We start from the raw sequence: 115,196 nt of genomic DNA, 5'->3' as shown, positions 1-115,196 counted from the left end.
CCCCCACAGTGGAGCCTGCTGAGCTGCTCCACTGGTCCCTTATTTTGCCGGGGATGTTTGATACGATAGTGATTGACACTGTCCACGCACCAATCAGAGGAGCCGGACATTAGTCCTGGTCCCAAACGGTTTAAGTTGGAAAACAATAGAAGTTTTCGCAGTCGGTGATAATTTGGGGAGCCATGTTATGCACTGGTGTTGCTCCACTTTCATGGCACCCACCCGCTGCCACAGGTTCAGCTAGATTGGCCGGCAAAGTAAAATGATTTAAACCCCAAAAGGTCATTTTATGGGATGTTGCCAAGAGGAAAATGAGCTACAAGCACACCCAACAATGCAAATGAGCTGATGGTGGCCATCAGGCCAACATCTCTGCATCAAAAGTCAACTCTTTAAACAGTTTTTTGAAAATTAGCAATTTCTGAGTAACTTATTTGGGTTTTCTTAGCTGTAAGCTGCAATCATTTAAATTTGCATGAATAAAAGGCTGAAATATATTACGACATGCTTATTAATTCTACATTTTAATGGGTTTCACCTTTTGAATTGAGTTGCTGAAATAAACTAACTTTCCGATGAGCTCTTGACTTGTGTCGTAACATGTAAGTAGATATGTGTAAACTTGTAAGCAGTAAGTAAGGAAAAGATGCAACCATAGCTGGTTCCTTGGTTTATTTGATTGTTTATATATTAAGTTTTTATATTTTACATTCTTTAAACTGTGGTAATCTGACATTTCTTGCACGCTCGCACAAAACGTTCCAGGGAACGTTGTGGTTTGGCCATCGTTTGAGGTCACATGAAGGGCTAAGTAGCAAATGCACGGAGGGGTTTCAGAGGACTTTGCAGGTTTTCTGCACAGTCATCACTTTTTCACTGCTGGTGTTTTCCAGCACAGCCCATCTAGTGTGGAGGTCTTATCTGTGCAGTCATTTTAACTCCTTGCATGTTTCGTTATTGTTTTGACGGTAATTTGCAACCTCAAAAGCCGCTGCGAGTCGGACAGAGCGAAAACTCAGCTAGCAGCAAACACATTCAGCGTGGGACTGACGGATACGCTTGCCCCAGTTGTTTTGAAGCTGAAGAGTGTTATTGGAAATGTACATGCTTAATCTTAACTGATTATCAAATTTGCTCTGTGCATGCTAATTATATGCATTACAAATACCATACTAATGTTAGCCACCTGACTTGTTTAAGTGGCAGGACCTTTATGCAATAATCCTTTGTACCTACTTTATGCTTTTTGAATGCTATTTTTAATATTCTGCAAGAAATTAGAAATGGCTAATTGTGACTCTACTACTTAAAGGTATATAGCCACGTTATATGCTTAGAAAAAGACGAAAAATGGTTTGATCATGATGTATAAATAAAAGTCAAATAACGTGGCTATGTACCTTTTAATAAAAACTCCAGACTTGCTATTGCTAACTCAGATGAGCTATTGAGCATTAATAATAAAATAATACAAATTGTTCAGGAGTGGCGTTGCATGTTTTCTTCATTATATGCCGGATTATACCAGATTTTAAGTGGATATTTGTCTATAGTGAGATTTTGTTATGCTTATGCTTAGCCCTATTCTCCCCCTTTTGTTTAGATGCTTTTTTTTCTCTTGTTTTTATTTCATCTAATTTTGTATTGTTTGTTGGGCTAATTTAGTGATTCTCAAACATTTTGTATTGTGCCCTCCTGTGAAGAATTAATGAAAAAAATTCAGCCCCCCCATCCCTACAAAATGGATCAAAGATATATCTTTAATTGTTTTCTCTCCTAATGCATTGAAGTTGTCGCTCTGAAGATTACCCAGAATCCCTTTTACGTTTTGTAACAGCGGTTTCTAACAACTGGAATTTTTTCAACAGTGCCACATTTTCTAAACTACATAATATTAACAACAGTATAAAAATGTTTAGTCAGACACACCTGCAGTCAAAACTAAGGATAAAATACAAAAATGTTCACGCCCTGCGGACCCAGCATGTTCTCTCTGGTAAGACGGCACATGGGATTTTAAGCTAGCCGTGAATGTCATTGTGAATAAAATATAGAGACCTAAAATAGACAAGCTGATAAAATGACAAAAATAATATCAAGCCATTATTATTAAAGACAAACTACAGTTACATTAAGTTTTATACTCTTTCTTTTTATTGATATTATCCGTCCACATACATTCTTAGTTACGTTACCTAATGCAGTAAAGCTGTTGCTCTGTGGATTACCCAGAATCCCCTGCCACTCATACTACTGGCTGCAAGTAAAGACCAAACAGCAGGTGGTGCTGTTTTCCAATTTAGCAGGCTATACCTATAATGTCCTCACAGACCTTTTTAACTGGTAACACCTGCATGACAGGCCTTGCTGTTATACCTGCATGCGCCCCCTAGAGGACGTGCCGCGCTATTTGAGAACCACCGCGCTAGTTGTACATAGAAAGTGCTGTATAAATAGAGATTGATTGATTGGACTGGGAACAGAAAAACGGTTCACACAACACAGAGGGAAACATGAGCACATCTCAACTTCTTAAAATGTGTTGCCAGCATCAAATTTGAAGGACTATAACAATATAACTAATAATCCAGCAGTCTTCGGGTGTATTTTATCACTTCTATGCTGACGATATTCAACTCCAATGTTTCTTTAAGCCAACGGAATATTTAAAGTTATCCTTCTTGATAAACGTATTATGATAAGACGGAAAGCCCTAATTATTGCCCCTGAGAACCAAATAACTGAAACCCCCATATTGTGGAACGTTTTTCCTTCATCTTGGTGCCATTTTGATTCTGTTGATTCTTTTTTAAGAACCAACAGAATCAAGAGACTCATTTATTTAGACGGGCTTTTAACTAGTTTTATACTATATATTATATGTGTGCTGTTTTTTTTGTTTTGTTTTTTTAATCTTTTCTGTTATGTCTTTATCTTTTGTGTTTTTTATGGTTGTTTTTATCACAAAGCACTGTGTGGTTTTTGACCTGTGAAAGGTGCTAAATAAATAAAATTTCCTTACTTGTCTTGTCTTTAATAATATCCAGGTAAATAGAGAGGTAAAATTATTTGGTTTTAGTTTTTTTTTTTACTAATTTTTCTTGCTGAGATGTTAAGTTATTCATTCTGCTAAGACAAACAATAGGTTTGATCCAGTAAGGGTGTTTGAAATGTTCTCTCTCTCATCACACTCTTCACTCATTGTAATGTTTCATGCACATTTTTCCCCTTTTTTTTCTCTTTTTCCGTTCTGCCTTCTTTAGAGGATGTCTTATATCATGAAGGTAAGGTTAGACATGTCTCTGTTTCTATGTGTGTGTGTGTGCTTGTGGTCTGAAAATGTGGGTAGGGGAGGTGGGTTGGGGGTTGCCTGTGTGTGAGTGTGTGCGCGTGTTGAGCTGACATTGCTTTGCTCTGTTTGCTTCAGTTATTCTTTCATTCTCACCTTGTTGGTTTCCTGTTTTCTGTTGCCCTGCAAGTTTTCTTTTCTCCCCAATTCCCTGCAAGAAGTCAGTCAGCCAGTATGATACCTTTTTTTTTTTTTTTTTTCTTTTTCACCTTTTGAAATTATTTTCTGACGCATCATTGCAATAAAATTCCACCTGTGAAGCTACCTTTCTGGAAAGCTATGCTGGGTTTGTCCCTCAACGCTGGATTTATTTTTTTTGGCACAGTCGATTAAGCATACCTCTTATGTTGACATCATAGAATAAAGGATGTCATATTTAGTGGCTTTCAAAAGAAAGGAAAGAAAATGCGGGAGCTGAGCTTTCCGTGCGTTAGTGTGTCGCAGGCTTCTATACGCCATAATCATGCAAATCATTTACCAAACAGACATATTAGTCATATTTACTCTTTAAAGATGAGATATGAGAGGGTCATGTGTGACCTTTTTAAGTCATTTGTAAGGTGTGCATAACTGTGTATTTACAGGTGCATGTCAATATTTTTGAATGGCCTTGAAAATGTTAATTCAACAATTCTCTTCAAAAAGTGAAACTCATAAGATACACATTTAACACAGAGTAATATTTATTAGTCTGAATGGAAATCCAAATGTTTCTGAGAAAATTAGAATATTACAGAAAACCCATAAAATAGGATTTATCTGGAAGGTTCCTCTTACAGAAAGAGATGAAAGACTGCAAAAAAAGCAAGCGCTGTATCCAAGCATGGGGAAAGTTGAGCGTAAATGAAAAAGTAGCAGAAGGAAAGGGGATAGCTGCAGCCTTAAGGGAGTTGTGAAGCAGCGCTCGTTTTAACATTAGCCGGAGATAGAGGTGTGCACTGAAGCGAGTTCTTAAAGAGACGCGCCCCACAGACGCTGCAACAGGAGCATTCTTTGTGTTCAGCAACCCCTGAATCACAAAAGATGTAATCTATCTTGGTCAAGCAGAACCTTAACATAGCATTAAACGATGCAAAAGAGCCCAGACCGGTTGAGTGCGTGTACTATTAAATTCATTTATGTAACACAAAAGCATTACATTTAACAAACTATTGACCTAAAATCAGTCTGGGTGTAATGAATTTGCGTTTCATATAAATTTTGTTTTATTCGATCATATCTTCATTCAGAGAAGAGCATTTGATGGTGAAGCCCCGATAAATGCACTTTTTCTTGTTTTTGAACAGGAAAAGATTCGTTTGAACCAGTTTTCAATATTTCCAAATGATGCTGCATGGCCCCTATGCTGACGGCATGGGGCAAACTGCTAAACGAAAACAACTATGACAGTAGGATCCCCATCCTCTGTGCTGTAATCTTGGGCGTCGGCACTGGCACACATCACGCAATGACTAAACATTTTTTTTTTTGAATTTATTCATCACACCTCCGCTTCTCGCGTGTTTCACAGAGGAAACCGTTTTTACGACTGGCTTTCAAAATAATTGAAAAAAAAAACAAAAAACAAACACAGCAGAAAGGCAAAACCCGTTCATTCATAAAACCACATCTTTGCAATGTGATCATTTCTTAAAAAAGATCAAATCATGAAATTTCATTTTGAGGCATTTTCCGAAGCCTTTAGAGCTGAAGCTTTGCCAGTTAAGTCAGTTTTACTTTGCTGCAACTGTTGTCCGTGACAAAAGATATTTTAAGTGCATATTGCTAAGAAAAATACATGATATAACCTTTTTAAAAACCATTTCAAGCAGGCTGTATTTAACTTTGGAGACATTTTTCCTGCCAGTTTGGTCTCGGTTATCTCATGCTTGCTGCCTTGTTTGTTGACGGTTCTTTTGTTTCTTCACTGTGTGTACGTTTGGGATGCCAATCCCCATGAGCTTGCATTCTGTTTTGACCGAAGCCTCCCGTTTTCAGCTGTGTGTAGAGCCCGGATGTTTGCGTTTACTGAGATTCATTGAGTTTCTTGCTTGTGCTCCCGCAGGACTCCAGTAAGAGCCCACGGCCAATGAAAAAGTTCCTGCCAGGCAACAGGAAGAAAGAGCGCAAGGCCTCTGATGATGAGATCCAGATAAGAAAAAGTAAGGGGTTACGCCCTAATAAATGCTGCTGTCCTGCTTCAACTACTACTAAGCTTTCTTAAAACAGTTTAAAGCCGGATTTTGCATTGGGTCTTTTAAAAACGTGCAGATTATTATGTTATGCATCAGTTTGCAGATTGTCCAAATGCAGCGTTTGCAAGCTGTACTTTGCCAGCATATTTACATCTGTTTAGCTCTCCACTGTCTGTTTTGCTGTTATAAATTGGACTTTAGACCATCCAAACTCCTAATAATTCTGACGTGGTTCACAGATTACCTTGCTTTGATTGTGAAAAACTTGAAATCAATCTTGATTTCCTGAAATTCCACATGAAGGCAACATCTTTGACTGCATACACTTTTAAAGAACTACAAAGTTGTTGCTTCTGTTCCATAAATGAAACACAACATATTTGGTGCTATTTTAGCTTTAATTGGCTGTAGGGTTGTTTGAGAGCAAAGGACCGGCAGCATGCATTAATTTTCATCCCTATGCTCTACTATGATGTACCTGCAAACCCAAAGCTGGTCTTATTTCCCGCCTGCAGCCGGCTCTGCACAGCAGGAAGGGAAAATGTGGTAGATACTTGATTTAATCAATGCATTTTGATGGATCCATCCTTGCTGTCATGAACCCACTGATCTAAACATGTTTGATTACTGTGAAAAAGATGCTATTTGACTGAAGCACCTTGTAATGTAATTCCCTTCTTGGTGTTGCAGAGTATATGATGATTTGGTTCTTAAGTTTAATTATCGAATCAGAGAAAATGAACCTTGGAGTAAATAGTGGTATTGTGGGATTAAAATAACAAAAAAAGCAATAACTTTAAATTGTACTGGGGTAGGATTTAATACGTTTATACTTCTTCATACCCCATTTTGATCATCATTATAATCCTTTATGCGGTGAATCGTGTTAAATATCTGTTGATTGTGCAAGTCATTTTATTTTTCTGTGTCATTTACTCTCATTTTCCAATCCTGTTCAAAATAAACTCATTAGACTAAACTGGAATGTAAATTAACTGCTCATTTCAAAAAATAATTTAGACTGGAAAACGTATTTGCAAAAAAAACAAAAAACAAAAAAAAGCAATATATCATGTTTTTGATAAAACATCATTCCCGTTGAGCAATGATCAAACCATACAGGGGCTTTTGGTATTCACTGAGGGCATTTACAAGGTCAGCATCAACACATCAGACTAGTTTTCAGGGACCAATGATTAGAAACATCAGTCATAGATCATATTTACATTTTTTGTACTTATATTTTTGTATTAAAACTGCCATAAACCATTTAAATGTTGTATGTTTTTTTCACAGGCATATTATTTTACTAGTCCGTGCCTACGTCCAATTAACTTTCCCTTGTTGATCACATTCATAATGGCAAAACCTATAGGTTAACCCACTGAGCAGCTTATTTCTTCGTTAGAAACAGTAAAGATGATTGCAGATGTTTAATCATTACCTTAAATTGGTTTTGTGGAATAAAGACAAATCTGTATTTGATAAATCAAATACAATATGTCCATGGTAGGTAGCATCAACTGTTGGATGAGCTAGTAGTTTTAGTAATGCATCGAAACCCTTCTTTACACAATAAACCGGAGTCATGCACCCAGCCGATCGATATTCTCTTTCCTACTGAAGCTGAACTGAAAGGCAAAGCATCTTTCTTTTAAAACGACACACTGTCATATTTTCATAGGCACAGTTGCTCTGGAGGAGGATGCTCAGATACTTCGGGTGATTGAGGCTTATTGCACAGGAGCCAGTCTGCACCAGACCGCCTCAGGTGTGTGGTTAATTGCAGGATCACAGGGAGACAAATTAAAAAATAATGTTTGGTGTTAAACAAAGCCAAGCTTACCTGTTCACTTTTGTCTGGCAGTGCGGAAAGAGTGTGTCCCCCAGGTGCTTCTGCCTGAAGAAGAGAAGATCATCGTGGAGGAGATTAAAAGCAATGGACAGACAGTAACTGAGGAAAAGTAAGCATGAAGAATAGGCTTTGCTGGCTTTACTAATGAGTTTTGGGAATATTGCAGCATAAATCCTCTCATGTAATTGGATTCACAAATTTGATATTCATCCTATAGAGACGGAATTACCTTCATATGCAAATAAAAAAAAATGGACTGTGTAGGTTCCTATAACAAGGAGTAAACTTAATGACTCTATAAAGTATTCTTGATATCTTGTGGTATGAAATAAATGCTTTTATACTTTAACTTGTAGGAGCCTGGTTGATGCAGTTTATGCTCTAAAGGACGAGGTTCACGAGTTAAAAAAGGTAAGTTGGAATGCTTTTAATAACATGTTGAAATATGGATTAAAGCAAGATGCTGAGTGGTATTAACGTAAAGGCTTATTACTTGATTGGGAGAATATTTAAACTTTCTGCATTTGACAATGTTATGCTGAATTAGGAATGCATTTCTTTAAAATAGGTCATTTTTGCAGAAATTATGCAGTTTGCTCATCAAAACTATTTATATTTTGACATACCCATCATCATATTTGTTTAAATTTTCTTCACCACCATGGAAATCTAAAATATTATTTTTAATGTATGAATAAATGCAATTTATTTAGTTACCATTTGGTAGTTGGAATATGCTGCAGAATTTGCTACAATACAGGAAGAAAACATTTGTCATGTGACCTACTTCTGTTACAGTTATTGGCTAAATGGTATGGACTCAGAAACATTATGACATCAATGTCACCTTATTACATTATTGGTTTTATTACCTTTTTTAATGTAGTAAAAATTACAATTTTTCTTAACATTAGTTTTACAATTACTTTGTAAATAAGGTTATTAAAGCAGCATTATATAGAGAAATTAGGGGAACCCAATCTTCACACTAAATGGAAGCAATTGTAAGATGGCAGAAATGGGCTTTTTGTTTTTCTTGGCTTTTCCCTGACTTGCTGGTAACTAACAAGTCATGACTGTTAGTTGGGGCGGGTAAGATGCTTACTGCTTATTTATTCTCAACAGAACCCACGTTAAAATATTCAAACTAACACTTTAAGAGTTGAAGGAGAGGTGAAAAGTGCATGAAAAGGGATTTTAAGTTTAAGTTCTAAGTTGGTTCCATCAAAAAAATTAAAAAATAAATTCCATAGCCAATGAGCTCCCTTCATGTTACCGGTTTCCATCACCTGAAATGCCTCTTCTGGTAAATAGTTTCTAACCCCCTATCATTCCCGTTTGTTGATACCTAAACAAGAGGAAGAAGAGAGACTTATGATCTCATGATCTTCCCACTGCTTTGACCAGTTTTCACCTCCAGCTTCTCGGCACTGGACCCAGTTTGTTGGCAGTCGAAACAGCTGGTGGTAAACTCAGATTTGTCTCTAAACCAGCGCTGAAACCGCTTTTGTGGAAACCCCCCTGTGTGAAGGCAACAGGATGTTGGTCTATCACTCATATGTTTTGTCTGCCTTATATAGAGTAAACATTATAGAATTAAAGGTCCTAAATTAGACCTCTCGATCTCACCTTGGACTCTGTGGTGTCATTGGCCGTTTTCTGTGGTGTAGTTTGTTGGATCAGCTGCTTATGTACAGCTGACGCCCAGCGGTTAGAGGAGCTCATCGGGAAGGCCGACTCTGTCCTTTTATGCCCCCTCGACACCATGCAGAAGGACGCTCTCAAAAATAACATCACTGTAGAGCAATGTCTCCCTCTCCGTGCATGTAGCTCCTTTGGTGACAGACTGCAGCATCCTAAATGCACAAAGAAGCGTTATCGCAGATCCTTCCTCCCAGCAGCTGATAGACTTTGTAACTCAATGTGTTCACATTCTTGCTGTAATTTGCAGTTTTGACATTTCTTGCAAATCCTCATTTTTTTTTATGCATAAGTATACATGCAGTGAATTAAAAAAAAAAGTAAAGTTTGCGGTTGCAACAATTTTGCTTTTGTTCACTCTATCTTCTTTAGTCAATACAGCCAGGCTTAACAGAACCAACTTAGTGCATTACTTGCGTCTTTAACATTTAAACTTTTCGGTATGATTTATTTATTTATTTTTAAATAACAAAATGCATTTGAGGATTTCTCTGAGAATCTCTTTCATCAGTAAATTAAACAATGTCCACATTTAGCCGGATATCTGGGAAAGCAAAGTAAATTTTATGCGTTTTGGCCTTTTGTTCACACCAAAACTCAGTTTTAAATCACTGAAAACGATTATTTCTGAAAACCCCAGCCTAAGTTGAGATTTAAGAAAACTCAGTTTTTGTGTCTGCGTGTGTGACTTTTAGAGTAATGTGCATCATTGTCTGCGACAAATAATGGGGCGCTGGCGTCACATGTGCGGCCGTTGGTAAAGACCTGGTCATGCAGTGGAGGAAAAATTAACGCTATCAGACAGGTGCTGATTTTTATTTTGGCGTTACAATTGACTGTTCACTCGCCTAATCTAGGGCTGGACGATATAGGAAAAAAAACATATTGATAAAATAGAAACCCTATTGATCGATATCGATCAACAAATTTAAAGCATATATTTTAAGTGCAGCCCTGGTCATTTTATGCTGTTATTCAGCGACTTATTTTTAGATACAGAACACACAAACAACCTTTTATTCAACCAAGTTTTTACCAAAACTGCAAGTTTTAAAAAAAAGAATAAGAGAACTGGTGCGCTGTGAACTCTTTCAAGAGGGCGGAGCTTGGTTCCTGGGTCTGCGTTGTGATTGGTTGGCAGGATGTAATGACTGTAATATTAATCTACATGGCTAGAATGCAAAAGGAAGGATAACTGTTCTTCTATTGAACTTTTTATTGACCCCCTTTTTTTTCTATCATTGATATACATCTATTGATATGTTATTGAATTATCGTCCAGCCCTAGTCTTTGTGGTACTCTCCCCTCCATGCATCTGTTATGTTTACAACAGCTTTTCAAAAACTTTTCTGAAATCAATCCTGTATTTACAACATTATTTTTAAAAATGATGTGGGGGGAAATACTTGTTTTTTTAATTTAATTTTATTACAAAGACCGGGCTACACATGTACAAGACCAAAGAAGATTGGAAATTATCTTGTGAGGACAGCAGCCATCATACAATTTGTCATCACCTCACTGACAAATTACCACAAAGCGAGCCCTAAATTTAAACCCGGATGTATTCGCATGTGAAGAACATCCTGTCCTGTTTATCTCCCACATTCATCAGTCGTGACTTGATGAACAAAGTCATTTCAGAAAACAAATTCCAACGTTCGCCATTTATTCCTTACGTCAGTTTCTTAGTTAAGTTCTGCGGTTTAATTAATTTGCTACCTTACAATTTTAAGGCTTGCAACTAGAATTGTGTCTGGATGTTGCTTTATCTGAAACCCTACCACTGTAGTGTATGTTTAGGGTCTTTGTCCTGCTGGATCAAGAACCACCACCCCAATTTGAGGTCTTTTGTAGCTTTTAACAGGTTTTCATCCATAAATTTCCTACATTAAGCTTCGTCCATCTTCCCATTAAGACTCACTAGCTCCCCTGCTTCCCCTGAAGAAACTCAACCCCACACCATGACGGTGTTATTTACACTGAGACTAAATTAAACTCTATTTACTAATTAGTTGCCGTCTCATTGCTGTTGGGCTGCATTTACTTGGTGGTATCATGGCTGAATAAAAATCCATGCCATATCGTCAGACTTTTATCTTGACAACATCTTGAAAATCATTTACTTGCCTTCTGCTTCATATCTACGCAGGACTTTGTGTTGATCCGTCGCGTAAAACTCAATAACATGACTTAATGTGTTTGCTTATAACGTGAGAAAATGTGGAATAGTTGCAGGCCACTGATCAAAACAATTATCCTTATTCGTCTCTAAGGAGTGGCCGCCACTCTGTGGAAACCCACGTTGCCGACCATGTATATGTTGATTTCCGTTCACCCGACCGTTGGTGATGTCGTTGTTCCCTCAATGTCTTACAGGAGAACAAGTGGATGAAGCAGTTTCTGGAGGAGGAGCAGAAGTCTCGCAAAGAGCTGGAAAGATTGGTGAGAAAGCTGAGCAAGCAGAAGAACGACTGCGGCTGGGACGACGGCGGCCATTAAAGCAGTCGGCCCCCCGTCCTCACGCCACACCTCTCTGAGGCTGGTTGCCTGCAGGGGCCCATTCACAGGAGCGGACTCGCAGCGGGGGGAGGTGGGTGGGGGACATTTTTGTGTGTTTATGCGTTTTATTTTTTTGTATGCGTGTCTTCCGTCTTCACATTTCAATCACGCATAAAGATGGACTGTGCCGACGATACTTGGACCTTCCTCGCCTCCATCCTGAAAGCCTGATTTGACAGCACCATAGAATTGGATCCGTCTTCCTGGTCCAGTTTTTACTAGGAGAGCCAAATGCGCAAGCATACTCCTGAACAGCCTGGCTAATCTTCTATGTTTCAAGCAATCTTTGACTGTAAGATCCACCCAGCTAAGGGAGCAATTTTGGAAAAGGACAATAGAAATGAGCTCTCTTCCTTCTTTTGCTGTTGTGGGAATAGAAAAGGAGTAAAAAAAAAAAGCCATCAAGTCTTCTGCTTCTCTTACCTGAACTTCTTTTAAAACAGGACTGATGATGTTCAAATCATGTTATATTTTATTACCATAGGGCTTCCTTGATGGAAAAAAAAAAAAGAGTCGGCCTGTTGTGGTTTCATGAATGCACAGGATGTTTTTCTAATTCATGTCCAGGGGATTTTATAGGCAAGTCAGACAGAGGACTATCAAGCTCAATTCAGTCTCCAAAATGCAGCTGTATACTGTTTATTTAAAAACTGCATGGATGTACAGTGTTTCTACATTACGAATTCTGCATCAGAAATGCGATAATCAATATATACTCAGACATATATACTCCAAAGCAATGCATCTGCATAATGAAATAGGAAAGACTTAACTCTGTGCTATTTGTTATTATAAGAGTAGACAAAGAGGTGACCCTTACTAAAATATATACGAGAATCATTTTTAAAATATTGAGCACATAACCTTTTTGTTTTGAGTTTTTGAAGTATAGTCCATATTTATTGCTAACCCAAGCATTTAAAATGTGGTGTAAGCCTTATGAATGCAGTTTTGCAAGGGAAACCCTGACATGTTTTGTACGGCGTAAAGAGGAAAAAGACAATAAGTAATCTTGTTTGCTTTGAGATTTCCGTGTGGGAACAGTGGAAATAAACAGATGTTGGTGTGGAGTAGAGTTAACATATTTTTAAGTGCCTCCCGAAGGGGTCCGAAAACCAAAAAACAGAGTTTAAGACCGACTGGGACTAAATACCTGAAATCTTTCTTCTTCTTTTTTTCTTTACTTGTCAACCTTCGAGTAAAGATCTTTTTTTGCTGGGTTTGAAAACAAAACGGCGCTTTCCTTTCTATTTATGGCCGTGGCCTCTTTCTGAGGGACGGACCGCGGTACATTTCCTGACGGGGACGAGCGCGTGCACTGTCAACTCTGTTGTGTAGCGTCGCCGCACTGCACAGAAACAGCGAATGTAACTGAAATGCAATAAGTGACTGCTTTACTGACAAACTTCTGGGTAAAACCCAGCGGCAATCGGTCAGATTTAAAGAACCTGCAAGAACCTTACTACCCACCAGACAGGGTTGTTCAGCTATTGCTCTGTCTGGCCTTCTATTTGCCTTGGTAAAGTGAAATTTCTTGGTTTAAAGACGTGATGAAATCCACTTTTTTTTTTTTTTTTTTTCCCTCCACAAATGACTCGAACTGTTGAATTTATGAAACAGCTGCTGTGTGGAAGTGCTGTTTTGTTTTTATTATTATTTTTTATTTTGCTCGCACCTCTGCGCAGAAACTTCACAGCACTGTGTAGCTTTTGATGCCGCTGGTCCTTCTGCAGAGGTGTAAGTTTCAAGCTGAAAGGCGCCTCCTCGGTTCACCGGCTCCAAACGTCGGACCCTTTTCAGCATCGACGCTGCAGACGTGGAACCACCCCGACGACTGTTTCCATTTAGCACCACACACTGTAACTCAAAACTCCCAATAGCTTCTGTGAGCACTTACCGGTGGGGAAAATGTTCATCTGAAATGATTATATTTCCACACCACTGTGTTTTTGTTTTTGTTTTTTTTTTAACGCTTGTTCTATGCAATTATTGTTGCAAGTCTGTTATCCTATTTTTTTTTTTCTAGACATCCTGTACTGTATGCTTGGTTTGATTGTTCTTTTATTAAAAGTTTAATATAACAAGTGGCGTTTTGGTTTGAGAATCAGTTCTAACCTTGAGAGCGACGGAAAAGGGTTTCCTTCATTTCTTCATTCATGCTGGAAACCCAAAAAAAATATGGCGGGCCGGCTGGCTTTTCCGCGCCACGCTCATCACATGTGCGGCACAGGAATTCGTAGGTTGCTCAGCTTTGCATTCAGGAAACCCTTTACACGGTGGAAGGAGTGACTAGGGTGCATGGCATTCTGTAAGAGTGGGCTGCCTCTGCGCCCGCACACAGAGATTCACACTTTCCATCCTGCTGTACTGCGGCATGTAAAAAGCACGTTTTACATAGCATTTTTGAGCATCACGCGTCTTCTGTAAATTACTCAAGTACTACTTTTAGTGTTGAACCTTGGCTGTATATTTGTGCGTGTATATATAGGGAAAGATTAACAGTCATTATTTCACACGAAGGAGTAGTCTGAAGCTAATTCTGAAACCCAAAAGGCCATTACAAGTCTGAGTCAGTCCAGTCATCACATTTATTTAACTTTTGATACCGCTTCTTCCGATCCTGAACATTATGTAACGCCAAAAACTGACTAAAGATGCTTTTTGTGTGCTTTCTCACAGATGGAAGAACCATTTTTATGTGCAGTGTAGAAATAAATGCTGACCCCAATTTATTAAAGTACGACAGGAAAAATCCACTGAAGCCGGCCGTGGCTGCTCTGGAAATCGGCAACAGAAAACATGTTTGTAGCGCCTCTGACGTAACTTTAAAAACTAAAAGTAAATGTTCCCCCAAAGGCCGTGCCGCCCTGGTCAGAGAGCCTTCTAGACTATAAGAAAATCAGTGCTTTGGGAACATGGAAAGCCTGAAATGGGAGGTAAACCTTTCAGGGAAATGATGCAATATGGCTGGCAGGAGGACAGTGAGGGGAGCTAAGAGGGTCTTTGGTGTATTTCTGCTCTTTGTCCTGAATCTGCTTCAGATCCTCTGCAGGAACAGGTCTGGATGTTCTCTAAGGACTCTTCAGACTCTCTGCACCAACTTTTATAAAACTGCTTCCATCTAGCAAACACCAAAAGCGGACCATCCAGACTCTTATTTTGTTTTCTTTTCCACTGTTCAAATACGCTCCGTGTTCACTCCTACTAGTATATCCTTGAAATTAGCATAAATCGATTAGATTTGGAAGGTTACAGAGTGAAACGATAAACCTAAATTTAGCTCCTCATTAAAGAGAAACCATGATGGCTAAAAGAGATCATCTTATTAAATTTCTAAAGATAATCGCCAGGATGCATTTCAAGCTGCTGTTGGTTAACCTAGAAAAGTAAAACCACAGCGTTTCAGTCTGAGCAAGAGGAAACAGTTTCTATACTTTTTCACATTAAAAATGGCTGTTTTTTTCCGGACTTAATCACTTTCCTTTTTTCTTTTTCTTTTTTTTTTTTTGTGAAGAAATGTTCCACGAGAGTAGCTATGCAATCTGACAATGAAAATGTAATAATATTAAGTCTTAAAATGTGTCATTTTGCACAGTGGTGCAGTAGGTAGCACTTGTGCCTTGCAGCAAGAAAGTCCTGGGTTCAAATGCCGGTCTGGGCTCTTTCTCTATGGGGTTTGCATGTTCTTCCTGTGCATGCGTGGGTTCTCGCTGGGGACTCTGGCTTCCTCCCACAGCCCAAAAACATGAATGTTAGGGTAATTGATCTCTCTAACGAGCCCTTAGGTGTGAGAATGTTTGTCCTGTGTGTCGTTACGTTTCCCTGTGACGGACTGGCGACCTGTCCAGGGTGTACCCCGCCTCTCTCCCAAAACCCTGTATAGATACTGGATGGGTGGATATATTCACAGAAGTAGGACAGAGAATACTTTTTTTCGAATATATAGTCCAGTTTACTTAAATAAATACAAAGCAACCATTGACAAAACAAAGAAGTAGACAATGCTATTTAATAAATTATAGTTTGGAAATGTGTCTCTGTGTACCACGGAAAGGCGTGTCGACTCGCTCCTTAGAGTGTTCTTAGTATGTGTATTCCATCCACAGTGGCAGATCCCTGGTTTTGGAGTCCTGGTCCCTGCAGGTCCTAAACCTTATACATCCCAAAGCTTGTCGCAGTCATGTCATAGTCCACAAGCGAGAGGTCGTCCACCCAGAGGCTGAGCTGGTTTCCCTTCTCCAATGTGATCACATCCTGTTGTGTGGCTGTGCACATGTGAGGGTTCAAAGAGTCCATGCCGTTGCTCAGGCTGCAGTAGGCCTTCATCACGTCCGTCTCCTTCTCACTCTGGCTCTTCCTCAGCTTGACCAAGCTGGCCAGTGGGATGGTGGCGTGGCCCTTGGAGAAGGTCACCCTGGAGTAGACGAAGTAGTCGCCGGGCTCAAGGATAGTCAGCCAGCTTTTTTCAAAGTAGTTGATCTTTTTATGAATTGAATGCTCGATGTTCCATTCAAAGTAACCAGCTAGAAAGAAAAAGTAAAAGGTTCAAGCAAACCTTTAAAAATACACTTAGGAAGGAAGTTCAATAAAAAGACACATGCTTTAATTATTATTATTTTTCTTGTATGGATTACCTTTTTGAGGAGATGGACTCTTCTTAACTACCATGCGTGCCAGGACTCTGTAGGTTGTGTCTTGTTTTCCTACGGGGGGAAAACCAGCTGGGAAGGGGAAAATCGCAAATGCAGGTCAGGCATCTTTATCTGATTGACTTTTCTTTCTAAAAGGAAAAGTACAGCTCTAATCAGTAAAATCAATGTACCTCTGGCTTGTGGTGAAGAGTAAGCTGCCTGCAAGAACAAGAAAAGGTTAAATATCAGGGGAGCATATGACAAAAGCTATTTTTCCGCTCACACTGTTTTATATCTACTTTCATAAAACGCTAAACAAGAGGTTAAAAAAAGCCTCTGAGGTGTGATTTTCACATCGTCTTCACAGAGGAGGATTTAAGTGAGGCTTTACACAGAGAAAAACGTTCGAATACGCATCAGTACCTGCCTCATAAGTTAGAGAAAACAACGCATCAGCCACAAAACAAATGAAGTTTCAACATGTTTGATTAAGGATTAATATAAAAGTGAAGGTTTCAGCTTTAGTTTGAAAAAACAAAAAACAACAAAAAAAACCTTCCTTACAAACTGGTGATCTACTTACACGTGAAATTTGTATTTCATTGTAGTACAGGTATAGAAATCCTCCAACAGACAGGAACAAGTGCAGCATAACCACACAAACCAAGAAGCGCAAAAGTGGCCTGCTGTGGCCCGGTGATGTAAGCGGAGCCGGGATGAGGACTGGCTGGGACCTGCCGAGGCGCGGCGGCACCGGCGGAGGCACCTGTGGCAGCGCCATGCTGGTCTGGTAGGTGTTGATCATGATGGAGGGGAGCGGTGGAACCCAGACAGGTCTGTCGCCCGTGACATCCCAGGCGCTTCTGAACAGATGCTCCCTCGAGTCGGAGAGTTTTTCTACATGCACTTCCTGGAAGCTTTGAGCCCTTTAGAGCTGTGAGAGATGTGACCTGTGGTGAGGACGTAAGTGTGTCGTGTGAAATACATCATACCCATGTCTTACTTCCTTAATGGCAGGTATGTTTCACATGGTTCCATGTAATGCAATGCTGGTTTATGTTAGTCAGTAAAACCAGCATTTAAAAATAAACTCTTATTTATGCCGGTAAGTTAATGTGACATTTTGTGATGCGGATAGCATGCTTAATAGGTAAATTTTCAGATTTGATTTGTTGATTTTTTTTTTTCATAGTTTATATCAGTTATCAGTTATGATATAACTAAGGGGCTTTATTATGCACTTTATTTTAATTTAATTTGACATTAAAAAAGGCTTTATACTACGCAGTCTAGCAATGTTTATTTGGGTCTTTTATGAGCACAGCAGCCTTTATATCACATTACTCTTAAAAATATTTTTTTCACAGAGAAATAAATGAGTAAAGATCCTGCAAGATGTTGCACACGGGTTTGCACAACCTGTTTCCGTGTGCATTTTAGATTTTCACTCAAGATTTTGTGCTACTATTCTGGTTGTTTTATACTTTGCAGACCACAACTGAAACCAAATGTGTGCACCAGCAGAAGGCTTTTCAGTTTGTTACGGCATTCTTTCAGTTATTCTGATATCTTTGTTAAAAAAAAATAAAGAAAGAAAAAGACTAATTTGGTTCTTGAGGTCATGCTTAATAATCATATCAGTGAAATATTTTGATAAAGAAAACAAAACAACCCCCCCCCCCCCCAAAAAAAAAATAAATAAACTCAATGTGTAAAAGATAAACACCACCCCCACCCAATGCTGGGATTTTGTCCAGCCACCACTGTAACCCTGAACATAATTAAGAAAGCAAAGATGATTGGTTTACAAATGTGTCTAAATATAAATAACTTTATTATCAACCTAAGTTAATGGTTTGCAAACAGAGCTATTTACAAAAAGTACAAAATACCGACCCAAACACACAGCCCTGTGGAACTATGTCTCCATGTAACAAAAACTTATCTGTACAACTAACAAACAAACCCACAGCATTACGGATCCTCCACCCCCATTAGTTTTTTTTTGTTTTTTTTTTAGCATCTTAACATTTAGGGCAGATGAGGAGATGGCACACACTGATCAAACTTCAAAATTAATAAAGAAAGCTGTTCCGTTTAGATTCCCATACATAGCATGTTTATCTGTGTTGAGCATTTTCACTACTTCACCACTGTACCTTGGTTGTGGTTGCAAAAGTTATGCTAAAGTGAATCATTATAATGCAGCCCAGTTTCACTGCTGCTCTGTGTTGTGTTGCACCTCAAGGTTATGCAACTGTGGCGCAGTCACAGGATGAATTAGGCTGATAAACGTTGAGTTAATGCTTCCTCTGTTCTTTTGTTCACAAAGTTCTTTCCATATTGCTTCAAAGAAAGAAAGAAAAGCAGATTAAACAATCAGCAAACTCATCTACATAGTTGTTAAAATAATTAAATGTAGATTTGTCTCTATTCTGTTTTTCAACAATTTGAGCAAGTTTGGTTGAAACACCTTAAATAGACATTTTTACCCAAAATAAATCAAAAATATGCAATTGTACTGATTGAACTACACTCTAATTGCTCTCTTTTTATATGTAAATTTAGTATATATTTAATAATGTTTTGTGTGTGCGCGTGTATTATTCTTATGGGTGAAAAATATTTCTTATAAATTTAAATTTGGGTGAAAATGTTAAAGTCCTAAATTAATCTTAATACCTTGTTTTGTGCTATAAACACTACTATGTCATATAAGGAATAAAAGCAGCATGATAAATATCTTTATTACAGGAAGGGTAAAAACCGAGCTAGTCGATGAAGGTGTCTGATAGGAAAAAAAAAACCTAAAAGAGAAGCAAATATGGGCAGAGTGCAGCTTACATTGCATGGGTGCAATGTAAGTTCTCTGCACGTGTGTTTAATTATAGCAACACATCCACTTCAAGAATATAACTATTGCTGCAGTCAGTGGTGTGAAGCTTTACGCAGACATCTTTTACAGCGTTTCATAGCTTCCCCTGGTGGTTCAGTGCGTTCTCAGCTGCAGCTCTACTGCAGGGAGTTCATGTGCGTTCAGATAATCTGAATCAACTAAACGTCGGTAATAGATTCATGTTTAGGCTCGAGTGCCGAAGGCAGAATTAAGGGGTATTGTGATCAACTTTTATGTTTTTCCTTTTTGGTCAAAATTTGATCAGCTTTAACGTTGTTAATTAACCAGGTATTATTTAAGTAGCCTAATGGTCATTTGCTAGTACTTTCTGCAGAATTCAAAGCAGTTAAACAAAAATCTATAGTGGATATAATGACGATTAAATTATATTCACACTTTTTTAGGGAGTAGTTATGTGAAGCATTTGGATTTAAATTAATATAAGCCTCTTAGAGTTAAAGTGAAACAAACACAATGTGAAAGAAAAGCTAACGTTTAATAGGAAGGTGGAAAATATGAATTAATGCCTGCGGTTTCTTGTACGATCTTGTTATTAAGCAATATTGCATTTCCGTTTATACAAACTTTGGATTTAAAAAAAAAAAAAAAAAAAAAAACGAAAACCGCAGCTGAGAAATGTAATTCCGAAGCTTTCATGGCGTGTAATGGACAAACAGGATGTTTCTGTCATTGCGGCGGCTGCAGGGAGTGGTGTTTCTGGTGCTGCGGAGTAACTGAGGCTTTGAAGGGCTGGAGGAGGTTTGTTTCCAACCATGAAAGGCATCTGACTGTTGATGTCTCAGAGCCGGCTGTTTCTCTCCCTGAACAGAGTGTGCTTCCCCGCTGCACTTCACGAAGGCCACGAAGCACCTGTAGAACTGTTTGAAACACAAAATGAGCCTAGAAGACGTCTTGTTAGAACACCTAAACTGGAAAAATTACAACAAAGAGACTTTTTACCACGCTAAAGAATCTTTTAGAGCTTGACATGAAGATATCTGTTCATTTTTTACTTTTCAAACCTGCACTTTACAGTTTACCATTAAAGAGCCAGACTTTACATTTGTAATCTATTAAAGCAATCTTTATTAACAGTTTTCTAGCCTTTCTGCAGTTCTTCTTTGGACTTTGGCTTCTTTTCCAGTCATTTGTTTAGTCATTGTTAAACAGCACCATGACAGCTAACTGTGCATTCTGCCTAAACAGAAGGAGCTGAAGGATAATGGAAGTTATCAAGCCCAACAAAACAGTAGATCAGCTGTTTCTGAATGTCAAGAAAGTCAAAACATAATCAAAAAGGGAAAAAAATAACAGTTAATATTTGATTTGCAACATGCAAAATCCATCAATTGATCAGGGTTTTTACAATAAATCTCTGAGGGAATCGCCTAGTTTTCTAAAATTCAAATTACTGTCTGCCAAACTATTTTTTTCACAGATATTTTTTTTATAGATTTCGCCAATGTGTGCCTTTGTGACCAATTCATTTCATTGAATCGTAAACAGGTATTTGTTTCCTGCTATGTATCAACACAACAATTTACAAAGGTTTATTGGCCTTTTATTGTCTACATGATTTACAGAGTTTTTCCACTGAAAATGGTCAAGACGTGAACAGAAACCTAGTAAAAAAGCAGCCAATGTCCAGAGAAAAACGTTCAAAGCTCTTGAAAAAGCCTGAAGAACTCTTGAATAAGATTATATTTCAAAATATTGGCTCTGTCAATGCAAAGCGTAAATAAATGATGTCCACCACCTAATACTTGTTTACAGAACTGATTGTATATTATGTATTATATGCAGATATTATTGTTTAAGCTGTGTTCTTTATTTTTAACATTTAATTTAATTTAATTTTGGAAGCACACATTAAAAAATTAACTGACATTCTCATCTTTAGGGTTTGGTACAATTAAACCAGTTACTTTATTTCTTAGCATATGCCTTGCAAACATATTTTTCCCCCACGTTTGTCATATGACAACAATAAACTTAAATTTCGTTTATTTGGCTTCTATGTGATAGAACAATAATAAGCTGTCCAGAATTGTTAAATGTAAGGGAAGTGACTTTGTGTTCAGTTCCCTTTACCTTGTTAGCCTTAAATATAGTCCAGTGCAACCAATAATAACCTTCAGACGTCAACCAATGAGTGAACAGAGTTCATTAGTGTATAATTTAGGCCCAGTATATATAAAGTTTATCTGTGAAGGCCTCAGAGGTTGGTTAGAGAACATTAGTGAACAACGAGCTTCATGAAGACCAAGGAACACAGCAGACAGATCAGGGATTCGCTTATAAAACAATATTTCAAGCTTTGAACATCTCACAATCCACCATTAAGGAGCCAAGAGGCCAGTCCTAACTCTATTAAACACAAGATCTAAAATCTGTTCCAGATTCTGCAGCAAAACGTAAAATATTGATGTGTAGGGATACACTCCATCCATTCATACTCATATTGACCTACTTTGGACAAACATCAGCATATATACATGTAAAATTGGTAGAGAGAGTTAAATCAACAAAGTATTGAGACAGGAGGGTTTATTACATATGCATGCTGCATGATATTAAACCATTTTTCTTCTGATTAACAATTATACATTTCTTTGTTTTGGTCTGTCACATAAAATCCTGATAAAATACATGAAATGTTTCGTCTGTAACATGAAAAAAACGAGAAAAGGCGCAAGTACTACTAGATAGACAAGGCACTGTATTTTATTTTTTGTATTTTTCCTCATTAAGTTACTCTGGTAAGAAAGCCTAGGGATATTTTCTGCTTTCTGTCATGGGATTGAGCTGAATTGCCTTATAAAAGCATGGTTGAAAGTTTTTCCTCTGCGGAGAAAACTCTGTCGTCTGCCCTTCCTGAGCTCTTACCTGGTTGTTAAAGAACACGTAGATGATGGGGTTGACCACCGTGCTGAACTTGGCCAGGATGGAGGGCACCACGCTGGCCAGGGGAGTGACCAGCCCAGACCTGCCGAAGGTGGCCATCAGCGCCGTGATGCCGTAGGGCATCCAGCACAGCATGTAGCAGGATACCATGGAGAGCACCATGAGCAGAATGTGTTGCTCTCTGCGCTGAGCAGCCGGCAGGTTAACCTTACCCACCTGGAGTGAGAAGGTGTGCAGAAGACAGAGAAGGTAAAAACGGTCATTAGGAGGAGAAACCTGAAGCAGTCAAAATCTGTTTTATTTTGACTGCTCTTTAAATCTTTTATCAAAATATGTCCTCTAATTAATATTACTGCAACACAATGTGGTAGTTTAAACCCGTTCATTCATAGAGCCCATTCATTTAGTGCCATCTAGAGGCAGTGAGTGGAATAACACAGAGACCAGCAAAAGCCCATCTCATTTCTTATCTTGCACCTTCTGCTCCTCAGGTCTCCTTGCCGCGGTCACCTTGGATCCCTGCAGAGCAGAAAGACGCTCGAAGGCTCATATCAAATTAATATTCCTTTGTTTTCCAGTCACTATTTAAAACTAAACCCAACGTAGTGCTCCAATCCGCAGTATTGATTGGCTGCAGTACACCGCTGCATCGTTGAATTCCTTTCGAATGAGCAATGTACATTTAAATAGCTTATGAGTATAATAAGCGGTATACATTTGAATTGATATGTCATGTATTTTTGGAGATAACTCCTGAAAAAAAAGATTTAGGTTAAAAATAGTGGCTCTACCAAGCCTCCTCCTTCAAGAGTGAGACATCCTTTGAAATATTTTTTGCTGAGATCAGTTTTCAGGTCTGATGGATTTGTGTTGTCGTTTGGAAATCTGAAGTTTATACAAAATCTCTGAGTCAACATATCATCCAGTCCTGGAGATTTCAGTCTAAATCAGCTTTCATGGATTTATTTACTGTTAAAATCATCTAAAAAATAAAAAAAGACTGATCTTTACACTGAAAATAAAGTAAATGCATGTGATATTTACAAAACCCTGGGAAATCTTCCTTTACATTCAATATACCACTTTACTCTATTGAATCCAGCTCAAGAAACAGTACGATCAATTGGGTAAATTACAACAGAGCGCTTTCATTTTGCATTGAACTTTACAGAAGCATTTGCTGTTTGCTTGTTTAGACATCTACTGCACCACATTTGACAGCTAATGAAATTTTTTTTTTTAAGAAGATTTTAAAAACAGGATTAAAAATAAATTCAGCTTTACAATCAATGTAAAGCTAAAACTATTAATGTTTATTTATTATTGCTGTAATTTGGATATTTCAGAAAAAGGAGACAGATGTTAGAGCAGCTAGAAGAAGAGAAGAGGGGTACATAATGGTTAAATTAGTAGGAGATTGTCAGCAATAATATTCAGGTAGCTCCACACATCCATCTCAGGATGCCTTATTGGAGATGTTTTTCAGAAGGAGGGGTCTTATCATTCTAAAAAAACGTTAAAAAACAAAACAACTGGTCTTTTTTCTGAACTTTGAAGACGTTTCGCTTCCCATCCAGAAAGCTTTCTCAATTCAAATGTCTGGAGTAGCTTGGAGTTTCAAGCTTTACATTATTGCCCAAGAAGGCGTTGTTATGGCTTAGATAGCATGGAAATTAACCCAAAACTGGTCCACCCCTTTGCAATGAGGAGTCGTTAGCGTCATTGTTGGCCTGGCTTACAGGGGAGATGTTGTGATCACCTGCATGGAGGTGACAATCGGAAGGAATCAAACCTATTGCTGTGTTGTAAGTTTTTGAAAGTTGAAACCTGAGACCTCCTCCTCTGTTTAAAGTTGGAAGGGCCTTATCAAAAATCCTTGCATATGATTGGATAAACCACTTGTCCGCCATCTCTACTGACGCGCTACGTCAACCACTCTCATCGAAACCAACCCATGACGCTGACGTTAGGGAAGATCAAGCTCTTTCCAAACCCGGACTGGAGAAGGGCAAAAACTTCGCTTCCACTAACTAAAGTCTTCAAAGCAATTCTCTGGCGTTCTTTTATAGAATTAACATTCCATCGATTGAAATAGCAGTATCACCATTGCTGCTTGTTTCCTCTCTGCGAGCCACCATCGTTGCCGGAACCCAAACAGTCGCTTCTCAGATACGTCACATCTACGAAATCCCCGCCCGACGATCCTGATTGGCTCATCCATTTTATGTGGCGTTGAAATCCCTCCCAATGGCAACGATCCCAGATTTATGTGTTGACGCCATGCGTAGCTCGGCGGACCTGCATCCATCCGGCGAGTCAGGTTAGTAAAAAGCAGGGTAAAACTAAAATTCTCCAATAACCGTGCCGCATTCATACTCACTTAAATCGTCTTTCTGGTGCTCAGTTTGAACTCCAGCAGCACGTAATGGTGCTCAAACGCACCGAGCAGCAGCCTCGTGATTGGCAGTTTCACTATTTGTGTTAAACGGCAATTAAGCAGGTGTGCCTAATAAAATGTCCAGTGAATGTGTTTTCTATTAATACGAGGAAGCGCATGAAAAAAGTAGAATAATTTTTTTAAATGCATTGATTCCAGATCTTAAATGGTTGGTTTAAAGTGTAACATCATATGTAGCTTTAATGTTGGGGGTGATCACAGCTCTCTGTGAAACATACAAATTCTTATTCATATCAGATTATATCCATTCCTGTGTTGTCAGGAAACGTCTCTGTGTTATTTCCGTTATTAGGCTTTATATCCTACTGGTGAGATTTTACCACATCAGTGTGAGTTCAATCTAAACGCTGTCGGGGGGGACTTCAAAATGTCCAACACGTCAGTTTCAGCTTTCTGTAAGGAACCAATATGAAGCGGCCACATGCAAGCGATTTCTAAGAAAAGCTAATCAATTGGTTTTCAGCTGATCTTCACGTGAAGTCTGCAGGACCCTTTCTGTGCTCTGACTCCTCTGGGAGCACGGACTTCAGAAAAAAAAAAAGGAACCAGCTTGTATAACATCGGGTATCCAATGGTAACAGGTCTGACAGGGTCTAAAAATAACCTTCTGGGTTATTCGTTCATTGCACCAGTGAAAGCCAAGAGCAACTGGGAGCCCGTAATCACCAATTATAGATATGATTGACAGGTTTATACAAAACTCAATAAAGGCAGGCATGAGTTGCGGGAAACTAACATGGGATCGTTGTTAAGAGCAAAGCCGCTGTCCCTTAATAAAGCCTCTTTCCTTCTGCTGCTGGATGAATTGATTTGCAGATTGACAAGGAGACGTCTGACAGCCACAACTCAAACTCAGACCCACATCTCTGAATATCAAAAGTACCTGGGCAGGAGAAGACAATCTCAGCGGAGCTTTTCAGATGTAAGGGGACGACAATGGAGGCTTTTTGAGTTAACTGTTCCCAAGAAAATTGCAGCAAATGTTTGTGTCGCGTATGTTTTGGACGCAGCACTTGCAAATGAGCATTTTTTTAGCTCCTAAAATTGGTAAAGGCTTTTAAGCATCAATGTAAAATACAATTAAGGCTGATATAACAAAGGTTTAGTAAAAAAAACAAATCTCTGTTCAGATTATAATTAGGAAATAACATGTTGGATGTACTCTGGAATAAAGCTCTGAGTGAAAGCTGCTCAAGGGTTTCCTCCCCTCAACTTCCCAGCCCTTCTGCAGAGAACCCGGAGGGAGAACCTGCAGACTCTTTGCTCTCTGCTGCAACACGATCCGATATGAAAATGATGCTTCTGTCAGGACTATACAGTGGTACAGTTGTTGGCAATGTTGCCTGATCTGGAGTCTTTTGGCATGGAGTTTGCATGTGCTCCCAGTTCATGTGTGGGTTCTCTCCGGGTACTTCTTCCCACAATCCAAAAGCTTGACAGTTAAGTTAAATTAATTCCCTAAATGACTTTGGTGTCGGCGTGTGTGTGGCCACGGTTGTGTCTCTGTGTTTCCCTCTGATGGACTGGCGACCTGTCCAGTTTGGTCGCCACTGTCCTCATGAAGTAATAGCAGAACGCAGCGCTTGTTCTAAAGCGGATATTAGCCGGTCAGTCATCATCAATGGCCAGGATATCTCTGATCCCTGAAACCGCCTTCCCTCCTAATCCTCCCATTTGCAGGGTCTTCCGGCAGCACCATTGCATCCACCGTGCAGAATTACACAGGAGCGTATTTGTCTGTGTGCCTCGATTAAAGCAATCGCCTCACACCTGGTCACAGTTATCTGTTAATATGTGGTTCATGTCACCCTGGTGATCATCAGGGGGGAGCAACGTGATAGCAGACGACCCCGATTAAATGTGTGCAGACTTTTATTTAAGATTTAAGACGGCTTACGGGTGTTTCTTATTTATTTATTTGAAAGGTCCCTATGTATAGTTATGTTTCACCGGTGCAAGCATGAATACCACAGGGTGGATGTGAAGTCTTTCTGACTGATCATGGTTTGAATTTGTGCTGCAGCCACAGAAAACGTTCATTTCAAAATCTCAGAGCAGAAAAATAATCAGCAGATCATAGATGCTGGGCGGAAACCTCATATATCCATTTTTTTTAGGCTTTTTAGTTTTCTTGAAAGGATCGACTATTTTGATCACCCTCCTCTTCTCCCTGTGATTCCCCACAGCGCTGGCCCAAAGATTTGTGGGGCCTTAGAAAGACTAATTTCATTTGACTCTTCCTGTTAAGAACACCAAAATCAAAAAGGTTTCAGAACCGCGTTGGTGGAATCTGAGAAAAGTTTAGTTGGCTGAACTATTTAAAATCTAAAATCAATTACCCAAAAGCTGAAAATTAAAACAGGGTGGCTTCCCCAAAGGTACATAGCCACGTTATCTGCTTATAAAAAATAAAATAAAAGGTTTTGATCACAATAAAATAGGGTTATATACACCAAGCATCCATCCTGATAGAGTTTTGATTGTGCTTTTGAGCCTAAATATAACCCTAGCACCTGGCGAGATGAACCAGTAAGGTATAACGGCAGCGGTGTGTGGGCGTTCCCACAGGGCCGTGTTTACTGCTGGCTGGGCCTGCAGTTATGCCGTTCTCGGATTAACAGCTATAAACAGACGTGGCGCCATCTACAGGCAGTATCGCAGAACTATCAGAAAGCCAGATGGCGACTAATAATTCACTACTAAATAATGCCAGACTGAGCCTGACCCTCTACAACGCCTCGCTGTAAAGCGGCAGCTCGGCGAGATCTAAGACCAACCGTTATTAATTAAATAAAAAGATCTACAGCAACTCTAAGAGCCTCATATCAGAACATCACTGAGAAAGAAAATGCCCGTTTATAAACGGAAACAGGGACACAGCATCAAGGTAAGAACAAATCCATCAGCTCATTTATTTATAATGTTGTTTGTACTTAACACTGTAGAGGCTAAGAAGAGCATTGCTATCACTATTATCACAGTATGAATATGGACGTTTACTCACGCCAATCAACTCTGCAGTCACATCTGAGGCTCGACAGGTTTAACGTCAGCTTCAGTGAACAACAACATTCATACTGTATTTTTAGCGCTATTTCAGTATTATCCCTCTTGGAATCATATATTTTCTTTTGAGTTTTTTTTTTACGATGGATCTAGGACCATTCGTCATTGTTTCCACACTTTGCTGGGAGATGCTAATAGCCGTTAGCTGCTTCCTTGTTTTATTTCCTGTTGCACACGGGCATACTTGTCGTACATACATGTGTCGTACTTCCACTGTTATCATAAATAAACACATATCACTTTATTTACTAACAAACTGAGCAAAAACAAAGCGTAAAACATGAAAATAACAACTAATATGTCAGCAGGACATGATAATCTTTCAGAAATACTTTATATGCAACAAGAGTGAGCTGATGACGTATAAATAAATAAAAAGTCAAATAACATGGCTATGTACCTTTAAGCAAATATTTCCTAGAACTAAAGTTTAAAACCTGCAATGAACTTTCCCAAGAGGTCAAAGGTGAATTGCTCACAGACTTTAGAAGAGCAATGCAGACACATTTAAAGTTGCTCCTTTATTAAAGCGGAAAAATGGGATAAGACACTGAAAATTCACTCTCCAAGAATTAATCTTTTAAATAATTGTTGCTGTGCTAGCCACAGAACGAAATAGCTGCTGGGCAGAATGAATGCCGAACCTTAATCTAAAAATATGAAAAACAAAAGAAAATGGAATAAAATGGACTTATCATTGATAATATTCCGACAATATTAGATGAAACGGGAATCAGATAACTTGCTCACCTGGACTTTGGCAGCAACAAAAGTCTTACCACACCTGCCATACGTTTCTGCAGAAATCTCCTCTGCTTTTGCACTCACCCTCCTTATAGCAAGCAGGATTCGTCCATAAGAGTAGACCATGAGCATCAGGGGCAGCAGCAAGCAGAAGATAAAGAGACACAGCACATAGGATACGCTGGTGGGCGAGCGCAGGTGCCACTGGACAGAGCAAGTGGTTCCGGGACCTTCGGGGCCGTAGCTGCTCCAACCCAGGAAGGGTGGCAGTGTCCAGAGGAGCGAGTAGACCCAGGTGCCTGCGATGAAGAGCCAAGCCTTCCTGAAGTCTGAGACGTCCACCTTAGAGGAATGCAGCACGGTGCTGTAGCGCTCGTAGGAAAGAACGGACAAGGACACCAGGGAAACAATACCTTAAACAAAAAAAAAAGGGAAAGGAGTGAAAACATATTCATCAAAGGGAGCCTCTTTATCATTTCAGTGGGCCAATTATCCACAACACAGGTGCATCTCTATACATTTTAATACCATTAAAAAGCTAATTTATTTCAGCGACACGGTTCACTAAGTGAAACTAATTATATACGTAGATCAATTTCAAGACCTTGTTTCTGTTAAGATGATTTCCTGCTTACAGCTAATGAAACACTACATTTCATTTCTCAGAAGAATAGAATATGACTTCATACCAATAAAAAAAAAAGAAAACCCCAACGTGAAACAAAAAGTACCTGCTTATAGGTTAAAGGTTGTCATTCTGGAAATGTACTTTTGATCTGACAAACGTGCATCATTGGAAGGGGACATTTCACACTGCAAAAATGGATCTAAAAATAAGTAAAATGTTCTTAAAGTTAGTGTATTTATTCTTTATTTGGGAAGGTAAATAAGATGATCTGCCAAGGGAATGAGTATTTCTACCCCTAAAATAAGATAATTAGACATCCTGCACTTTAAATAAGATGATGGAGATAAATTGTTCCTATTTTAAGTGCAAAAATCTTATTCCATTGGCAAATCATCTTAATCACCTGCTTAAATCAAGGACAAATACACTAATTTTAAGAACATTTTACTTATTTCCAGTTCCATTTTTGCAGTGCAACTTGCTGATATGTACCTCTATTATTTATGACTAAAAGGATTTTGGTCTATTGCAAAGCCAAATGATAAACTGAAACACTTTTTCTGTAACGATTTAAACAAACGAAGGACACTGCTGAACCAGAAACCCTAAACTGTGAAGATGATTTGAGATAAACGAAAGGAAGCTAGACTCACACATCTTAAGTGAAACCACGCCGTCGTTCTTCGATTAAAGAAGCCAAAATGTGAGAGATGTGTACATAAAATCAAGCTCATCCTTCTTGCTTCTATGGGATTTAAGAAAGTAAAGCATAAGAAAGCTGTACTTAATTTGCGTGCTCACTTGCTGTGTCTTTAAGAGATTCATAAAAAACCTCAAATGAAGCAATGTTGAAAGGTGTAGTGGGGATCAGGTGCCACACATTGTAAGAGACTGATGCACAAAACATGAACTTCCTCTTCTTGCAGCCAAAGGTGTGTCTTCAACTAATCACAGGGTGCGCTCAGTTTTTCACTAAGAACTTTTGCATTTTGGCTTCGTCTTGTAGTGTGGATTGAGTTCTGTGTTTTTTATATTTTTACAATTAGATTAAAGTAGTTTTTAACGTTTATTTTAATTATGTCCTGTACGTAAAACCCTTAAATTGAAAATGGGTTCACTTTCTTTTTTCAACAACTGTACTGGAGAAGGTTCAGGCAGGGTGGTCCGTTCTTGAAATAGGTTTTTAAAATGCTGTTTGACGCTATGTCAGTGTTCATCGGGGTTTATTATCACAAAGTAATTCAGCTACTTAATTTTTTCACTATTTAAAGACCTGAAATGAGGATTTATTAGGAACTGCTGTCATATTGATGGCAAGTTAGTTTCTACAATGTCTTCATAGAAAAAATAAAGAGAATTTAAAACTGAGGTCACAATGTTCTTGCTCAGTTGGTTGCTTTTTTTCCCCAGTCATCTGAGATCAACTCAGTGATTAAACGGTGTAAATCTTTCTCCAAGTTTGTGTTTGTGTTTCTTCCTGACAAGTTATGGAGGTATACAATGGCCCTTAGCAGGAATTTGGACAATACACAAACACATTCTGGATTTTACACTCAGTTTCTTCCCAAAAACAATGCAACCAAAAATCAGGAATACATTGAAATCTCATTCCTTAACCTACTGCTTTTTGTTTTGTTTTGTTTCTTAATTCCTATATTTACTTTGTGGCACTAGTGGCCTTTATAAGACAGTAGGCTGACAAAAAATGGGGAATGAGGCCTCCGAATAGGGGTCACATCCTTTCAGCACCTTGGGCCACAATTGCACCCTAACCTATGTTGTTAATGAAAATCAATGATGCCACTTGGAGTTTTGTTGGATGCATAAATCATCATTTGACACAGCTCCAAATTTCTAAATACTGAATATAAAATCATGTTGAAAAAACCCCTCATGAAAACAATTTTATTTCTCAAGCACTATTGATTTACAGGTTTAAGAAAAGGCCTTAAGATATAAAAAAACAACAACAACATAACAGTTTTTTTCATGGTTTATAATGTTAGTAAAATAGTAATAAATATTTTTAATCATTTTCAAACATGGTGACACGTCTAATCTTTGATAAAAGCTGCATTTTGGGACTGTGACCCAGAACATTTTCTCACTGCAACTCAGTTTCCCTGAACCTTATTTTTACCCCGGGGGTTGTGGGGTCCGTAATTGTGGCGTTTATGTAAATTATCTCCACTAACACTGAGGGGTCCTTCTACTGTTTTAGCCTCAGCGATCTGGAAACACACGATCTCTCACACAGTAACAGCATCAGGAATTTGATTAAAACAGTAACATTGGACCAATACTGCATTATTCTCAGGTTGTTTCATTACAAGGTAATTTTTGAAAGGTTAGTAAAGTTATTCCCAACTTTGTGGAAATTTGGAAGTAAAATGAGTTAAATAACTACTCCAGATCGTAGCAAGGAGGAAATGAATTCTAGTTGTATAAAGAAAAAGCCACGATTCATCAATAAAACTGAGCATTTTGCAGTCACCATTTATAACTCTTGCAGAATCACTGCAGAAATCATGGAGAGGCGCAACAGTGCCAAATGTTCATGTTTAGTAGCCTTCAAAGCAAGAAAAAACAGTTAATCTCAAACTGGGATTACATTCCAGAGTTCTAAAGCCATAACTGGTGATTTTGTGAATTTACTTTTTGAAACAGTATTTATATAGTTTCTTGTACTGGAGAAGTTTTCAGAAAAATTACAGATATCATTTTGAATTGCAGCCTAAAATGTTGTCCTAAAGGACCTTTAAACACACATGTCTGCTTCTTTCAAGCTCAAAGTCAAGGAGTGACACAAAATTCTAGGAGGTTGGAAGTGGTTTGTATCTTAGGACGTAAATAGTGTACAATACTGTAAAACTGCCGGTTTAAATGAGTAATATTGGTCAATGGCCTGTAGTCATAAAGCACTTTATCAAGTCCAGAGGACTCCAAAAACGCATCACGCTTCACAAACAATGGTATTGGTAAACTTGTGGGTCTGTCCGACTCCACTGGTACTGAAAGCAAAGTTCCTGCTTCGGCTGTTTACATTAAAATTGTTGAACTGTTACGATTTTGCAACCAAAACTACGATTCATTCCAATGGAATAATTTGCAACCTTTGTCCTAGAAAAGGTTTCCGACATTGAAATGCACCAACAGATGTTTTTGGGAAAAGGGGGAATATCATTCAAATGAATATTAAAGAGTTTTTTGTTTAACCTTTTATGTTCTGAAGCACAAATAACAACCTTCCTTGATTATCAGATTTTAATTTAAGAAATTAGGGTCTGCTGCTGTGTGTATGTAGATTTTATTACTTCTCTAGGATAATTCAGCTTTTTCTTTAGAGATGTATGTCTGTTAAAAAAAATCTTCTTTCTTTGAAGCTATTTTAAACCAGTTTTACTTTATAACTTCTATGGAATAATATGTTACAAGAAGAATCATTCTTTATTTGTCATTGCAACTATACCTTTCAACCAATGTTTCCTCTGCATTTATCCCATCCCTTCGGGAGCAGTGGGCTGCCACTGTGTGGTGGCGCCCAGAGAGCCTTCTGGAGCTAAGGGTCTTACTCAGGGTCAATGTACCCACAGCTTTGAGCCCCACAGTGAAAAAAACACATGGTAAACAGCCAGGGTTCAAGACAAAGATCCTGTAAATGTTCCAGGTCTCATATTTGAAACACACCTTAAATGGTGGGAATAATGAATAATTTTGTCACAAAACTCATGGCTTGTTTAAAGCTAGATCCAGAAGTACTACTGAACCTAACACGGCCGGCTTTCTGGTAAAATTATTTGATGGCCCTGGTTCCTCTAAGAGAAACTACAGGGGTGAAAAAAGTGAACCCAGGAAACTACAATGGCTCCAGTGGAACAGACCTAAACTTAAACATGAGCAAACATCGGGACAGTTTAACCCTTGTGTGGTGTTGATACTGTCATTACTCAGCCAATGTTTGTGGGTCTGGTGGATCCGTTGCATTTTCTGCTTTTTAATGCCTCACAATCAAACACTTTTATGTAAAAATACTCACCAGATGTTCACTTCATCCCAATTTCAAGTTGTATAAACAAAATATTTGGTTAACATTTGCCCTTTACCTTTGTTAGACCACATTTATAACCTTTTACTTAAAGTACTTCTTGATTTTGAGATCACACAAGTTGCTAAATGTTAGAAATGAATGAAGCAAATTAATTAAAATCATGATATGAGTGGAAACAAATTTACACATGAAGCAAGGTTTTTACAAAACTACTGATTTTTATTTCTTTGAATTTAGAAATTTCACCCATCCAGGTGCACAACACAAGCTGAACATAATGAACAACAGTCAAGACAAAACATCAGCTCCATGACTTTTAACCAATGGCCTGTACGACACACGAGGGGCAGAGTTTTACTGTGTTGCAGACATACTTTTTGCACTTGATGCATCTAAATCATGTTTTTCTGTCCATCTTCCACACTTTTGCACTGCTTCTTCTTGTTGCTGGTGTTTACAACCTAGAATAATGAAAAGATCAGGAAGAGAGGAAACACCCCTCTCTCTCACAAGACATGAGTGCCAGACTTGTACTGCAACAGCATCACACACTTACTTCAGGCTCTGCAGATTCTGGTCTGTAGGTTCTGTAGGATAGGGCAGCATTCTCCTCCTGAATCCTCCTCGTTTGGCACAAAGGATACCAGGGGTGTGTCACCCGTGTGTGCAAACTTGGAAGACTTGACTTTCGACCCGAAAACTCCAAGGATAAGAACCCCAAAGTAGGCATTTAAATAGAATTGGCCCATTTCCTTCCACCTCTCTCCAAAAACACGTCTTCCTTCTAAATTCGTGCAGTCAAGAATAATTTTCTGGATGGAATCTGGGATGAAAAGCTCAAAAGAAGACTTCATTTCCTGTGTGTGAGTAGCTGCCATTTGTGTTGGTCCTGGTTGCATCCTTATCACATTGGCAGCTTTGCAGGGTGGCTCTTTTCTTGGGAGAGAAGACCATTCAATTTAAAAAATCTTGACTTCCATATCTCCTCACTTGCTCCATGCTGACTGTCTTGTTCTTGTTCTTGGCCCTGTGGCTGGCTGCTGACGGCCTGGTCTGGTGACTTGTCTTCGTTTTGGAACTGGCTGATGCTCAATCTCATCATTCTTCAGAGTCACCGTCAGACTCTGAATTTTCAGAAATGGGATCCTCAAATTCTGAAACCTCTTCTTCTGATTCCTATCCCTCTACATTATCATCAAAAACTTCTCTCTCTCTTCCAAAATCAATTCCAGGGTCCTCTGCGCATAATATCTCTTGCCCAACTTGATCGATAGTTATAGGAAACCACACTGGCAAAGCTATATTTATGCTCTATCTACTCCATTTGTAGCAGAAAGAGTGTGAGAAAATAAAGATTACAGCAAGACAAAGAGTCAAACGTGCCCAGACAGGAGGAGGAAAGAGTGTTGATGCACAAAACATCAGTTTCCACACTTCAATTAGCCCCGGGTCCAGTGGACCCAGACATCTTATATGTAATAGAAATGTGTAGGGGGGTGTACGGCATATAGTCAATAAAATAATTTGTCTGATATATGTTCTTCACAGAAAATGAGCCAAGGCCTGTTAATCTGAGTTTTAAAAATTTATTAATTGTATAATGTTTCTTTCAGTAAAATTTTTTTACGGGTTCCACAGACCCAAACACCACATAATGGTTGAGGGAAAAAAAGATAATAATATAAGAAAAAGAAAAATAGGGCTGCAGTGCCAAATTAAAGCTAGATATCATATTAACTTCATTACAGAAACCTTCACAAGTCTCGTTGGTGTAATAAATGTAAACGTGCAGTCATAAAACTGCATGTAGTGGGGCCCACTTCAGTACATCATTGCTAAAAGTGATCACATTTGAATACAAAAAGTTTTTATTTATTTTTTCTTATAGAGTTTTATTTCACATGTAAATTTGTCACCATCTGAAAAAGAGAAATGTGCCATTTTATGAGGTGCTTGAGATCATTTTGAATAATATTTTGGAACACATTTCCCTACAACCATATATTTTATGTTTTTTTCCCCCAAAAGTGCACGCATTGTGCATTAGTAATTTGGCATTTCATTCTCCTCCTATTGTGGAATGTCCCAGTTAGAAATGAGTTTGGTGGTTACCAAACACCCTCAAATTACGTTTTTGTTTTTTGTAGCGTGTAACATATATAACAGACAGTCATTCTGCGATTTATCCCGCAAAAGCACGTTTACAAGAACGTTTAACAAACAAAACATTGGAAAAAATATAGTCTGTTATATCACGATAACTCACCAAAAAGGGAATTGGCGAAGCCGTACCACTTGCAGCCGAACTCCCCGATGAGCCACCTACCGCGCAGACTCGCGGCGAAGCTGAACGGCGTGCCGAAGACGCACACCAGCACGTCGCTCAGGCTGATGTTGAGCAGGATCAGGTTGATGGGCGTCCACAGGGAGCGGAACTTGGCGAAGACCAGCAGCGTCAGAGAGTTGTTGAGGATGCCGGCCACCAGGATGAAGCCGAGGCACACTGCCACCGCGGTGTGGCCGCTCCGACTCAGCCCATCGCGGCTCTGGGGCGTCGGGGCGTCGCTGCTGAGGCTGGAGCTGTCTGTGGCGCTTAGGTTGGAGCTGTGCAAGTAGAGGACCATAGCAGAGGAGCAGAGAAAACGCAGGTGGAGAGGAGAGGAGGCGGACTGACAGAAGGAAAGTCGTGCGCAAGCGGCTCCAAACGCTCCAGGCTGGCGCAGAGCTTTGAACATGACCGGAGCACTTCTTTATACCTGCACTCCTGAAATGCACAAAAAAAACACCCCCACCCCTTTTATTCTGCCAGGCACAAACACTTATATATTTTTTTTCTTTATACTCTTCCATTTACTATCACGGTTGCTTTTGATCACAACAGCCTGCATGAATAAATCCCTCCAAATTGGTGGCTTTCTAACTGGTAATGCATTGCCTTTCAAGGGGATTTGCTTGAGCGAGTCAAAATTGCCCCCTTTTAAGCAAGTTCCATTGGCTTTTTTTATTTGTTTGTTTGTTATTTTGTTTCTTTGTTTTTTTTGTTTGCTTTTTGACAGCACATGTAGGTCAAGTGAATGCCCAAAATCAACTTCCAATTTCAAAGTTGAAGTGGGGCCATTTACTCCTGGCGCTCCACATGTGAAACACAAATTTTGCTGCATGATTTTTGCCAAGCTGTGCGTTTCTTCTTCGGCTTTTTTCTGTGCCAGATTGTTCCTGTTTAGTTGCGTGAAGCACATTCAATTGACAGCAAAACAGTTCAGTTTGTCACTTTTACACCAGCTCATCATGTGTGTGTGTGTGTGTGTTTTTCCCCAAACTCTTTCTTGGTGATGGAAAAGCAAAAGGCCAATTCTAGTTTCTGTTTAGAGAAGCTGCAATTACTATTTTTAAATGCTAACTTCTGCTGATGGTCTCTTTGAAGCCCATAATTTATGTTTAGATAGACAAGTAAAGTGAATGAGTTGCAGTATTAAAAACTCCAACAAATCAGCACTGATGAGATTTAAAACCATAGTTCAGCATAACTTTTGTCCTCCTTTAAAGCCAAAAACATGAATGGTAGACCTTTTGGTTTCCGTTTTTCCACTGAGCCTTGTTAGTGGACACTGTCTCTTCTAGGCTGCCATGGGTTGCTCGCTCTCTGGAGCTCTGTCAGAATTCTGTGCTTCATATTAACTCCTTTGATTCGGTTCCTCTTAAAAAGATCCGTTACCCTACCCGGGTTTTGTTCTTTTGTTTAAGAGGTTCAGTTGTGAAGTTACCCATGTAGGTGTTACTTTTAGGACTTTGATTTTAATGTTTGGTAATTTTTTCCAATTGCTTTCATAGTTTTGTTTTTCTTGTGTATTTGTCTGGTTGTGATGAGCCATTCTCTGGTTTGGTAACTCCCTGATTCCCGTCTTTGGATCGTTTACCGCATTACATTTTCTTAGTTAGCTTTCCATAGTTTCCAGTCTCTTGCTTTTCTCATTTCTCTGTTGGATTTGTTTTTTGGATCCTTCCTTTTTTGGGCCTTTTGTGATCCACTGTTTTTGTTGTTGTCCCGATTGGATATAATATTTTCCCATGTAATTTTTTGTTTAGTCTGTTAATTATATTACATTTACCATCTGCTACCTACTGGCTGTTCCTCTCTCTACTTGGGTCTTCTGTATATCAAACAGGGTTAAGTGTTATTAGATCTAAACAATGTTTGTTTGTTTTTCTCAGTTGATTGAGTTCAATTTACATCTGAAAACATCTACAAGCTAAGTTTGGACTAATCACCTCCGACTGGATGTTTCAAACCTTTTGATTTCAAATAGGAACCCGTCAGCAGCCTGAATATTAAAGCCTGTGAATAGTGAGACAGAAGATTGAATATATGTGTGATATCTCCATGTCTACTTCCTGGAGAGACAAAGATTGGCTGCTGTTGCTCCTTTTCACTTGCCGCCAATCTTCCAGACACCGTCCACAGTATTAAAAAAAAAAAAAAAAAAAAGATGGAGGATGTTAATGAAAATCCCTTCAAGTTCACACCACTATGTCACTTTTGCACCAGAGCAATGAAATGCACTATGAGGGTTGTTAATGTTATTCCTTATTAGCTTTAACCGTATAAACCAATTGTGCTTCTTCTTTTGGTATATTTAACAAAACTTGATTAAAAATGCAGATGGAGTGTATGTAGAAGTTAATGCACCCTTCCAGATGACTATATGTATCAAGGAGCTAAGTAAAAAACGTATGAAAGTATTGAAACCACACTTAACATTTCACAGTTTGAGATGTTTTAAACAATGTATTTTATTAGGATTGTATATGATAGAAGAACAAGGAGTAGTGCATGATTTAAAAATGGAAGACAATGTTTTTGTTTTTGCAAGTAAAACCAGAAACGTATGGGATTATTCTGTATTTTCTAAATCCAGCTGTGAAGGCCTCAGAGGTTTGTTAGAGGAGCGACCCCGGGTTGGGGGGTCTGTGAAACGCATGTTGTCGGGCCTGAGGACGCAATGCTAAGGATACGTCGGATTGAGCTAAGTAACACGATGGACAAATATTTAACTCTGTCCACTTAATCAAGTAAAGTAAAAGCCAAATCAGCTAAAATTAGGAAGTATGACAACAGTTACATCGAGTTTGGCTTTATGGAGAATGAGGATCTAATCTCCACCAAATCTCTAATATTCAATTCAATTCAATTCAATTTTATTTATATAGCGCCAAATCATGAAACATGTCATCTCAAGGCACTTTACAAAGTCAAGTTCAATCATATTATACAGATTGGGTCAGATTATACAGATTGGTCAAAAATTTCCTATATAAGGAAACCAGTTGATTGCATCAAAGTCCCGACAAGCAGCATTCACTCCTGGGGAACCGTAGAGCCACAGGAAGAGTCATCTGCATTGTACATGGCTTTGCTGCAATCCCTCATACTGAGCAAGCATGAAGCGACAGTGGGAAGAAAAACCACCCATTAACGGGAAAAAAAACCTCCGGCAGAACCGGGCTCAGTATGAACGGTCATCTGCCTCGACCGACTGGGGTTACAGAAGACAGAACAGAGACACAACAAGAGAAACAAAAAAGCACAGAAGCACACATTGATCTAGTAATCTGTTCTACATTAGATGGTAGTAGCGGGTGAGCCGTCTTCTCTGGATGATGTCACAGTTAACAGAACGCCAGACCAGGTGTACCTACTATGAAGAGAAAAGAGAGAGAACAGAAAGTTAAAGCAGAAATGACAACACATAATGCATAATTGAAGAACAGTAGAACTCAATATAGTGAGAAAATTAGATCCTGATATACTCCAGTAACCTAAGCCTATAGCAGTAAAACTATAAAGGTAGCTGAGAGTAACATGAGTCACTAGTTATAATTTTTGTCAAAAAGAAAAGTTTTAAGCCTAGTCTTAAAAGTAGACAGGGTGTCTGCCTCACGGACCAAAACTGGGAGTTGGTTCCACAGGAGAGGAGCCTGATAGCTAAAGGATCTGCCTCCCATTCTACTTTTAGAGACTCTAGGAACCACCAGCAGACCTGCAGTCTGAGAGCGAAGTGCTCTGTTAGGAACATACGGGGTAATCAGAGCTCTGATATATGATGGAGCTTGATTATTAAGGGCTTTATACGTTAGAAGAAGAATTTTAAATTCTATTCTTGATTTAACAGGAAGCCAATGAAGGGAAGCTAAAATTGGAGAAATATGATCCCTCTTGTTGATTTTCATCAGAACTCTTGCTGCAGCATTTTGGATCAGCTGAAGGCTTTGAACTGCATTTTGTGGACTTCCTGATAGTAAAGAATTACAATAGTCCAGCCTTGAAGTAACAAATGCATGGACCAGTTTTTCAGCATCACTCCTGGACAGAATGTTTCTAATTTTGGCAATATTCCGGAGGTGAAAAAAGGAAACTCTGGAAACCTGTTTAATATGGGATTTAAATGACATGTCTTGGTCAAAAATAACACCAAGATTTTTTACTTTATTACCAGAGGCCAGGTTAATGCCACCCAGATTAAGTGATTGGTTAAGAAGTTTATTTTTTGAGGACTCTGGCCCAAAGATTAAAACTTCGGTCTTGTCAGAATTTAGATGCAGGAAATTTAAAGTCATCCAGCTTTTGATGTCATCAAGACATGACTGCAGTCGAAGTAATTGATTGGATTCATCAGGATTTATGGATAAATATAGCTGAGTATCATCAGCATAACAGTGGAAATTAATCCCATGCTGTCTGATAATTTTGCCTATCGGAAGCATATATATAGTAAATAGTATAATATTAGGTATATTTATAAATATTTTAAAAACATACATAATTTCTAATGTATTTAACAGTACAAAAGGCTTTTAAAACAATACTATTAGCATTAGGAATCTAAAATTTACGCTGCTAAGGGGTCCCTGGCCAAGGAAAGTTTGAGAACCCCTGTGTTAGAGAACATTAGAGAACAAACAGTATCCTGAAGACCAAGGAACACCTCAGAACGGGGAAACCGCTGAAAGGACCATTGATAGATTTGTACTCCATTAATCTGATTTTTATGGGAGAGTGGAAAAAATAAAGCCAACGATGAAGAAAGCCACAAAAAGTCCCATTTGCAGTTTGTCACAAGACATAAAGCAGCTAAACAAACATGTGTGAGAACAGGCTCTTGTCAGAGGAGACCATGCTGCTACTTTTTGGTCTACATGCAAGATGCTATGTTTGGCAGAAAACTAGTTCTACACATCACCATAAACATGCACCGTGGCAGCACCATTCTGCTGGAATGCTTTTCTTAATGCATGCTTTTCCCTTCCTGTGATCCTCTACTTTGTGTTTGTGCACCTCATAGCATTCCAGTAAAACGCAGTGAAGTCTGAAGTCTTACCAAAACAAAATGGAAAAGTGTCCAGTTGGAATTAATATTATTGAGAGGCACCCCAGTAACCATGTGTTTTTGATCAACTACAGTTGATTTACCTGAACTTCTGTTAAAGAAGTTCTACAACTTTCAGGCGTGAAGTGTTTAGATATACGTCTGTTCTTCCAGCACCAAGGACGTTAGCATTTTTAAGGATACTGGAGAAGTAATCACCCCTCTTTCTGAATTTAGAAGACGTCATGAAGCACTTTCTGGACAATCTGGAGCCTGTTCTTCAAAACCCGAGAAAAAGTTTCTTGCCAAACAAAAAACACATTGGCCAGTCTCCAACAGGCTGAATGTCACAACAAGGCTTACAAATTAAAGTAAACTCAAAGCGAAGTTGTCCATACTTAATCTTGATTGAGATTCTTGGTTAATACCTTAATCAAGTTGTGCGTAAACAAATTCTCATCAACTTCAATGAACTCAAGGGGAAGAAGAAGAATCCTATCCTGCAAGAATGTCTCAGGTGAAGTGGGTAGAGAAAACAATTTAGTCAAAGGATTGGCTGGTATCGAAGGACACGATAACGAGGGAAGAGACAGATGAGAAATTTCTCAGCTAAATACCAAAGAAATACCAGTAAAGATTACCATTGTAAAGCCAGTGAAAAAGAATGTGTCGCTGGATTGCTTCTAAAGTGTCCTAAAGGGCACCAATGTGGAAACCGACTGTGATTAATCATGCTTGTTAATTATCAAGTTTAAATGGCACTGATAAATTAAATTCCTGCTGAATACCTTCCACTGTTAAAGAGTGACAAATTACCATATGAAAAGCTGAAATAACTAAAACTCCGGAACAGTAGGTACCACCTGTACGTGTCGCCTTAATGTCATATAAGCAGCTTTCTGAATAACAGTATATTTTAAAGGTTGAAGATAAGTAATAATCAAAATTTATTTAGTTTTTATAAATTTGAGCTATAATCCATTTTTGTGTGTGCTTTCAAATTCTGCACAAAAAGTATTAACCAATGTTAAAATATTTTTATACATAATTATACATTAATATACATTAGGATTTGATTAGGATTACCACAAAACTAAGTCCCACTTCTCTATTTTATTTCCTTTAAAAAAAATCAGAACTCTACATCCAAACAAGCTGTACAATTTACTATTTGCTAATTGTTGTGCCGAATTTAGAGGCAAACTGTTGTACACAATACAAACTGAAAACAACACATTTCTTTGCATTGTATGCAGCCTGAACAATGAAATAACACATTGACAAATGGGATTAAACTGTTAATTTATGCAACTTTTTCATATTCTATACATTTGACAGCCAAATGGGATTATGAATCCAAGGTTTGACTTTTCAAATTGTTTTGCTGACTTCAAGGACCCTTCAAATTGGTTTTCTCTGATTCTAAGTGTAGGAGATTTTAGTGTCATATTAAACTCTAATACTTTTGTACTGGCATCACTCAAGGTGACAATTTTTGAACACGGAGCATGTATGAGAGAGGAGAGTCAATTCAGAGCTAAAAATTAAAACCCACTAAATGTAAAACATATAACGCTGCTACCACCTTTTTTACAGAACGGCTCACAATTTAGGATGAAAGCAGGGTTGGCAATCAATGCTGTGGATTAGGGCTGGATGATAATTGAATAACAATATATATTGATCAATAGACGTATATCGATGATAGAAAAAAGGGTCAATAAAAAGCTCAATGGAATTACAGTTTTCCTTCCATTTTCAACAAAAGATGAGAAAACATCCTCCAAATGGCTATAAGAAAAACCCTGAGCTATAATTCGAATTGAAGTGTAAATCTATCATTACTCAAACCAACAATTACACTTATTTACTGCTTAGAAGTCTAAATATGCAATATTTAATATGCAATTCTATTTAATACATTGTGCAATAATCCTGAAAGAAGTGACTTCTGCTGCTATTACACCTGAATATATGTCAATACACATGTATATAAGTCACCGTGAATGTTGTATTTTTTATTCTTATTTCCTTATCTACTTCTTTTTGATCCACTGTATAAACGAGGACACACTGTATGTACCTGATGCACCTTGTCCTACTTTTGGCACCTTCTTCTGATTACTGAGCCGATGTGACATGTGAATTTCTCCAATGTGAGATCAATAAAGCCTATCTTATCTTATCTTATCTTATCTTATATGAAATCAAACTAACAATGAGTATAAAGTCAGAAAACAAATGATCCACTTCTACTGATGAGAATAAAAGCAGGCAATCTTGATGTCTAAGGCATTAATGGTTATCCAGATGTCATCTGGGTTTTGTGAAACCTCGTCTGAAAAGATTCCCACCATATTCAGATTGTCTCCTATCTTATCTGATCCGATCTACAATAGAAAAGGGTTTGAACTTCTCTCTTTTACATTCATTCTCATGCAGTTCCCGATTAGCTGAGTAACACAGAATATTGCCTCTTCATGTTTGTGAGAAACAGCAGACAGTTTCTATATATGACATAATTATCTAACAAGCTTCACACATCTCTTCTTTTTCTTCTTCTTCGTGTTTATGTTGTGTGTATGTATTCCTCTTTGGACGGTTTCCTACACAGTGGCTCTTCCTGCCACATTTGAGATGTTGCTCTAATGAGTATACAGTCAAATTCAGTATTTTAGAATATGCTTTCTGACAAGGCACGTTTCTCGGATTAAAAATACCTTTTTTGAAATAGCAACCTTTAAACAGGTGTTAAACATACTTATATAACAGTTATAAAATATGAAAATTCTCATTGTAAAAATCATATTTACAATCATTCAAAAACAGCCTATTTATTTAAAAGTGCAATACTATAATCTTTAATAAGCAGCCACATGATCATAGAAAACTATTATAACTATATATATATGGACAAAGCACAGTTTCACTGTGTGCACACACAAGCTCACAGCTTGTCTAAGGCCTTGGGGTCCTAGATAAGCTGTGCACCTTGAGTGGTAATGCAATAAATTTTCTGGAAGCTGGAATTTGAAATGAAAGTCTTGGTGACCTGAGGAAAAAACTTTAAAGGAAAACATGTCACATATAAGCTTTGAGTGACAGTACAGAACTGAACAAAAAAAAAATACAAATTTGATGTACCAATGATTCCACCATAACAGCATCCTCAGGGAATAGCATCCAGAGACATAAAGCTAGCAACATCCTGGTAATGGGGTGAGAGCAGCAATCCTGAAACTCTAATCGCAACATTTGACTTCAAATCTTCAAATCATTTTAAACACCACACTGATATAAAGAAAATAACCTAATTTGAGTCATTTTTTTCAGGGTGTACCCTCTCGCCCATTGACAGCTGGAGATAGGCACCAGCACACCTCGTGACCCCACAAGGGATAGACAAGTTAGAACGTGGATGGATGGATAGAGTCATCTCCCCTCGACAACAGCCTCCACATCAGAGATTGTCGTTGTAAGCTCACTGTCACAGTTTTAGAGAAGGATCTGATGTCAGCGTATCTGACCAGTCTGTCACCACTCCTGGTTGATACAGCTGAAAATAATAATAATGATAATGGATGACTAGAATTTTACACAAAGTAGTCACATGCATAGAAGCTCAAGTTTAGTCATAAATCTGTTAGTGCTGTTCGACATATGAACGTTTAACAAAAGTTTTAATAATGTTTTAAAATGTTAAACATGTGGAAATGCTGCAACAGGTTAGCTTTGATGATGTTTTTATATCGGAGGGGTGGTGAAAACAAATTCAAGGTGAGAGCACAATAAACACACCATAAACCAGTTTTATGACCATCACATATGGAGCTATAGGCCATTAGTATGTTAACATGTTTACAAGAAAAAAAATGGTAAATGCAATGAGAGGAACGTTAGATCTAAAATATTTTCTGAATTGCCCGCTGTAATATCCAAGAAAAGGGTGCAGACATCACTTTTCATCCTTGTGGTTTTTAAATGCAACGAAGTAGAAACAAGTGGGCGGTGTTGAGCCGAGGCACCTTTTTATTGACCCAGTAGAAGGGCTTTAACCAGCTTTGTAGTCACCATCCCATTGACGGGTGGTTAAATCTGAGAATGGTGTTATAAACACCACGGCACCTTACTGAGAATAGCCATTCTCTGGAGATAAAAAGATATAGGTTTGCTGGAAGATAACTGTCGTGGATGGTCTGAATTTAACAAGGACAACAAAATGGGGCCTGGGAGTGGAAATGAGCGGCTACACTGCGAAACATAAATAACCTTTTTTCTCCACATCAGAATCAGATGACAGTTGATATCAGTAACTCAATAAGCCTTTTATATAAAATAAAATGAAAATTATGCAAATATAATTAACAAGTAACGATGGTTTAATTTGGACAGATGTTTACTAACTAGTCAATCAAAACGGAGTATTTAAGGATCTAAAAGCCAATAGAAAGCTAAGTAAACAGTAATTTTTTCTGGTGTTTCCTGTGCTTAACGTCCATATAGTTCCCTTTACAGCAGCTGAACATCACTTTATGGTCATTTTGTGCTGACTTCAACATGTCCCTGCATTGCAATTTTCAAAACAAGTCTTTGCTGAATGCCTTGGGCTGGTTATAAGACCCACGGACTCAGACAGCCGGAGAGTTTCTTACCCTCGAAACCACACCTGGCTTGGGGCCCGTAAGACTCTGGGAACAATGCCCACCGAGTGCCCATTTTGCAACCCATCTGTGGGTAAGACAGTACCAGATGGAAGGAAGCTAATAATAACACATCACCCTCATTAATCCGTCCACATCTTGTGGGGACAGCTAGTCCTCCATCTGTGACTATTATTAGCGCTACGGCGGTGAAATGTGGATGACATCTCTAAGCGTGTGGGGAAAAAACAGCTGGTGAGCTGAGACTAAGACTTTAACACTAGCTGATGTCATATGTTGAATATCAACAATAGCCTTTTAAAATACTGGACAAACTAGCTTCTCTGCAGCTATTTTAGATTTGACAACCGTTGTCCTTCTGTTGAACAAAAGATCATATTTGTCTGTCTGGTATAAATTAAGCTTAAACAGAGATGTTAAAAGTTGAGGATGATTGAAATTTCACAGCTATTTAACATTTTAGGCATCAAAAGGTGCCTTGGTCTACATTTTAATTTTCAACTAGACTTAACAGTTTAGATGCATGGAAAATTTGTAGTTTCAATTACATTTTACTTACTAGTGACATAGTGTCATATTAAAGGAATCCACGATTAGTTGAACAAGTGTGCCTAAATATGTTTAAATTTTCCTATTAACTTAAAAACTGCTGTTTGCAATACGATAAAAACCCATATTTACTTAAGAAATTGCATATCCTTTGTTACATTTTTCCACCCATAGAGGTCACCATTTTTTTCACATGCGCAATGCATGCTGGGTTAATGACGCGGTTAGGTCCTACTTGACTGGAACCACTGAGCCATAGACATCATATATACGTAGACGCGTCATAGGGCGCAGGTTCGCACGTCAACGTCACCGCCATATTGTATGTGGCAGAAAAAAGTCGAGTTCTGTTATTGTGAACGTGAATCAGAAAAGATGCCTCACTCCTGTGCTGCAATATATATATATATATATATATATATATATATATATATATATATATATATATATATGTGTGTGTGTTTATGTGTTATGAATATAAGGATAAATTTGTTAAATCTAAACATTGTGGTCTTCATTATTTCATAAACCCGTGTCACATGTGAACCTTTAGGAACAAACTTTTTGGGTGAGTATTAAAGAGGTAAAATTAATAATATGAGGAAAAAAAAGTCCTAAAGTAAAAATAAACTAACAAACACAAAAGTGATAATGTTATGATAAAAACATCATATTATGAGAATTAAGGGGGAACATTTCCAGAATAATCACAGTTTGCAGAATTATTTCACTCCTGGAGTAATAGGGCCAGGTTAGATTATTTTAATTATTTTTATTTTTTAGGAGAATAAATTCAGGAGAATGAAGCTAAAGGGATACGAAAATAAACTTGTAATATTACAAAAAAGAAATACTACGAATACAAAGTATATTCAGAGATTAAAGTCCCTCTGATGCTGTTTAAGTGACTGAGTAACTGCCGATTTGCCACATTTAAGATGGCGGACGCTCTGACGCATCGCAGCATAGGCAGAACCCGCCCAATGACGCGTCTACTCTTATATTATGTCTATGCACTGAGCTATATAATAGACCCCTTGCATCTGACGTCACAGTCACGTGAGCGGGGGTGCGCGCCTCCATGTTGGTGGGCAGGCTAGCCTGACAGCCCGTCTACTACATGACAAAACGGGTGATTTAGAGCGTGCTTTTAGTTAGTTTATTTTTGGAATCTAAACAATGCCTACTACTTGTTGTGCTCCCGGTTGCACAGAGAGGCATTCCAAATCGTTGGATGTACGTTTTTGTGGTTTACCGAAGGATGAGGAAAGAAGAAAGAATTGGATATTTTCAATGAAAAGAGCGCAGGCAGACCCTCCCAATGGACTGGGGGAGCCAACATTCTACGAGAGAATTTGCAGTCTACACTTCATCTCCGGTAAATTACAACTTAATTCTGCTCTAGTCATTGTTCTACTTAAATAGCGGCGGGGGGGAGGTAGCTATCGCTACACGGGCCGGAGAAGCGGCCCGTGTAGCGATAGCTACCTCCCCTCCGCCGCTGTCTGAAGCAGCAACAGCGGCTTCTCCGGCCCGTGTAGCGATCGAGAAGCCGCCCATGTAGCTTCAGACAGCCGCCGCTGTCTGAAGCAGCAGACAGCGGCGGCTCTCCGGCGGCGGAGACAGCGGCGGCTCTCCGGCGGCTCTCCGGCGGCGGAGACAGCGGCGGCTCTCCGGCGGCGGAGACAGCGGCGGCTCTCCGGCGGCGGAGACAGCGGCGGCTCTCCGGCGGCGGCTCTCCGGCGGCGGAGGCAGCGGCGGCTCTCCGGCGGCGGAGGCAGCGGCGGCTCTCCGGCGGCGGAGGCAGCGGCGGCTCTCCGGCCAGTGTAGCAGAGAGCCGCCTCCGCCGCTGTCTGGAGCAGCACCCGCTTCCTGTTGCTTCAGACAGCGGTGGCTCTCCGGCCAGTGTAACGATCGCCACCTCCCCTTCGCCCGTTCACGGGCGCTAGTACGTCTGTGTTTACGCTGCAATGTCGCCGACACCCCCACCCATTTTAACAAGACAAAAACACCTAAATAATCCGTAGTGAGTGATATTTTTTTTAACCTACCGGGCGGGTCTTCCTCTCTGCTTTCTGCTGTTACACAAACATGTCTGAACATCCATCCATTTTCTGACCCGCTTAATTCCTCATGGCGTCGCGGGCGTTGCTGGAGCCTTTTTCCTGATATAAAATAATTGCAGCCGTCCAGTGGTTTCATGGCTTTCATGCTCTCTCGTCCGTACTGGCCTGCGTGTTTATAAAGCAGCTGTGTCGCGGTAGGAAACCATTGGCCAGCATTTCACAGACTCGCTCCGTCCCTTCAGGCTTTTGCTGTGTGGATCTGGCAATCTGATACCATCAACCATCAACTTACTCGTAAAACGATCTTGTGATACGTTATCTAAAGAAGAAAAATACCTGGAGAACTCGTCATTTCGTCAAATGGCGTGCCAACCAATATGGCCGCCACGCAAGGGGTTCTGGGTAACGGAGTCACGTGGTTGCAAGGGGTCTATACACTGGAGTGCGGATTTTGCCGAAAAACTGAAGTCACTGGCCGCCATCTTGCTACTCCCTACTCTCACAGAATCCCACAGGATTTGCTTGCAACAACAAGCAGTTTTCTGGCTGTGTGAAAACGTTTCACAGGTAATTCTACAGTCAGTGGATGTACTAACAGTATCAACTACTGGGAAATTAGGTGCTGAAATATTTTACATGTTATTCATATTAAATATATATATATATGTATATATAAGTATGTGTGTATATATATATATATATATGTATATATGTATACACATATATAAATAGATGTTTTTGTATATTGTTATTTATATATTTATAAATGTTAAACATATATATTTAAATGAATAAAATGCAAAATATTTAAGCACATGACTTTCTCAGTACTTGATATTTTTAGAACATAACATAAAAGTATATGGCATTTGACATTTTAATAGTCTTAAGCCCCCCCTGAACATGAGAAAATCCTCGTTATTCGATGCTGTAGCGCACATATTCCCTAGTTACTGGGGGAAATAGGGAGTACCAATATGGGGGCTGGTGGCTTCAAAGCAACTCGTTCAAACAGACGGTGATTAGCACTCCAGTGTATAATATAGCTCAGTGACTGGAACCTACAGAGTTATCGGAGTTATTTTTTCATTGTATTGAGTCTGACTTGTGTAAATTTAGACAGTGCCACACGGTGTCGCTGTTGGCTGTAATTCTAAAACAGCCAACAGCGGGCTGCCAGGTTTATATTATCTATGTGCAAAATGCTCTTTGTGCCGAAAAATTAACACTGCACATCACCTGAACACAAAATCATAATAAAATATGGTCGTGGCAGCATTATGCTGTGGGGATAATCTTTTTTGCAGGGAAACAGAAACTGGTCAGAGTTGATGGAAAGATGGGTGGATAAGGTAAGAGTGCCTGTCCACGAATACTGTAGTGGCTCGGTGGCACAAATTTTACAATGAATGCCAGAAGTACACACCAGAACTCTAACAAAAGCGCCGGAAGTCAGTCCCAATTGGAAGTCAGTCCTAATAGGAAGTTAATGAAGTCGTATTAAAGTCACTGACCTTAGATTTGGGTTTTTTCATCCACCTAAATTAGGGTTAGCCCTCAGGAGAGGGGAATGAACCGCAGGTATTAAATTAGGTTTAGTAAATAAATACACTGACTTTAGGTTTAGTTTTCATCCCTTTCTCTCGGTCTCCGCATACTATTCCAAGAAAAAGAAATGTCCAAACCTTCCAGTGGGAACTTTTAGCATTGATTGTGAAAATGGCAGCCCCCTACGACTGCAGTAGCGTGCCTTTCAAATATGGAGCAATGCATAAAATCTATTGCAGAGGCTGCAATAGATTTTAGACAGAGAAGGAGGTTCAACTCACAGCAGGACAGTGGATCTAAACACAGTCAGCGCTTCAATGCAAGGTTAGATCAAAGGAGTGAAGGCTGCTTGTCGGGACTTTGATGAAATCAACTGGGTTCCCTTATATAGGAAATCTTTGACCAATCTGTATAATCTGAGCCAATCTGTATAATATGATTGAATTTGACTTTGTAAATGCCTTGAGATGACACGTTTCATGAATTGGCACTATAAATAAAATTTCATTGAATTGAATCAAACTATATTCAAGGATTACGACAGACCGGTCAAAATACAGATGTAACTCTTATTAAGAATATGTCGAGGAGTTAAAATAAATAGTTGATTACAGCAATTTCCATTCACGCCAAGTCTGCACAAAAGAATGGGTGAAAATGTAGTTATCCAAACGACTCCTCCCAAAAAACTTGTAGCTGTAATTGTAGTAAAAGGTTTTACAAAGTGTACACTTATGTGGGCTGACTCCAAATACATGCTGCACTTGTCAGACGTCTATCTTTAAAAAAAACATGTATTGTTTTCCGTCCAAGTCACTGTTCTGTGCTACTTTGTGTTGGTCTTTCAAGCAAAATCCTTATAAAATACACTGAAGCTTGTGCTTTTAACATGACAAAATATGAGAAAGTTCAAGGAATATAAATTATTATGCAAGGCACCACAAGTAAATTGGACATGAGGAAGGGATTCTAATCTATTCAATACTTGCAGATCAGGTCCTGATGTGCTGCTAAACCTAAACGTATCCCTTCATAATGAAGAAAGTCCAATCATAAAATATAAAAAATGTGGGGGAAAACCATAATTATTGAGAGGGATCTCATTAAAATAAAAGCTGCCTAAACATAAAATACATCTTAAGCAATGATATTGCACCATTTTTTTCCATGCATTTTTAATTAGTTATCGTCCAAGTCTCAAATAAGGTACTTACATGTAAAATACCCAGTCAGAAAAGAAGGTGATCATTGTGGATGACCCAAATGCAGGCAAAAGGAAGGCAGAGGTGGAGCAAGAATAATGTTTAATAATACAAAAATAAATTTACAAAAACAGTTCAAGCTCCAAAAATCCAAAAAAAACATGAACAGGTGATAATGAAACTAAATAAATCCAAAAACAAACCAGGAACATGGAGGTCAGAATTACACAAGACAGACTAGCAGATGAACCAGGCAATAAAAAGGGAAACCAGTGAGCTTATATACTGGGGGAAGAGGGGAGAATTACATTGAATTCAGGGTAATTAATTGGGGGGGATTAACAATAGCTGAGGAAGAGAACAAACAGGCAGACTGAGGGAAAGTAAACAATTTACACATAGAAAGCTGTTCCAGACAAAATAAACCGCAAACCAAAGGGGAAAAGACAAACAATGATCTGGGAAAATTTAATCCAAATGCACAGAGTGGAACACAATAATAAACCAAACACAAATGAATTAATTAGTATGGCAACATCTTCCTAGCAATAATGTACACAGAGAAATAAAATGAACAGGGCAATACTTATTATACAATGATAAAGAACTCAGAAGCATAGAACTAGAGATTCTAACTCTATGCTCAGAAGTGATCAAAATACAAAAAACAACAAAAACACCCAAAACTCATAACATCCCCAACTGAGAGGTCCTTTCAGACCGGATACATTTTCCAACTCTCTTTTTTAAACTGTTTGTTCAAAAAAGCAGTAAATTTAATGCCCAAAAATCTTTTTTTTTTTCAGTATTTAGAAAGTCGACAGAGCTCAACCATGCAGACTCTAAGATAATCTGTACATAGAGATAGCACATGTACCATGTTCAGACATTTTAAATACTTAAATGGAAGAATACAAGATTTACCAATAATATATTTTAAGTGTTAAATATAAAAGTTTGTGCTTTAGTATGTTAACTTATCTTACTAATTATAGCTGATCATCACTAAGTATTACTAGCTGCTCCCTTATTCAGGAGTTCTTTTGTGCTGGATGTCCTTCCTGATGTAACTCGGGTTTGAATGCAGGTCCCCTTCAAAGTAAAGAGAAAGACTTCAACTACTACACCACAGAATGCCTAATTACCATAAACTGATCATCACTGTAGGGGCAAAATGGAACATAAATAGCAATAAGCAAGTTTGCTTATTTCAAGTTTTAGCTTATTTAATATAGATATAACCAGACACATAGTTTTTTCTCACTGTCTGACACTAAGCCAGTCTAAACTTGAACTGTTTAAGGTCAGCTAGTATTACCTAGACTACTAAAATTTTTCTAAACGCCAGGAGAATGGGATAAAACTCCCATTTCTTCACATATAATGTACAATTCTTCATAAAGACTGTGGTTTCACACCCACCAACAGGGGTCAGAAACACACTGTTTGACTGACATTGAGCTTGTATAACTTAATTGCGAGCAGTGTTGAATATTGGCTGATTCCTTTAATCATCCTTTATTAAAAAGTTTACAGTACCTAAAACAAGTTAGTATTTTCACCAGCTCTTTATCAACCAAACACAACCTTACCTCCCTGTTTGTGTATCTTCAAGAAACCTAAACCAACCAGGTGATCTTGGGTAGTTCAGGTTTTTTTAATCTACATAATTTTTTTTACACATAAAAGAGGCTCATAAATTTCAGACTCAACACTGGTCTGTTGACTGAAGTAAAACCCATAAGGAAAGTGCACGTCGCCCAACTTCACTTCGAAACGTGTGAAAACAGACACACAGCTCGGAGACTTAAAAGAGGAATGACAAGAGTTGAGGAACTGGTTTGTCAGCAAGTGTTCTCTTCAGGAGAGGCTGTCCCAGTACGAGCTCCGGTGTTGAGGTCATCTCAGTGAAGAATGGAGAGAGAACTCATCAGGAAATCAAAACGCTGCTGGTACCAACAGAAATCGTTTACTTCAGTACCAGTACAAGTCCTTCTTATCGCCATGTCGCCCTAAAAGCAGAGGAAACAATCGTCAAGCAGAGTTGAACAGCCCTTAAAGGTGCAGTGCAACAAGCACAACCAAACTTGTTCCACCTTGACGTTTTTTTTTTTTTTTAAATAGAAATCAGTCTCCTCTAAATTAAATTCATAATTACCAGGTTCAAAGCCTATTGGAGGGTCTACAGACTCCCTGAATCCTGGGGTTACCACCCAGCTTGGAAGTGGCTCCGGCTTGGAGGTAGAGGCAATGCTGGGTCCCATCTCTCCCCGTTCACCGTGCAGCAGGTTGAGCAGGGATGTGGAGTACTGCTGTCCAGTGAGGCTCAGCCCGTCGGAGGACAGGGAGCACATGATGGTCGACAGGGCCGGACCTTCTCTTGACCTGAATGTGTTCCAGGAGCCTGGGGTCTCCTCTGCGGAGCTGAGGGCCAGGATGTGTCCTGTTACAGGGGGGACCTGCGAGTCAGAGTAAGGGACGGAGATGCTCCCCTGACAGTTGTCTGGGCTTTCTGTGGGGCAGAGAGAGAGAAATAATGCACCGAGAATTCAAATACAGCGCAGTCATGTTTGACTTTTAGTGAAGCAGGGTAAATATTTATCAGGCCTACCAATTTTCACAGTTTTGCGGATTTTCTTTGACCTTGCGGCTGGGTCGTTGGACTTGCTGATTTTGCTGAGAGCTCGAGAGAAGTGCTCGTCCACCATGCTGTTAATGTCCCCCTGGAAGTACGTCAGGATGACCCTATGGGGGGTTCCCTCCACTTTCACTGCTATCGGACTGTCTGCCTGTTCCTCCATGGGTCACCTGCAACTGAAAACAAAGTTCGGAAGCAGAGCATCAGAAAGAGCTTTACACATTTATTTTTCTCAATTGTCGATTACAATTTCTACAGCAGTGCTCAAATGGCAAAAAGACCCCGTTATTTATTTATTTTCAAACAGTCGAAATCTAGGCCCATAAACGGGTAAAGGTTAACATAAAAGTAAAACAGTAATATGTTTTGCTTTCGTTCTTTGCATCATTAAAGAAAACGAGTTTATTTCAGGTCTGCCTGAAACCTACTTCTCTGGAAGGGAACCTGAGCAACTTACTGTGTGTTTTTTGTCCTGAAACACGGGTCCCATTTTGAAATCCTGTGCTTTTATGGGTTATATTTAACCCTACAGAAGAAGCTCATAATCTAGTTTGTGTGATATAAATCAAAGTGTCATTTTAAGACACAGGTAGGCTTAAAATTATGTAGATGTTAGATTTTTAATTTGACCATGAAATTAGTTTCTGTCTGAAAATTACACAAGCCTCTATCTAAAGATAAGACAATATACAAGGGGTATCATTCACAAAAATAAATAAAAGTCTTAATTTTATCTAAATATGATTAAAAAAACAACCGAATGTCAGAAGTTACCTGCGTTAAAGCGACCAAACTCCTCTCACAATTGGCGATGAGCCCTTTGCGGTCCTCCTTGCCGTCACCCTAGTCTTTAGCTCCCTCCACAGATTCTCTCATCATATTCAGTTCTGGACTTTGGCTGAGCCACAATAATATTACTGCCAGTCAGTCGGTAAATATGACTTTAAATGTAAATCTCCCAAAAGGCATGCATCATTTTAAGTTTAACTGAACTCTGATGTACATCTGGGCATTTACGTAGCTGACTGAAGAAGTAGGTTGACTTTCTAAAACAGGGATGTCGTTCATATTGTTAATTTCTTGTATTTCCTCGAATTAGAAGGTTTTAGTGAAGTTAGTTAGTTTGTTTTAAAGGTGGACATTTTAGGAAGCTTTTCAAACAAAATCCAAAGTCACCATGGATGAAATCAAGTGGTTGAAGCACTTCTCGTTTTGTTTCGGATAAACCCAACCGTTCTCGTCTGTTCCTTTTCCTACTTAAATACCTCCCAACATGCTGCTAAGTTCAAATGAACTGAACTCTTGCCTACTTTGAGTACACTAAAGCCAACCAATCATGTGTTAGTTTTAACAAACGTACTTGTCTTACCCGTCCCGACGACTGACCGACGTTGAAAAGGGAGCACAAGCTTGCATTGACTACTCGATCAAGGAAAAAAAGGACCGCAGAACCCACAAGGAGATCGCTAAAAAGAGAGCGCAGAGATCGCAGTAGCTGCTATCGCTTTCGCCGTCAGCTCTACAAGGAGAACATTTTACCCACAGAGCTTGCAAAGTTACTGGATGATTTAGCTGGGGAGGGTGACAGCTATGATCAGAATGTTATCCAGCCGGTTCCTCAGGAGCCTGAACCGCAACTCAATCAAAACATTCCTGCTTTACGCAGTTTAACAGCAGCTCTGCTTAGATTTGAACTCAAGTAGGACACCAGCTTCACAGATATTGCTTTAACAGTTACTAAAGATACAAATTGTGTCTCTTTCTTTCAAGGGCCAGCGAGCATCAAACGGACTGGGGTTGACTAGCGGTTCTATTCTCACCCCCCCGAGCTGGGCTGAACACTTCACCTTGCAACAGAAGTCACAACCCTTGAACTGTTTCACATTTGTGTCTTGTCACAACCACAAACTCTCATGGATTTGTGTGGTGGGGGTAAACCAAGACAAAAGCACAATTTTAAAGTGGAAGGAAAAGGACAGGGAATTTTTAGAAACCAAAATCTTTGCAATACATCTTATATAGGCTCCCTTAGTGAAATGTTAGTCAAACCACCTGCCTCAAGCTCAGGCAAATGGGTTTGGGAGAGTCTCTAAACATCAATATTCATGACACAGATTCTCAGCTGGTCTTCGGCCTGGACTTTGACTAGGACATTCTAGGAGTATGTTGAGGATCGTTATGCTGGTGTAAATACAGTAGGTGTATTTGTGTAGCACCAGTCTGTCACAGGAACAAGATAGAATAAATCCTACAAAAACCAGGAAACTTTTGGTCAACGATTTAGTCTACATACTCCATTTTTACTTAATTAGGCACCGGACTTAGGTGCAGTTAGATGTATGTGATTTTATTAAGAGGCACCTTAATTTTGTATTGTATACTAAATTAAATTGTATTTGTTATTCTTCAAATTGTACAAAAATACAATTTAATTTCAAACATCAAAATCTGAATAATAAAATAAAATATATCTGCCCAAAATATCCACTATGTTATTTTTTTCAAAAGGATATTTAAAATAATTAAATTCTTGGTCAATATTAGTATTTCATAGTTCTGTCGTAACTTTGTTTAATTGTTTAAAAAAGGAGTTCAAGTGAAACAAAAGATGAGCATAAAAACTTTTTTATTCCATTAATAAATTACACAATGTATCTTGTAAAAAAATTATGCTGTTTCAATTAATTTATGGTATGTATTTAAATTGTCACAATTTGTCTCACCATCAAAAAAATAATATGTAAATACAGATAAAAAAAGTCAGACTGATTCTGATTAGCTTATTAGTTCTCAGTAAAGACAGTCAAATCAATAAACATGTTTTTAATTCAAATTAAAACCAGATACTTGTCTGTAGAGGAAACATAAAGAGGTAAAAACCAAACATGATCAGCAGTTTTTGTGAAATAGATAGCAAAGTTGACATATGTAACAATATGTAAATATTCGTCTTGGTTTGGTGAAAACCGCTGAAATCCTTGAAAGTGCACCGTAGCTTTAAGACAATTTGACAATTAGTATTCTCCACCAGATGTGAAGGATTTTCAGTTCCTTTGAACTGACCCTGCAGTTGATTTGAGTGTTTACTTCCCGTATATGACAATACTTTAAGGTGAAAAAGTTAATAAAAAAAAAACCTGAGTATCACCCTAGAAATGTGCTTTTTGTGATCTCTCCCTGCTCATCACAGACTGAATTGATGATTCTTGTCTTTGCTCGTTCAGAGACTCACTCCTGCCACCTAGCTGTGTGAATGTGCCGGGGATTGTGGTTTGGAGTCAGAGACTTGATGGAGGAGGTGTTGTCAGAAGGAAGCGAGTCGGAGTTGACGAGGTTGCCTTCTTTCTTACGCCGATCCGCTGTTACAGAGCGGCTCCAGTCTGAACGCAGAAACAAAAGAGAATGATTATTCACGTTGAACAACATATTATTGCTGTGGCCATGAAGTGGAAACAAAAATACCTGAGTTTTCATTGACCCTGAAACGTCCACAGCACAAATAGGCTCTCCACTGCTTTCTCACATTTTCCTTCATCAAACAGTGGAACAGAAAAATAAAAAACCCTGGAAGAAAAGAAAAACAATCCCTTATCATTATGAATACCGTTAAAAAAAAAAAAAAAAAAAAAGAAAGAAAGAAGAAAAACAGATAAAGCAAGGCAAGGCAAATTTATTTGTATTGCACATTTCAGTACAAAGGTAACGCAAAGTGCTTTACATGATTAAAATATAGGAAAATAAAACAGAACAAAAGTAAGCTGGAATAAAATGTAGAAACAAAATAAAACATGGGAAAATAGGAATAAAAAGCAAATATTAAAAACAGGACTACAAAGTTGAACTAATGATGTTGCAGTAAAACAGTTGAACTAGAACAGTTGAAGGCAATCCTAAACAAATGTGTTTTTAATCTTGATTTAAAGGAACTCAGGCTTTCTGCACTTTTACAGTTTTCTGAAATTCATTCCAGATAAGTGGAGCATAGGAACTAAATGCTGCTTCTCCGTGTTTGGTTCTGGTTCTAGGTATGCAGAGTAGGCTGGAGCCAAACGACCTGAGTGATCTGGGGGGGTTGATACACTGATAACAAGTCTGTGATGTATTAGGTGCTAAGATAGCTGCATGCAGTGAAATCAGACACACTTATATTTATTTACCTTGGAAGGAATTGCAGATTGCAAACAAGTACATCATGACAACTCGTCCTGGCCCGAATGAAAAGAAGCCCATTGACCACGTCAGGCCCAACAGGACAGTGAGGCCAACGACTGCTCTGAAGTCCTGCATGGCGCTGCGGCTGTTGGCCAACGGCTTGTTGGCTCTCATTCGTTTGATCTGGACCAGAACCACGACGAACACGGTCATGTTGCCCAAGAAGACGAGGAGCACAAACGCCACCACCGTGACATAGTAGAAATGTTTATTCTGCAGCCAGCAGCTGAGGGGGTGGAGACGGAGAAAGCAGGGTTTGTTCAGACGTTTCTCTTAATGTAGAAGGAAACGTAACGATGTTTGGGTTAGGCCGTTGCTGCTTTACTTACAACTCTTTAGTGGATTGAAGCGCCACTCCCGCTAGTTCAGGTACAGCGCTTCCATAGGCGTCTTTATCTATGGCGAGCACCAGGCTGACTATCAGCAAAGGAATACCTGTGGATGACAGAAAGATTCAATTTATGCTACTCGCTCTCTTTTTTTTCTTCGTTTTTTTTTTTTTTTTTTTGCTGTGAAGCTATAATAGCAAAGTCATGCAAACAGATGTCTTATGTTTAGGGAGTTTTATGTGTGCAGCATCCATACTGGATTTGAACACCAAGTAGCTATCCATATCATGCCATGAAAATGTTATTTTTCAGCGTTTTAGTCCTAAAGCATTGTTTTTTTGTACTTTAAGAAATTCAACTGACATGTCGCTAACTATCAGCCTAAACCCAATCAAATCCTGCCAGCAATCCAAGCCTATTTGTTGGAAAACTGAAAGAAACTATACAATAACTGAGTGACCAGTGTGTGCAACAAATTCTACAGTGCTAATTGTGATTCAAAGTTTATATGAAGTTCTTTCTTACCCCATCCGACAGCGCAGAACTTCAGTAAATAGGAGGGCACGTAGGTGTTGAAAACCTTCACCAGTGCGAAGTACATGTGAACGGCTTCCAGACCCATCCAGGTGCAGGAGGCCAAGAGGAAATAGTGGAGGAAAGCAGCGGTGGTGATGCACAGGCCGTAGTTGGAGAAGGATGACAGCCAAGTGTCGACGAGAAAGAGGAGGCTCAAACCCAGCAGTGCAGCGGACAGGTTGATGAGTATCTTAGATGGATAGTCCTGACGCAGCTTCCTGCCGAAGAGAACATTAACAGTGTGGATTATGTAGAAAATTAAGACTTAAGTCCATAAAATTCAAATTACAGGTGTGGAAAAATTTGTTGGCCCCTGTAAAACCTTTTTAAAAGTTTTTTTTTTTTTTGTAGCAATAAAATTTGAAGCTGAAAGATTTTTTTAAAAACCTGACGTTTAATTTCAGCTATAAGTCAGAGGGGGACGGAATCATGTTAAGAAATTTTTAACCTAATCATAAATAACAACATTATTAACAAAAATTTAACTGAAGAGTATTATTTATACTGCAGTAAATTGATGAGCGTCTGAGGACTTCTAATTAATCCATTACTTTCTATTTGCAGGGGGGAATAAACAGGATGTGAGAGAGAAATCGTTTCTTTTAGCCGCTCGCCTCCTGGCTGGACGAGAACGTCATGTTTGGTGAGTTTGAAGCAGATCAGAGCCTGGGAGCCACATAGTAAAGTGAATGATGATTTAATAAACAACAAAATAGCAAACTTCAAACAAGGCAAGGCGAAGACAAGAACCAGGAATGAGCAAGGAGCGGACCAGAACAGGGGGTGGCATAACAGAGGAACTGACAAAGAGTGAGCGTGAGCAGGCAGATTCAACAGGGGCGAAGACAGAAAGAGAGTTATCAGCCCAGGTGACAAAGGTAACAGTAACTGAGCTGAAGGAGAGGGAGAGCAATGAGATGGCAAGGACTGGAGGAAAACAGAGCCTAGCAATAAATACAGAAACCACAAAATAAACTCACTAGCTAAACTAAAGGCAGGCAGGAAAATAAGGATCTTACAGAAACAAGAATAAATTACTCAAACCATGATGAGCAGAAAACTAATGACAGGACTAAGAAGGAAGGAACTGAATCTATTGTTGCTATCTGATCGAAAAAATTAGCTGTAATGGTCGGACTTTCCCCTCGGAAAGTCGGAGAAATTTTTTAGGGGCGGTTCACCGGCTCCAATATGACAGCCCCTCGCATCAACAACAGTAAGATATGATGAAAATACGTTTATTTTACAAGACACAGTTGTAATAGTGTGTCTAAAATCCATGTTACACGTAGAGGCTGCAACTCTGAACCGCACAAATTGAAAGTGGAGTTTGCATGTAAAAAGTGCAGCTTTAAAGGATGTTTCTATGCAGTACTATGAACAAAACAACAGCTTTCCTGGCCGCTGCCATATTGTAATCCTAAACTTTTGGGGATTTTTTGCTTTTATTTTGGTATCCCGATTTCTCTGACTAATAACCAGTATGCTTTTTATTCTGGCTTAACCCATTCCCATCTCCCATTTTGGATTCCTAAGGTACATATAGACTGACAAATACCAAAAGGTATTTGTCAGTCATAAACATAAACAGCACTGCAGGATCCACAGGAACCTAAAATTAATCAAATTAATCAAAGACTTGGGGATCATGACAGAGTACACATGTTTATCTGGCCATCATGCACAGTGAACAGGATTCTAAGGAAGTAAACATGACCAAATCTATAGCAAATAGTAGCATAATTTTTTAATCATTACTCCATAACAACTATTAGACGCTACCAACATGCTAATCGGGGCCTAAATATAGAAAATATAGAAAAGATGGGATGTGAGCCAGAGAGAAGAAAGCCAAATAGAGGGCCCAGGACTCTGGGTAATGTATGATGATTATATAAGGAAGAGAGACGCAAAAATCCCTCTCTCTTTATGCCTGAAGCTTGTGAAATGTCAAAGAACAAGACGAAATGTTATTCTTTAGGCAAAAAGGTGCTCGAACAAATTTCCCACAGAGGGGTGTCTAGAATCGGACCACTGATTATTTTTAAAAAAAAACAACTATGTTTTACTTTCCAAAGATCCCCTCCCCCCACACACTATATCAATTTACTTAGATTAACGGCTGGCTTTATTTAGAAAAACTTTAATTTTCTCCTAATGCTTCTTCTGCAAAAACGAGGAATCATATTTAAAAGTCATTTTTGCATGAAAACATTACACTATGTGGTACTTAAAAGAAGATATGTGAAAACAAAAAGGTTTTATATCACAAGATTTTGTGTTGACATTTACACTTACTCAAAAATAAGGTAGGTGAGTAAAGTTATTCCTAAAAAGATGGAGGAGACACCACAACCGATGTATGAGATCACTGTGAGAACCACCATATCAGTTTCACTGAGTTGGGATCTGGTTACATCCTGAAACATAAAAACAGGGCAAAGGTTTGATTTCATTCACCATTTTCAGTTTTAATGATAACACATACAGGTGAATCCAGATTACAGAGAGAGCCAGGGAAAACAGGAATCAGGAACGCTGCAATGACGAGACCTGAGCATTAGCTGCATGGATGAAGACAGAGGACTTGACAATTGGTAATGGCTGGGCTGACAGTGGCAGGTAGCGCTAATTACACAGGTGAGCAGAGTGACTGGCTCTAATGGGGAACAAGATAATGGCCAGACAGGTGGCTGTTCACACTGTGCCTGGTTCTATTGGAGGATTATTCCTGTTAAAGGGAAGTTTTTTCTCTCCACTGTCACCACATGCATGCTCAGTATGAGGGATTGCTGCAAAGGCCAAGAACATAATCCATGCAATTGTCCACGGTTGCTACATACTCATGCAGGAAAAGTGATTCAATGCAATCTGCTGAGTTTCCTTAGATGGAATATTTTCTAACTAATCTGTCAACCGATCATGAGTTATTAGATTAAACGGACTTTGGAAAGTGTCTTGAGATGACGCGTTGTGAACTGCCGCTGTGTTAATGAACTGGAATTAATTTATGTGTTGCCCTTTAATCTATCACCTGAGATTTAGCAATATTTAAGTAATATAAATCAAAAAACATACAAAACCATTAGATCATGATCTCGGTTTTCAAACACTGACTAAAGTAATAGTTATCTATGCTTTTAAATGTTTTATTTTTTGGAAAAATGTCATAGTGCATGTAAATATCAGATTTCACCTGCATAGACCACAGCAAGGAGAGGTGAGATGCCCAGGTGTGCTCTTTATCGTCAAATAAAATAAGCTTGTTCATTGTGAATAGCATTAGTATCCTCTGTTGTTATTGTTCGAATAGGGTGCAGAGGGCTGTTTCCTGGGTTTATTTATAAGACGCTGGGCAAACACTCACCAGCAGGACAGCAAAATGTGTGAGGTGATCACAAAGACAGCTGGTCTGATGAGAAGAAATATTCTGGGTTTCACAGCCGTTGCTGTTCCAACCACCAAGGTCGCCTGGAAATACACGCACAAGCCAACAAAAACAGACACAGACATCCTCTTATTAAACCTTCTTATCAACTCAGCCTCCTACATGTAATAACCTCTGAGGCTCAGCTACAGTAAATCCAACTGTACACACAGGAGATAATAAGCAAAGACCAACTCACCGTACTTCTGGAAATCCCAGAACATACACCGCACCTTGTTCTCTGGCTATAAAAGCAGGAAAACGTAGGACAATATCAGAGCAAACACGGGCGAAAAGCTTTGCTATAGATGACAAAAAAAACTAAAAAGTAATGTTTATACGTTTGTGGGTGTTAGATGTGTGAAGGTGACCACCACTCGTTCCTTCAGATTGATGACTTGGCTCCTATTAACACTGGCAGATACTACATGGGAGTTTAGTGTCCAGTTGCGCTCTGTTTCATTGGTTAGGTAGGGGTCCTGTTAGTAACAACACAATACTGGTTCATAAAGCAAGTAGAAGACAATATCCTTCACAAAGATCAGACTTTTTTTTAATCTATACTAGCTATCTTTACTATAGTAATATATTTATTTAATAATCACTTTCCTTAAATCATTGTACACTTAATTTATATCTAATTTCTTATTTGTTTCTTCCATAATGGTTTTGAAATCCATTCATAATATGCCCATTCTGAATCTACTCTCAGGCCTGTTTGGCTAGCATATACGCTAAAAACTGGAATAAAGACAAAAACAAATTCTCTTTCCAAAGATAGCAAAAAACACATCTCTTGTTTTTTTGTGTTTTACATCTCTTGTCTGTAAAGCAGAAAGTGTTGCCCAGCAACCTCAGAAAGCCAATGCACTTAGACAAAAAAGCAGTTAAACACATAAAAGCCCTACAAAACATGCTAAATGTCTATAAAATTCTTAATGCCCCTGGAAAACTTTGATGTGCTTTCAGTAAATCTGGACATGTGACACGAATGGGGCGATTCTATTTACGGCTTTCTGTCTTTTAATTTCAATTAAATGTGAAATGTCTATTTTTAAAAAGGAAATTGTATGTACATATGTATGTATGGTAATCAGAGAAGCATAATAGGTTACAAAGTACCTGAAAAAGGTCAGGTGTTCCATAAAATTGAAACTGTACTCGTGTTGTGTTTCTTACTCCAGGTGGAAAAAAGTTGGTGAGCTCAGAGGGCAAAGAAATAGTTGCGTTTGCCTCTGCATGTGGTTGGCTGACAAAGCTTTGGTTAACAAAGATCTGGGAAAGAAAAGTAAGACAGACATTTAAAACCATTTCAGTTCAGATTTTCTTGTTTTCTTCTTGGTAAATTAACAATTTATCCTGGTAGCAGCTTTTGACTGGCCTTACTTCAGGATGCCATAATGTACCAGCTTATTAACATTGGCTCTCTAATTATAAAGCTATGCAAGCAGACAGTTTTTTTGGTAATAAAAGGGATCTGTTTCTTTTCAGGGCATCTCTTTAAAGTAAAAAAAAACAACAATGCTTTGTAGCGTCTGATAGTATCAGATCTTGACGCCTCAGGTTGAGCTTGGAGTGTATTTCTAATCCAAAGTTTACGATAAGAGTAACTAAAAAAAGTTATGGATAAACACCTGAACGTGGTCAAAGACAGTAAAAGCCACAGGCTAAACGATGCCAAATATGGAAAGTGTCTGCCTAGTGTAAGACTATGCCTAATGTTAGAGTCACACATCGGGGAATGCCAAATATGGTACTATAAGTCTACTAAAGAGACTGTGTTTATAAATAAACAGGGATTCTTTAACATTTGGCTTATACTTCCTCCAAACCTGTGCACAGATCTGTATTTTTTTTATACAGGCCTGTCTGAAATAAAATCCACCTTGCTTCTGCAAAGTTTTGTCAATGGATTATTTTCCTAGAGCATTCTTACGTCGGACGTTTGAAGGTAACCTACCAGACACAGATGTATCGGAATAGTTTCAGTAATACTGTCCATTTTCTCACTTTTCCAGATCATAGAAAACCTGTTTCTAAGGTCCATCTAAATTTGAGGAGGGGGGTGGGTATGGATATATTGGTTCTCAGTGGAAGCTGATAGGGCTCTATTCCATTTTGGTAAAGTGTCCTTTGTTCCTGTTTTGTGGTTAGAGAGGGAACTCAGACATTGTAGCTTTTGTTTTCTTGTATAGATACAGATGTCCTTCACTTTTAGACAGGGTTGCTTTGTTGTTTTAGCTTTGGAGACCCCAACGCTTCCCTTTGTTTGCTCTTTCTTGTCTTGTATATGGTTGTCGTACCTTGATTGTAAAATAAATAATGTTTTTACTAACTATTCAGATGTTATTATCTTTTACTTGAACATTATTACTTAAATGGTCACATAAATATTAGATACATTAATTAGCCAAGGGGTTGAACTTCCCTCCTGTTTAAGCCACTGCATGCTGAATGCTTGCAGTGGTTAATCTTCGTCAGAGTAGACAGACTGTCTGCATAGTGCAGCAAGAGATAAAGGAAGGTTGTTATGTTATAAAGTATATCCTGCTGTTATTATGTTATAAAGTATATTATGTTATAAAGATAAATTGGGGATGATAATTTCCTTTAAAAAAACATCCTATAACATAATGCTGCCCAATCCTATATCTCTGTATACCATCGAAATGCAAGACAGATTCACCATGCTACCCCCTTACCTCAGGGTTCATTGTAGAGGACAGGGACACACCAAAGGTGAGACCACTGAAGTTATCTGGGTCGGCATTGATCATGGAAAAAGCAATTGCAGGAGCTTTGATATTTGCCGATTCCCCTTGAAATTCCATATTGTTCCCGATCTGGTCTGTCAGATCAAGGAGACTTTCCCAAAGAAAAAAAAAGGCCTAAATTAACAATTCAGTGAAAGGTAAAATACAACATTCAGTGTGAATTCAGTCAGCCTTTCACTTTTTCCTTACATGTCAGCCACTGGTGTGACGTCAGTTTCAGAAAGCAGGATATTGGACATGATGTTGACAATGTCACCGCCAACTTCAGGCTCAAGGACGCTGACGTCAACCACTTCCCCTAGCTTCTCCACCACCGATCCCAGCTCAGAGGAAGACAGCTGGGAGTTATTACTGAGCTGAACATCTACAAGGTCCTGAATTATGTCCACAACCTCAGCTGCATTACCTAAAAAAACATTTGCATTTGTATTCGTTATTACCATGTTATGTAAATATGGAAATAAATCAAAGTTTGGGTGATTGATTTTCTTACCAGGTGTGACGGTAATGTTGCTGATGTCTGATATTGTTACAAGCCTGTCGCAGTTTGTCATGTTAGGATCAGCCCAGCTGGTCCTGTCAGTTTCAATGTCTAGTTTACTGAAAAAAAAAAGAAGACAAAATGTGTTTCTGCATCTTTGCAAGTTTTGATTGAGGGTTTCATAAAACAGTAAGAATTATTAGTAATAAAGCTGTCCTGTGCTGATTATTGACTCAACAGGCACCAACCCAATGTTTACTGACAGACCATAAAGCTGATTATTACGCAGTAATATTGCTAGTGCATGACACAGAAGCCTTTCATTAAAGTAATAATTCATGTGCATTAAATCGATTTCCTGTTCAGGCTTCAGGACGGTTGAGACTGAGATGTATTACATTATCAGGGTAATGGCTCTGAGCGTAGTTTGGATCATGCTCCTCTTTATTTAACAGATCATTCTGGTTTTTGCTGTGGCTCACTTGAGGCATAAATGCAAAATATGATCAGCTTTTGTACAAGATCAAAAAAAATTGACTGAAACCCTAAAAAAGCTGTTTGTCTAATTCCTGTTTTGTCATTAATGTATTGTATAATGTAGCATACAAATTGCATGATTCCTTTCCATCAAAAGACTGATTGAAGTCAAATAAACAATAGTTTTTCTTGCTGATTATGTCTTACCAAAGTCTGTAGGCTTTATTTGAGTCTGGTTTCCTGCATCGCATCTCTGTGATGGCTTGTGGAAATGTTTCTGGCCAAATGTATTGCCCATAAATTGATGAGACTTCCTCTTCTAAACAGTTTTTTGGCTCTGAAAGAGAAGAAAGATAAGGATAATGCTGCACGTTGACAGCATACTGTATGTTTACACACTCTCATACCTTTAATATTTGAATATTTAAAATTTTGTCACATTACAGCCTGGAATGCTATATATACACATTTATTTTGGATTTTATGAGACGAAGCAACAGAAAGTAGTGGACAATTCTGAATTTGAAGGAAACAGATACATAGTTTCCAGTTATTTATGTCTTTCTTTTAACATTTTTCCCCTCAGAAATATTGCTTTTTATGGAAGCATTCCAAGTCAAAGCCACTGTTAAATGACAGCAATATCCTTGCCACAAGCTTTGTCGGGTAGACTGCAAACGTCTGGAACAAGGTGCTCAGAGGAGACCTAAACTGCGCTTTCTGTATAAAGCCAGAAATAGTCTGTCACATAAAATGCATTACATTTTGTTGTTGTGGTGTGACACAAATGAACTTGAAGGATTAGGGTGACATATGTTTACTTTTGCAGAGCACTTTATACAGTAGTTTACAAATGCAGCATACCTATGTGGTTGACTGATAGATTCGTTGACTGGATTGCAAAAGAGACGTTTTCATACTTTGATGTCAAGGCAACATAAAGCAAAAATTCAACATCAGTCACGTTGTTTTTGCGAAACTCCTGAACATGGAAGTTGCAGTAGTATCTATAGATATAAGATATGTTAGTGTGAAGGAGATGGATATAAGACCAAATAATAAATCTGCAAAGGACTGGCAAATGTTTGTTTTGTGCTCACATACTGTTTCTGTTTGTTGTAGGGAGTCTGGAAAACAGGAAAGCAGAGATTTGACCCTTAGAAATAAATGTCATTTAGACAAAACAGTTTCATAACATTCTCATCTGATGATTTAATTTGTCTTGGTACTAAACTAAAATGAAAAGTTACCATCAAGCCAGAGAACTCTTTCATGCTTCTGTAATACATAACAGTTCAAGACAGTTAATATTAAAACAACCATGACACCAATTGTGCACCAAGACAGAAAAAAAAATCCCCACCTGCCAAAATCTTCATGAATGACAAGATTCACCACAATCATGGTGCGATTGACCTCAAGCTGTTGCTTCAGCTTTAAGAAAAGATGCATTAATGCACAAGTTTTTGTATATATGATTTTTCACAGTGATTATTATAAGATCTTACCCATTTTTCAATGGTGTCCTTTGGTCGTAACGGGTTCCCTCTTATGAATAAGGTCAAATTCACTCGAAAAAACTGATCTGGCATGACTGCAGAGTGAAAAGGTGGAGAGAAATCAGACTGGCTGCATTCACATATGCAAACATTTTTTTCATAGAATTTTAGACGACATTTCTGCAATAAGGGGGAAAAAAATCCCACATAAAGAAAATATAGTTTATTCTACTTAATTTTTATTTCTTATTTTGCTAAACCATTAATGTTATCCTTAGTGCTATCTTTTGTTTTTCACAACCATCTGATGAAACAACACTTGGGAAGAACCCTCTACCCCTTCACCAAAGTTGGTACTTTTCTCAAAAGCCTGCTATATTGAACTCCATACTCAAGTTGTACCAATTTATCAAACCCTGGATGCATGCAGCTTTCAAATAAGTAGCTTTCATGGAATATAAAGTCCATCTTTGAAATGGTTACAGTGAGTAACAAGTAAAAAACATTACTTCATGCAATTTAAATACTCAAATATTTGGTAGAAAAACCAGTTAAAATGTATGTATCAACTTTAAAATTTTAGGTGTACAGATGCATTTTACAGGTCTTTGCAAAAGGTTGTGTCTTAATTGAATGTGTACAATAAATCCACCCCCCCCCCAAAAAAAAAATATATATATAAATCATATATTTAGACGTATATTTTAAAACAATAAAATGTCACTTTTTTGTGTGATGAACAGCAAATAAACATAGTTTTGGTGATTCAGATGATCCTAACCACCCTGAAACGTTTGGTCTGAATCAGCGTCAGCCACTAAGGTACCTTTTTACAGGTTTGCTGTAAACATACGTTATCTGTTATAAATAGTTTTTTAAATAACTAACCTGCTACAGCAGTAAGATCTAAAGGTTCTCCTGTTGTTGACACATTAGCAGGCTGAAGTGGTGCGCTCCTCGTCAGACCTCTTTCTGTAAACAAAATTAAACATTCTTACTACAGGTCCCAGTAACATGACAAATGTGAATGCTTCTTTTATTATTTAACTTTTTTTTTTTTTACAATCTCACCTGAAGTGGTTAATAAGGTTGTAAGAGTTGGTGGAGGTCCTGTTACCTGTGCAAAAATTCCTGAAAGACAGAAAAGCACTAAAACTAAATATCAGCAGAATATGTAATGGTATTTTTTATTTTATTTTTTAAGATTTGGAAACAGTTTCGTTGGAGACGTTATTCAATTTGTACCTGTTTTCATCATTTAAACAGCCTTTGAATGGCTGTTAATTTAGCCACAGCGCAACACAATAGCAAAACATAAAAAAAAGGAAGTAATATGCATATCTGCAGCTGACATGAAATGAAAAAGTTACATGATGATGATAAAACAGAAAAAAAAAGTGAAGCAATAACTGTGTGTTCAGATTAACATCCCCCTTTAAGAACGGTCATTGTTGTTGCCGAGTTTAATGAATGACTTGAAGCCTACAGGAAGATGTAGACTCACCAGCAGGAAGTACGCTGATGCTGTCGTGGACAGCTTCGATGGCGAGGAAGTTGTAAGAGAACTTCTCGCTCAATAAAGCAGAAATATCCGTCTGAACCGTTTTGACATCGGCAGCAGGATCCACACTCACATGGACCTCACAGTGGAAACTATAGAGGGAAATTATGAGAGTACCACATCATGGAGACTGGTTTGAATAACATTTAACTTCCACCAAACATCCCTTCATTGCCTTTTTTTATTTTCAGCCCATCTCACCATTTCACACAGGTTAAGTTAGATTTTTCTGCCAAATTCTATAAAACAGAAACAGTAGGAAATGTTTATTTAAAGGTTACAATTTGACACCATTTGCTTAAGAAAAAGAAGATTGTTTAGCGTTTTGTGTGTTTTTTCATCAGCATGTAATATCAAGTTGAGTACCTGCTGGTGATTCACATGGCATGTTGGCCTGTTGGGGACACAGATTGGTCAAATTTCAGCCAGAGATGCTTTCTGTGTTAGCTATCTGTCTGTTACTCAGCATGTTTTATACACATTATTTTAAAGATGATGTACTATTCAGCCATGCAATGTATTTTTGATTGCGTAATCATACATAAATCAGGTAAATCTAGACTGTACACTTAACACAACCACCACAAAATGAAGTCCTGTTTAAATGTCCTGTAATCGTCAGGTAAGCTAAACCATAAAAACTATAAACCCGTTTTGCATACATTTACTACAGTATGGAAGATGTCTGACTGATGCCAGGCTGAAAAGAGAAAACAAGTTACCTTTGAGATGAAACGATAATGTCTTGGACAGAAATGTTATTTGGAAAAATTCTCGAAAGCTGAAAGACAGAAAAAAATGATTAGATATTCAACAAATGTACCTGCTGTAGTTCTGGCAATAGCCCCATCACTCTATTTCATATCTGCCTTGCCTTTCAGTGGCATTCAGATATATATAGCTTAAAGTATTTTATGCTCCGATAGATATTTTACTGTAGCGTCTCATCTCTAGTGAGGCCAGTCACAAACGTTGTAGAGATGTTGTTATCTGGCAAGAGCATCAAAGCATAACAACTCACCCTCACAGGTTTCCTAACACTTAAATATTTCATATGTTGAAAAATGCAATTATTAGACAAAGATAATCAAAGTATATGCAATTTATAGCTTACATATCATGATGCAATTTTTTAAGGAAAAAAGCTATCCAAACACTTAGCCCCTATGTGAAAAGCTACTCGACTTTTTGTCAAATCATGACTTACTTTAACCACGATTTTTTTTCCACTATACCTTGATCACCCCTTAAATAGGACCCTTTTGACGGTATGAAGTAGGTTAAAGGATTTCAGAGAGCAACACATCATTTCCTGATCTAAGGAAATTGAAGAATCGTCAACAAAGGTTTTCACAGAAATTTCTACCACTTTGGGGGTCCAGTGAACAACACTGAGATTCATTATTAAGAAACTTAGAAAATACGAAACAGTGGTGAACCTTCCCAGGAGTGCTTAAACAACTCTAAAGCATCTAAAGCACTTGATTCAACAATAAAAAGAAAAAAAAAAACGACTGGCTAAACTGACAAAATGGCATCCATGGGAGAGTTACAGGGCAGAAAACCAAAGAGAAAGAAAATGCCCATCTGACATTTCACAAAAATATATTGAAGGCTTCTGGTTTAAAACTAACACACCATTTAAAAAAAAAAGAATATAACACTGACGGCCACACAAGGTAGATGTAGTGAATGTGTCTGGGGCTTATTTCCTGCTTCAGGATCTGGACGATTTGTTACAACTGATGAAACATTTTCCCCATCAGAAAATGCTAAAGGAGAACGTCAAGCCATGCAAGAAATGCTCAAGACAGAAAGTTCACCTCTTAATAACCCTACCCTGAAGAAACAAAAGCAAATGGCGGTTCTAGGGTGTGGCCTATTCAAAGCCCAGACTTAACTATGTATGGGTGACATGATCTAAAATAAGTTGTTCATGCTCAAAAACCCTCCAATGAGGGTGAATTAAAATAATTCTGCAAAGAGAAGCGGGCCATGATTCCTCCAGAACCATTTAAAAGACTTGTTACCAGTTATCTTAAACCCATGAAGCAAGCATTTATCAGGTTTGTGAGAAAATTACTTTTTAACATTAAACACGTGTGGTTTGCAAAGCGTTTTTTAATCATTAAATTACATGATGAACTATAACACGTTAAATACTGTACATTTAACACCCTTCTTCCCAATATACGTGCCCTTTAAAAACAGGGACTCAAGTGTTTGCTTCATTTCCTCACGTCTAGATCCCCATTAAACACGTTTCAATACATGCCAACATGGCAAGATGGGAAAAGTGTGACAGCAGATTATGGTAATGTGTTTGTACCCAGTTCCTTGTGATTCCTTGCAGAGAGAGTGAGCAGTTTTCAGGGTTTGTAAGGTCAGTGATGGATGTCCACATATGGATTTTGTAATTAGACCAGTCTAAAAATGGAAGAAAGGACAATGTTAGAGCTACCAATAGGACCAAGAACCTCAAAATTAGGTCAAGAATATTTGAAAGAAAAAGTATTTCAGGATCTTGCTAAAGTAATCATAACCATTTAACCTTTCCACACTTTGTCCTGTTACAACTAAAAGTTTCACAGTATTTTGCAAGCATATGTGAACATTTCAACAATACAACATAGCACATAATTGTGAAGTGGAAGGAAAACGTTTTTTACATATGAAAATACGTAATATTGGCCATGCATTCGTATTCGGCTACTCTAAATACTTAATACAACGAGAAATTAGAACTGCAGGCCTTTTGAGCAGTGTTTCTGCCTTTATTGCAAATGATATTGAATGGAGAGCATCTGTAAACATTAATTTTTAATCCTTGCCACAGACTCTCACTTGGGCTCAGGTATGGACTTTGACTAGGCCACAACCAGTCCTGCATTCATTTTCTCCTGTAGGGTGAAGCCCTGTTCCAGTATTTTGTAGGTTCTTAGAGGCTACCCCCCCCCCACCCCCCTGGATTTTCCTGTATTAAACTCTAACAACCATCATTGTTTTTGTCACTCTTTGGTAAACACCAGATGTGGGGAGTGCAGAAGTAAAGACTGATTCTCTCGCCTAAATTGAGGATCTTTGCATCTTTTCCAAAGTTACAATGGATCTCTTGAGCTTTTCTCTGAACAACGGCGTCTCTACCAGACCTGTCATTTTAATTCGACAGCCATAGGTAGGTTTAAAGTTCTGCAATACTCTTCTCATTTTAGTAATCTAATGGATTAAAAAGTGTCTTGTGGCATGCTCAAAGCTTAGGGTTATTTTCTGTTACATTATAAATTGAGGGTTATCTGCATAGAGGGGGCTAAATACCAAACGCTTTTTAGATTTTTATTTGTAAGTTTGAAACTATCCTTTTCCCTCTGTAAGCTCATTTTCGATGGCCCATCACGTAAAATCCCCTTAAAATATATTGAAGCTTAAAGCTGCAATGTGACAAATTGAGAAAAAGGTAAACAGGCTGGATAACTACAAACAAAGTGACATGTAGACATACTGCAATGTAGATTGTTGTCGGGCAGAGGAGGGCAGTCATATTTCCACTGCTGCACATCCCACCTCACCACGTCCCCTTCCACGCATCCCAGGCTGCTCAGCTCCTCAGCGCTCCACTCCTTCCCCCACATCCTGAACAGACCTATCTCGCCGAGCAGGTCGTTACCGCTCTCCGGCTGCACTCCACCAGTAGGGTGAACAACATGAGACACCCCCAGAGTGAGAGTGCCATTTTGTGCCAGTTGCTGGTGTGGGTCGGCTGTAAAAAGAGGTTCCTCTTTCAGGATGGTTCCATTTAGGTACACCTTCAGCTTTTGCTTTTTAGCAGACCAAGTGAGACAGATGGAATGCCATTCATTCGCTTTGAGTTTCTGACGTATCAGGTACTGTTTCTCAAAAAGCCAAACTTTCAGCTGTTCAGAATTGCCTCCAAGTCCCAGCTCTTTCTTTTTGGTGCTCGCGGATCGGTAAAGGAAGCCTGTCCATTCTGCTGAAACAGTGCGTCTTAAAAGGATGCAGACGCTCAGCTCAGTCAGAGCCGGGACCCTCACTTCCGGATGGAGCTGCCAGAGACACGGCGGGCCTTTAAACTCCAACTTGTTTCCCCACAGACTGCTTTTGCCAGAGTTGGCTGCTGAAAGGACACACAGAAAAGATCAATAAGGATCTAAACAACTGTTTTTTGAGCCCTGAACGCATCTGTGGCTGGGGAAGATGAATGAAACAATGATAGAAGGGGTTTGCACAACTGCAAATACAGCAGGAAAAAAAATCTAACATGCACTTTTCTCAGTACAGAAAATACATTTGTGACCAGATGTTGGTGACAAGCCAAGCAAACAACACACAAAAACAAATGACAACAATTAAATCTATAGATTGTGTGCAATGAGGCAGAACAAGTATTGAATACATGATAAAAAAAACAAGCTGTAAAACAGCACACATAGCCAAAACAGTTTAAATCTGTCAGTGTTTAAAAAGTAATCAGCTGGTTTTGTTCTAAATGATGATGAGAATGATTTAAAAAAGTTTCTGATTACCAAGGTATCACATAAGAAGTATTTCATGGTGGATAAAAGTTAAGATTTCCCTCTAAACCTGTGCACTGTCATGGTATTGGTTGCGCACTTATTTCTCAATTTCTAAATATTCCCGTGAGCGCTACTCTCACTAATTCTGTCCTTTCACCACAAGCCAGCCATCATTAGACATTCTGCACAAGATTTCTTGACAGAAGAGTCAAAGGAAAAATCACAACAGAGTGGAGAGGTTCAAAAGGTTTTTACCTGATAAACACACCCTTTCTTAATCTTTTGTTTCCAGGCAAAATACTTGAAGATGTTAAGCAGCAAATTTATACGTGTTAAAATAAAAACAGTTTATGCGATACTCAGTCCAGTTTTAAAACTAACCTCAGTACATAAACTGGTCTGGTTAGGGTTTAAATGACTTGAAAATGATCCTTGATCCTGACAAACATGTTCTTTTTCTCCTTGACTTCTGCATTGCCTTCAATATGTTGATCATTCTGTCCTGATTCAGCTTCTTGAAAATAGTTTTTTTATATTGTCAGTTTCTCAATCGGTTGTCTTGTTATCCTACTGGTAGAACTTGTTCTGGTTCTGTTGACAACGTTGAATCTGATAAAGTTAATCTCACTCATGGCGTTCCACAAGGATCTATTCCTGGCCCATCTCTATTTAATTTAATCTTGTTTATTATTCATTCTATTTTTTCATCTTCCTGATTTCATGTGATTTTGTGTGAGCGCTACAAAAACACTTCTCTGTACTTCTCCATCCACATCCTCAAAGCAAATTATTCTTTCCCACCCCTACATTAGGGCTGGACGATATAGAAAAAAAAAGCATATCGATAAGATAGAAATCATATTGATATCGATAATTATCAACAAACTCAAAACATATATTTTCAGTGCAGCCCTGGCCATTTTATGCTGTTGCTTCAAGACCTACTTTTAGATACAGAACACACAAACACTGAATTCTAACTCAACCCTTTATTCAACCAACTTTTTAACAAAAGTTTTTAAAAAAGAAACAAGATCATGTGCTCCCTGAACTCTTTCAAGGTGCCAGAGCTTGGTCAACAAATCAACAACAAAACAACAAAACAACATGTTACATTTTTATTTTTTCTGCTGTACCACTAAATATTTTGTAGGCACTACTTTAGGCAACCTGTTTAATCTTACCTGAAAGTAGCGGACACAACGAGATCAATATGGACAACGAGGTAATCAGAGTAGGTAGGCGTCTCACTGACTGCATGGCAGCAATAATTAAAGCAAAAACCTCAGGACTGCTGCAGAAATCAAGTGTGCATCTGCTGTAAAAGAAACAGAAAATCTGTCATGTTTTTTTTTTCCAGTTGCTTTCTCCACAAGAAAAGATAACATGCTAAGAATTTATTCTTAACTGCATGACGAAACTGAACAAAACAGAGTCAGACTCACCATCATGTTATCGCTGTAAAAGGATCCAGTTTGATGTCAACACATTTTTTGTCAGAAACTAAGCTCTCACTTCACTTATCAAGAAGCTGTCTTGACCATGACATCTGGTGAACGCCCCTTTATTACTCTGTGATGACATCTCCACAGCCTCTCCCTTTGGTCCGCGGAGTTACTCATTAATCACAAGCTATAAAATTAACTAACAAACATGATGTTGCTTAACCCAAAACTGAAATCTGAAGAAACAAAAAATCATTGTGATGATCTTTCACAATGTTTTCTTGCTTGAACAAAATTAGAAAAAAAAAAAAGTATAATTTGGAAGACAGCAATATAGCACTGCGTCTCAATGCACAACAGACCCATCAATCGTTTAGCTGCTACTGCAAATACATGGATTAAAGCTACAGAACACAGGGTTTGTCTGCTTTGATTTCCAAATTATTAATCATAGACACAGCCACATGATGTGGCTGTGACTATGTGCTCCTCTGTGTGTGTTTGAGCTTAGCTTTTATCAACTCGTGAGTTCAACCTAATATTCTCCTGCTTTGAGGTTTATCTTCAAGCGATAGCTGTCCAAACAAACCTAATTGGCTTTTCCGTGACACACACAATGACTTTCAGTGGTAAAGAACTAAGGGCAGATAGAGGTCACTATGATATTGAACTAGAGTGTGTTTTTTTATATATATATATACTTAATAGTGTTCTTCCAGCAAGTTACATTTTTAATTAAAATGTGACTGTGCGTCATTGTGTTTTTCTTGGTCCATGCTTCCATCAAGTGGTCAAACTTTGTATTGCAACTTGCTTGTTTTGAACGAGCTTGTGAACGTTTGTGCACTGCAAAAACACAACTAAAAATTAGTAAAATTTTCTTGAATTTAGTGTATTTGCCCCTGATTTGAGCAGGTAAGTAAGATTATCTGCCAATGGAAAGAGTATTTTTACCCCTAAAATAAGATAATTAGATGTACTGCACTTGAAATAAGTTGATGGATATGAGTTGTTCCTATTTTAAGTGCAAAAATCTTATTCCATTGGCAAATGATCTTATTTACCTGCTCAAATAAAGTACAAATACACTGCTTTCAAGAAAAAAATACTTACTTTTTAGTTCTGTTTTTGCAGTGTGTTATCCACACCATGAGTCTAGACTTATAGTAAGGTGTCGCTTACAGTAGAATCAGAGATTTGACCCCAGAAATGCAGACACCCTGACCCAAACAAAGTCTCTTTGTTGCATTAAGAACCGCAAAACAAGGGTCTCATTCATCTATTTCTGTCCCCTTCCCTTTTCGTCTCAATGGTCTGGACAAAAATGAGAGGGTTCCCCGGAGAGAACCTGAGACGAGCGGTTTGTGACGTGAGGTGCCCATCTGGGGGGCTTATATTCATTGGTCCAAGGCTGGTTAACCCGGCTGGGAACCCCTCCTGCGTCACAGGTGATGCAGAACGATGGGATTTCCCAAAGACCTTTCCCACCGTTTGCCTCCCTCTTCTGAGATTGGAAGAAACTTTCAGTGGTTTATTTTAGTAGTTTGAAGTCAGGACGAATACACAAGGTGCTGCAGATCAGGAACAGACATAAAGAGAAATACCTATAGGACAAAATATTTGGATCTTTTGGAACTGCCAGCGTAAGTGTTTAGAGCTTTTAATCTCCTCACGTTTACTCTCTCAGAAAGTGTTGTTCTGGGTTTTAGTTTGTGTAATTTAACATATTAAATCATTTTTTTTAAAGTTTTGTATTTCTGAAGTCAGAACGTACACAGGGAAGGGGCATGTTCACTTTTCTGATTGGAGCTTCCTTCATATTGACGGTATGTCTTTCCTTTTATCCCCCTCTGCTTTCCAAGTCACTTAAATATGATTGCACAGTGCATAATTTTGTTAAATATTGATATTATTTTGTCAATTTTCTGCATTCCAAAAATAGAACAACGTTTTGCACCTACATAAAATTTAAATGTTTTATTGTTCCTATACAGTATTTAAAAATCCTTGTTCTTTTAATGCATGTTTATAGTTTACAGCCATGCTCAGCACTTTGTTTCAGCTGTGGGTCCTTTAAAGTGCTTTATAAATAAAAGTTGGTATGCTAGGGTATGGTATAATATGAAAAAGTATTAATACCCCTTATAATTTTTCAAATTTTGTCATAGCAACCAGAAATTTAAATTTAATGTATGTTATTGTTTTTTTTATGTTTTGCTATAGAGCAACAGAAAAGTGCATAATTATGAGATGTAAAGAAAAAATTACATTGTTTGTAAAGAATTTTAAAAATAAAAATGCATACAGGACGATCCTGAAAGAAAGGAGGTGCACCTTTCATCAGGACTGACCTAAACATACAGAGCTACAATAAAAAGGTTTAGATCTGAGGTCTTAAACTTAACTTCTCAGGGATCAGTGCAACTTGTACATGTTTTTCTTCTTCAACACATGTGAGTCAAATACCATTTTCAGGATTTAATTCAAACTTTTGAGTTACGTTCCTTGGACCAGAGTCGTATCTAAAGGTTACAGGACTTTGGTCCTACGGACAGAATTTTCAGACTACTTGTTTAGATAAAACTGGCTTAGAAATACAAAGTCCAATGGTGTCCAAAGTCAGTCCTCAAGGCCTGCTATCGGGAGGTTTTTGATCTTTTAGCCATTCATCATAGCTGAATCCATTGGTCATTACCAGGCAGAACATGACAATTTGCTGAGGCTAATTAAGGAGTTGGATTATGTTGTTTAAAAGCAAAATACATTCAAAGCATGCAGGACACTGACCCTTGAATATTATAGTTAGACACCGCTGGCCTAGACCTAAATCTAACTGAGATTTTTTTGGCAAGACTTGTATCTAAATATATATTCTCTCCATCCAATCTATTTACCAAAGAAGAGTGTGCCAAAAAACTCCCAGTATCTAGATGTGCAAAGCTGTTGGAAATAAATAACAAAGAATGGACGGGATTCAAAGGCTGTTCCACAAAGTAACACATCATAGGGTTGAATAAATGGACATGCAACACTTCTGTAAAACCGTTCATAATTTTCCTACTTTGCAACGATTCAATATTTTTCTGTCTGTCCATCACATAAAACAAATCTAATTAAGAAATGCTGATGTCTGTGTTTCTAAGTGACAGAACGTGAGAAACGTCAAGGAGTGAATCTTTTGCGAGCCACTGTACGTGTCCATGGGTGTTGATAAAACAAAAGAAGACATTCACCTCGCAAAACCCCAATGTTTAATGCCTCACCCTTGTGTGCATAGGTGCAATCGGAGCCCAGATGTGATCAAACAGAGTTCTTGCACCATAATGGCACCTGTGTCGCATGCCCTGTTTGTCAGCCTGGGGAACAGCTTTCAGGGGTAATGCACAGCTTTTTGGTAGCATGAATTCCCTCCTTTAAATGTGTTGACACTAAATCTACGTTCAATTTCCAGGATTGTGGCTTTGGTGATGGTGGGGATGGGGTGTGTATTCCATGTGAAGAGGGGACCTTCAGCACAGACACGGGTGTGGATCCATGCAGGAGATGCACCCAGTGCAATCTGCTGAACCGCCTGGTGTTGACCGCCTGTTCACCCATCAGTAATGCTGTGTGTGGGCAGTGCCTCCCAGGGTGAGTAAATCCCTTCTACAACGCCAGTGTCTCTGTGGTTTAAGCTGATGCATACTGTAAATGTATGTTTGTGTGTTATTTCGTGCAGACATTATGAACTGAAGAGCATGACAGGAGAGGTGGAGCTGTTGTGTATTCCTTGTGATGATGCAGTCCGTCAAGGGTGCTTGCCCTTTTCGTCCCGAGGCTCCAAAACAGGTACGAAGCAAATATAAACCACCAACGCAACAGTGCAAATGTCAGGCTTCAGTACTTGTACGTATTTGGGGATTTTGTGAAGCTGTCATTTTTGGTGTTTGCAGAGAGCGCCATCATGTTGCCTGTTGGGAAGTCTGAAGAACCTGCAGAAAAAGGTATGGCCTGGTAGGGTGTCTGTGGCCATGCATTTTATGTAAATGTAGGGCTTCCATTGATTTGCGTGAACTTTGCTCTTTTCAGATTTTATTTAATCCACATAGGGTGAAAATTGTACATCCAGGTTCTAATAAGTACACACACTGTTCACTTAAACTAGTCAATTTTCTGGCTTTTAAACGTGCTTAATTCCAGAAGCTAAATGTTAGTCTACTTTGCCCTCTCCAAAGACATGTAATGTGTGTTTGGGATTATCTTCCTGTTCGAATTATAGCAGAATAGCTGATGAAGTGAAGTGTAATTGAAGAATTTGTCAACATTACACTGCAAAAAGGGAACAAAAAATAATTCAGGTTTTCTTGAAATGAATGTATTTTTCTTTGATTTAAGCAGATAAATCAGACTATTTGCCAACGGAGTGAGTATTTTTACTCCTAAAATAAAATAATTAGATATCTTGCACTAGAAATAAGATATAGATATAGATGAAATGGTCCTATTTTAAGTGGAAGAATCTTATTCCATTGGCAAATAGTCTTATTTAGTTGCTTAAATCAAGGAAAAATACATTAATTTCAAGAAAATTTGACTTACTTCTTGCAGTGTATGGGTGCATGCATATATCCAAGCCTGTATGTGGAATTTTATCCTGTGTAGATTAGATCAATTCTAAACCATTCTGAAATGGCTCTTTGTAAAATTCACATGATGATTGATGTATAACCATACCACTCTGAATTAAAAATCTATCTATAGCGACAATAAATTAATAGGAAATTCATGCCAATGATAAATGTATGTAAACCTTCACTGTAAACGCGTTTTCCATTTCTTTTCCCCCCAGTATAATATGACTAACTCTCTTGTTCTCCTTTAAGGAACGAAAGCGGAAAGTCTTTCTGTGGTCCTTATCGGCGCCACGATATCGTCCTTGTTTTTTCTTCTTTCTCTGTTGCTTTGGGTTGTCCTCCTGACTGTGAAAAGATTCAGTAAGTTCGATTATTTGTAATATTTCAGCCATCTTTGCTCTCTTATTCGAGTTTTCTGGACAGAAGTGAGATTCTAAACACATTGCCATCGTTCAGAGCGGGTTCCTGAGCACGGCCTGAAGCCTGAGGGGTTGCTGTCTGCCGCAAACCTTCAGTACGAAAGTCCCTCTGGTCACACGGAGAGAGCAACGCCACAATCAGAGAGTGCTTCGGAGAGCAGTTCCCCTGAAGACACAACGAGGTATGTTTTTTTGTGAATTCTGGAACAAAGAACATCATTTTAAACATTTTTATCATCTATGTTTCTTTTGCATTTCCAACCACCTCTACGCGCAGAGGGCAGAACTCACTGAACCATGAGAGCGAGTTGCATCCCACTTCTATCGTGATCAATGTCACCACCAACATCAAGCCCTGCAGTCAGAAACAAGATAACATCGTGCAGGAAGGACAAAAAGGCTTCACCACAGAGGAGGTGCTTTGTTTTTCCTTCCTCATATTCTGGGAATCCTGGAACAGCAACACTCAGATCTTTGCCGGGGGCTCTGTGTCTTATGGTTTGAACGTTATTTCAAACTTCAGTTTTAACGTTCATTTTTAAATAACTTTTCCTAATGTTTTGAAGCACGTGGTTTTCTTTTAAGTTGTTAAGGCACTTTGCCTGAATTGGGGATTGATTCAATCGCTGTCTTGCCATAAGTATCAGGCCACCCATCTAAATCCATGAAAGTCACTTCCATTATTGCAGATGTTTAAAACCCAGCACCTAGGCATGCAGGTCTTTTCTACAAATACATGTGAAAGAATGGGTTGCTCTGAGGATGCTACATGCCTAATACGCACAGGCATAAAATTACCTCTACACTAAATACTGCAGTCAGCTGTTAGGGGTATTATGGCAAAAAGGAAGCAATTGGGCTAAGTGGATGCTGAGGGGCATAGTCCACAGAGTTGACCAACTTTTTGCAGAGCTAATGGCTTCCCTCCAAACTTCATGTGGCCTTCAGATTAGCTCAAGAGCGGTGCATGGAGAGATTCATGAAATGGGTTCTCATGACCACACAGCTGCCATCAAGCCTTAAATCACCAAGTGCAATAGAAAACGCTGGATGCAGAGCAGGGGAAATGTGGCTGGCCTGCCCGACGGACCACCTATGTGCTGAACTGGAGCGGAAACTCCGAGCCATGCCTTATCATCCAACATCAGCGTCTGTCTGACCTACTAACTGTGCTTGTAGATAAACAGAGAAAACAAAATCTTAAATCTTATGGAAAGCCTCCCCAGAAGAATGGAGGCTTTTGTAGACTAGATTAGATTAGATTCAACTTTATTGTCATTACACAAGTACAGGTACGAGGCAACGAAATGCAGTTTAGGTCTAACCAGAAGTGCAATAGCAGCAAGTGCAGGATAAACAATGGTTCCATAAGTACAGGACATGAGTTATTACTGAATAAAAATGGAGATGAATACTATTATGAACAGAATTTTACTGATACATTTGTCCTATGAGTATAATATATAGATAACTAATATTGTGAACAAAATTTACAGCTGGATATGTACCGAATATAATATACAGGTGGATATTACTATAAATAGAGTTTTACAGATATGTACCATAACATAATATACAGATGGTTGTTATTATAACAGAGTTTGCATGTACTATGAATATATGTACAGATGGCTATTACTATAGGCATCTGAGCATGATATACAGGTAGCTATTACTATAAAATGAATAAATAAAGTTTGGACAGAAGCTATTTAAATTAAAGTGCAGTGGAAGGTAATTGCATAATCCAATTGAAGTACGGTATTGCAAATGTATATGTAAACAATTGGTACTGTGAATAAACAGTCAGCAGTGCAAATCAATATTGAGTCAATATTGATTTGCAACTGTGGCTGCAAATGGTGGGATTAAAATCAAAGTAAACGCTATAGATTAAGAATGGAAGGCAACTTAAACTCATGCATGTGTGTGTAAAGGTGTAAAAGTGACCCAGGACTTTTTGCAATATAATGTACAACAGTATTTATGAAGTTTTAATTTAAAATTTAAATCTCTATTTGACTATTTTTGCTGTCTTTAGTCATGAGGGATTTTTATACATACACAATTAGGCTTATCACAAAGCCCTTTTCAAAAAATACAAATATGACGCAAATAGAAATAAAGGTTAGCAGTAAAAAAACAAAAAACTAATAAGCTAAACTTTGGGGGAAAAAGAAATGTGTAGAACTCTGTCATGACCAGAGATGACGTTGGTTTAAAGAACTGAAGAAACTGCATCATGTCAATGATCATGATGAAGAGACATAAAAAATTGTAAGGGTGCTAAAATGTTCATCAGAGTCAAAACTGAAACTGCAAATGGTAGAAGGAAGAAGAAGAAGAAGAAAACATACAAATTAAAGTAAAATGTGTTTTCATCTGAAACGCCTGGTGCAAAAGTTAGTTAAACAGAACAAATAAATATATAGTAATCTTACAGATGCAATGAATTCAGAAATAAAACAAATCTACGGTGAGAATAAGGTTACATGAGAACAGAATATCCTCATCGCTAAAACACAATGAAGAGTTATATGAAACAGTCTAGAGACGCATAATTGTTGTCTCCACTGCCCTCAGGTGTTAATCTGATCCTTAGGCAGTAAAAAGAAAATAATCCCTGACCGATAATTTTAGTGCTTCCTTTTCTTTTTATCAGAACACCTGATTAATCTACATGGCTTGTACAATACAAGTTAATCTACTAAATACATAGGACTTATCCTATGGACTTTAATAGCACATGAAAACCAGCTCCTAGTCCGCATTTGTGCAGCTGTGTTTTGCATCGGAGGCTATATTATTATTTAGAAGAAGGAGAAGCGTTGCGTAATCTATCCTGCAACTGATAAAATGCATCCCTGGGAACCATTTTAGTATGAGGGAGGACACAACTAGAAACTAGATGAGGATAAATTATAACAGCATGGTTTTTAATTAGATATGTAGGAAAATGTCATATCTTATGCATGCCTCCTATTAAAATAGCTGTCTGTTCTGAGTGCTTTTATGATTAATAAGTGAAATAAGTCCATGATAGTGACTGTACATCTGTTGTTGCTGTCACTGTCAGTGATTGAATACATAACACTTTAGCTAAGGAACGAATGAATAATTCTGCCTCATCTACTTTATCAACATCAGATGGAGCAAAAACTGCAGACAATATGGGAGCTTGCTCAAGGTACGTATTCTAAAGCCTTTCTGCCATTAAAAGGGCCTTAACGAGTTCAACTCCAGGTTCTTTATTTTGCACGAGCTCATTGTGTTTCTGCTGTTCTGAATGTATCCAGGTCAGAGTATCGAGACGCTGAACTACGACACCATCCAGGATTTGTCGCTGCTGCTCGACTCGCCCAACCACATTTATGTTTTAAGGAAGCTGGGGCTGTCTTTGGGTGTGCCCCCGAAGCTCACCGCTCATTTCCACAGTTTCCAGGACCTTTTTCAGTACCTCCGCACCTCCACCTACACTCAGCTTCCCCAGCTGGCCCAGGCCGCTGCGCTCCTACCAAACTTTGAGGTTGTTTCGAGGATACACAGAGCTCTGGTGAACAAGTGACTGCTTCCACCCTGAGGACGTGTTCCCATGACTTGAACTGTTGTGTGTTGCTCATAATCCGCTTTGCTTGATGACACAGTCACAACATCACACTGTGTACCTGTAATTACTCCTAGACCAAAGAGATACTGTTTTTTTTTTTTTAGAGTGGAAAATTTGATTTGGAGTGAAATGTGATGTCAGTGTAAGCTCCTAATTCAGAAAAGGACTGACTTAACCGCACCTTATTTTGTGTATTCCATGTTAAAAGGAAAGAAATGCAAATATTTCACATAAATCATATCATGCAGCAGAAAAACAAAACCAGGTTTCAGACTTTGTGTTGTTAACATCAAGTTCTACCACATTCTAGTTACTCCAGCTGCAGTATAGGCAATATTGTTGCCTGTTGACAGCGTGAAATGGGCGAACAGCCCTCTGGCTAAAGCATGTGAGACAAAGCCGGACAGAGGATACAGTGTTCACGGTAAAAGAAAGGAACTTGAGCTCTGAGAACATTTTCTTATCCTCTTACTGGGAGATGTTTGTGAATTGATCATCTCTGGGTCTGGAGATTCTTCGGCACATTGAATCTGGTAAGGCTTTAAGTTATTCCATCTTCTCTTTCCTAAATTATATTAAAGGAAATTTGAGTGAGAGTGTACTACAGTTATTCTTTCAACAATCTAAATTTGGTAAGAAAAAGTTTAGATGATAAAATAACTCGAGTATGAATTGATGTCATCAACAATATTATTGTGACAATACATTATTGCAACTTTAAAACTTTGCAGGTAAAAAAATACCCCTATCTGAACGGTAGAGGGCGCTTCGGTCATTATTGCAAATCACCGCTGTCTTTTTTTTATCGCCTTTCCTTCCTTTATGCGTGATCGTTTATTGTACAGATGCACTAGGGCACACATATTGGTGTCTCATAGTTGCGGATGAAACCTGTAAAAGTAATTGAAACAACACATTATTAATGATAATGATAAGAATAACCATTGGATAGTGATAATTAGTACATTGGTATTACTAAGAGCAATAGTCATCACTTTAATTCCTGTTTATATCTTACAAGAATAACAATAAGCTTTACTGGTCATGATTAGGTGCATGTTCAGGGAATTTAACTTTTGTTATAGCGCTCACTGTGTGCAGACCATAGGTATAAATATAGGTGGTTAATATGGACTTCCAATTTGATCTCTATATTTTGTAGTACTGTTGAGATAACGATAAAAGTTATGATAAAAGACTACTTGCAACTCCGTTGCTGTCTTTTTTAGGGAACTGTATGGCTGCGACTCCAAGGCACAGCAATTATAGCCCTATAAACACAAATACTCCTCTTTAAAAACATATTTATTAAAAATAGGCTTCGGCAGGACACATAACAAAAAAAAAAAAAAAAAAACAGTGTGACTCTTATCATCCACACAGCAATTGCCTTTATTCAAGTTTTTCAATTTATTGATATTTATTCATGCTCTGAACCACACACCATTGCAGATCTCACCACCATCTTGTACACTCATGTAAACTCCTTTTGTGACGCATACTTTTTTATCACAAAACAAACCTGACACTTTTCTCCACCCATTTGTTTCTTTACATCTTTGCCTCGATCTGGACTGTAAAGCTTATGTATTAAAATCCTTCACCTTCTTTATTTCAGCTCCGTGTAACTCCACTTGGGTCATTCTCACTCACACACATGTATTATGTGTTGCTACGGCAAACCTTCGTTCCTTTCTCTAGAGCAAACCTCTCTCTAGATTTTCCTCTACCTGTTCCATGCTCTCACTGCAGATCACAAGGTCATCTGCAAACCATAGTCCATGGAGATGCCTGTTTAACCTCACCCATCAACCTGACCTGTTCATCACAAGAACAAAGAAGAAGGGACTCAGAGCCAATCCTTGACACAGACCTACTTTTACCTTGAACTGCTCTGGTCACATCTACAGCACATCTCACCACTGTCTTACAGCTCTCATACGTGTCCTGAACCACCCTGCTACTCCAGATTTCCTCATACAATACGCAGCTTCCCTCTTGGCACTCAATCATATGCTTTCTACAGCTCTTCAAAAACACAATGCTGCACCCTCTGACCTTCTCTGTACTTCTCCATCCACATCCTCAAAGCAGATTCTGCATCTTTTGTAGTTTTTCATGGCATAAAACCACACTCATAGATGTTCACTTCTGACCTTAGTCTAGCTTACTCTTTCCCACCCGTACAACATCACTGCACCACTCATTAACTTTATTCTACTATATATATATATATATATATATATATATATATATATATATATATATATATATATATATATATATATATATATATATATATATATATATATATACACACAGCTATATATGTGTAGCTGGAGATAGGCACCCCTCACGACCCTAGTAGGCAATAGGGATAAGTGTGTTGTAAAATGGATGCATATATATTTAAAAATTAAATCTTAAAAGTTGTAATTTCAAATTAATCAATTTAATCAATTTATGGATATATATATATATATATATATATATATATATATATATATATATATATATATATATATATATATATATATATATATATATATATATAGTGGAATAAATATTGCCAACCCCTTATGTGATAAATTGATTAAATTGATTAATTTGAAATTACAACTTTTAAGATTTAATTTTTGGAAAATCGGGATTTTGCTTTGCCATTGCACTCATTGGACTTCCATGACGAGAATGCCATACAATGCTGAATATATGTTTAGGAAAATATATTGTCAAAATAATGTAAAGAGGAAACTTTCTGTTTAAATAAATTAATGAGAAATGAAGCTAAGATCCTAAGAACTCTCAAGCTCCCAGGCCTCTGGCAGAGGACCCAAGCTTTAAAAATGGAGAGCCACCCAAATTTCCCATTTATTTAAACAGAATATAATCTACACATGAATAAGTAATTTTAAAAAAAATAAACAATGGGTCACGGTCAACGATTTTTACGATTTGGGCTGCTGTCCATGCCCAGAAGTCAACTGACACGAAAGTACCAGTACACATTTTGGGTCAGAGTGAGACATCACCTTCACCCATCTTTGACGTCCACGTCCCCGCGCTGTCCGAGTCCAACCGGCTGCGGTGTGTCGCGCGCCCCTGGTGTAGAAAAAAAACACACACAGAGAAGGAAAACTTCATAGAAATGGCGGAGAGTGCTACGACGCTCAAAGGCTTGAGAGCCCAGATAGGTAAGCGAAAAGTAAAGCGTTAACGTGTTGTTGTCGGACCAGTTTGTGTCGCGCGGCGCGGAAATAAGTTTACGACGTTTGCACGCGGCCGTTTACCGGGGAGTTTGAGCGCCAAGCTTTCCTAGCTAGTAAACGTTAGCCGTCAGTTCGGTCACCTGCTTACAATGGACGCACAGACATCTGCAACTTCTCTATCTAAACTCAAACGTCGGTTTGAATAACAAACCAGCTTCTAGCTGCTAGCTTAATGCTAACGGCTTTATTAACCACCGAGCCGGTGCCACTCGGTAAAAGTTAATGCAGTTAGATGGCTAGCGTTAAAGATGTAGCTCAGAGTTTGTAGTTTGATGCCGGTTGACGTATAGGGCTCGGCTTTAACTTTGCTATATCTCACCGTGTCCACAAACTGCTATGGCTTTATGACACCGGCACGTGAAGGTAGCAAACCGATTGCGTCTAACTCTGCGTCTTTATTTCTCTCAGTATATCATCTCAGCTGGTCATTTTTTGACGTTCCGACAAACTGAATGGTTGCTTGTGGGTGCCATGTTTTTCTCTCGCCACAAACCAGGAGGCTCATAGTACACCCAGCTTCCTACTTGAAAGTCCGCTTATCTTTTGTTGAATGACACCCCCCAAACCCCCTCCATAATTTCTCCTGGTGTATTGTTGGTCAGTTGTGTCTGTTTTGTTGGCATATGGCGTAGCCCCCCCTCCACTCTTAAGGGTGGATGACAGCAACAATGACTGACCTGAATTGCAACCCCAGACTCTGATTGGAGAGATTAAACCTAGAGCTGTTGTTGTTGTTGTTTGTTTGCTTTCTAGAGTTGCTTTTCTAGGATGACATGGATGTCTGGTTTTCTTAGGGGTCCGACACGCTGATTCTAATTAGTTTCATCTCCCTAGAACTGCAACACCTTCAAGAGGTTATTTGAGGGAGATGATGTCTTATCTATCTTCATCTGGCCCAAACCCATATCTGTTTGTGTCTTTGAGGTCTGACCAACCGAGTCCGATTTATTTATTGTTTATATATGAGAGCTTAAAAATGTGCACTAGGTCGTTTGTTTGACTTTTTATAGTTAAACTCAAAATGTATTTAAGCACGTGGTGTTTCCTTGGAGCAGGAATAGCATGAAAATTGTGGCAGATCTTAGTTTTAGCGGATTTAATGAACAGGAGCTGAAAACTGTTTTTTTTTTTCCTCCCAGTATTTGACCTAGAGATCAGTGTTTAGAGCAACCAAGGATCCATTTGTTCCCTTTCTTCCCTAAAGTCTATAACACAAGAGATAAAATGTAATGCACGCTCGATCTATTTCTGATTACTTTTATTAAACTTGACAAAAGTGGATCAATATGGTGAAGCTGATGAATGCATTAAGGTCCAACAAGGCCTAGATTTCTTAGTTTGGGTGCATGTATTTTTCAGTGTTTGACCTTAGATCCCCAATCAGAGTTAGTAAAGGAGAAAATGGCCAATCACACTTATTTATGTGCATTTTGAAGTATTGCATTAAAAGAAGTTGATAGACACGGCAAAATTAGAAATAAAATAATTTTTTTTACGCTTGCTTGAGGTGCTTTTTTTTGTTGCTTTTATGAAAGTGAGTTGATGCACAAAACAGGAGATGGAAAGAGATTTGCCGAACAAGTTCTGACTTAGCACTTATCAGCTGTTTCCACTGTCGGTGTCTTCCCAGGTATTCCCATATGCATAGGATTGCATTTCCTTCTTTACGTCTCCGGACAGCCAATACTAACCGACGTGACGAGTACAACTAGACCGATAGCGACACAGTCTTGAAATGTGCTCTCCATTTTTCCCAGATGTGATTGTGTGATCCATGCTAGTTGGCAACCTCTACTTCCTGCCTATTACAGCCATGCGTCACATCAACTTCTGTGGAAATGATGCTTTGTGTAGCCTGGTTTATTTGCTCCAAACCAGTGGATGGAAACACGCCAAATTTGCATTTTCATTTTCTTTTTCTTTTCTTTCTTTCTTTTTTTTTTTTGCGACATTTAAAAATCCAGCTTAGATTTGGCATGACGATTAGATGAAAACATAGCAAGTGTCTTTTGTCCTGCTTTTCTCTGGTCTGATCTGCTGATTATTCCTGTTTTTATTATGTTTTCTATGGACAATAACACATAAGAGACGATATGTGTTGCAGATTGATAACGGTAGTACATTTGAACCCAACAGGACATGAACGCATCTCAATTTCTGGTTCAGTGCATATATTCCCTTGCCTGACATTTATTATTCTTCAAAAACTTTCAATCAAAGCACATGCTGTGTGTTGATGCATTTATCTGAAAAATGCTGAGTTTGGCTCATTTCATTAATAATATGCAAAAAAGAATAATTTTCACCATGTTTCTTGCCAAGTAAAGGGGCCTATTCATGTATTATAGCTGTATGAATTTCTATGCCAAAAGCTCTCTCTGGACAAAGGATTAAATTATCACACCCTGTTGGCTTATTACGTCTTACTTTTGTGTGTATTCACCATAACAAGACCATGTGATAGGAAGTATGATACTGCGCATGCACGTGTTGAGTCAACAAGGACAAGCAATGGCGCTCACGTTCAGAATAAATAGAGTAACATCTGCGTTTTACTATGAACCAATTGGTACATTCCCACGGAGCACATGAATGAGACATCTTCTCCCAATCGCTCCACTATGCCACCTCCAATGTGGCGGCGACGTCAACAGGCGATTCAGCGCTCAGTGAGGCGTCGATGTATCTGTGGCTGTGAGCGAGTCAGCAATGCTTAGAGGAATTACGAAAAGAAAGAGTAAGTAACGCTAACCCTGTCGACCGGGCCGGTCTTCAACCACGGCTAGCTGTCACTTTACTGCGAGGCGTTGCAGGACGGTTAGCTAGCTCCTACAGTAGCTGCGTCGATTGTCGCCATCTTGCTTTCTGGTAGATCCGGTGTAGGTACCAGATCGGCTCGGGTGGTCAGATCGGCTCGGGGGGCCTGCGCTTCCCGATGACGTCAATTATATGGCAACTCCACTCAAACAAACTACATTACGCCCGCGGTGTCCATTTGTTACAAATCAATTTTATTTTGTTAATTTACGGTTATTTTCCAGTAACTTAATCGAGGCATGAAAAATTTTAACATCATTTTGGAATGCTTGTGTGGTAGTCTGACAATTTAATCGGTAATTTTGCAGGATCAAAGTTACATCTTAAGAGAAATTTCCTTCCTCCAATTTTTTAAAAAAAAGTTGTGAAGGGAAACTAAACTATAAACTCTTTTCATTTTTAATACAAGTCTGCAGCCATTTTAATTTTTATCACGGCATTCATCACTTTAAAATCAGTAACGTTTATTCCTCCTTTTTCTACTGATATTACTATGTTGTTCTTTCTGATCACATGTTTTTTATTATTCCAGATGAAATTGTGACAATATTCTTCCAAAAATTGAGCCAACTGTCAAATATCTGTTGATTTATTTTTAAAATGGCTTGAATATTTGTTCTGTCATTTTCAGTGTGCTCCTTGTTAATCATTATACCTAAATATTTGACGTCGTTTTTATCAATTAAAGTGGGTTGATTATTTTGAATTGCTAAGATTTCATATTTTTCCACGTTCATCTTTAAGCCTGAAGCGTTTGAGAAAAAAGAAACTGCTAAATTAACTAAATAAAATTGATTCGTTACAAATGCAGACTGCGGGCTCAATGTAGTTTGTTTGAGTGGCGTTGCCATAATGTGACGTCATCGGGAGGCGCACGGCTCACGGAGAATTTCTCCGTAAAATTGTCCGTTTACAAAACGCAATCCCGCTCTCGGAAAAAACCTACACCCCGCTATAATTACTTTAGTAAGTTGTCCAGACCAATCACAATGTTTTGCGTAATTGTGCAAACGTTAAACCAATCATGTATGGTGACGTCATCAGAAGGCGCAGGACCCCGAGCAGATCTGGTACCTACACCGTACTGCCGGAAAATGGCGCAACAATGTTCATGTCTGCTGATAGCATCCGGTGCAAAGTTCTTTTCAGGTCCGAAAAGGACCAAGGATGAACACTGGCTGTATATTGTTTTATTTCAAGATAAATATGTTTGTTTTTTTTATGGTCAATATATGTGAAGAGGCCCCTTTAAGGATAACTTCTCCCATTCTAGTCTCTGACATTGATTTGTGCATCTCTTTTTTTTAATTTTTCATCCAATGTGTACGGGACCTGATATTTAGCCTTGGTGTTGGGGTCAGAAAACAGCTTCGTAAAGCGAAATTATCCCGGCATTTCTGGATGCAGAGCCATGTGGGTCGACTATCAGTTTCATCACTGCTCAACTGAGGCTCGCACAGACGTGGATGTTTACTGCGTTTTGCATCTGTGGGCATGAATGCGCGGCTTGTTATGTCTGCAGCAGTCCGGCTGCGTGTTCGAGCGATTAAGGGTATGAGGGAGTTCTCTGCATACCCAGTTTGGGTGTAGGCCCGTTTTTACTCCTGCCTACAAGTGGACCATATTTAGAGCTGATCTTCCTGTTTCCCCCCCCCCCCCCCTTAACTTTTCCAGTCAGTATTTTCTATCTGGAATCTGCGTCCACCCAGTTTCGTGGTTTTATGAAAATGTCCACAGAGTTTAGAGTTACGTGTCGGAATTCAGGCTTTGTAAGGAATCAAAAAATGAGTCCATCGACTGACCTTGAGGGAGACTGGAGGACCGACAGTGATAAAATAATGTAAGGAATCTGACTCGTGGGCATTGTCTTTTCCACAAGAATGCGAGGAAGGAGAAGCTGTTTCAAAGGAAAATCACAAAGTGAAGATGCAAGCTTAGACAGATCAGGATAGAAATAAAAACGAAAATAATTGTCCAAAAGCAGTATATCTGAGTTTCAGCTTGTAGTTATTGTTTTTAATTGCCACTTAATTTATTATTTTTTTCCCCTACTTGCACAAATTTTTCATTTGTGAAGACAATCAGTTTCTTAATATTAATAACAATCCTTGATTCCTGGCTCAGTGATGTCAGCATCCTCAAAAAAATGGAGGTAAACATGAGACTGTTTTGACTTTGCTGCTGAATAACTAGATAAGGCAACTGAATCCTTTCCTGGGTTTTAGTTTGTCTGCAGTTATGCTATTTGACGTCTTGTAATGTGGCACTGACAACCATTAGTTTTGAGAGGGCTCTAGTATTTAATGAAAGTTAATAAAATCTGGAATATGTCAAGAACGTCCACTTTCCAAAGTTTCTCTCAGTGCTCTGCATTCTTAAGCAAAATAAGTTGTAGCCGGGCATGGCCCTGCAAAACATCCCCACAATGTGATCATCTTGTGTATAAATACCTCAATATTATGGTATTTAAACACATAAATGTAAAACATAAAATGATTTTTGCGTACAGCTATAGGTAGGGCTTTGCATAAAAATCGACACAAAGATCAATGTTGATGTTTTTAAAAACTATTTAATATTGATATTATGGCTTTCAGTATCGATATACCTCCCAACCCGTAGGCGGCGTTATTACAGCGCGCCATTACTGTTCACAGCAAGGAAGTGCAAGTGAGTCGAAGTTGCAGAACGACTGACAGGATTTTAGAAGCGCCTTCGTCCCTAAAATCAGACGTTTGTGGACATTTTTGGTTTCTGTGACACGTTAAATCCATTCAACCAAATGCACTTTATTTTCCTGTTAATATATCAGTGTTCAATAAATTGAACATGAATATAATATGTGGCTGGTTTTGTGCATTGCATGACTTTGAGTATTAATTTCAAAGTAATAAATATCAATATTGGATTCAAATAAAATTAAGCTGAGCTATGCCTGCTGACCGGCAGTGTGCAGCAACATGCTAGGCAGAGTCAGGGCTATGTTTCTTTAAGGTCCATCCAGCTTTAGAAACCTCCAGTCATTCCAGCTCTTTAGCTGACCTCGTTAAAAAGGGACTTAAACCTTTAAAGTAATATAAACAATATAATAGAAATATATTACACTTTTAAAACCTTGATAATCAGCCCGACCCTACTGTAGCTGTTACGCAATATAACTAATTCTTAAGTATTTTGCACTTTATATATTGCAAACATGTTGTTGGAGTGCAACCAAGGTTTTATATCAAGATATAAAATTAATTTATCCATTTGTTCCACGTTAGAAACATTTCAGTGTATCAGCAGCAGATCGACAGGTGAGTGAAAACACGCTGCATTTAAAAAAAAAAAACAGTAATTTCTATACAAATAAAAAAAGGAAAGAGTCTAGTTACAAAAATACAAGTCAGGAACTAGCAATGTATTAATAAATAGTAAGCGTTGATCCTATATATAAAGGTTTATCAAATTCAGATAACTGTACAAACGGAGTATATTTTATATTTGTAAAAGTAGAAAAGGCTATGTACAGGAAAATGGAGATCTGTGCAAAGAACAGCAGGAATGTAAACAGTTTATCTGGTTTGTTAGGAAAGGTGCTGGTCTGCAGTCTCAACTGCTGCCTGGTGGGAAGATCTGCAGTAAAATAGGAAAATTTCACACTATAACAGGTTAGCTGGAGTATAAATTTCTGTTTTAGGGAGTTCTGATAAATCCATTTACTCCACAAAGTCAATGTTGGTCCCGTGGGACAAATTGTTGAAGATTTCTCTACTTTGGTAACTTGGTTACAGCTATCCATCGGGATCAGATCTCTGGTAATGAGATGTAACGGAGGCCGTATGTCATTATTTCTCTCCTACTTGTTTTGGTTCTGCAGGGTCTCTAAATAATTATAGATAACCAGCAGAGGTTGACATTGACGACAAACGTATTATGGATTCTGCTTTCTTGTAAAGGAGGACGCAGAAAGTTGAGGAAGAGCCTGCGTGTTGCTGAAACATGATTGGGGTATATGACTAAAAATGGTCCGTGTGCTGCAAAAAGGGAACTAAAAGTAAGCTAAATTTTCTTAAAATTTGTATATTTCCCCTTGATTTGAGCAGTTAGATGAGACTTTTTGCCAGTGGAATGAGTATTTTTACCCCTAAAATAAAATAATTAGATATCATGCACTTGAAATAAGATGATGGCGATGAAATATTCTTATTTTAAGTGCAAAACTCTTATTCCATTGGCAAATAATCTAATTTAGCTGCTCAAATCAAGGAAAAATACACTTATTTCAAGAAAATTTGACATGCTTTTAGTTCCCTTTTTGCAGTGGCCTGCATCTGTGAGAGGAATCGGTCTACCTGGAGGAAAGGACTCTGTCAAACTGTGATGTGTCATCGTTTCCTGCCTGCACTGCAAATAGCCAAGGCTTACAGTTGCATAAACAGGCTTCAGTAATCCTATAGCAGATCTAGTGTGTGTGTGTGTGTGTTTTAGAGTTTATCTGCAGTGTCATCTGACCTGAGATGCTGAAGGCAACGACATTGGATGGTTGATTGCCTGAGATTTTAATTCTGCTGCTGCACCAGAACATTTTAGTCATTCTAAGTAGAATAAACCGGAGACAGATTGTTATATATCAACCCTCCCTCCCATTGTTTTATTTGTCTTGTTCAATCAAACTAGTATCCTATTAAAATGAACATATTGGCAGATCACGTTTCCAAAGCACTCTTTGCTGCTTTTCTTTAGAGTTTCTTTGCTAGAGGACTTAGGGAGAAACTTGACTCCGCTCTTCCCTTCTCCTCTGTCTGTGGGATGGTTGCACGAATGCAAACTACCGTAAACCCTGAGGAAAGATGTCAAATATTCAGCTTAACAACTCAACATAACCCACAAGAACTGAAAAATATACTTTGACGTTACTCATCTGCTGCTTAGTCCTAAATGATTGGTTATAAACGATCCTGTTCAACTATTAAAGGCTAAGGTTGCTTAAATGAGTTAATGCTGCTTATGTTGCATCAGGGAGAAATAGTCATGTGGTCCGAAAGAGACGCATCTTTACAGACATCGTTATTAAGGTGTTTATTAGGACAAAACTGCGTCCCATTTGTTACAGAATATGTAACCCATAATTATGATTTCCTGTTGAGGTCAAATAAAATGCAGTGGGAAATGGTTGGAATTTGGAGATGCAGTGAATGACTTTTATTTCAGAAAATTGGCCTCAAAGGTGGATTTATTCTAGTCTGAGCTTGAAGGTTGAAATGGTTCTTCCCTCCAAATATAACAGCTCAATAAATAGTTTTCAAGCCCATGGAGCCAAAAAAAGTGACATTATTATTGTTTATCAGCTTCTTCATTTGACAGACTTTCAAATGATAAATATATGCGCTCATGTTTCAGGAAAAAGATTTTTAAAACGTCGCCTGGACGTAGTTTGGTCGGCATAATTCACCCTGTGATGGTGTATGGTTGGACAAAAGTGTGTCCACTTCAGCTTATTCAATTAAATTTTATCCAGCTCAAATTCACAATACATGTCATTTCAAAGCACTTTACAAAGTCAGTTCAATCAAATCTGTATGATGTGATGGAATCAAAAAGTTTCTTGACTAACAGCATTCACTCCTCCTGAAAGAGCGAAGAAGCACTGATGAGCGGGTAATGACAGATGATCTGTCTCCCAGCATAGCTTCACAGCTAAACAGAACGCCAGGCCGGATGTGGCTAATACGAAGAGAAAAAGAAGTTAAAACAACAAATTATGCAAAATTGGAGAACAGTAGGAGAACTCGGCACAGCAGAGTGAGAGAAATAGATCCTGATGTCGTCCAGCAGCCTAAGCCTAGAGCTGCATAACTACAGAGCTAGCTGAGGGTAACCTAAGCCACTATAATATGCACCACAAGGTCCACCCTCTTATTTAGCAATTCAGACACTTCCTGATCAACAAGCAATTCAGCTGCAGGATACAGTGTAGAGTACAGCTGCGAAAAGAACCCAAACCACCTGATGTAACTCGATTTTTATCCATATGTTACTTCACTCGGTGTTTGACGGAGGATGTTGAAATGTCTCTGTTGATGTTGTTATAGTTGACTAGGACTGTTTGATGCAGACTGGCCTGTTTCCTGTTTAGTGGTTTCTGTCCAACCTGCGGAGCGCAGCAGCTGGACATCATCGTTTGCCCCCCCGGTGGTCTTTACTGCCTGCCATATGAAGCCCCCGGCTCAGAGATGAGCGGACTTTAATCAATGAGTGTCTGTTCTCTGCTCACAATGCTTTTCTGTGTTTTTTTTTTTTTTTAACCTTCTTTTCCAACCCAAATTTGCTAAAAATGGGAAAAACCAATAGACCACGCCTATTTTTTTTTTAAATAATTGCTACTTTATAGCTAAGATAAATTGCATCACTGACTCTTGCGTGACGATCGCAGGAGCATTGTGTGGCATTTCATCTTCTGCAGACCTGCGCTGAATTGTAATCGCAGGCCCTCTGCTATTCTGCACAGCTTACCGCCGCTGATCTGCATGGAAACCAGCCTCCAACGAGGATGTGCTTGAGATGTTTTAAAGAGTCAGCTTGTCTCGTCATCAGCAGGGATATATGTTAATGTGTGCGAATCTCCATAGTGATGGGGGAGCTGAGAGGGAGCTCCTCTCATTGGCTCTTTTCATTTCTCTGAGCACACCTGGCTCCCTTCAGTTCTGTGAGGGGAAACGGTCTCCATCTCATTAAAGCTTTTTTTTTTTTTTAAGCCGAGGCTAGAAGATGTGATTGGCGAACAGTGTGCATTTTTTACGCTAAGATTCTTCATCAACCCTCCTGCATGCTGAGGTTACCAAAACTCTTAAGTGAAGTCATGAAAACAGGGATGGATTGTGTCACAAAGTCGTGCGCGCTTTGATATTTGCACATGCTGGTGTCATGCTTAAATGCTCTGCCGTGTTTACGTGAAAAGCTGCCACCTCAATTCCTTCCTGTCAGCTTTTACTTCCCCCTATGAGCCACTTTACTGAACTTGAAAGTCTTAACATTTAGAAAAACCTAAAAGTGTCAATTTATTTATTTATTTATGAAGCTCATTTTGAATCTGTTGTAGCAGCTTATTTAAAGTTACAGCGTTGACAGAAATAAACGTGTATTATATTGATAATTATGAAATTGTTGTACTAGTAGATGCTTTTTCTGTCTTGTTGTTAAAGATTCTGCCCTGTCACTTTATTTTGTCTGTGAATCCTCTCGGGTATGGAGCCGTGTTTGCCTTCATGTGAGCCTGAGAAAGGGCGAGAAGCACTTCAGTCTTCCTAAGCTGCTCAGGGTAGCACTTAGTAACGGTTAGCCTGTTGCTCTCCGTGTCTTTTTCTGTCCCCTGTGGTGAAATAATTGGTAATATGTGCAAGTTATGTGCATTTTAACAGCGTATCTGTAGGTTTTGGTGACACACGTGTTCTATTATACAGAAAATGATAAACAATCTCTGCAGCTTCACATTTATTGGAAAACTATTGTAGATTTTTTTATTAGATTTTTTTTTTTTTCTCTCTCTGTAACTTGATTGTAATTAAGCGTTTCTGAGTATCACAATGACGTGCATGCATATTATCGCAAATTGATTATCATCGCATTTTCGGTGTGTGCAATATTCTCGCAAAGGACTGCTTGGAGTGAAAGAACTGATATATTCACGTGAAATGAATGATTCTGCATTTTTCTTGCTAATTTAATGTTTAGCCAGTCGGACAGAGTCGCACGGCAGCATGTGCTCCTGCCAGACACAAATTACGTCACCCCAAAGACTTGAGGTCACAGTGTGATGGAAGCCCAGATGAAAAAGAAGAAAATGGGCATATATTGCAACAGATATTGTCATCTAAATATTAACCAGTATTGTTGCCTCCCTAATTAATCTGTTATTGTGCTGCACGGCAGTCCAGCGTGAATTTGTAGTAAAATATTGATTGTTGTTTCTTACTATTGGAGCAGAAGAGGAAGCATGTGGGAGTGAAGCTGACCTGCACCCAGAGGTTGTTAGTAATGAGTTACTTGTGATTCGTTGCTTTTACTTAAGTAATTTTTTTTACAGGGAAGCTACTTTTGAGCACTATAACTCTTTAGTGTGTTTTCTGGCTCCTCTACCCGCCTATGATCACTTCACTGAATGAAGTTCAAGGACGTTTTAAGCTAACATGATCAAACCTACACAACTTATGGCAAAGTATTTCTTTTATGCTCACAAGCTGCCTTCTTCTAATCTTATTTTCTGTCTGCTAGGCCTGCTGCGGATTTTGAAGGGCAAGTGAAAACGTCTTATATATTATCACTAGAACACTTTTCAATCAAAGAAATAGAAAGAGATATCGGGAAATTTGTGTTTCTCTAACCTTATGCAAACATATCCTTTATTTTAACTTTGCACATTATTTTATATTTTTGTCATTTGATTTTCATTTGGTTTCATGATCTCAAAAAAACTAATGAAATTACAAATTACTTAATAATAATAATAATAATAATAATAATAATAATAATAATAATAATAATAATATTAATAATAATAATTAATAATATATTAAAGTTATAGCTTTAATGCTGTTATTTAAAAGAGGTAAAACTCCTGGTCATTCTGATGTGATTATTTTCACTTAAATATCCTCCTATTATGTAACCACATGTTGATCATCATCATTTCTGCATAAATTAATGGCACATGCACTGAATTCTGTCAGGTGCAGACATTTACTGTAGCGAGACTCCTTCCATTAGGCTGAATATTATGTTATCATGCATCATTCAACCCCATGACACTTGGAATACATTGGCCATGGTTATTGCATTTCACAGACCTTCAGTGATATTTCCGCCACTGTTTTCTACTTAAAAGCTGTAGATTTTCACTGAAAAAAGCTTCAGCTTCTATTTCTGAGGTCAGAAAGGCCGGCGTTGACGCAACCAGACCAAGGATGAAATGATGAAAAAAATATGGTACGTTTTTAGCAGAGAGGTCATCTAAATGGTACATGAATTCAATTAAATTATGTTTATATAGCGCCAATTCATGATACATGTCATCCTAAGGCACTTTACAAAGTCAAATTCAATCAGGTTACAGATTGGTTGAAAAGTTTCATATCTAAGGAAACTCAGCAGATGACATCAAGTTTTGACTAACAGCATTCACTTCTGCTGAAAGAACGTAGAGCCACAGGGACAGTCGTCTGCATTGTTGATGGCTTTGCAGCAATCCCTCATACTGAGCAAGCATGAAAAGACAGTGGAGAGGAAAGCTCCCCTTTAACAGGGAGGAAAACCTCCAGCAGAACCAAAACCAGGGTCAGTATGAACGGTCATCTGCGTCGAACGACTGGGGGTTAGAGAAGACAGAGCAGAGACACAGAAAGCACAGAAGCCCACATTGATCCAGTAATCTGTTCTACATTATATGGTAATAGAAGATGATCTGACCCACTGGATGATGTCACAGCCAACAGAACGCCAGACCAGGTATAGACATGAAGAGATGGATGGTTTGTTGGAAATCCCAAGAATTTTTTATTCAAGTAGTCCAGTTTTAAAGCTGCATGCTAGCATGACTTTTTGTTCTTGGAAAAGCAAGAAAAGTATCTTCCAATAAATCTTTTCAGTCATAAAGACCGCTGTGAACACGGTGTTGACAATCTGTCCAATCCAGTTGGTTATTACTTCAAAATGTCTCTTAATTTTGTTATGCGAAATAATATTTTCATGAAATCTAATTGAAGGATAACAGTTTGGATGAAAGTTTGCGTTCGCTGTTTTTCGTCAGTTTTTTTTTTTTTTTTTTTTATGGAGCAGCAGAGATAGCTGACCCTTCTCACTGAACGATTGAAATGTTGATTATTATATATAATAATTTCATAGAGCCCTGTCTGTCTTTGTACATTCACCTCAAATTACATTTAGCCAACAAATTGTCTGCACCAAGTGACGTCATTTGATTTTCAAAAATGTTAATTTCAAAGTTCAATAAGCTAAAAACCTTAATCTAGACCATGAAATGTGGATCAGTCAGATATCTGCTGCGTTTTTACTTTCTGCCAATAGTATTGATAAAAGATGTGACCATAGGAAGTCAAATGCAAAGTGACCTTTCGTCTGCTGGTTTCTGCGTATAAATGTCCTGACCTACTAATGAATGCACTGCTGTTTGTTGGTGTGGCTGTAATATTTGATTAAATTGACTTCAGTTTCATCCTAAAGCATATGCGTGCTCCATGATTATTCTTTTTGTCAAACAGACTAATACTCAGGGTAAGTTTGGGCTGAACAGTTAATACCATTTGCGATATAATAACAATTAAAAAAAACACACAATTTCCAAATCACAGAGCTCTGCAATTTTGGCTACGTAACAATTAATGGATCAGACTTGTCCTTTAGGTGCGGTTGATATGTTTAAAGTGGGTTTGCCTCCACATGGAAGGGAAAACAGTTGCAGCATTGAGATGATCTAGTTTTATTATTTGTTTTAGTTTATATAAACACACATTTTTGCCAGAAACCTTCCTGAATCTCACCATAGCACCGGTCAAACTGTTTAATACATAGACTTGTTTGTTGGTTGCACTTTATGTTAAACAAGGATTGGCGTCCAACTCACTAAGCTATTCTCTTGAATAATAATATTCTGATTAATTAAAAACAGTTACATTTGTTGTTTTAAATTGTACTTATTCACACTTTTTTTTTTAATCTACAGGCCATTTTTGTTGCTTGTGGTTAATGCAGAGAAACTTCAAAATTAAATTGCAATTATGGTTGAAATTTACTGTTGAAATTAAAATTTTTGGCTGAATGGTACTGGTGTGGGTGTCTTTGGAGGGGATAAGAATCTGTGCTGCTATCTGCTCATGCCTGCACTGCGCTTCTTTTATGCCAGTGTCTGGCTTTCCTTTCAGTGGCGCTTCGTCACTAGCAGGGAGTTGATTTCCATGCAGACAGGCGGATGGATCATGTTACCCTGCAGTGTGAGAAACCATGATCAGTGCATGTGGCGATTTGGTTACCACACAACAACAAAGTCAATCTTGTATGAAAGAAAAACTTATATGGCATTGTGTAACTTTTTTTTTAAGTTATTATTCACTCTTGGTTAAAAATAGAGCTAGTATTTTTTTCTGCATCTGCAAATTGTGTTTCACTTCTTGTTTGATTTTTTTTTTTATTTTTTTTTTTGCCATTTAAAGGCGTAAATCCTTTTTTCAGCCAATGCACAGATTATTTTGCTGAAGTTTAGATAAATGGAACATATTGAAAATATATATTTAGGATTAAGCATGTTTTGTTGACCTTATAGTGTTGTAACTAGTCAACCTTTTCCACTTTGCATGGAAGCAAATTTGGATTTTAATTAAACAAAGTCTTGTGAGATGACTACACAAAACCAGATCATGCAAATAATTTCCACGTTGCATCGCATGGGCAACGTTTGCCTAAGTCTATGGAAGCTTTAAATTATAGGTTTTTGTTTATTAAGGACCAAAAAATAGTAACATTGAGCTAAAACTTTTTAGTTTTATGAGTTAACCTTTTTGTGGCTTTTTATAGCGTTGACACTTTCATATTTGTTTAGTTATGCCAATATTATTGGTAAATATTGGGATTCCCATATCAGTTGTAATAAATACACATTGCTCTTTCCTCTTTCTCATCTTTGCTTCCAACAGGCAAGGTTTTTTTTTGTGTGTGTGACAGCATGATGGAGCCACCACCATGTTCCCCTGTGGGCATGGTGTGTTCAGCATGATGCTTAGTGTTCTCTGACCACCAGAGAACCTTTTTCCATGTCTTTGTTCTGTCCCCTATGTGATTTGTAAACAGGATATCCCTTTTCCTCTCATTTCATAATTGTGTGCTCCTTTATGCTGATCCGACTCGTAAAAATTGCACTAAAATGTGCTCGTGACGTGAAAGGCTTAAGTGGTTTAAATGCTTCTGCAGACCGAATTTTCTAATAACTGAAATGAATAGAAATACTTGTCCTTTTGTTAAAGTCTGTATTCTATTATCATCATCTTAAGAGTTGCTCAGCCGAGGTAATCGTGTTTTCTAAATGTCAAAAGTAGCATTTCATGTTGGTTTTGGAGTGAGGGAGAGTTTTTAAAGTGTCAGTCATTACTGCGAGTATCACCGGACTGCTGGTCGCTTTGCTCTTTGTCAGCACTTCTGTAGTGCTGAACACACAGCAACCACAGGAAAAGAAGGTCCTGATTGATTCCAGGGCTCATAAAAAAATAATCATATCCTCACCGTTTCCTTCCCTTGTGACCTTTGGCTTTTTTCAGTGCAGCAGTGATAGAAGAGCTGTAGCAGTAAAAAAAAAAAATGTGTCCTGTATTGACTAACTTGTGCACTAGTCTAAATATTATTGGCTTTCAAACAACATCATTGCAGATATAGAGTTGGCAATGAGAGAGAAGATGTGGGTGAATATGCCTACACTGCAAAAACGGAACTAAAAATAAGTAAAATTTTCTTAAAATGAGTGCATCTGTCCTTGATTTGAGCGGGTAAATAAGATTATCTGCCAATGGAATAAGATTTTTGCACTTAAAATAAGAACAATCCATCTCCATCATGTTATTTCAAGTGCAGGATGTCTGCTTATCTTATTTTAGGGGTCAACATACTCATTCCATTGGCAGATATTTTATTATCTTATTTTATTTTCCTGCTCAAATCATGGACAAAAACATTAATTTTAAGAACATTTTACTTATTTTTAGGTCCATTTTTGCAGTGTAATGGCTGAATTGACTGGATTAAGCGTCTGGATCGCTCCTGAACTGGCATTCTTATAAACTGGCATTCATATAAAGTGCAAACATTGCACTTTATATGAATGCCATATAAAGTGGCATTCATATAATGCCACTTTATATGGCATAATTTAGGTTTAACACACCCCAGACTACCCTGTTCGTCTAAGATTACGCACATATGTTTGCGCCATAGTGTGAGTTTGTAGTCTCATTTGTAAGTCTATAATATCATATAATATCATTTATAATGTCTTTTGTGTCTCCTCACAGCTGCGGCTGCACAGGCACAAGCCGAGGAGCGGCGTAGCTTAGCAGGAACCAGTCCAGGACCTACAACCAACTCACCGTCCAAACCTCAGGGCTGTAAGCCAGGTATTTGACACCACATTGACACGGATACAATCAAAGCTCTCTTGCAGCTTTATCTTCCATAATGTTAACCGGCGCAACACAATCCGACTCCGCCATCCTCCTGGGGGGGGGCTTAAAGGAAGCTAGTCATCGTCTTATTACAGTAACGGTTGCCAAAGCTCATTATTGACAGTCACATGCACACATCTGCCTGCATAATACAAAGCCTTTGTAACACGCTGCCTCGGTGTAATTCACCTGCAAGTCGTCTTTGTCTCTGCACACGTTTTTTTTTAACCTACTTCCTACCTGCATGTTTCCAGTCATTGACGGCGCCTCGCTTAAAGTAGACGACCGGCTGCGAGTGGCAAAAGAGAGGCGAGAGGAGGCAGAAAGACAACAGGGTAAGAAGACAGCGTAGTTTTGTATAAAACTATAACTTATTTTTAGGTTTGCTTCACTACCGTAGTATAAAGCGTTACCTTCTTTTGATGATCAAATACTTAATCAGAGTAAAAAGAAAGGTAGTCAATGAAATTTTCAAGATTAATCAGGAATTTCAGTCCCTGCTTGTTACAGCTTCAAGACCAAATGGGCCTAAAATGCTTTTTTTATCGTCCTCTGTGTGTGTGTGCGTGCGCCACACATTGAGGATGATAGATTAAGTCACTTTAACAATCCTTATACGTTGTCAGCTTTACGGGAGTCCCAGATCATGGAGCGGGAGCGCAAAGCCAAGCTGCAAGTGGAGCGCCAGCTGGAGGAACGTCAGAAAAAGCTGGAGGAGCAGCGGCGGAAGGAGGAGCAGAAACGATTGGCTGTGGAGGAGAAGAGGAAGCAGAAGCTTGAAGAGGAAAAGGTAAAATGTTAAGGATTGTTTTATTGTTTTGGGCTTTCTTAAAAGCTAATTAGATTTTGGTATATTAGTTCTTAATTCAGTGCAGTGACAGCAGCACCGAAGGCCATCTTTGTTTTCTCAAACCCTAGTACTTCTACCTAGAGGCTGAAGAAAATGACTTTTTCTCTTGCTCTCTCTCGTGGTTCTTCAGGAGCACTATGAGGCCGTTATGAGGCGTACATTAGAGCGCAGTCAGCGTGTTGAGCAGAGGCAGAAGAGGTGGTCCTGGGGAGGACTCTCTGCTGACCAAGATGGACGAGCAGGTAAAGGGGCTTTGTCTTTTCTATAAGCTGGTTTAGTTGTTTTTTTTAGTTTTTAAAGGCATAGTAAACTTCACCAAACAAGACATGAAGCTTGTCGTGTTTGTTCATATTTCTGCAGAAGTAGGTGAACACTTGTCCAACATGCATTACAAATGTTTTACAGTCAAAATAACAACGTTAGTGCCTGCCTTTCAAAAGTGCTCATACCCCGCTGAACCTTCCCACATTCTGTCGTGGCAATAGCAACACATAGTTGTAAGTAAGCGCTTGACTGTCATTGTGAAGTGGAAGCAATATATATATAGTTCTCCAAAACAAAAAAATCTCCCAGTGTTTAGTGTTTTCTGCCCCGTTTCTTCTGATGCCTCTAAATTGAATCCAGTTCAACCGCATTGCTTTCATAAGTCACCTAATTACTAAATACTCTACCTGTAATTTAACCTCACAGTGATGACCGCTGTTCTGTGAAGCCGTGATTTTTCTCTCCATATCAAAGTTAAGTTCTACTTTTTGCCTGAATCCCCAAAGTTTTTAGTTGTAATGTCACAAAATGTGGAAATATTCAGCTGGTATAAAACACTTTGAAGCTTACTCCTAAAATATATTACATATAACCTTCTGCATCATGAAAACACATTAACAAAATCCATCTGAGTACATTTCTACCACAGTGAATCGTTACGTTTGTCATCTGAAGGATGTGTCGCATCCTCATGTTTTTTTTGCTCCTGTCTGAGAGCTGTGTTTTCCCACAGGAGATTCTGACGCCAGCATCTCTTCTCCAGTAGCTATAGTTGTCTCCTCTCCCTCGCCTGAAAAGCCACCAAGGAGTGGACAAGGTTTTGTTTGTTAATTTGTTTACCTTCGTACAGCATGGACTGTCACTGGCACCACAAACGGCTTGGTTACCATCTGTCCTTTCAGCCAGCACATGTTGTCCCATCCCCTCTTTTCCCGCACTCTAACATGCACTTTTCCACTAACAGCTTATTTTCTTTTTAATTGTGTCCTGAAAGTTCCTTAAGTTTGGTTATTAACTGCACATGTGGCTCTTGTCACTCTCACCATTGAGGAGGTTTGGGCAAAATGATAGATTTACTCCTGCTTCTGTTATTGACTATGTTATGGCATTTTTATCTAGGCAGTCGGCCTGCGTTAGCTGCTGAAACAACCCTACAACAGGAAAAAAACCACAATTTTAATGAGAAAAAGAGTTTACTTGTTTATACACAAACAACACACATGCAGTCCATGAACAAATGTGATCACTTAGGACCTAATATCAGCTTTAACACAAGCAAGTAAAGAAATGGATACAGAAAATCATCATGTCAGCTCTCTTTCAATGAATCACGTGCTAAACTATATGAATTTGTCGGTAGGGCTGGACGATATAGGAAAAAAAGGCATATTGATAAAATAGAAATAATATTGATTGATATAGATAATTATCAACAAATTCAAAACATAGATTTTAAGTGCAGTCCTGGCCATTTTATGCTGTTGCTTAATGACCTGTTTCTAAATTCAGAACACATAAACACTGAATTCAAACTCAACTCTTTTATTGAACCAACTTTTTACCAAAACTGCAAGTTTAAAAAAAAGGAAAAAGCTTGCTCTCTGAGCTCTTTAGAGGTGGCGAAACATTCCTGGGTCTGTGTTTGTAATTAGTTGGGAGGATGTGATGATTGTAATATTAACCTTCAAGTTTGGCTAGAATGCCAAAGGAGGGAAAACTGTTATTCTATTGGACTTTTTATTGACCCTTTTTTTTCTTTTCTATCATCGATGTACGTCTATCGATCAAATAGATATATATATATATATATATATATATATTTATATATATATATATATATATATATATATATATATATATATAATATATATATATATATATATATATTGTCATTAAATTATCGTCCAGCCCTATTTCTCAGCTATTATTGCTAAAGTTTTAAAGACTATAGAATATCTGGAGTGCATGGCAGAGAAAAGGAACGGCAGGTAGATTAAGGTAATAAATATTACCTTAATTATTATACCGTCCATTCAGGGTGTCTATGCCTGTCTGGTAGAGGTGCATCTGTAAAAATTTGAATATTGTAAAAACAAAATTGTATTTCTGCCACTTATTTCAGAAAGTGAACCTCACATATTACTCAAATATAGCTTGGCAGAGGGAAATGTTTCAAGCCTTTATTTCTTATAATGTTGATGATTGTGGCTTTCAGTTCAATTCAGTGTCTCAGAAAACTACAATGTTGTGAAAACGTTAAATATTAGAAACTCAAGGTGTCACACCCTAATTATCTAATTAACTCAAAACACCTCTAAATGGCCTCAGTGTGGATCAGTAGGCTACACAATCAGGGAGAAGACTGCTGACTGAACAGATTTCTAGAAAACAGAAGTCATTGACACTTTGTCCAAGGAGGGTCACGTGTCTCTCTGCTGACGAGCTTTATGGAGATGCTGATTTCCTTTCTCAGCAGGACTTGGTACCGGCCCAGACTGCCAAAGGTACCACAAACTGGTTCAATGATAGTGTTGCTGCACTTGATTGGCCTGCAGACTGGCCTGACCTGAACCCTGTAGAGAATCTGTGGAGCAGTCAAAGCCTGAACACCTCAGCACAACCACAGGCTGATCGCCTCCATGCTACGCTGCATTGATGCAGTCATTCATGCAAACGGAGCCCCAACCAAGTATTGGGTGCACAGAAACAAACATGCTTTTCAAAAGCCTGATATTACTGTTTAAAGTGCATTTTATATTGATCTTATTTAATATTCTAAATTTCTGAGATGCATAATTTTGGGTTTTTATTATCTTTAAGCCATAATCATCAAAATTACAAGAAATCTACAATTTGGGTTTCACTTTCTAACATGTAGGCTAAAAAATATTGGACCTATTCACAATATTATACATTTTGTTTTGTTTGTTAGACATAGCTGCATGTGTCGATGCTTTTTGTTTCATGCACCAGAAGACGTTTTAAAAAGGCATCAAGATGTTCTGGTAAAGCTGTTGAGAAACTACTTTTTAAAATGTTTCTTTAAGAGAGCAGATGTTGTTTTTTTAAAGGGAAATATTTGTTACGTCATACAGTTTGTATTTATTTTGCCCTTTCTTCATAATCTACTTTACTGAAATGTGGTTCTGTGACTCTGTAACATCTAATCTTCCCCTAACATGCTGCTTTGGTTTCAGAAGGGTTATCCGTTAATAAGTTTAGCATTAGAATAAGTTTTAATTGGGTGCAATATGTGTGGGAAGATGATATAATTAATTGAAAATATCACCTACCAGGAAAAGTAAACATATGCACAATGGTTTAGGGAATGTTGGTATAAAGGGGTTTTGGTCAAAAATCAAAGTGGGATGTTAAGAAACAGGCTGGCAGCAGGCTAGGATAAGATGAGGGTAACAACTGGCAAAGTCCTTTTCAGACACAACACTTGCTGGACATTATATGCAGATATTACTGTAATTTATTAGCTTTTTCTTCAGAGGCCTGTGAGGTATTAGTTCAGCAGTCAAAACACCTGCAGGCTGTTTATTTGTTAGTTATTCCGGTCTCTTTTGTCCAGTATAGTGGAGATAAATGGGGCTATTGATTCTAGTGATTGCTTTAGGTGATATTGCCCAGCCCTGCAGCTATGCACATCCAGGTGACCTGGGCTTCTTAGCATTGAAGCATTTTCTAATGAATTTCAACAAAGGACTACTATTGTGTGTGCCACAATGTAGTTTTGTTGATGCTTTCCGCTTATGGTTGGTTCAACCCAACATCTGTTGTCTGCTCACCACATCTCTTCATGTTCTGGATTTATACCGCTTTCGCTGAATGTTGACTGCGTTTTATAATTATAAACCTCAGACATTACGTAATGTAGAAGTAAACCTGATTAATGACGCAGGTTATTCTCTTGTCCTTTTTTTAAAGGAATTAGAAAGTAGTAGAACCTTGTGGTCCCGTGTCTGCACCTGAAATCCCCTCCCTGTTGCCTGGCCTCCTGTGTAAATCCCTCCTCCCGTGTCTGTTCTTCCTCCCTGCTTTTAGCTGACAAGCGCTCCACATCCACAACTAACCTGAAACAGCCGCCCGAGGCTGGCATCAGCAAACGTTTATCCTCCTCCTCTGCCGCCCTCGGTAAATCACCTGACAAAAGTAAGTCCTTCCCTCCCTCCTCCTCCTCCTCTCTCCTCCTCTTCCTCACCCAATTCAGATTGCCTTCCATTGCTGTGTTTGATCTCCTATTGTGGCAACTGTGTTTAACAGCAACGATAATAGTTATTTTGAGGTTCAATAATCACAGGCAGACAAATGTGTAGCATGCTGTTTGCAGCCCAGCAAGTTGTTGCGTTGGCGTTTGGGCCCATTGCAAATTCTCCTAGAATGAAGACCATGATGATGTTTGATCTTTATTTCACAATACAATGCTTCCAACAATGTTTTAATACTAATGACTCTTATCTAGAAAATAACTATGACTTTGAGTGCTGTGTATTTTACGGTAGGGTGCGCCTGCAGGAGAGTTGGAGTGAAAATTTTAATATCCATTATTTTCCGTTGGGAAACATGTTTCCAAATACAAATTTTCAGGTGCCTGTTGAAACAAAATGAATGTTTAATCAGGGGCTTCCCTGCTTGTATTTTCGTTAATTTGGATGATTATGGTTTACAGCTAATGGAAACCCAAAAATCAGTTTATCAGGAAGTGATATTACAAAAGAAATTAAAGTTAAATTCTGAAACGCTACCCTTCTGATAATACGTCTGTAATTTACAGTATATGTATTCCATACTTGGTCTGGGTTTCCTCTACTTGAGGAAGCTGCTGGAAGTTGCTGGTGCACCTTCTTCTGCCACACATTTTCCTTCCACTCAACTTTCCTTTAATATTCTTGGATATAAGACTCTTTTTTTGTGGCGTACTCTGCAGGTGAAGGGTGTCAGATACTATTATCTGTCCAGTTAGCAGTTTCCCCCTGGTGTTACAGGCCATTACAAATCTCTATTATAAATCCTGTTTTAATATTCTGATTTTGGGTTTAAATATGCTGTAACCTATGATCATTAAAATTAACAGAAAATGGCAATTGAGATATACTTCTGTGCAGTAAATCAAATTAGTTTGTTTTTAATTGATTGATTGAATGAAACGAATGAACATTTCAATAATAAATTTTTTTAGATGTAATTTACAGATCAGAAGAAGACATTTTTCCTTTCGCATTTGATTTTTTTCTTATTTGTACACACCCCTAAGACACTTATCTAATATCTACCAGATTTCCTTCCATCTAATTCTGTCTGTGGGTTGTTTGATTATTGTCTCTCAGGTGTTAGAGCGAGGAGTTCGTCTTGTAACCGGTTGCCAAGCAATGGCATTGATGCTCAGGCCAGTAAGGAAGATGGCAAAAAGCTTCAGGTGGAGCAGACAGGTGCAGACGATCCCCTCTTCTATCCTTATCGTGCTTTCAGAACAGACCGGGTCCAGTAGGCCGTTTACCACAATGACACAATGTCAGCCCTGAAACGGCTTTTAAAACTCTACACTGAGTGAGCTTCTTGCTTGTTGGTGGTGTGAAAACCTCTCAGCTGTTGAGACGAGCTATTCCCTGTGCTTTTTTTTTAAAAGAAAACGTTAGCTTCAGACAGTGGAACAGCTTGTCTGTGTGTTTAGCCATTATCTCTTAAACTAGGGCATCAGCTGCTGCCTGCCAGCGCTGACCCTGGTGACTTGCATAAGGCCAAACGAAGCGCACATGACTCGCAAAACTCTTTCCTGGGCCTTTTTTTTTTTTTTTTTTTTACTTGTTGCCTCCCTCCCTGGCTGGCTATAACTCCGCTCTCATGTCCGTAGGCCGCTCTGTGAAGAAGAGAAGTTCCTCCCTCACACGAGTAAGTGTGGGCAGAGCGCAGACCCCTGCCAAGCCTGATAAGGGAACAACGGACGATCAAGGTGGCTAGCATGTAAAATCAGCACGCATTGCTACCGTCTCTTTTCTCTTTTTTTATTAACAAGCATTCAGCTCTGACGGCTTCCTTCTGCTGAACTGAGCACTTTTCAGGGGAAATGTTTAAGTTGAGTGATGCGGCGCCTGAGTCTGTGTTCTCTCCTATACCCACATCTTTCTCACTGAATGTTTTAATTATTCGTAAAGCAGATGCAATTTTTTTTTTCACTGTACTGCTGTTGGTCCTGATTAAAACGTCTAACATTTCTGCGTTCCTAACAACTCAGATTTAATCCTGTTCAGTTTTTCCTCACCCAGTTATTTATTTTCTTAACCTTTTCTCCATTACTAAGCATCAGCGCAGGAATGGTTCTGTTCTGTTTTGTGTTGTCTGCTCTAACACAGTTTTTTTTTGTCCTGTTGTACCAAAGCGATGCTTGTCTTCTACTCTTCAAGACGGCCCCGTTGCTGGGTTTAACTTGGCGCTGCTTCGGTTTGGTGTCTGTCTGTGCCATCCTTCCCCAGAAGCACGAGAGCTCAGAGCTAACAACAGCAGCTTGTTGCAGGCTCCGTCTTGCTGTTTTAACCACAAGTGCTTTTTTGTTTGTGCTTCAGCCACATTGTCCTATTTGTGCCAGTGAAACTAACGATGTTGTTGTCTTGTACAAACGTGTTTTCTGTGTTGGTTAGTTTAGCTGTTACTGAAGCAGAACGTTGCATCTACAACCATGAATCCTCCGGGACGCGGACGCTCTTATTGTCGTGGCCTTATTCGAGTCTAAGGACAAGCTAGAAACTGAGATTTAAACCCGAATTGGAGACCGTCCTTCATAGAGCTGTCACTAGCAGATGTCCTCGCAGAAAGAAGCTTAAAAGCAAACGGGAATCTACATCTCCCATTAAGAAGCTAGTATTTAGCGATGTTACAAAAGTGTTTGTTCCACTTGAACTTATCTCATTGTCTTAGCATACTAAAAAACTGGCATACCTCTACGTATTTTATTAGGATTTTATGTGGGAGCCCAACACCAACCTCTTCTTTATTATTATTTTTTTCCTCTTCTTTATTGCTCATTTGCAAGGGGACAAGCAATATCAGATTAAAGCCCCTTTAATCTGATATCCGTAATAAATCTAGTGAGAGCAACTACATTCAGAAGTCGGCTAATTAGTGAATCGAGTCCGCTTATATTGATCTTAGTAGAAATATAGCTGTTTGTTAGAGAACAAACAGCATCATGAACACAACAGATGGGTCAGACAGAAAGTTGTGGAGAGGTGTGAAGCAGAGTTAGAGTATAAATTAATACCCAAAGCTTTGGATGACTCTGTTTTCATCTGATTTGATCGTCTGGAAATGGAAAGAGTTTAACTCAGCTGTAAATCTACTAAGACTTGGTGAATGTCCTGAACTGACAGGCGGGCAAGTTGGAGCTTTAAGTGAAGAAGCAGCCAAGAGTAAACTGGAGGAAACTCAGAGATCCAAATCCCAGACGGGAGAATCTGTCGCCCCTCTGCTCAAAGCCAGCCTGCATGGAGTAGAAAGCCCCTTTTTTTTTTTTTTTTTTTTTTTTTTTTTAAAGAAAGTCATGAGAAGTATGTGTGCAAAAGGTTTTCCTAACGTCCTGCAGAGGACAGTGGTTCTGGTTAGGTTAATTCAGAATATGACCCATTCCTAGACAGAAACATGGTGGTGGCAGCATCACTCTTTGGGGATATTTTACTTCAGCTGGAATCCCTGAAATAAATCTTCTTAGACGCTGTGAAAGGCCTGAGAGTTGAGCAGCAGTTTCAACTTCCAGCAAAACAAAAAGCCCTGAACAAACGCTGCAGCGGGACGGTTTAGTTTAAAACCTGGTTCATGTGTTTGAATGACTGGACCACCTTCCTGACTGAAATCCACTTCAGAAGCTGTGGCTTAGACTTAATCTGATCTTCACATTGGCTTTTCATCCAATCTGATGGAGCTGAGCTATGTTGCACAGAAGAACAGGCAAAAAGATATTCAGCGCTCTTGATGTGCCGAGCCGATTGAGACGTACCTCAAACACTTGCTGGTTTAGTTGCCGGTGAAAAGTGGCTCAACAAAGCTTCCATTCTGAAGGTCTGAATCCAAATTTTTATTTAAAATCACTTTTCCTCCGCTTCACTACACCGTATTTTTTTTTTTTTGGGCTATCACATCAAATCCTGATAAAATACGTTTAGATTTTTGGTTGTGCCGTGACAGAACGTTTACAGGTATGGATGCGTTGTCGGGTCTGTAATTTGGCCCGAGTATCTTAGGTAGCAAAAGGATCTCTGGGATTCTCTTTTATCAATTTCATAAAAGCAACAGTTCTTTGTTTCTGCTGTGATATGAGGATCAAACGGTCCATCCGTTTCATTTGGATGTTTTTATATTTGCCGCATCTTCATGTCCGACGTAAAGATGTGCAGCAGAAGCTAAACAACTCTTGCGCCGTCACATTTCTACCTTGTTTGGCCTTATTTTCTCTTTCCACACACAACCGTGTTCTTCCTCATTCTTCAAGATCACTTAATGTTAATTTTTATCATATTTTTTCCATCAGCATTCCTCCTTCTTCCTCGAGGAACCATTGACTCGGCCCTCACTGTCTGATTTACCTTCTGGTTTTGCTCATGTTCAGTTTCAGATCATTTTTTTTCCCCTCTGTGCTCATCCATGGTGTCCTTAAATTGACGACACCCTGTCAACGAAAGCTGGAAGCTGAAAGGACGACGACAGTCGATTTAAAAAAAAAAAAAAAAAAAAAGTCCATGCATGATCACAGAGATGTAACCTTTGGTTCAATATGATTCTCTCCTATTAAATCACCTGGTGACTTTTCTTTTTGCCTTCATCCCCCTTCCTCCCTCTCCCCCATCCCCACTCTCATCTATACCCGCTCCTTCCTCTGCTGTTTTCCGATGGTTTTCGGGCCGTGTAGCTCGCAAGCCACCGGCCAGTACTGTGGATGAAGGGGTCCTTAGCCGCCTGCTCACTCCCACCCAGGCCTCACTAGCTAGGAGCAAGAGCGCCGCCGTCCTGTCCGCTGAAGGATCAGATGCTACAGGTAACCTCCACGTAGGAGACCCTGATTCAGAGGTGATGGCGAGACCAACACCCCCCCTCCTGCCTATTAGAGAACCCGAGTGTTTAAGTAATACTTCTGTAGTTTCATTCTTTGCCTTACATTCCCTTTGGCCTCGACTTGGTGGTAGAATTACCCAGAAACACCCACAAAGCCTCCGATTTTAGCAGTCGGCCGTTTTGGTGTTTGCGCGCTGATTACCTGCAGTACATTGCGCTCACGTGAGAGAAAGCGTTTGGTAAACATTGACACGAACGCTGTTTCAGCTCACATGTCCCTCCGCGCTCTGACACAATTAGCCGTTTGTTGAGCCGCAGCCTCGGCCCACGAGGCTTCCTCTCCATCTGAGGAGCCGCACGGTCCGCGCTGGGAGATTTACTCTAAGCTGATTAGCTATTGGTTCTTGTTACGTCCGAAAAGGTCTGCTGTGTTTTTTTTTTTTTCTTTTTCCGCACGTGTTCTGGTAGGACGGCCACATTTCTGGTGACGTTAATTAATATTTGAACGTACGATGTGGTTACTTCAGCTCTAAAGTCATCACCGGTGCTTAATGCCAGTGTGGACGATGGGAAAACGACACAGAAAGCTCCTTGTATGCTTTATGAATCACAACACGAGCACTTACTTTAAAAAGTCTTAAACTGCAAGGGATTTATAGTGATTTTTATGTTGTGGTGTTTATTGACTGGCCATTAGCAACCCATTAACGGCTATAGATCCTCTGCCCAGTGTAGCCCAGTGGAAGCGTCGTCCTCAGAAGTAGCGGTAGCTCGGAGTGTTACGGTCACCGCCGCTGCTCGGTGTGCCGACCCGTCACAACCAGTTAGAGCACGTTCTGGTGCGATGTTGTGGCAGGAAGAGTTCTCCAGGTCTCAGGATTATGACGGCTAATCCCCCCAATCTGACACAGCAAGCTGCTGGAGAAAGCTATTTTCTCTCCCAGCTGTAAACATGATTACCTTTTAGTTCCTGAGAGCCACGACCATTCACCAGTAGTTACTGGTATCAGCGTCTGCAGAGATTTGTAAATACCGCTGCAATCTTACTATCGTGCCATCTCCACGGTTTAAAGGGCTTTTAATTAGATGCCAGTGAATCTTTTCTCCAGTTGCATGGAGCAATGAGGCCTCCCCATCCCACACCTATTGCTGCACACTGCCAGTCAGCACGTTATGACGGGCCACTGCACTTCTTCGTGGTTGTGGAAAAAATGCAAAGGCACTGTGGAGAAACTAAAGAAGCTCCAGCTGACATTCTTAATAATGTAAACCTGTTGTAAAGTACATTTTATGACCATGTCTGTTAAAACAATTACTGCAGGATTGCTACACAAGCAAACAGCCCAAACAATTAACCAGCTGTTATCAGCTTTTTGGAGTTCCAGGTTTATAAAATCTAAGATTTTACCCCAATGAAGACTAAGTTCAGTATTTTTTTTTCTATTAAAGTCCAGTTACCTTAAGTAAATACAGATAAAGTTACAACGGTAATAATCAGTGTTAGTTCAGAAGTACTTGGAATAATTGTTTCCTTTCTTTAATAAATTAAAGCAGTTGTTGAGTGATGCACCAGTCAATTATGAAAAAAAAATTGTTTCTGGACGTCTCAGATTTGATCAGCAGAGCAAAAATTGAAAAATGTAATGCAGTTAATGCATCAAAGCTAAGACCTCCCATAGTTTTAGTTCTATAAACGCGTCGACCGTGCACCTTAATGTCCTTATTTTGAGTTTCATAAAAAGAATCAGATAAAGTACCTGCAACACATTTCTTTTCTCTTAATGTGTTGCAGCGCTTAGAAATAGAAAATCAGTCAACGGTCCCATCGGTGCATCTATACTAATAATATAAAATACCGTTCTGCAGTTAAATTTGTGTTTTCATTTAAAGTTAATTCTCATACTAGTTCATGTGTCTCCCCACCCAAATTTAGATATATTTTTACTGGTTTCTGATTTTAAAGCTGCAACATTGTGGTTACATGAAGAAGTCAAAGTCCACGTATTACTTGCTCATAACAATTGTTTGACTAGTGTTAAAAAATCATTTTAGTGCAGTGTGTGTTTTCTGTTTTTGTCTGTTTTTTTTGTTATTTTGTTGGTAGGTTTTGTGTTTTGTTTTGATGTTTATGTTGTGTGCAGAAGCTTTGGTGGATGCCGTGTGTGTTTTCGGGGCGGGTCTTAGATCGGTTCTCCTCGCTCGTTGCGTCTCCCTCTTAGAGAAAAAAAATTAGAAATCAACCTGCTGCCTGCTTGAGTGCTACATCTAACAATTTGCTCTTTGTGTGCTTTTGTTCCCTTACAAACCACTTTTCTACGTTTTCCTCCAACCATCATCTGCCTCTCCGTTCTCTTCCTTCCTTTCTCCCCAATCCTCCCTCCGTTTTCCCATCGACTCTCATCATCCTTTGCCCCCCTTTCCTTTTTTTTTTTTCGCTGCTTTGCCGCCCAACTCGGTCGCTTCTCACTCCTCCTCCCATCGGTTGTGCTCCCCTGGCCCTGCGATGACTGTGTCCTTTACCAGAGTGTCACCTGTGTCCTCGTTCAGCCTCTGCCAGCGCCCTGAAACCACCGCGCGGGACCGTGCGCAGCCGCAGCATCGACCGGCAGAAAGAGCGGCATGACCACGTCAAAGTCAGCCAGCGAAGCCCTCGATTCGTCTCTGGTAAGAGATTTTTTGACGGTCTGAGTCCGCGGGAACCGTTGCAGCTTATTACATGTTAATGTAGCTGTTTTTTTCATTTTAAATAGGC

General features: G+C 38.7%; 7 protein-coding genes and 1 long non-coding RNA gene across 11 annotated transcripts; 4 read left to right on the top strand and 4 right to left on the bottom strand.

The window, feature by feature from the left end:
• Positions 1–3,129: 3,129 nt before the first annotated feature.
• On the top strand, positions 3,130–12,152 carry LOC118557293 (rho guanine nucleotide exchange factor 6-like). Its single transcript, XM_036126971.1, has 6 exons — positions 3,130–3,284; positions 5,394–5,490; positions 7,208–7,294; positions 7,391–7,487; positions 7,735–7,789; positions 11,460–12,152. The coding sequence occupies exons 1-6, from the start codon at positions 3,267–3,269 to the stop codon at positions 11,580–11,582; spliced, it is 477 nt and encodes a 158-aa protein (XP_035982864.1). The 5' UTR covers positions 3,130–3,266; the 3' UTR covers positions 11,583–12,152.
• A 3,428-nt stretch (positions 12,153–15,580) lies between these two features.
• On the bottom strand, positions 15,581–17,950 carry cd40lg (CD40 ligand). Its single transcript, XM_012861690.3, has 4 exons — positions 16,857–17,950; positions 16,465–16,492; positions 16,277–16,363; positions 15,581–16,165 (listed from the first exon to the last, which is right to left on the bottom strand). Exons 1-4 carry the CDS (start codon positions 17,076–17,078, stop codon positions 15,789–15,791), a joined length of 714 nt encoding a protein of 237 aa, XP_012717144.2. The 5' UTR covers positions 17,079–17,950; the 3' UTR covers positions 15,581–15,788.
• A 1,053-nt stretch (positions 17,951–19,003) lies between these two features.
• tmtops3a (teleost multiple tissue opsin 3a) lies at positions 19,004–35,794 on the bottom strand. Its single transcript, XM_012861711.3, has 4 exons — positions 35,284–35,794; positions 28,426–28,754; positions 22,056–22,289; positions 19,004–20,047 (listed from the first exon to the last, which is right to left on the bottom strand). The coding sequence occupies exons 1-4, from the start codon at positions 35,750–35,752 to the stop codon at positions 19,823–19,825; spliced, it is 1,257 nt and encodes a 418-aa protein (XP_012717165.3). The 5' UTR covers positions 35,753–35,794; the 3' UTR covers positions 19,004–19,822.
• Positions 35,795–50,492: 14,698 nt separating this feature from the next.
• On the bottom strand, positions 50,493–54,748 carry vgll1 (vestigial like family member 1). Of its 2 annotated transcripts, none has more exons than XM_036127485.1 (4): positions 54,406–54,748; positions 53,019–53,221; positions 52,566–52,919; positions 50,493–52,419 (listed from the first exon to the last, which is right to left on the bottom strand). In XM_036127485.1, exons 2-4 carry the CDS (start codon positions 53,206–53,208, stop codon positions 52,382–52,384), a joined length of 582 nt encoding a protein of 193 aa, XP_035983378.1. In that variant the 5' UTR covers positions 53,209–53,221; positions 54,406–54,748; the 3' UTR covers positions 50,493–52,381. The 2 variants fall into 2 exon arrangements, with proteins under 2 accessions (XP_035983378.1, XP_035983377.1); XM_036127484.1 differs by having other exon boundaries at positions 54,415–54,746.
• Positions 54,749–55,638: 890 nt separating this feature from the next.
• On the bottom strand, positions 55,639–74,445 carry adgrg4a (adhesion G protein-coupled receptor G4a). Of its 3 annotated transcripts, none has more exons than XM_036127473.1 (29): positions 74,359–74,445; positions 74,098–74,231; positions 71,881–72,513; positions 70,711–70,808; positions 69,104–69,162; positions 68,748–68,775; positions 68,583–68,620; positions 68,325–68,473; positions 67,892–67,951; positions 67,709–67,792; positions 66,830–66,915; positions 66,685–66,755; positions 66,572–66,599; positions 66,426–66,448; positions 66,186–66,328; positions 65,529–65,658; positions 64,857–64,963; positions 64,553–64,769; positions 64,292–64,454; positions 62,712–62,864; positions 61,931–62,068; positions 61,789–61,834; positions 61,530–61,633; positions 60,461–60,582; positions 58,112–58,380; positions 57,587–57,692; positions 57,203–57,483; positions 56,508–56,609; positions 55,639–56,425 (listed from the first exon to the last, which is right to left on the bottom strand). In XM_036127473.1, the coding sequence occupies exons 2-29, from the start codon at positions 74,171–74,173 to the stop codon at positions 56,274–56,276; spliced, it is 3,666 nt and encodes a 1,221-aa protein (XP_035983366.1). In that variant the 5' UTR covers positions 74,174–74,231; positions 74,359–74,445; the 3' UTR covers positions 55,639–56,273. The 3 variants fall into 3 exon arrangements, with proteins under 3 accessions (XP_035983366.1, XP_035983368.1, XP_035983367.1); XM_036127475.1 differs by having other exon boundaries at positions 71,881–72,510; XM_036127474.1 differs by having other exon boundaries at positions 74,098–74,228; positions 74,359–74,436.
• Positions 74,446–75,915: 1,470 nt separating this feature from the next.
• On the top strand, positions 75,916–77,972 carry LOC118557326. Its single transcript, XR_004927806.1, has 4 exons — positions 75,916–76,001; positions 76,106–76,184; positions 77,636–77,734; positions 77,810–77,972. It is a non-coding gene; the product is annotated as an uncharacterized LOC118557326 (long non-coding RNA).
• A 123-nt stretch (positions 77,973–78,095) lies between these two features.
• Positions 78,096–83,080, top strand: LOC118557528. The gene is made up of 7 exons (XM_036127661.1): positions 78,096–78,186; positions 78,291–78,341; positions 79,221–79,331; positions 79,428–79,572; positions 79,668–79,806; positions 82,538–82,577; positions 82,687–83,080. The coding sequence occupies exons 1-7, from the start codon at positions 78,096–78,098 to the stop codon at positions 82,953–82,955; spliced, it is 846 nt and encodes a 281-aa protein (XP_035983554.1). The 3' UTR covers positions 82,956–83,080.
• A 3,006-nt stretch (positions 83,081–86,086) lies between these two features.
• LOC118557527 (MAP7 domain-containing protein 2-like) lies at positions 86,087–115,172 on the top strand. Its single transcript, XM_036127660.1, has 12 exons — positions 86,087–86,191; positions 102,136–102,237; positions 102,540–102,620; positions 102,912–103,075; positions 103,266–103,377; positions 104,133–104,216; positions 107,450–107,557; positions 108,733–108,834; positions 109,257–109,355; positions 112,302–112,427; positions 114,992–115,108; positions 115,153–115,172. Exons 1-12 carry the CDS (start codon positions 86,146–86,148, stop codon positions 115,170–115,172), a joined length of 1,161 nt encoding a protein of 386 aa, XP_035983553.1. The 5' UTR covers positions 86,087–86,145.
• The last annotated feature ends 24 nt before the right edge of the window (positions 115,173–115,196 follow it).

This window comes from Fundulus heteroclitus, chromosome 23 (assembly GCF_011125445.2).
Source record: "Fundulus heteroclitus isolate FHET01 chromosome 23, MU-UCD_Fhet_4.1, whole genome shotgun sequence".
Classification (NCBI taxonomy): Eukaryota; Metazoa; Chordata; class Actinopteri; order Cyprinodontiformes; family Fundulidae; genus Fundulus; species Fundulus heteroclitus.
The sequence above is the reverse complement of the archived record's forward strand: the minus strand, read 5'-3'. Positions and strand labels throughout refer to the sequence as shown.

Coding starts and splice junctions, on each gene's coding strand:
- LOC118557293 (XM_036126971.1), top strand. Junction 7,295..7,390: donor TCTGCACCAGACCGCCTCAG/GTGTGTGGTTAA, acceptor TTTGTCTGGCAG/TGCGGAAAGAGTGTGTCCCC. Junction 7,488..7,734: donor CAGACAGTAACTGAGGAAAA/GTAAGCATGAAG, acceptor TTTAACTTGTAG/GAGCCTGGTTGATGCAGTTT.
- cd40lg (XM_012861690.3), bottom strand. CDS start 17,078: ATGATCAACACCTACCAGACCAGCATGGCGCTGCCACAGGTGCCTCCG. Junction 16,493..16,856: donor ATGAAATACAAATTTCACGT/GTAAGTAGATCA, acceptor TTGTTCTTGCAG/GCAGCTTACTCTTCACCACA. Junction 16,364..16,464: donor CTCTTCACCACAAGCCAGAG/GTACATTGATTT, acceptor TCCCCTTCCCAG/CTGGTTTTCCCCCCGTAGGA.
- tmtops3a (XM_012861711.3), bottom strand. CDS start 35,752: ATGTTCAAAGCTCTGCGCCAGCCTGGAGCGTTTGGAGCCGCTTGCGCA. Junction 28,755..35,283: donor CTTCGCCAATTCCCTTTTTG/GTGAGTTATCGT, acceptor TTTTTGTTTAAG/GTATTGTTTCCCTGGTGTCC. Junction 22,290..28,425: donor TCCTGCTTGCTATAAGGAGG/GTGAGTGCAAAA, acceptor TTCTCACTCCAG/GTGGGTAAGGTTAACCTGCC.
- vgll1 (XM_036127485.1), bottom strand. CDS start 53,208: ATGGAGGAACAGGCAGACAGTCCGATAGCAGTGAAAGTGGAGGGAACC. Junction 52,920..53,018: donor CCGCAAAACTGTGAAAATTG/GTAGGCCTGATA, acceptor TCTGCCCCACAG/AAAGCCCAGACAACTGTCAG. Junction 52,420..52,565: donor TCCAATAGGCTTTGAACCTG/GTAATTATGAAT, acceptor CTCTGCTTTTAG/GGCGACATGGCGATAAGAAG.
- adgrg4a (XM_036127473.1), bottom strand. CDS start 74,173: ATGCAGTCAGTGAGACGCCTACCTACTCTGATTACCTCGTTGTCCATA. Junction 68,776..69,103: donor ATTATCGTTTCATCTCAAAG/GTAACTTGTTTT, acceptor TGTCCCCAACAG/GCCAACATGCCATGTGAATC. Junction 56,426..56,507: donor CAGGGTCAATGAAAACTCAG/GTATTTTTGTTT, acceptor TTCTGCGTTCAG/ACTGGAGCCGCTCTGTAACA.
- LOC118557528 (XM_036127661.1), top strand. CDS start 78,096: ATGACAGGAGAGGTGGAGCTGTTGTGTATTCCTTGTGATGATGCAGTC. Junction 79,573..79,667: donor TCCCCTGAAGACACAACGAG/GTATGTTTTTTT, acceptor CTCTACGCGCAG/AGGGCAGAACTCACTGAACC. Junction 79,807..82,537: donor AAGGCTTCACCACAGAGGAG/GTGCTTTGTTTT, acceptor TATCAACATCAG/ATGGAGCAAAAACTGCAGAC.
- LOC118557527 (XM_036127660.1), top strand. CDS start 86,146: ATGGCGGAGAGTGCTACGACGCTCAAAGGCTTGAGAGCCCAGATAG. Junction 102,621..102,911: donor GGAGGCAGAAAGACAACAGG/GTAAGAAGACAG, acceptor ATACGTTGTCAG/CTTTACGGGAGTCCCAGATC. Junction 112,428..114,991: donor TGAAGGATCAGATGCTACAG/GTAACCTCCACG, acceptor GTCCTCGTTCAG/CCTCTGCCAGCGCCCTGAAA.